General features: G+C 44.2%; 1 protein-coding gene across 1 annotated transcript; it reads left to right on the forward strand.

Moving 5' to 3' along the window:
• Positions 1–28830: 28830 nt before the first annotated feature.
• SLC5A1 (solute carrier family 5 member 1) lies at positions 28831–92213 on the forward strand. The gene is made up of 15 exons (XM_051973178.1): positions 28831–29076; positions 33243–33314; positions 57384–57488; positions 58090–58149; positions 59238–59342; positions 68125–68230; positions 70850–70930; positions 71367–71587; positions 72453–72588; positions 74295–74402; positions 77708–77858; positions 80445–80613; positions 82397–82612; positions 86583–86691; positions 90846–92213. Exons 1-15 carry the CDS (start codon positions 28942–28944, stop codon positions 91061–91063), a joined length of 1992 nt encoding a protein of 663 aa, XP_051829138.1. The 5' UTR covers positions 28831–28941; the 3' UTR covers positions 91064–92213.
• Positions 92214–121615: the final 29402 nt, after the last annotated feature.

The raw sequence follows: 121615 nt of genomic DNA on the forward strand, positions 1-121615 counted from the left end.
ATGCTTATGTGTTCCTTATACCAAGAATGTCCTCCTGTGCCCTGTTGTGGAGCCAGTGTCTACACTTCCCATGGGTACCAGGCTCCCGTCCTCACCTGGAGCCTAATTGGGCTCCTCCAATTCCACTCCCACACCTCCTCCATATTTGTTCTCCACACAGCTGTCTCAACAATCTCACAGATCTGAGCATGTTGCCCAAGAAGCTTCCGAAGCTCCCTATCATTCCTTTTTTCCCTGAGGCAATTGGGGTCAAGTGACTTGCCCAGGGTCACACAGCTAGAACGTATTAAGTGTCTGAGGCTAGATTTGAACTAAGGTTCTCCTGACTTCAGGGCTGGGGCTCAATACACTGAGTCAACCATCTGCCCTTCTCCCTATCATTTCTAAGATAAAATAGAAGTATTGTTTAAGTCTTAATGGGTGGCTATGTGGTACAGTGGATAGAGTTACAGAAATAGAGTGAGGAAGATCTGAGTTCAAATCCAGCCATATATATATAGCTGTATGACCCTCTTTCAGTCTCAGTTTGCCCATCTATAAAATGGGAACAATAATAGCATGTAAGTCCCAGAGTTGTCACGAGATGTATATGAGATAACATGTATAAGTCTCTTTGGAAACCTTAAGTTGCTATAGAAATGTTAATGATTATTAATGAAGCCCAAATCTGCATGCGTTCTCCAGCCCCTCTTTTTTACGGCTGCTCATCAGACTCCTCAGCTTTTGGTCCACTGAAACCCCCAGCTCCTTTTCATTCTAATTGTTTGTGCTCCTGAAGTTTGTCTTTTTGCCCCAAGCCCAATGCTTTTTATTTATCTCTATTGAATTTCGAATCATTGGATTCAGTCGAGGCTCAATTTGCTTCACACGTCTTGTAAATCTGCTTCTCCGTGTGTGTGCTGTATTTTCCCAGGAGAATGAGGGCACAGCTGTTTTCTTTTTGTCTGTGCGCCCCCTGTGCCTAGTACGGTGCCTGATCTATAGCAGGCAGTTACTGCCCATTGGATGAACACGAATCTCCTTCTCTTTCTTTGTAGTATTTATTCCTAGATGTCTTCATTCGATTTCTATCCCAGCTGAATAAATGCTTATTTCCTTCCCTTTTCCCCCTCCCCGATCCTCATCCTTCTTGACTATCTTCTCTGTAGGTTTTCAGGATCTAGGACACTTCTCAGTGTCTCTGGCAGAAGCTTCGCTCAGGTCACGGCCCCTGACGATGGGCATCCGTCCCCACGGTTTTATTTGGGGCCCTCTTCTCTTTTCCCTCTCTGCGACCTCTCTTTTGTGATCTCCTCAACTCTCCTGGGTTCAACAATCATTTCTATGGCAACAATTCTCAGTCCCAACCTCTCCCTTAAGCTTGAGACACGCGTTACCAACAACCTTTTAGACATGTGGAAGAAGACGTCCCACGGACTTTTCAGACTCTCGTGCCCGAAGCTGAATGTGTCATCTTTTCCCTTCAACCTCTCGTTTGGACCAAATTTCCCTCTTGCTAACAGTTATCCTGAGTTACCTTGGTCTTATCACTATCCTTCCTACCCCAATACCCGTCTGCTGTCAAGGTATGTCCCCTCCGCGGCATCTCTCGAACACGTCTCCTCCCGTCCTCTGATATTCCATCCCTCTGGCGTAAGCCCTGCGGCCTGGACTTTCGTAGTAGCTGTTGGTGAGTCTACCCGCCTCAAACTTCCCACTCTAATCCAACCATTCAGTCAACAAAGTGATTTTTTTTAAGACTAAGGGATAACCATGTCACTCCGCTCCTCTACAAACTACAGTGGCTCCCTATCACTTCCAGGACCAAATCCCAATCCTTTATCTAGTATTCAAAGTGCCTCATAATCTGGTCCCTTTCTACCTTATAGCTTATTCTCCAACACATTTTCTGTAACCCAGTCACGCTGATCTATTTGCTGTTCCTTATTAATGACCCACCATTTCTAAAATCCCTGGCACTATTTTGACCCTCTTTCATGACCACACTACTTTCCCTATTCATCTCCCTTCCCCTTCCCCCAATCCCTTCTTCCCCCAACTCCGGCATCTCTGCTCTGAAGCTATCTTCCCATCTCACTTATGTGTCTTTTATGGACGTTAATTTTCTCATTTTGTCTCACCTTGGATTATGAACTCTTGGAAGGCAGGGAACAATTTCTTCGTATCTCCAGTGGCGCTTAATAAGTGCGTGTTTACCAGCTGACTGCTTACATCTCTGGTCCTGCTATTTGGAGATGGTGAGTACAGGTAGCAACCCAGCTGACCTTTCCCAGCCATTCCCCTCCAAATAACTTTAAAATAACACCAAAAAACAAATTTTGGAGCAGCAGGGCTAACAAAGCGGCAGAGCGAGCTATTACGACTAGAGGTCAGCAGGAAAGGTCTTGTGACCAGGGTAGCCCAAGCCCATGTGGAGGCAACATCTGCAGAAGAAGTGGTCATAGAGCGTGATGGGGCAGCAGCAGCTTTGGCAGCTCCCAGGCCTGAGACAATAAGGAGGTCAGGCAATTAGTCAGAAAGAGATTGCAGGGGACCCTTTCCTGGCACGGGGTGCAGCTGGCACTGAGAGCCAAGTCTGCTCCTCATAAGCAGTTCTGAGTTGCGTTTCCTGGGCAGAAAAGAACTCTAGCATTCAGTCACAAGGGAGCAAGGGCTCTGGTCACAGTTCTAGGTCCGAAAGGAGCCCTAGTGTTTGTAACTTCAGGGGAGCAGGAGTCCTTTGTGGGTACAGACCAGAGTGCAGACAAGGAGTGCAGTGACTACATGTCTCCCAGGATTACTCCATCTTGGAAGCACTTAAAACTTGAAGATCTCTGGAACTAGCAGCATGAAAAAGCTTGGGGCAGCTCAATGGCACATGGATAGAGCATCATTCCTGGAGTCAGGAGGACCTGAGTTCAAATCTAGTCTCAGACACTTAACACAGTCTAGCTTTGTTACCCTGAGCAAGTCACTTAACCCCAAATTCCTGGCAAAAAAGCCTAAAGCTTGAAGACAACTTTAACATAAAATTCAAAGTCAAGAAATAGACCACAAAATGATCAAACAATACCAACAAGAACAAAAACACAATAACTTGGAGAGAAGATCAAAACACAAATTCAAAAGAATGTGAAAACAGTTACAAGCAAAGCCTTAAAGAAAAACGCAAGTTGAACCTAGACCCAACAAATATTCTTGGAAAAATCAAAGAAAGAATTTAGACTGGTAGAGGAAAAATTGAAAAAAGAAATCAGAGTCATGCAAGAAAATTATGAAAAGAGAATTAACAGCTTGGTAAAAGAGGCACCAAAAATACCAAAGGAAAATACTCTTTTGAAAGCAGAATTGGCCAAATGGAAAAAAGAGACACAAAAAACACTGAAGAAAAGAATTCCTTAAAAATTGGAATGGGGGGGTGGGAATGCAGTGGTGTAATGGATAGAGCATCAGCCTTAAAATCAAGAGGACCTGAGTTCAAATCTCGTCTCAGACACTTAACACTTTCTAGCTGTGTGACCCTGGGCAAGCCACTTAACCTCTGCCTCAGCAAATAATAATAATAATAATAATAATAAATTGGAATTGGGCAAGTGGAAATTAATGATTCTATGAGACATTAAGAAACAATAAAAGAGTCAAAAGAGTAAAAACAAAAAGCAAATGTGAAATTCTCATTAAAAAAACCAATTGATCTGGAAAATAGATTGAAGGGAGATAATTTAAGAATTATTATTGGACTATCCAAAAGCCTTAATCAAAACAAGAATCCTAGTCATCGTATTTCAAGTGCTTATAAAGGAAAACTGCCTTAAATATCATCTTAAATCCAGATGACAAAATAGAAATTAAAAGAATTCCTTGATATCTCAAGATGGAAATTTCCAGGAACATTATGGCCAAATTCCCAAGCTCCCAGGTGAAGAGGAAAATAATGCAAGCAGTCAGAAAGAAGCAGATCAAATATCTTGGAACCACAGCCAAGATCACACAAGATTTAGCAGTTTTTACAGTAAAGGAGTAGAGAGCTTGGAAAAAGATCTTCTGCAAGACAAAGGAACTAAGATTCAATTAAGAATAACTGAACATAATCCTTCGGGAGAAAATGGATATTTAATGAAACCGAGGACTTTCAAGCTTTCCTGTTGAAAATATTAAAGCTGAAGAGAAAATCTGAAATTCAAACTGTAGGATCCAGGGAAATTCAGAAAAGTAAAGGTGAGAGAAAGGACTCATTAACGTTAAACTGCTCACAGTCCTCTATGGAGAGTTGCTAGATGTAACTCCTAAGAATGTTATTGTTACTAGGGCACTTGTAAGGAGTCTGCAAATTCAGAGACTTAATTGAGTGTGAGTCACCTGTGAGTCAAGAATGTTGGAATGGTCTCTTGAAAAATGAAGGGACGCCCTGGGAGAAGGGGGAAGGCAAAGGTGGAATGGAGAACATTTTCTCACATAAAAAAGACTTGCAAGGAAGACCTTTTATAGTGAAAGGGGAAATGGGGTGGGCGGGCAACGCTTGATCCTCATTCTCACCAGAATTGGTTCAAAGTAGGAAGAATATACATACATACATATATATGTATATATATATACACACATAATGAGAAATATACATACACATATAATGAGAAATAATTGGTTCAAAGAGGGAAGAATACATATACATACATAGAAACACATATATGTGTATATATACATGTAATGAGAAATATATATGCATATAACAAGAAATAATTGGTTCAGAGGGAAGAATATACATACATACATACATACAAACATATATATATATATTTATATACACATAATGAGAAATACTCTATTATCAATCAGTATTAATCAATTTGATAGAATCATAAAAGAGTTCTGTATATAAGGCCTCAGAACTGTGAGCTACAGAGTCTAAGTTCACTTAACTGTAGGACGTTAACTAATGGCCTTTCACCCTTGAAGGGCTCAATAAAGTTAAATTGTTTATATTTCTACATGGAAAGATAATAGATATAATTGCTAAGAATATTATCATTATTAGGGCACTCGTAAGGAGTCTGCAAAGGCAGAGGGTGTGAATGGCAGCCAATAGTGAGTCAGTTATGTTGGAATGATCTTTTAAAAAAAATGAAGGGTTGAGAAAGAGGGACACCCTGGGAGAAGGGGGAAGGGAAGGTGGAATGGAGAACATTTTCTCACATAACAAAGACTCGCAAGGAAGACCTTTTATAATGAAGGGGAAAATGGGGTGCGTGGGCAATGCTTGATCCTCATTCTCATCAGAATTATACATCCATACATACACAAACCCACAAGTTATTGGTATGACTTGTTCCATTCATGGGATTTGTCCCTCATCTGATCTCTTAGCACTTTGTACTCTTATTCCCTTATCACTATATCTATATATAATGTAAAATGAGAAGTAATTCATTTGGACCTCTACTCTAATCAATATTAATCAATTTGATAGAATCATAAAAGAGTTCCATACGTAAGACCTCAGAACTGTGAGCTACAGATTTTAAGTTCACTTATTTAACTATAGAAAGTTAACAATGGCCTTTTAAATCCTTGTTTTTCCTTGTCATAATGACTGAGCCCAGTGGGGCAGAGATGACAACTACATGGAGAATCCCCCAAAATATTTTTGTACCTCCAATAGGAGAAGATGATCATCTTTTGAGCACTTAGGTCACTGACTGTGATAGCTTGTACCATTTCTTCCTGCCTATCTTGTGTGGAGATATTCCTTACTTCACTCAACTTGTGACCCTGCTGATATATTATTTTGCTTATTTTAGCTTATGAATCACATGTCAATCCATGGAATTGTTCTGGAGTGAGTGGACACCTAGTGCTATAAAAATAGGGCCCTGGAAGGAGAAGGCATCTCGTTTTATAAGGAAGATGTATAAGGAAGGCTTCATTAGAGGGAACCATGGACCGAATTTAATAAAGTGCCATTGGCTCAGAGCTCTCTCTCAGTCTTTTATTATAGGTCAGATATCTTTAATCCCTACAATGTAAACTCATATGAGCTGTTTTTATGACTATTATATATATATATGAAGAGAGAACGACGGGAAATATAATTAGTTATCACAACTGTAAATGTGAATGGGAAGAACTCACCCATAAAATGGAAGCAGATTGCAGAATGGATTAGAAACTAGAATCCAACTATATATATGTGTGTGTGTGTGTGTGTGTGTGTGTGTGTGTGTGTGTGTATCTATATACGATACATATTTAACAAGGACACACTTGAGACAAAAAGATACACACAGTGTTAAAATAAAGGACTGGAAGAGAATCTATTATGCTTCAGCTGAGGTGAAAAAGGCAGAGGTAACAACCATGGTTGCAGACAAAGCACAAACGAAAATTAGACCTGATTAAAAGAGATAATCAGGAAAACTACATTTTGCAAAAAGGCAACAGTCAATGAAGTCGTATCAAAATTATTTACAGACAATTTCTCTGATAAAGGCCTCATTTCTCAAACATATAGAGAATTTTTTTGTTGAGTTGCATCCAACTCTCCATGAGCCCATTTGGGATTTTTTTTGGCAAAGACACTGAAGCGGTTTGCCATTTTCTTCTCTAGCTCCTGAGACGGCTGGATGGCACAGTGGATAGAGGCTGATCCTGGAGTCAGGAACACACTGTCTCATTCCTTATCAGTAAAATGAGCTAGAAAAAGAAATGGCACTCCTTTTTCTTTGTCAAGAAAACCCAGTTGGAATCATGAAGACTTGGACATGACTGAAATGATTGAACAACAATGGTGAAAAAATGCTATCTACCTCCAGAGAGAGAATTGATGAACTCTGTATAAGCTGAAATATAATTTTCTCACTTTTTTTTGTTTTTTGTTTTTATCTTTGTGATATGGCTCCTATGGAAAGAACTGTTGCATGAATTTACAAAGTAATTAATTGATATCTCATTAGCCTCAGTAGGTAGGGGAGAGATGGAAGGGAGAATTTTGAGCTCAGAATTTAGAGAGAAAAAATGTTAAAAGTTAATAAACACATTAAAAAAAAGAATTAAAAAAGAAGTCATCTATAAAAAATAAATCTATGGGCGTGGGTTCTCTCTGGTGTCTCCAGCTGGATGGGATTTGTCCCTCATCTGATCTCTTAGCACTTTGTACTCTTATTCCCTTATCACAATCTAATTTGTACTAAAGTTATTTTCAGACAACTCATATCATTTTTATAAGGTTGTAAACTCATTAAAAGCCGAAAGAGGATTGGGCCTGCTTTGGATATCTTCCTATCGCTCAGGAAGAACTTAATCAATTCCTCTGATGAAGAAGGAAAGGCATTTCAATGAATGAATGAATAAACAAAATGAATTAAATTGGCGAGGGGAGAGGGGCTGGGGTAGGGCTACATACGGAATCGCTCCTAAATTGCCAACTGACAATTTTATACCTCTGCAGGGATCTGGATTAATGATCCACTGTGACACCTACCCAGACTGCTATCAGAGGAAGTAGAGGAGAGAGGGAAAAAAGAGAAAGGAGTTGGGAGGGGAAGGTGGAGAGACACAGATTGTTACCTAGATACCATTTTGTTTCTGGAGTGAATGGGTTCTTGGTATGACTTGTTCCATGGATAAGATTGAGGTCTGGGAGGGTGTTTATCGATCTCTGGGAGCACCCATGTCAATAGCTAGGTCAGAGGTCAAGGTCAGACCTCCTCTGGCTTGTTCCAAAACCCCAGACTAGCTTTTCCACTGGGTACTGGACCGGTGGGCCTAAGCAGGGCTGTGGATGATGGAGTGACAGGGGCCTAGCCTCCCTCCCTCTGGGGGTTCTGCTACTCTAAGATTTGAGAGCTGTGACTCCACCTCTCCCCCAACGGCTTGCTCCCACACTGTTTGGTCCCGAAAAGGGGAGAAAATACATCCCTTCTCTCCTAGGTGTGAAACTGGCTAAATAAGGTGTCCCCAAAATCTGAAATTCAAACTGTAGGATCCAGGGAAATTCAGAAAAGTAAAGGTGAGAGAAAGGACTCATTAACGTTAAACTGCTCACAGTCCTCTATGGAGAGTTGCTAGATGTAACTCCTAAGAATGTTATTGTTACTAGGGCACTTGTAAGGAGTCTGCAAATTCAGAGATTTAATTGAGTGTGAGTCACCTGTGAGTCAAGAATGTTGGAATGATCTCTTGAAAAATGAAGGGACGCCCTGGGAGAAGGGGGAAGGCAAAGGTGGAATGGAGAACATTTTCTCACATAAAAAAGACTTGCAAGGAAGACCTTTTATAGTGAAAGGGGAAATGGGGTGGGCGGGCAACGCTTGATCCTCATTCTCACCAGAATTGGTTCAAAGTAGGAAGAATATACATACATACATATATATATATATATATATATACACATAATGAAAATATACATACACATATAATGAGAAATAATTGGTTCAAAGAGGGAAGAATACATATACATACATAGAAACACATATATGTGTATATATACATGTAATGAGAAATATATATGCATATAACAAGAAATAATTGGTTCAGAGGGAAGAATATACATACATACATACATACATACATATATATATATATATATATACACATAATGAGAAATACTCTATTATCAATCAGTATTAATCAATTTGATAGAATCATAAAAGAGTTCTGTATATAAGGCCTCAGAACTGTGAGCTACAGAGTCTAAGTTCACTTAACTGTAGGACGTTAACTAATGGCCTTTCACCCTTGAAGGGCTCAATAAAGTTAAATTGTTTATATTTCTACGTGGAAAGATAATAGATATAATTGCTAAGAATATTATCATTATTAGGGCACTCGTAAGGAGTCTGCAAAGGCAGAGGGTGTGAATGGCAGCCAATAGTGAGTCAGTTATGTTGGAATGATCTTTTAAAAAAATGAAGGGTTGAGAAAGAGGGACACCCTGGGAGAAGGGGGAAGGGAAGGTGGAATGGAGAACATTTTCTCACATAAAAAAGACTCGCAAGGAAGACCTTTTATAATGAAGGGGAAAATGGGGTGCGTGGGCAATGCTTGATCCTCATTCTCATCAGAATTATACATCCATACATACACAAACCCACAAGTTATTGGTATGACTTGTTCCATTCATGGATTTGTCCCTCATCTGATCTCTTAGCACTTTGTACTCTTATTCCCTTATCATATACATATACATACATATATATATATATATATATATATATATATATATATATATATATATATATATATATATATATGAAGTAATTCATTTGGACCTCTACTTGTAATGGGCTGAGGCTTCTACTTTAATCAATATTAATCAATTTGATAGAATCATAAAAGAGTTCCATACGTAAGATCTCAGAACTGTGAGCTACAGATTTTAAGTTCACTTATTTAACTATAGAAAGTTAACAATGGCCTTTTAAATCCTTGTTTTTCCTTGTCATAATGACTGAGCCCAGTGGGGCAGAGATGACAACTACATGGAAAATCCCCCAAAATATTTTTGTACCTCCAATAGGAGAAGATGATCATCTTTTGAGCACTTAGGTCACTGACTGTGATAGCTTGTACCATTTCTTCCTGCCCATCTTGTGTGGAGATATTCCTTACTTCACTCAACTTGTGACCCTGCTGATATATTATTTTGCTTATTTTAGCTTTTGAATCACATGTCAATCCATGGAATTGTTCTGGAGTGAGTGGACACCTAGTGCTATAAAAATAGGGCCCTGGAAGGAGAAGGCATCTCATTTTATAAGGAAGATTTATAAGGAAGGCTTCATTAGAGGGAACCATGGACCAAATTTAATAAAGTGCCATCAGCTCAGAGCTCTCTCTCAGTCTTTTATTATAGGTCAGATATCTTTAATCCCTACAATGTAAACTCATATGAGCTGTTTTTATGACTATTATATATATATGAAGAGAGAACGACGGGAAATATAATTAGTTATCACAACTGTAAATGTGAATGGGAAGAACTCACCCATAAAATGGAAGCAGATTGCAGAATGGATTAGAAACTAGAATCCAACTATATATATATGTGTGTGTGTGTGTGTGTGTGTGTGTGTGTGTGTGTATCTATATACGATACATATTTAACAAGGACACACTTGAGACAAAAAGATACACACAGTGTTAAAATAAAGGACTGGAAGAGAATCTATTATGCTTCAGCTGAGGTGAAAAAGGCAGAGGTAACAACCATGGTTGCAGACAAAGCACAAACGAAAATTAGACCTGATTAAAAGAGATAATCAGGAAAACTACATTTTGCAAAAAGGCACAGTCATCAATGAAGTCGTATCAAAATTATTTACAGACAATTTCTCTGATAAAGGCCTCATTTCTCAAACATATAGAGAATTTTTTTGTTGAGTTGCATCCAACTCTCCATGAGCCCATTTGGGATTTTTTTTGGCAAAGACACTGAAGCGGTTTGCCATTTTCTTCTCTAGCTCCTGAGACGGCTGGATGGCACAGTGGATAGAGGCTGATCCTGGAGTCAGGAACACACTGTCTCATTCCTTATCAGTAAAATGAGCTAGAAAAAGAAATGGCACTCCTTTTTCTTTGTCAAGAAAACCCAGTTGGAATCATGAAGACTTGGACATGACTGAAATGATTGAACAACAATGGTGAAAAAATGCTATCTACCTCCAGAGAGAGAATTGATGAACTCTGTATAAGCTGAAATATAATTTTCTCACTTTTTTTTGTTTTTTGTTTTTATCTTTGTGATATGGCTCCTATGGAAAGAACTGTTGCATGAATTTACAAAGTAATTAATTGATATCTCATTAGCCTCAGTAGGTAGGGGAGAGATGGAAGGGAGAATTTTGAGCTCAGAATTTAGAGAGAAAAAATGTTAAAAGTTAATAAACACATTAAAAAAAAGAATTAAAAAAGAAGTCATCTATAAAAAATAAATCTATGGGCGTGGGTTCTCTCTGGTGTCTCCAGCTGGATGGGATTTGTCCCTCATCTGATCTCTTAGCACTTTGTACTCTTATTCCCTTATCACAATCTAATTTGTACTAAAGTTATTTTCAGACAACTCATATCATTTTTATAAGGTTGTAAACTCATTAAAAGCCGAAAGAGGATTGGGCCTGCTTTGGATATCTTCCTATCGCTCAGGAAGAACTTAATCAATTCCTCTGATGAAGAAGGAAAGGCATTTCAATGAATGAATGAATAAACAAAATGAATTAAATTGGCGAGGGGAGAGGGGCTGGGGTAGGGCTACATACGGAATCGCTCCTAAATTGCCAACTGACAATTTTATACCTCTGCAGGGATCTGGATTAATGATCCACTGTGACACCTACCCAGACTGCTATCAGAGGAAGTAGAGGAGAGAGGGAAAAAAGAGAAAGGAGTTGGGAGGGGAAGGTGGAGAGACACAGATTGTTACCCAGATACCATTTTGTTTCTGGAGTGAATGGGTTCTTGGTATGACTTGTTCCATGGATAAGATTGAGGTCTGGGAGGGTGTTTATCGATCTCTGGGAGCACCCATGTCAATAGCTAGGTCAGAGGTCAAGGTCAGACCTCCTCTGGCTTGTTCCAAAACCCCAGACTAGCTTTTCCACTGGGTACTGGACCGGTGGGCCTAAGCAGGGCTGTGGATGATGGAGTGACAGGGGCCTAGCCTCCCTCCCTCTGGGGGTTCTGCTACTCTAAGATTTGAGAGCTGTGACCCACCTCTCCCCCAACGGCTTGCTCCTACACTGTTTGGTCCCGAAAAGGGGAGAAAATGCACCCTCATCCCTTCTCTTCTAGGTGTGAAACTGGCTAAATAAGGTGTCCCCAAAATCTCAGTGCAATTTTGAACTGACTTTTTATTTTTGTTTTCAAAGTTTCTTTCCTTTAAATTTATTTAATATTCCCTCCCAGTTACAGTTTGTTTTTAAGATTTTTGAGTTCTAGATTCACTCCCTTATCCCCACCCACAATTAAGAAACTGCAAGCGAAATTATGCAAAACATTTTATGAAGGTCAAGTTGTGAAAGAAAATCTAGCTCTCCCGCCTTAGCGAAAACAGAACCCTCAAGAAAAATTAAGTTAAAAATAAAGGGAGAGATGGACAGAGAAGGGGAGAACGCTTCCGTCTGGGTTCCGACTCGATCGATTCCTTCTCCGGCCGTGGAGGCCTTTTCTTCACCGGTCCTTCAGAGTAGTAGTGGATGGTTGTACTCCTGAGAATAACGACGTCGTGTACAGCTGCTCATCCCAGAACGTCGCTCTTACTTTGTTTACATTATATTTCACTTTGTTCGTGGACGACTTGCCAGGTGTTTTTTGCTTGTTATTTTCCAGAGAACAATAATATTCCATCTCAAACACATAGTAGGCTTTATCGAGCCATTCCCCAATTGATGGGCATCCCCTCAGTTTCCAGTTTTTTCCCTGAGAAGAGAGCCGCTATGAATGTCTTTTGCACATATAGGTCATTTTGCCCCCTCCCTCTTTCCCCCCGTTTTTTTTTCTGAACCACTTCTGGAATTCGTGCCTAGTAGCGTGTTGTTAGATCAAAGGATGTGCATGGATTTGCAGCCCTTTGGGCACAGAGCATGGCTTTTCATCATTTATCAATTGGGGTGTGACTTTTTTTTTTGTAAATTTGACTCACTGAACTAAGACTTTTGAAACACCTACTATTGTCAGCTTTGGTTACTTCTGCTCACTGAACTGTGTTCTCTGTCTCTATTTCTGCCTCTGCTCTCTGTCTCTGTCTCTGTCTCTCTGTCTCTCTGTCTCTCTCTCTGTCTCTGTCTCTGTCTCTCTCTGTCTCTGTCTCTGTCTCTCTGTCTCTCTCTGTCTCTCTCTGTCTCTGTCTCTCTGTCTCTCTCTGTCTCTGTCTCTCTCTGTCTCTCTCTGTCTCTGTCTCTGTCTCTCTCTCTCTCTCTCTGTCTCTGTCTCTCTCTCTCTCTGTCTCTGTCTCTGTCTCTCTCTGTCTCTGTCTCTCTCTCTCTGTCTCTCTGTCTCTGTCTCTCTCTCTGTCTCTCTCTCTCTCTCTCTCTCTCTCTCTCTCTCTCTCTCTCTCTCTCTCTCTGTCTCTCTGTCTCTCTCCCCCAGGCCTTTCCCCTGGCTCTGCCCTCATTTCCAGGATTCTCTCCCTGCTGGTCTCCACGTCCTGACTTCTTTCCAGACTCGGCTCCTTTCCCCACGTCTGACACCTTCCCCCCGATTAACTGCCCTGTCAGTAGGAAAGGACCAGAGCTGGAATTTGAACCCAGTCCCTGAGGTCCAAATCCGGCGTCTTCCCACCGCCCGGCAGCCTCTCGGCGCCATGTTGATAAGCCAGTGCTTACTCCGGAGTGGAAGGGAATGGCTCCTTAGGCTATCAGATGTTTGGGGTTTATTAGGTCCCGAGTCCCCTCCTTTAGGTGACGACCTTTGGGCCCCCGACATGTGCTGCAGGCACGAGTGACAGGCTATAACAATAGCCCGGGAGGACAGGCAAGGCCCGAGAGGCGGAGGATCCTGCCGGTCCCCGGGCGGCCTCATGGCCTTTGCCACGGCGACGGGCGCTTCGCAACAAAAGCTAACTTCATGGGCTCCCCTCGTCGGTAGCAGGCCCTGAACCCCAGAGGGAAACGGGCCGAGAAGCCCCTCTGAGTGAAGCGCCCTGTTCGATGGCTTTGTGTTTGTTGGTTATAGACGTGTAAGAAGCACGTGGTCAGTGGACACCTGTCGGGGGTAAGCCTACTGGAGTCCTGGGAGTTGCTGGGGGCTCCGGGAGGTTCTGGGGGCTCTGGGAGGCGCTGGGGGCTCTGGGAGGCGCTGGGGGCTCCGGGAGGCGCTGGGGGCTCCGGGAGGTGCTGGGGGCTCCGGGAGGTTCTGGGGGCTCCGGGAGGTTCTGGGGGCTCTGGGAGGTGCTGGGGGCTCCGGGAGGTTCTGGGGGCTCCGGGAGGTTCTGGGGGCTCTGGGAGGTGCTGGGGGCTCCGGGAGGTTCTGGGGGCTCTGGGAGGTGCTGTGGGCTCCGGGAGGCAATGGGGGCTCTGGGAGACGCTGGGGGCTCCGGGAGACGCTGGGGGCTCTGGGAGACGCTGGGGGCTCCGGGAGACGCTGGGGGCTCCGGGAGGCGCTGGGGGCTCCGGGAGACGCTGGGGGCTCTGGGAGGCGCTGGGGGCTCTGGGAGACGCTGGGGGCTCTGGGAGACGCTGGGGGCTCCGGGAGGCGCTGGGGGCTCTGGGAGACGCTGGGGGCTCTGGGAGACGCTGGGGGCTCCGGGAGGTTCTGGGGGCTCCGGGAGGCGCTGGGGGCTCCGGGAGGCAATGGGGGCTCCGGGAGGTTCTGGGGGCTCTGGGAGGCGCTGGGGGCTCTGGGAGGTGCTGGGGGCTCCGGGAGGCGCTGGGGGCTCCGGGAGGCGCTGGGGGCTCTGGGAGGCGCTGGGGGCTCTGGGAGGCTCTGGGGGCTCTGGGAGGCGCTGGGGGCTCCGGGAGGCGCTGGGGGCTCCGGGAGGCAATGGGGGCTCCGGGAGGTTCTGGGGGCTCTGGGAGGTGCTGGGGGCTCCGGGAGGCAATGGGGGCTCCGGGAGGTTCTGGGGGCTCTGGGAGGCGCTGGGGGCTCTGGGAGGCGCTGGGGGCTCTGGGAGGCGCTGGGGGCTCCGGGAGGTTCTGGGGGCTCTGGGAGGCGCTGGGGGCTCTGGGAGGTGCTGGGGGCTCTGGGAGGCGCTGGGGGCTCCGGGAGGTTCTGGGGGCTCCGGGAGGCGCTGGGGGCTCCGGGAGGCAATGGGGGCTCCGGGAGGTTCTGGGGGCTCTGGGAGGTGCTGGGGGCTCCGGGAGGCGCTGGGGGCTCCGGGAGGTTCTGGGGGCTCTGGGAGGCACTGGGGGCTCCAGCCAGCCAGAGGCCTCAGTTTGCAGAGGGAGAGCCTGGGCAGCGCAGGTTGGACGAGAGGCCTCCAGCCCAGCACATCTGGCTCTCTGATTCGCTCAGACTTAGCGGGAGCCGTCCTGTTCCCAGGGCCCTCTATGACCCTTGGGCCTGGCTGTAATGGGCTACAGGGAGGCTTGTCACTCTTGTGGGTTCAGAACGCCTCTGTTACTTACTGGCTGTGTGGCCCCGGGCAGGTCACTTAGTCTCCCTGTGCCTCAGTTTCCTCATCTGTAAGATGGTGATAGTAACCCCTGCACCAGGTACTCTCTAAAGAGAGTCTGAGGATCAAGGGAGAAAATGGAAGTTTGTAAACTAACCATCGGTCGACATCTGTCGGAGGCTGCTAGAGCGCTGGGCCTGGGGTCAGAAAGCCCTGAGTTCTGATCCTGCCTTAGACACTCACTAGCTGTGGGTCTCTGGGCAAATTTCTTTGTGCCTTAGTTTCCTCATCTGTAAAATGGGGGAAGGAGTGGTTGGACTTACCGACCTGGGAAGTCCCTGCCAGCTCCAAGCTCTGATCCTACTGTGTGCCTGCCAGCCTGCTGGGAATGCAAACTCAACAAGCACTTATTAATCATCTATTACATATTGCCTCCTATGCTAGAAAGGAAGAAAACATGCATTTATTGAGCACCTACTATGCAGATTTGCAGGCTTCGAAGGGCTTACCCAGAGAGGCAGATTTTGGCTTCTTCTCAGAGAGCCCAAGACGTCCCAGCAGGGAGTGGGCCCAGGGGAGGCAGTGAGACCACCGTGATGGACGGCCCCAAGGTCGCCTCTTTCCGGGGCTCGGTCGGGTCGGGAGCTTCTATTTTATGAAGGCAAGTACGATTGTCCCCTTTTCCAGAGTAGAAAACCGAGGCTCTGAGTGAGGGGCGCTTGTGCCGGCTCCCCAGCTGGAGAGCGACAGAGCAGGGAGCGGCTGCCAGGGCCCCGGATGTTCGGGCTCCTTCTAGCACCTCGGCCAGCTTCTCTTCTTCCCTGCCTGAGGCGCTGCACCCCCATCCCCTTCTGTCACACTGCCGGTCCCAGAGATTGGGGCCCGTCCAAGCTGCGGCCGGCACCTGTGCCCGGGAGCGGCTTCGGGGGTGCCTCGGGTGAGGCGCCGTGGGCATCCTCCCAGGCCCTGTGGGCATCCTCCCAGGCCCGTGGGCATCCTCCCAGGCCCTGTGGGCATTTTCCCAGGCCCGTGGGCATTCTCCCAGACCCCGTGGGCATTCTCCCAGGCCTCCGTGCTCCAGCAAAAGGAAGAGAGCTCTAAGGGTGAATTTTCAGGCACCGGCAGGTAGAAAAAAGTAGTTTTGATGGGAAAGACTGGTTGGGCAGGGGGGCGGTGGGTAGGAAATTTGTCTTTCCAATGACTCTGAAATGATAGGAAGTAGGAGGGTCACCGGGGCTAGTTCTTTCCCTTACAGGGGAGAAAACGGAAGCCCCAGAGGTTAAGGGGACTCTGTCCTAGGTAATCATTAACAAAACTGGGATTCGCACTCAGGGCCAGGGTCTTCCAGGCCCCCACAGCCTCGGCTGCCTCCTGTGCTTCTCCTGGGTAAGGACCCTGGTGTCCGATGGATGGAAAACAGCCCTGTGAGCACACCCTGAGGCTGGGGCCGTCGGGAGCGGGAACGTCGGCCTCGGTGCCCCGCCCCCTGCCAGCTTCTGCCAGCCCTGCCACCCTCCGGGACCAGTTCTGCTGGTTTCTCCCTGGCAGGAAGATGACTCCGGTGTCCCTGAGAACCAGGAAGAAAGGCCGGGGCTGGGGTAGTGGGGCTCGGCGGGCCCTTCGCTCCGCTCTGACAATGGCCCATTGACGCCCATTGATTCTTGCTCCCCGGTGCCCGGGAAGGGCCCGGCCTGGGTGGCGGCGGCTCCCGGCCCATCCCACTGAGCTCTCCCATCTTTCCCTGCTAAGCTCGGCTTTAAAAGCCCCTTCTCTCCCTCAGCCTCCCTTCCCTTTCCTTCTCTTTCCCCTTTCCCTCCCCTTCAGCCTGTCCTCCTCTCACCCTACGGCGCTCTCCTTCCAGCTCCTGCTCCGCTCTCCCCAAGTTCCAGTCCTGGTTCTTCTGTGTTCCGTCCGCTCAATTCATTTCTTCTGAAATAAGGAGAGTTCTGTCCACTCTCCCCGCTTCTGCACTCACTGGGAAGAAAGTGTTTATTCCTCTGGGCTTTGTACTCCTGCCCGGGGCTTAGCCTGGAGGCCAAGCACAGACTCATGGTGGCCTGGGCTTTTTCTCCTTCATCCATCCTTCCATCCATCCTTTCATTCATCTTTCCTTCCATCAACCCATCCATCTATCCATCCATGTATACATTCTTCCATCCATCCATCCATCCTTCTATCCATCCATTTAACCTTCCATCCATCCATCCATCCATCCATCTATCCATCCATCCATCCATCCATCCACTCATTCATTCATTCATACACCCAGTCTTCCATCCTTCCTTCCTTCTTCCTTCCTTCCTTCCTTCCTTCCTTCCTTCCTCCCTCCCTTCCTTCCTTCCTTCCTTCCTTCCTTCCTTCCTTCCTTCCTTCCTTCTTCCTTCCTTCCTTCCTTCTTCCTTCCTTCCTTCCTTCCTCCTTCCTTCCTCCTTCCTTCCTTCCTTCCTTCTTCCTTCCTTCCTCCTTCCTTCCTTCCTTCCTTCCTTCCTTCCTTCCTTCCTTCCTTCCTTCCTTCCTTCCTTCCTTCCTCCCTCCCTTCCTTCCTTCCTCCTTCCTTCCTTCCTTCCTTCTTCCTTCCTTCCTCCTTCCTTCCTTCCTTCCTGCCTCTGGGCATGCCAGATCCCATCGGGGTGACTTGAAGTGGAGAGGGGAACAAGCATTTATTAAGCCCCTACAGGTGTCGTGCTAAGAGCTTTACAAATCGGATCTCACAAGATCCCTGGGAGGGAGGTGCTATTATGATCCCCACTTCACAGTTCAGGAAACTGGGCCAGGCAGACATTCAGGGTCTTGCCCAGGTCTCACAACTAGAAAGCGTCCGAGGCCGGATGATAGTTCCCTGAATGGAACACGGTGTTCTGGATGAAGACCGAAGGGTCCGGGGTCTCTCCCCTGCTCCACCACCCAGGATCCCCTTCCTTAGTGCAAAATCTCCACGACTCTCCTCTGGCCCCTCGAGACCCTTGGATTGCTCCCTCTGCCTCGCCGGGTGCCATCTGCAAATCTGATCGGTGTCCTTTACGCCTGTGTGACGAAAGTTGGACGACAGTGCAGGGGTCCCCGCGGTACCCCCGAGGCCTTCCTCCCGGCTGACACGGAGCCGCCGGTCGCCACTTCTTGAGCCTGGCCACGGGGCCGCATCATCTCCAGCATCTGTCCCGAGCTTCTCTGTGAGGAGACCAGGCTGCGTCTCCTCAGAGTCTGCTGAAATCCAAGGTGGCTCCTTCTCTAGGGTTCTCCCAGGACTCTGGCCATTTTCAGCAGAAGGAGATGAGATCGGGCCAGTCCAAAGCCCCGTGGGCTCTTTGCAAAATTCGTTTCCAATCTCTGTGATCGGCTCCGGATCCGCTCAGGACTCCAGGCCGGCTCCCAGCCTCAGCTCGCAGGTGCCGCTCTTTCCTTTTTGTCCCCCATGTTTCCTTGAATTCTTCATGTCAATATAGTAATAATAATAATAATAACTGCAAGCTGGCATTTACAGAACATCTCCAGGTTGTCCAAGTGCTGTACAAACACATCCCTGCTTCGAACCTGGGAGATAGTGCTGTTATTATCCTCATTTTGTAAATGAGGAAACTGACTCAGAAGAGAAAAAGCTAGGAAGTGAACCTGAGTCCTCTGCAATCCAATGCAGCACCGCCCACTATGTCAACCAGCCTCCTCCCCCACCTTAGGCAGGTACCGAAGTGTCGCCTGGATAATTCAGTGTCTTATTTGAGGGAGGCTCAAAGGGATGATCTGTCCCAGATCAGTCACTAAAGCAGGAACCAATCAGCCCTGGGCTAAGTGCTGGAGGCACAAAGGCAAAGGCCACCAACCCTCAAGGGGCTTACATTCTAGTCAGAGAGACAATCTATAGATTCATAGGCACATACGAGACAGACACAAGATATTTTGGGGGGTAGGGAAGAGTAATAGCATGTGGGAGATCAGGAAAAATTTCATGTGAATATATTTCTTTCCTTTTTTGTTTTTTTTTTTTTTGCTGAGGCAGTTGGGGTTAAGTGACTTGCCCAGGGTCCCACAGCTAGGAAATGTTAAGTGTCTTAGGTCACATTTGAACTCAAGTCCTCCTGACTTCAGGGCTGGTGCTCTATCCATTGCGCCACCTAGCTGCCCCCACTAAAATCTTACTATGTCAACCCATCAGCCAACAAACATTTATGAAATACCTTCTATGTTCTGAGCTGGATGCTGGGTCACAAAGACAATGAATGAAATCATCCTTCCTCTAATAGGAAAGACAACAAATAAACAGATAATGAATGAATACAAGGAGAATAAATGAAGATAAACACAAACTAAAATATAAGGCAGTTTGGGGGGGAGGGAACTAGTAATTGGGGGAATCAGTCAAGTCAACAAGTATTTATTAAGCACCTACTAGATACCAGGCACTTCAAACCACTGGGAATACAAAGAAAGACAAGAGACAACCCTTGCCCTCAAAGGTGAGAGTTCATCTAGAAGGTATGCTGCAGGAGACGAAGGGAAGGAAGGATGGCTTCCCGGTGGGTGGAATGGCCGGAACAAGTCCCAGAGACTGGCGATGGGGTTGGTGTTTGAGGGAGAGAGCTGGTTGGCCGGAGGGCAGAGCATCAGAGGGGGAGCAAGCTCATCCTCTCACCCTCCCTCAATTCCTTCATCTCCCCCTTTTTGTTTGTAGCACTCAGACACCCAGGTCTTTGACTTCTCATTCTTTCTTACCCCTCCTCCCCTCCTTCAACCAGTCACCAAATGCTGTCATTTCCTTACCCACTCTAGCTTCTCTCTCCATTCCCTTCTCTTGGCTCCACTGTCACCCCCGCCATTCACTTCAGGAGCTCCTCACTTCTCACCCGTACTAACTCCTCCCTTCCACTCCTTCCTACATGTCTGCACCAGGTTAATCCATCGAATGCAAAACCTTTTCACATCCCTCCCTCCTTCAAGCCTTATTTTGTTTGAGCATTTCAAATAATACCTTATTTGATTCTCACAGCAACTCTTGAGAGATGGTGGGGTATTATTATCAGCCTGATTTACAGATGGGGAAACTGAAGCTAGGAAGTGAACCTGAGTCCTCTGCAATCCAATGCAGCACCGCCCACTATGTCAACCAGCCTCCTCCTCCACCTTAGGCAGGTACCGAAGTGTCGGCTGGATAATTCAGTGTCTTATTTGAGCGGGGCGCAAAGGGATGATCTGTCCCAGATCAGTCACTAAAGCAGGAACCAGTCAGCCCCTGGGCTAAGTGCTGGAGGCACAAAGGCAAAGGGGACCAACCCTCAAGGGGCTTACATTCTAGTCAGAGAGAGTATCTATAGATTCATAGGCACATACGAGACAGACACAAGATATTTTGGGGGGTAGGGAAGAGTAATAGCATGTGGGAGATCAGGAAAAGTTTCATGTGGATATATTTCTTTCCTTTTTTGTTTTTTTTTATTATAGCTTTTTATTTACAAGTTATATGTATGGGTAATTTTACAGCATTGACAATTGCCAAACCTTTTGTTCCCATTTTCCCCCACCTTCCCCTCACCCCTTCCCCCAGATGGCAGGATGACCAATACATGTTGTTGTATTGTTATATGTGTGTTATATGTATACATATCCAAACAGTTATTTTGCTGTATAAAAAGAATCGACATGTGGATATATTTCAACTGTGTCTGGAAGGTGAAGGACTACATTCCAGGTGTAAAGAATGGAAAGAAGAGTGGATTGTCCAAAGGAAAGAATAAAGAGGCCAATTGCCACAGGGTATGTGATGGAGAGTCCGAATAACTATGATGGGCAGAACCAAGATGGCAGATGACGCAGGTGAACTCTCCCATCACAACTTTAAAATAATGCTCTAATCAAATTTTGGAGCAAGAGAGACACAAATAGGTGAGAAGGAGACATTTATTTAGCCTAAGACAATGGTAGAATTTTGCAGAATTTTGCACCAGGGTGGGTGAAAACCTGGAGGCGGAGGCAAGAATACCAGCAGTCTCATCTTACAGGTGGTTAGTACAGGAGCAGCAAGTTCAGGAGCTGTCAGCTCAGAGACAGAGCAGAGGTTAGACAACTGGTCAGAAAGAGATGATAGGGGATCCTTTGCTGGGACTGGGTGCAGCTGGCACTGATGGCAAGTCTATTCCTCATAAACAGTTCTGAGTTGCATTTAAAGGCAGAGAAGAGCACTGGTGTTCGGTCACAAGGGAGCTGGGTCCTGGTCTTAGGTCTAAGGCAGAGAGGAACACTAGTGCTTATAACTTCATGAAAGGAGGGACCCTTCATGAGTAAAGACCAGAGGATAGACCAGAAGAGCACAGCTCATACCTCTGCCAGGACCACACTAACTTGGAAGCAATAAAATCTCATAGATCCCCGCCCAGAATAAGCTCTGAAAACAGATGCCTGGAAAAGTTTAAAGCTTGGGAGAATGCCCTCCCCCATCTCCGGGTGAGCAGAGTGTAATTTAAACATAAAGTTAAGGTCAAGAAATGAGATGGAAAGATGAGCAAACAACAACAAAAATTTGACCATAAAAGCAGGGAAGACGAAGACATACACTTAGAAGACAACAATGTGAAGACAACTACAACCAAAGCCTCAAAGAAAAATGCTTATTGGACTCAAGCCCAACAAAAATTCTTGGAAGAGTTAAAGAAAATTAAAGAGATTAGAATAATAGGAGAAAACTTGGGAAAAGAAATAAGAGTGATGCAAAAAATTATAAAAAGAGAATTAACATCTTGAATAAAACAAAAAAGCATAAAAAGCACTGAAGAAAGTATCACCTTGAAAAACAGAATTGCTCTAATAGTGAAAGAGGTACAAAAATTCACTGAAGAAAATAACTCCTTTAAAAGCAGAATAGATCAAATGGAAGAGGAAGTACCGAAATTCATGGAAGAAAAGAGCTCCTTAAAAAGAAGGCCAAATGGAAATGGAGGTTAAAAAGCTCACTGAAGAATATAATTACTTAAAAATTAGCACTGGGCAAATGGAAGCTAATGATTCTGTGAAACATGAAGAAACAAAAAAAGAGAGTCAAAAGGAAGAAAAAAGGAAGAAAATGTTAACTGACTCAATGGAAAAAGAACTGATCTAGAAAATAGATTGAGGACAGGTAATTTAAGAATTATTGGACTGCCTGAAAGATGTGATCAAAGAAAGAGCTTAGACATTGTATTTTAAGAAATTATAAAGGAAAACTACCATGATATTTAGATACAGATGAGAAAATCAAAATGGAAAATATCCATCTCCTGAAAGAAATCCCCAAAGAAAACTTCCAAGAATCTTATAGCCAAATTTCAGAGCTTCCAGATCAAAGAGAAAACACTTCAAACAGCCAGAAAAAACAATTTAAGTATTGTGGAGCTTTAGTCAGGATCACATGTGATTTCACAGCTCCCACAGTAATGGGCTTAGACTATATCATTCTGCAAGGCAAAGGGACTACAATTACAACCAAGAATAATCTATACAGTAAATTTGAGTATAATCCTTGAAGAGGAAAATAGATATTTAATAAAATAGAGGATTTTCAAGCATGCCTGATGAAAAAAATCCGAGCTAAATGGAAAGTTTGATATTCAAACAGAAGACTCAAGAGAAACATAAAAAGTAAGTATGAACGAATAATCATAAGGGAAACAATACAGTTAAATTGTTTAGTTTTATGGGAATCTGATACATGTAACTTAAGAATCTTTATCATTATTATTTTCTCTCTATCATTATTAGGGTGTTTAGAAGGAACCTGCATAGATATAGGACATGAGTATAAGTTCATTATATTGGGATGATCTTCAGAAAAGGAACGTGGGAGTGAGAAAGAGGGATGCCCTGGGAGAAGGGGGAAGGCAGAGGTAGAATGGGGCAATTTTTCTCACATATAAGAGGTTTGTAAGTAGGAGCATGGGATGGAGGCAAATGCACAGTTAGTAATGATAACTTTGAAGGTGAATAGAATGGACTAACCCATAGAATAGAATCAGTAGAATGGATTGGAAATCAGAATCCATCAATATGTTATGTATAAGAGACACAATTGATGTAGAAAGTTACACACAGAGTTAAAATAAAGGGCTGGAGGAGAATCTACCTGCTTCATTGAAATAAAAACGGTGGGGTAGCAAGTATGATCTCAGATAAAGCAAAAGCAAAAGTAGACTTAATTGAAAGAGATAATCAGGGAAAATGTATCTCTGAAAAAGGTCTCATTTCTCAAATATATGCTGAAAATAGAACTAAATCAAATTTATAAAAAATGAGAGCCATCTTTTTGTGGCCCCAAAAGATTGGAAATTGAGGGGATGCCCATTAACTGGAGAATGATGGAACAATTTGTGGTACATGACTGTAATGGAATAGTATTGTTCTATAAGAAATGGTGAGCTGACAGATTTCAGAAACACCTGGACTCATATGAACTGCTGCAAAGTGAAGCGAGTAGAATCAAAAGAATATATATAATATAGTAACAGCAATGCTGTGCAGTGATCAACCATGACAGATTTAGCTTTTCTCAGCAATGCAATCCAAGACAATTCCAAAAGAGTCATGATGGAAAATGCTGACCACAGCATGTAGTTGTCTTCACATTGTTGTTTTCTGAATTTGTCTGAATTTTAGGATGAAGAAATTAAAACCATTACTAATCATATAAAAAAATGATCTAAACCACTATTGATCAGAGAAAAGCAAATTAAGACAACTCTGAGGTACCACTACACATCTCTCTGATTGGCTAAGATGACAGGAAAAGATAATGACAAATGTTGGAGGAGATGTGGGAAAACTGGGAGACTGATACATTGTTAGTGGAGTTGTGAGATGATCCAATCATCCTGGAGAGCAATTTGGAACTAGGTCCAAAAGGCTATCAAACTGTGCATAAGCTTTGATCCAGCAGTGTTTCTATTGGGCCTATATCCCAAAGAAATCAAAAAGGAGGACAAGGGACCCACATATGCAAAAATGTTTGTGGCAGCCTTTTTTGTAATGGCAAGGAACTGGAAACTGAGTGGATGCCCATCAGCTGGGGAATGGCTGAATAAGTTGTGGCATATAAACGTTATGGAATATTATTGTTCTGCAAGAAATGACAAGCAGGAGGATTTCAGAGAAGCCTGGAGAGACTTACAGGAACTGATGCTGAGGGAAGTGAGTAGAACCAAGAGAACCTTGTACACAGCCACTACAAGATTATGTAACTCTTTTGGACATGGCTCGTTTCAACAGTACTTGCTGTCTTGGGCAGGGGAGGAAGGGAAGGAGAAAAAAATTGGAACATAAGGTTTTGCAAGGGTGAATGTTGAAAATTGTGTTTGCATATATTTTGAAAATAAAAAGCTATTATTTAAAAAAGAACTATTGTGTCTCAATGCAGATTAAAGCATGCTATTTTCATTTTTTTCTTGTTTTTTTTCTTCCTTGTGGGTTTTTCTTTTTGTCGAGTCTTCTTTCACAACCTCACTAATGTGGAAATATATTTAACATGATTGTACATGCATAACCTATATCAGACTGTGCTGTCTTGGGGTGGGGAGAGGGAATGGAAGGAGAGAAAAATTTGGAACTTACAATCTTACAAAGATTGAAAACTATCTTTACATGTAATGGGAAAAAATAAAATGCTATTTTAATAAAAAAGTCATTCCCCAATTGATAAATGGTCAAAGGATATGAACAGGCAGTTTTCAGAAGAAGAAATCAAAGCTATCCATGAAAAATACTCTAAATGATTATTATTTAGAGAACTTCAAATTAAAACAGCTCTGAGGTACCATCTCATACCTCTCAGAAATGACAAATGCTGCAAGGGAGAAGGGAAAATAAGTACACTGATGAATTGTTGGTAATGTGGTGAACTGCTTCAACCATTTTGGAGAACAATACGGAACTATGTCCCAAATGCTATAAAAGTGTATGCCCTTCAACCTGCTACTATATTCTTACAGCAAAGAGATCAAAGAAAAAGGAAAAGGAGCTATATGTTCAAAAATATTTATAGCAACTCTGTGGTGGTGAAGAATTGGAAATTCAAGGGTTGCTCATCAGTTGGGGAATGACTGAACAATATGAGAATATCTTTTATTTTTCAACCCAAGTTGGTTGTAACTGTCACCCTCAGAGGAAGATATGAATTTAATCAATAAACTCAATTCTTGTTTACCTGGATTGATTATTCTCTCTCTTAATTCTCAATAATCCTCAATAAAACTATTCTAATCTACTCTTACTATCCAGGCAAAGACAGTTTGCCAGTGAAAGCACACGACTTAGCTGTGGTATCTGAATGTAATGAAATACTACTGTGCTATAAGAAATGATGAAGAAAAAAAGATGGCAAGACCTGTATGAACTGGTACAAAGTAAAGTAAGAAGAAGTTGGAAAAGCTCATTGTACACAGTGACAGCATTATTGTGACGATGATCAACTATGAAAGACTTATGGGGTCTGATCAAGACAGTTTGAAAGGATTCATGATGAAAAATCCCATCCATCTCCAAAGAGAAAAATGATGAATCCTGAGTGCAATTTGCATATAATCTTCTCAGTTTTTAAAATTTGCCATTTGAGATGCTATAGCTAATATGGAAATATGTTTTGCAGGTATAATTGATGTAGCATTTCCCTTCTCAGCAGGTGGGTGAGGAGCAGGCAGCAGAAAATCTGGAACTCAAAGTTTTATTTATTTATTTATATTTTTTATACCTCTAATTTTTTTTATTATTACTGTAGCTTTTTATTTAAAAGATACATGCATTGATAGTTGCAAATCCTTTTGTTCCAACTTTTCCCCTCCTCCCCACCCTCTCCCCCAGATGGCAGGTTGACCAATACATGTTAAATATGTTAAAGTATATGTTAAATACAATATATGTATACATGTCCAAACAGTTATTTTGCTGTATAAAAAGAATCGGACTCTGAAATAGTGTACACTTAGCCTGTGAAGGAAATAAAAAATGCAGGAGGACAAAAATAGAGGGATTGGGAATTCTATATAGTGGTTCCTAGTCATCTCCCAGAATTCTTTCGCTGGGTGTGGTGGAACTCAAAGTTTTAAAAGAATCGTTAAGAGCTGTGATGATGTGAAGTAGGAAAGGCCTGATCTCAAACCCTCTATGTTTCAGTTGCTTTAACGGTATCTCTCTTGAAGTGTTGCTGCAAGGATCACATGAGACAATAGTTATAAAAAGCACTTAGTGCAATACCTAGCCAATAAAAGGCACTGTATAAATATTTATTCTTCCCTTCTCCCTCAGATTGTTGTGAGGACATAAAGAGATTATATTAAAAATGTTTTTGTTTTAATTTTTTTCTTTTTTAAATAATATTTTATTTTTCCAAATTCAAGTAAAAGATAATTTTCAACATCTACCTTTGTGAAACCTTGTGTTTAAAATTTTTCTCCTTCTCTCTCCTCTCAAGACAGCAAGTAATCTGATATTTTCCTGTCATCTTAGCCAATCTGATAGTTGTGAAGTGTGCCCAGAGTTGTCTTAATTTGCATTTCTCTAATCAATAGTGATTTGCAGCATTTTTTCATATGACTAGAAATGGTCTTTGTCTGAAAAATTGTTTTTTCATCTGCTTTGACCAATTATCACTTGGGGAATGGCTTGTATTCTTATAGATTTGAGTCAATTATCTATATATTTTAGAAATGAGGCCTTTATTGGAAACAATGATTGTAAATCCTCACCCCCACCCCTCCACCCCCACCAGCTTTCTGTTTCCCTTCTAATCTTGGCTGCATTCGTTTTGTTTGCACCAAATTTTTTAAATTTAATGTAATCAAAATCAAATGTGCATTTTATAATATTCTCTGTTCTTCTTTGGCCACAATTTCTCTCTTCTCCACAGATCTGAGAGGTAAACTCTCCCTTATTTTCCTAATTTGCTTATAGTATCATTCACGAACCTATTTCGATGTTATCTTGGTATAGAATGTTAGATGTTGGTCAATGTCTAGTTTCTGTCATACTACTTTCTAGGTTTTTTTTTTTTTTTAAAGCAATTGCTGTCAAATAGTGAGTTCTTACATAACCTCTTGATATTCTTTTAATTGTTTAGATCTAATTTTATGTGTGTGAAAAGTGTCTTTGTAATTGTGTTCATATAGTTTCTGGCTTTGTCTTGGCAGATAGACTCTTAAATATTTTATATTATCTACAGTTATTTTAAGTGGGATTTCTTTTTCTACCTCTTGCTGCTGGGTTTTGTTGGTAACATATAGAATTGTCAATGATTTATGCGAGTTTATTTTATACCTTGCAACTTTATTACAGTTGTTAATTGTTTCTAGTAGTTTTTTAGTTGATTCTTTAGGATTCTTTAGATATACCATGATATCTGCCAAGAGTAATAGTTTTCCCTCCTTCATTACCTACTCTACTTCCTTCATTTTATTCTTCTCTTGCGAATGCTAACATTTCTAGTTCAATATTGAACAACAGTGGTAATATTGGGCAACTTTGTTTCACCCCTGATCTTACTGGGAATGTTTCTAACTTATTCCCATTATATCCAATGCTTGCTGAAGGTTTTAGATAGATGCTACTTATTTGAAGGAAAACCCCATTGATTCCTATATTCTTTAGTGTTTTTTAATAGGAATGAGTGTTGGATTTTGTCAAATGCTTTTTCTGCATCTGTTGAGATAATCACATGAGATTTCTGTTAGTTTGATTACTGATAGTTTTCCTGATTTTGAAGCAGCCCTCCGGGTAAAATCCCACTCCGTCAGAGTGTATTATCCTGGAGCTAAGTTGCTGGACTCTCTTTGCTAATATTTTATTTAAGATTTTTGCATCAATATTCATCAGGGAAATTGGTTTATAATTTATTGGTGTATAATTTTCTTTCAGAGATAATATTTATAAAGTACGCTGGAGATTTGAAAGCATTATATAAACACTAATCTAGAAATGCTTATTATTATTATTATTATTATATAGTTCTTATGGAATGGCAAGGCATTTTTATAAATACGATATTTCTTTGACCCTTACGGTAGCCCTATAAAGTAGATGTTATTTTTCTATCTATTTTACACATGAGGAAACTGAGGCAGACAGAGAGAAAATGACTTATCCCGGATTTGAAGTTCAAGGCTAGCACTCCTCTTTATACTTAACCTGACGGCACTGCCTCAGACGGAATGGATTTCCTCACAAGGGATCAGTGAATGAATGACACAGTAAGAGTTCATATTCGAACCCGCTTTCTCTCCGCCAAAGGCCAGGCTCGCTCTTTTACACGATTCTGCCCATTTGCCACACAGGGAAGGGGACTGGCCCAGAGTCCCGAGGAAGCAAGTCACAGCGTCCAGGGAACGAAGCGGTTTTTCCCTCTGCATTCTGTCCATTTTCACAGCTGTGAAAACTGAGGCCCGTTAGGTCACCAGCCTGCCCACGCTGCTTTCCGAAGGGGGGACCTGAGCCTTCTTGCCCAAGGCCCCCAGGGGCGGCCTGGCCGGGGGTCCCGCGTCAGGAGTGGCCGGCGCTCCTGGGCCCGGGCTCCCCGAGGCCTGGCGGGCGCCCCCCTTCCCTTTCCCCGGGCGCCCCGGCTCCTCCCCGCACCCAGCCTGATACCTGCCCTGCCCCGGCCCTGCCCCGGCCCGGCCTCCGCCTTTCTCGGGATCTCGGGAGCCCGGCACTCGGCTCCACTCAGATCCGCCCTCGAATCCGACGGACTTCTGCCCGGGAAGGCCCCGTTCCTCCTCCCGCCCCCGCCCCGCCCCCCCAGATCCGGAGGGGGCCCCGACTCTCACCTTTGCGGCCACTCCCCAGCTCTGCCCTCCGCCGCCTCCTTGCCCTCCCTCCCCGGGTCGGGGCTGATCATTAACCCGGCCCAGGAGGTAAAAGGAGGCGGCCAGCGGCCCGGGACGCCACGGGACGCTCTGCCTGGCGCACGGGACGGACCTGTCACCATGGACGGCACCTTGAGCCCCAGCGCGCCCGCCGGCACCCCCGCGCCCATACTGCCGTCGGACCGCATCAAGAACGCCGCCGACATCTCCGTCATTGTCATCTACTTCGTGGTGGTCATGGCCGTGGGGCTGTGGGTAAGTGCGGGGCCCCCGCGGGGAGAGCCGGGACAGGGGCTCCACCTGCTGAGCCGGGGGGAGGGGGGATGAAGTAGCCCGGCCAGCCTCGGGACCGGGCTCTGCTTCGGGACGCGACTCTCTCCTTCGGGAGCTCTGACAGCGACGTTCAATGCTCCGTGTTCTAAGCCCTCCCGAGACGCTCTTTTCCGAAGGATCTGACCCTTCCAGCTGGAGTCTGCTCCTGACTTGGGGAGGATTGCCGCACGGGGGGAGGGGGTGCAGGGAGGGAGCAGGGGAGCGCGGAGCAGGGACCGGGCGAACAGAGGGAAGGGAAGCGAGGGCTGCCGGTGCGGTTCCGAAACCTGGGGAAGGAGAGGTCAGGGACAGCTGGAGGGAGGGAGAGTGACTGAGGCGGCGGGAGGGGGGGGAGTAAGAGGCTGTGGGAGGGGGTTCCCGGGGAGGCCCGCTGATGATCCACTCAAGAGCGGGGGAGGACGGGGAAGGGCCACCTATCAGGCTTCATGTGAGGGAGGAGACGGGACGGCTCAGTGAGGGGCGGGGGAGGCGGGACGGCTCGGTGAGGGGGGAGGGGGGACGGGACAGCTCAGGGTGGGGGAGAGGCCCTAAGAGGCTGGGAGACTTAGAGAAGAGGCGGGAAAGGGGCTTGCGCGAGCGCAGGGGCAGCCCCAGCGTTCCCTAAAGGCTCACAGGTGTCTCATATCCAGGGGACAGAGAAGCGGCTCCGGCTGCCAGGCCCTCAGGGTCCTGGGCGTCCCAAGGAAGGGGGGCAGGATTGCCAAGGGCCCGGGGCCCCAGGGGGTCCTAGGTTAGAGGGAGCCCCAGGGGATCTGAGGTTAAATGGGGCCCCAGGGGGTCCAGGAGAGCCAGGGCCCCAGGGGGTCCCAGGAGAGCCAGAGCTCCAGGGGGTCCAGGATAGTCAGGGCCTCAGGGGGTCCCAGGTTAGAGGGGCCCCAGGGGGTCCCAGATGCCTGGCAGCCCTTCAGATACTGGTTCGGAGGGAGGCACTTCTGGGACATGGCACCTAACCAGAGAAACTTGTTCTCAGGGCACACCCAGGGGACAGAGCAGGGGTGGCTCAGGCAGCAGAGCTCTCCAGTGCTCTGTGGTTGGGCGGGTGACGGGGGAGGAGGCAGGAGCCAGTGGGATTCTCTCGCTTCTCTCCCAGAAGACGGGGACTCAAGATTAACTCTTTAGGAGCCCCCAGGACCTCTCAGTGCTGAACTCAGGGTCCCAGTCAGCCAGGGTCCCAGGCTCATTGACTGACTAACTGGTGCGGGGACCTTAGAGGTCACCAAGTGTAACCCCTTCCTTTTACAGCTGGGGAAACCAAGGCGCAGGGAGGTCACGCAATAGTCTGCCTTCTAGCCTGCTCTCCTGGGCATCGTGCTCTCCCCTCATGCTTTCCTCCACTTCTTGAATTCGTTTTAAAATCTCCATTTATTTATTTAATTAAAGAATGAATCATTTTCTCCATTAATGAGCAAACGGACAATGAGGTCGCCTAGGGAGTTAGTGGCCCAGCCAGGAGCGGAGAGGCCGGCTCTGCTCGCCCGGCTCTGCTCGCCCGGCTCCGTGCTCGCCCGGCCTGGGCATCGCAGCTCACGGCCCCCGGGTGGGAAGCTCCGGGCCGGGTTGGAGGCCGGGACCCCATCTTCCAGCCCGTCCCAGGGGACCTCGGTGCCCGGCGGCCCGGCCGATGGCACCCCCCCCCCCGTTCCCCCCGGACGCAGGCTGCTCAGCGGCTCCCCCGCCCCCTCCAGCTCCCGAGGTGTTTCCGCCTTGCCACTGTTCATGCCTCATTAGTGGCCACTTAATCCCCTGATGACCATTGCGGCTTTTATCCCCGCTCATAAACGGCCCGGGCTCGGCCGCCGCCCCGCTTTATGGCCTTCGGGGCCCCCCCTTTTTGCCCGGGGAGCAGAGCAGAGCATCCCGGGAGAGCTGTTATCTCAGCAGCTCTCCCGCGGCGCCCGGCACTGTCCCCGAGCGGCCCGGCCTCTCCCGCCCTCGGCCGCTGACGCTTCCTCCTCTCTGCACATGGGGACGGCCCCTCGGTGCCGGGGACTCTTCCTCAGCCCTGGCTCTCCGGCCGCACGCTGGGTAGATGGTAGATTGCAGCCGGGAGTTACCTTCAAGGCCGCCTCCCCTCCCCCATCTCATTTTACAAGGAAGGAAACTGAGGGCAGAGAAGCTGTGAGGAGAATTGGATAGAGGCCGGGCTTGTTTGAGTTGGGGAAGATACGGGTTCAAATCTCACCTCTGACAATAACCGAGTCAACCTGAACAAGTCACTCTTTGGGGCCACTGGCCTGATGGGCAAAAGGAGCTGGACAGGGGCAGCCGGATGGTGCAGTGGGCAGAGTCAAACCCAGCTTCAGACACAACGCTTCCTAGCTGTGGACCAAAGACTCAGGTCTTCAGCGTTCTAACCACTGAACCACCCAGCTACCTCTCGCTTGGAATCATAATGTTAAGGGCTTAGAGTCTTTGGACGTTAGAATTGTAGACAACAAGAGATGGCTAAGACTTCAGAGAGTGGCCCATTACCTTCAACTAGTATTTTACAGGAGGAGAAACTGAGGCACAGAGAGTTTTTTTTTTTTTTTTTTTTTTTTTTTTTAGTGGCTTGCTTGCTCAAGGTGATTGAGTAGATCCAGGATTCCCAGGCTGGCTTTTCCTAGGCAAGCGCTCTTTCGGCTGCCTTAGGAGGAGGGCAGAGGGAGGAGAACCTGAGGGCCACTGGGGTTGGAAGCTTCACTGGGATGCTGGGCAATGAGGGGAACCAGGCAGGCTGGGGTGGTCCTGGGGAGGAGGCGGCAGCGATGGGAGACGGTGGGAGGGTCTGGCCTGGCAGAGAGATCCGGGAGTCTGCATGAGGGGAGACGAAGGCAGGCCGGAGGAGCCGCTCAGTTAGTCGGTCAGTGAACACGCACTTATTAAGCACTTACTGTGTTCAAGGCCCTGCATTAAGCACTGGAGACAGGCCTTCCTATCAGCAGCTCCCTTGGAAGGAGACAAAGTGAGTAATCGATCTGTAGATCAGTGAGCTCAGAGAAGGGACTAGTTCTGAGAGACTTGGAACGGAGGTCAGAGGTGAGGGCAAACCAGGCAGGGAGCGGTCAGGGCAAAGGCTCAGAGAGGGGAGATAAAGAGAATTCAATTCCACTTAGGTTCACTAATTGCCTTTTCCGTGTGCCAAGCACCTACTGTGTGCCAAGCACAGCCAAGAGCTGGACTTAAAAAGAAAGGCAAGAGCCAAGTCCCTGAGGAGCTCATGGTTGAACGGTGGAGACATTTAAGCAACTATGTACACAGAAGGTGTAGACAGGAGAAACTGGGGACAAGTAGTAGAGACAATTTAGAATTCAGGAGGATTGGAACAGACTGGTAGCCGATGGGATTTCAAGAACAAAGGGCAGGGACAAGGGCAGGGTAGTGCAGTGGTGAGAGACCCTTGGATGAGCCCTCATTGACTGTCTGGTCTTTGCTCAATTCTATTCTCTGCACTTTGATTCATCTGAAAGAGAGTAATCAGTCCTCTTCCCATTACTTTTCCGGAGTTTGATGTGAAGATCAAGTGAGAGATAGATAAAAAGGTGTTTTTTTTTTTTTTTCTGAAGCAATTGTGGTTAAGTGACTTACCCAGGGTCCCACAGCCAGGAAATAAAAAGTTGTTTTGGAAAAGGATCTTGCCGGTGCTTCCAGATTGCAGGCCGGCTCGTCTCGACTCAGCCATTAATCCCAGAGGCTTCTTGGACAAGTGATCCTAAATCTGGGATGTCAGAAGCCTGGCTTTCTTTCTGTCGTTCACCACAGTCCCTGCCAAAACAGCCGGCCCCGGCACAGCCAGAGGCATCTTACCCTTTTCTCTGTCCCACGTTTGCTGGGGCTGGCCACGTCGTTGCCTCCTGGTGACGAGCCCCTGTGCTCGGCCCGGTTAGGCAGCAGACGCAGCTGTCCGGCGTCAGCCCTGGGCCTGAAGCCTTTCTAGCTTGGGGGGCCGTGAGGGCCTGGCTTCCACTAAATGCGCACCGTGAGGGGTCGGAGTAGGATTTTGTGGCCCCAAGATGGGGCGCGACCCGTAATGGGAAGCGGCTGTTCTTTCTGGGGATCTCATCAGATCATCTCCGGTGCCTACTAAGCTTCTGATCTTATCTTTCTAGGCCATGCTGTCCACCAATCGTGGGACCGTGGGAGGCTTCTTCCTGGCAGGCCGGAGTATGGTGTGGTGGCCGGTGAGTGTTACGGAGACGGTCCCTGGTTAAAAAGGACGAGCCCTTCTGGGGGCTGGCCTGTGTTCTGCCCTGTTCTTGTGTTCTGGAGAATCCGTCCGCTTCTTGGCCGGGAAGACATTGTGTCCCTCAAGCCCGACTCCGCTGGGCGCAGCCGAGTCTCAGCCTGGGGGCACGTGTCCTATCCACGGGGGATCACAGGACCCTAGGACTTATTATCAAAAAAGGATTTGTTGATGACTTGGGTTTTTCTATCTCTTTCATTTCTGAATCCGTCCCTTCCTCTCCAGACAAAGAGCTTTCTTTTGTAGCAGAGACACATGCGACAGCCTTCCGTATCCATAACTGCCCCTTTCCCCCCCGCTCCCATCCCCCCTCGCCAATAAAAGGGTGAGCTGCATTTTCTCACATCTTCTCCAAGGTCAATTTTTCTCCCAGGCCGTTGGTGTTTCTTTTTGTTCACATTGTTGCAGTTGGTTCTGTTTACATTTAGCCCGCATCAGTTCATGTAATTCTTCTCCCGGTTCTCTATAATCCTCCATGAGCTACTTCTTCAACAGGGTAATGCTTTGTGCGATTCATCTACCATAACTTGCTTAGCCGTTCCCTAATCAAGGGCATCCAATTTGTTCCCAGCTCTTTGATAACACAGAAAGTACTGTTGTGGTCGTTTTGGTGTATGGGAGGCCTTTCTTTTCTAAAAAAAAAAAAAAAGAAAGAAAGAAAGAAAGAAAGAAAGAAAGGAAGGAAGGAAGAAAGAAAGAAAGAAAGAAAGAAAGAAAGAAAGAAATTGAACAAAATGCCTCCAAAAATATTTCAGTGTATAAAGTCGATCAGAAAGAGGATTAAATATGAAATCATACAGCACTATTATGTACATCTCACTTTTACTATATAATAAATTCAACATATCACTTTCAAATCTGTCCTGCTTATCGGTGTTTCCTTCCGAACTTCTTTCTGTTCCCTTCTGTGCATTTTGGAGAAATGTTCCAACGGCCACTTTTCTTCTCTGTGGATGACTCTGTGCTCAACAGCACAATCATTGAAATCAAAAAGCAGAATCAAGCAAAAAAAAAAAAGTTCTCATATAGGTCATATTGAAAATGTGTTTCTCATTCTGCATCTTAGATCCAACCTTTTCTCTGTCAGGAGGTGGGCAGTTTATGTGACTTTCTTTCTCTTTCCTTCCTCCTTCCTTTCTTCCCTCCCTCCTTTATTTTCGATTTCCCTCCTTCCTTTGTTCCTTCTTTTTCTTCCCTCTTTCCTTCCCTTCTTCTTTCCCTTTATTCCCTTCTTCTTTCCTTTCTTCCTCCCTCCCTCTCTTCCTCCTTCCCTCCCTTCTTCCCTCCCTCCTTCCATTCTTCTCTCTCTCCTTCCCTTCCTTCCCTTCCTTCCTTCCTTCTTTCCTTCCTTCCTTCCTTCCTTCCCTCCCTGTGAAAGAGGTTGAGTCTTGCTATGGTTCTCTTTGATTCCAAGTCCAGTACATCTAGCTAATTGAAACCTAAAGAGATTCAGAAATTTCCTGGGATCAACCAGGTAGTGAGACCACGGTCATGGACTCATAAGTCTGTAAATTTAATATATGGGGAAATCAAGTCCTGGGAAGACCGTGGGTCTATGGATCATGAAGTGGAAGGGATCTCAGAATTCATCAAGTCCAATCCCTCTTGTTTTACAAAGAAACTGAGGTTTATATAGGGGAAGTGAATTATAAAGGGTCACACAGATAGTGATAGAACCAGGGTTCTGTGACCTTAAATCCAGCACTTTTTCTATGATCTCACACTGCAGTATGATTGAATTGGTGATTAGTGTGACATGGGGGAACGCTATTATCCTTTTTTGAGTTGAATTTATGCCCTTTGTTTTTTTTTTTTTTTCTTTTCATACATTGGAGATGTTTCCCAACATTCCCTTCCTGAATCCCAAAGCGCTCCTTGTTTGTTACCCAGAAAACCATCCAAGCAAAACCAGTGGACACGGTGACCGCATAACCCAATAACATATGCAACACTTAGCACCTGTAGCCCCTGCCCTCTTCCTGAAAGGGGGGGGGCATGTTTCATCACCTGTCCACTGCCTTTCATCTGGATTCGGCGGCTAGCTTTGACCCTGACTTTTCCTTTGTACTTGTCCCACTTTCCACCACACCATAGTTACTAATGGCCCTGTCCTCCCCTGTCCCCACCTATTAGATTTAAGAGCCCTAGAAAGTCAAATCTGGAGCATATCTCACTTTAGCTAGGCCCGGGATCTTTCATGCAATAGGGATAAAATAAACATTTACACTCCTCAGTCTTTTTTAAAAATTGCTTTCCTCCAGGGTGTTAATCGTAGTTTTCTCCTCATTTCATCTGCAAAAAGTGTCTTGGATTAGTTTATTGGGGCTGGACCTTGACTGCTCAGCTCTGTTCGTTCCGGAACGAACTCAAAGGTCATCTCAAAGGCTGGGTCTTGACAATGGCAGATTACCCGGAGCGTTCAGCCAGTTCTGGGAAGAAGCCAGTCTGGCCAGAGCCTTGGAGTCAGGAGAACCCAGATGGGGCATCCTTGTGGACGACCCCCGTTACGTGATTGGGCTTTTTTTGTCCCGGGCTGTTGGGAAAGGTTAGCGGGTGCCAGTCCCCCTCCCTCAGTAAGTGACCCTGGGCCCTGGTTTGAACGGAGGGGACTGGAGGAGAGACCCCTTCTGATGCTTAATGTCTGAGTGAGCTCGGGCAAGTCCCTTGAGATTGGTCTCACCTCCCTCATCTGAAAAGAGAGGAAGCGTCCGAAGTCCGAAGTGGGGGAGGAAATGTCATCTCTTCCTTAGCTCCCCACATAGAGGACTCTCTGAGGTCCCTTCCGGTGAACTCACGGGCATGTCGATGTGAAGTGCTGACGGTGTCGCTATTAGGGTCAGGAAAGATGGAGATGTCAGGAGCATCTCCTTGGGCCACATTCACAGCATCTGAGGCAGGATGGGAGTCAGAGGTCCATGGACTCCAACCTCCTCACTTTACAGGTGGGGAAACTTAGGCCTCTGGAGCGTGACTTCTTTGGCTAAGGTACATTGTGAGTCAGTCGCACAGCTGGGTTTCGAACTCAGGTTTTCTGCCTCCTTTCACTCCCCTCACTTCTCCTCTCTAGTCCTGATTTATTAGGCACATTTTTTTTTTAGCACAGACATCTCTAGGCTTCTGTTGCGCCATCCAGTCCTTTTCCCCAATCCTCCGTTTTCTTATCTGCAAAACGAGAGGGCCGGACCACATGAGCTTCAAGGCTCTCTTTGGCCCCATGATTCTGCAAGAGAGAATTTAATAACAGTGTGTCCATTCATCCCTTTTGAATCTTCCTAAGGCTGATTCAGCCCCAATCAGATGATGAGGCGATGGCCGGACATTCATACCCAGAAGCCTTGGCTAAACCAGTTATCTCTCCCCTGCCTTTCTTCCTCCTCCCCCTCTCCTCCCTTCCCCCACCCCAGCGCCCTTCTCATTTAACTTTTAGGAGAAAGAGGAAAATTCCAGGAGAGCAAGTTCAGATCAGGAACTTGGGGGGCAAAGACCCGATACTTCCTTAGGGAGTGGATTAATAGCTTGTTCTATTTCTTTTTCTCCAAAGGGACTAGTTAAGTCATTTAGTTCCTCTTCTGTTAATCTGGGCAATCTATATTTTTGTAGCTATTCCTCCATTTTACTTAGGTTGTCAGATTTATTGGCATAAAATACACGATATTTCCAAAGTAACTTTCACGGGATGTTCCGAGCACCCATTTTTCTCTGGCGCCAAAGAACGTCGGAGCCGGAAGGACTTTAGAATAGAGACAAGATAACGGACCTTTGGCTAAACTAGTTCTATCCCTTCATTCTGCAAACACACAAACTAGAGACTCAGGAACAAGTTTTGTATCCACGAGGATCACATAACATTATATACCACATAACAAGTCTCTCCCAGAGGAACTCACTATTGTAGCTAAGTCAGAGCCGTTGGCTTCCTGTTCTTTCTTCTCATCACATAATCTGGAAGCACTCGGCCCTCAAGGCTGGAACACTCAGCCCTCAAGGCTGGAGGACTCAGCTCTCAAGGCTGAAACACTCAATCCTCAAAGCTGGAGGACTCAGCCCTCAAGTTTGGAACACTCAGCCCTCAAGGCTGAAACACTCAATCCTCAAGGCTGGAGGACTCAGCCCTTAAGGCTGGAACACTCAGTCCTCAAGGCTGAAGGACTCAGCCCTCAAGTTTGGAACACTCAGCCCTCAAGGCTGAAACACTCAATCCTCAAGGCTGGAGGACTCAGCCCTCAAGGCTGAAACACTCAATCCTCAAGGCTGGAGCACTCAGTCCTCAAGGCCAAATTAGTTTTTAGGATTTTTTCTATCACTCACATCTTACTGCAAAATCTGACATCTTTTTTGCTCATCAATAGATATTTATTAAGCACCTACTGTGTGCCGGGTACGGTGCTGTGACCCATGAACATCCATTTAATGTTTATTATGTGCTAGACGCTATGGGAATGAAGCAGAACCTGCCTTTAAGGAGCTCACATACTACCATGATCAAAAAACTCAGTCAAGTAAATAAACACCAAGGAAAATAAGGCGATTTCAAAAGGGTAAAAGTTTTAATAATTGGGAGGATCAGAAAAGAAGGCCATTGAGGAAGTTATCACAATAGTCCCGGTGAGAGACAAAGGTTTGAAAGAGGGCAGAGGCTGCGTGAATGAAGAGCAGGGACAAACGTGGGAGGACAATTGTGGCTGAAATGATTGAAGCAGGTGCACCATAAACTAGTTTCTGTCTGTCTGTCTGTCTGTCTGTCTCTGTCTCTGTCTCTCTGTCTTTCTCTCTGTCTCTCTTTCTCTTTCTGTCTCTGTCTCTGTCTCTCTTTCTCTCTCTGTCTCTCTGTCTCTCTGTGTGTCTCTGAATTTGGCTTGCAGCCTGGCATCCTAGAGTTGGAAGGGACCTTGTCGGCTGTAAGATGCACTGCCTACATTTCCCAGATGAGGACACGGGCCCAGGGAGGTCCCAGAATCTAGCATGGGTCTAGCACTAGTTGACTCTCTTTAAATCTCCCATTTCCCAACTGAGATTCGTGGAAATCAAGCAACCCCCTTTCCCTCCCCCTAGAAACCCATTCCCAAGCCATTGGCTTTTCCCACTGAACCGTATCTCCCTTGGAGACGCTTAACCTTAAGAACAGGAGAATCCCAAAGCGGATCCTTCTGTAAGATGCCTGCCGTCTGCCTTTCTCCCTCCCCGACTAATAATTTTCGGGCCTGACTTTTTATCGGTCCCATTTTCTTATTCCTCGTTAACACATGACCTGTAGTTAAACAGTGAAGGACTTCCCAAGGTAAACCTTGTCCCGGCACCCGATTGGCACCTATGGGAGGCAGAGAGAAGTGGGCTGGGCTGCCCGGCCATGTTTCAGGGGGGTCCCTGGGCTTCACGCTCCCATTTCCTCCCAGAGATTTTCCTTTCCTGTTAACCTTCGTTTCTTACAAGCAAATGATTTGCAGGGGGGAGCAAACAAAGTCAGCCGGGGCCGTGTCAGAGCTTGTGTGTAGGAAGGTGTGACCGAGGGCACCTTCTTCCCTGAGCCCCTGAGGGTGGCTCTGGCCCGGGGGGATCAAAGAGAGGGAAACCATCAAAAACTTTATGAGAGAGTGGAGGAGCATGGGAGCAGAGAGCAGAGAGCAGAGAGGGAGGGTACTTTAGAGATAGATCATCGAATCCAACCGCTTCATTTTACAGGTGAGGGAATAGTGCTGACTTGCTCAAACTCACTCGGTGGGCCTTTAAGTTTCAGAGGAGGGATTTGAACCCAGGGCCGCCAGTTACAAACCCCAGGACATCTACTGTAATATCATGTCTCTCAAATTGGAATATAAATGAGAGGCAACATGCTGAGGTAAAAGAGCTGTGTGTATGTTGTGTCTCCCAATAAACTGGAAGCTCCTCGAGGGGAGGGATAATTTCCCTTTTGCCCTTGTGTTGCGAGTGTTTGGCCCATATTAAGTGCTTAATAAATATGATTGAAAATTAGCAGGGAATAGTTTACCGCTCATATCTTCAGAGAAGGGAGGATTTTATGACCAAACAAGAAATAGAGAACATTATGATATACAGAATAGAGAATTTTGATTACATTAAATGAAAAGTTTTCATAACAGAACTAAGGCAGTCAAGATTAGAAGGGAGGCAGAAAGCTGGGAAACAATTTTTCCAGTGAGTGTTTTGGGCAAAGGTCTCATTTCTAAATATATATAGAGAATGGGATCAAATGTACAAGAATACAAGTCATTTTCCCCATTGATACATGATCAAAGGATATAAAAAGACAATTTTCAGGTGAAGAAATTACAGCCATCTAAAGTCTTATAAAAATGCTCTAAATCACTATTGATTAGAGAAATGCAAATTAAAACAACTCTGAATACCACTTCAAAACTATCGGATTGGCTAAGATACAGGAAAAGATAATGATGAATGTTGGAGGGGATGTGGGAAAACTGGGACGCTGATGCATTGTTAGTAGAGTTGTGAACTGATCCAGCCATTTTGGAGAGAAATTTGGAACTATGCCCAAAGGGCTATCAAATTGGGGATACCTTTTGATTCGACAGTGCTACTACTGGGTCTTTATCCTAAAGAGATCATGTTGGTTGTTGTCCTTTGTTCTCAAAGAAAACCAAAACGATATCACTGTGGCAGAATCAAGTGGCTGATTAGAACAACAGGATATCGGAATGCTCTCACAGGCCGGACATAAATAGTCCCTATGAACAATTTGGGTGAATTCCACATCTCGTGTTTCTTCTGAGCTAATTTAATTCTTCTTTGCTCATAGAGCACAGTCCCTTCTGTGACGAGAGCACGCCATGCCGGGTGGTCTTAGGCCAGTGTCTCCCATGTCATACAATCAATTCTAAAATTCTTAAGAGACCTTCAGAGTCCTTGTATCATTTTTCCTGGCTGCCAAATGAGCTCTTGCCCTGTGGGAATTTCCACAAAATAGTCATTGTTGGCAAGCATGCATTTGCCCATCAGTTGAGGAATGGCTAAATAAGTTATGGCATATGGATGTAATGGAATATTATTGTTCTAGAAGAAATGATCAGCAGCTGATTTCAGAAAAAGCCTGGAAAGACATGAACGGATGCTGGGTGAAGTGAGCAGAATGAGGAAAACACTGTATACAGTAATAGAAAAATTGCGTGATAATCAACTAGGATAGACTTAGCTCTTCTCTACAATAGAGTGATCCAAGACAATTCCAATAGACGTGGGATGGAAAATTGTGTCCACGTCCAGAGAGAGAACTGTGGAGACTGAAGGAGATCAAAACGTACTATTTTCATCTTTTGTTTTATTTTGTTTTGTTTTCTTTCTCGTGATTTTTCCTTTTTCTTCTGATTTTTCTTCTCCAACACGAATTATATGGAAATGTTAAAAACGATTGTACGTATTTAACTTGCCATCTTGAGGAGGTAAGGGAGGGAGGAAGAAAAAAAAAGCTTTGGGACTGAAAATCTTACAAAGATGAATGTTGAAAACTATCTTTATATGTAATTGAAAAAGTAATATTCAATAGCATATATATATATTATACTATATAATAGTATATATTAAAATAAAATTTAAAAAAACATTGGCTGATGGGAAAAAAAAAGTTAGGCAGGCTAAGAGTTTGAGTCTTAACTGTGGGACTTTGGCGAAGACCCTTTCTCCACTGGCGAGACTTACATGAACTGATGCTAAGTGAGATGAGCAGAACCAGGAGATCATCATACACTTCGACAACGATATTGTATGAGGATGTATTCTGATGGAAGTGGATTTCTATGACAAAGAGACCTAACTGAGTTTCAAGGGATCAGGAAGATGAGTGTAATTATTTTTGTACTGACAACTTCGTTGAGGGTGCTGTAAAAAAAGCACTTTGTAAATGTAACTGGGCTACATATGTAGCCCATACAATTGTGGGCTACAAAATTTCCTACGAGGGGAATTGTGGGGATGGTGAGAGCAGGAGTTTGAGAGGTAGAATAAATATAAAGAATGATGCAAATAAATTTAAATAGTTAAAGACAAAGAAGCTGGGGAAGAGAAAACTAGCAGTTAAAGGAAAAGGATGAGAGCTCTCTGGGAGGGCACTTTGGACACGAGATGTTAAAATAATGGTACTTTGGACTTGGGAGACTGGAAAGATGGTAATATCTTTATCAGAAGTGGGGAAGGTTGGAAGAAGAAGGGATTTGGGGAGGGATGAAGGTGATGAGTTCTTTTTTTGGACACGTTGAGTTTGGGCAACTGGTGATGTGCAATTGAAGCTCAGGAGAGATGGCTATATAAATAAGAGAATTATTAGCATAGAAATGATGATTAAACTCAAGACTTTAAAGCATCATTTCTGACTCTCATCAAAGAGTTGGACCATAGAGGCTGAGACAGATTGTCAACATATCAGTTTGATTCTTTGAACAAATGAATGAATGAAAAAGAAAAACCATTTATCTCTTACTCTGTGCTGAGAACTGAGACTATCAATATAAAAACTAGGCTGTCCCTGGGGGCTCAGAATGCTTATGTTTAACTTTTTTTTTTTTTTTTTGGTTGTGTTCAACTCTTGGGGTTTCCTTGTTGGAGAAACCAGTGATTTGCCATTTCTTTCTTCAGCTCGTTTTACAGATGAGGAAACTGAGTCAAGTAGGGTTAAGTGACTTATCCAGAGTCACACAGTTAGGAAGTATCTGAGACTAGATTTAAACTCAGGAAGATGAGACCTGATTCTTTGTGCCATGGTACCATCTAATTCTCCTCAAAGAGCTTGTGGATTGAATGGAAAGAAAGCCATGTATATTAATAGGGGAGATAGGAAAAGACTTTCCCTATTATCAGCTTTATAGGTTTCATTTTCAGAGGACTGTTGCACAGAAAGATAAAATAGAACTGTTTGAAATTGAATATAAATATTGGGATTTAAACATTGGTGGACAGTCCCAGTAGTAGAGCAGCCAACAGGGTTGACAGGCGCCTCGTCCTGTTCCCAATGGCCATGATTTCTTTCAGGTCTCTATAATTTGAGAGCTTTTCATTCCAGGTAGCCTGGTGGTTGGCGTAGTGACATCTCTTAAAAACTGGGTCCTAAAGTTTTTGTGGGGACAATTTATATATAGTTCAGGCCTCCCTTCCTTGGTGGAATTCTTTCGGATTGTAGGAAAGTATGGGGGAATTTGTCATGTATTTGTTCCTGAAAATGGAGAGCCCCTGCTGTGTCATTCTCACCAGGTCACATCTGGCTGGTTGGGCGGCAGTTTCTCCCTTTTCTTGCAGTCTGGACTGGTCTCTAAATATGGACTTCTTAAGGAGAGCCCTTTTGAAATTGCTGGTGGCAATGAGCTGGTCTTGAATCTTAATAGTCATTGTCATCATCTAACTCCTCCTCCTTCCCTCTCCCCTCCTCCTCTTCTTCCTCTTCCTCTTCCTCTTTCTTTCCCTTCCTCCTCCTCCCCTCTTTCCTTCTCCTCTTCTTCCTCTTCCTCTTTCTTTCCTCTCTTCCTCCTTTTGTCTTTCTTTCTCCTCTTTTTCCTCCTTCTTCTTTCTCTTCCTTCCTCTTTCTTTCTTTCCCCTCCTCCTCCTTCCCTCTCTCCTTCTCCTCTTCTTTCTCTTCCTCTTCCTCCCTTTCTCTCCTCTTCCTTCCTCTTTCTTTCCCTTCCTCCTCCTTCCCTCTCCCCTCCTCCTCTTCTTCCTCTTCCTCTTCCCCTCCTTCTCTTCCTCCTTCTTTCTTCCTTATTTTTTCTCCTCTTTCTTCCTCTTTCTTTCCCTTCCTCCTCCTCCCCTCTTTCCTTCTTCTCTTCTTCCTCCTCCTTCTCTTTCCCTCCTTTTCTCTCCTCTTTCCTCTCTTTACCCTCTTTCCCCTTCCCTCTTTCCTTCTCTTCTTTCTCCTCTTTTTCCTTCCTTTTCTTCCCTTCCTCCTTTTCTCTTCCTCTTTTTCTTTCCTCTTCCATCCTCTTTCTTTCCCCTCTTTCTCTTTCCCTCTTTCCTTCTCCTCCTCTCCCTCCCTTTCCTCCTCCTAAACTTTTTCTTAAGCTGTTCTTTGTTCACCCACAGCTTGGGGTTTCTCTGCTTTCAGGCAAGCCCTCTGTTTCCTTTTCCCAAGAAATGACAGGGGGCCGAGGGGTGCCAGTAGATTTAAGACTCTGGGTTCTTCTCTGGCTCGGGGGACATATCAAGTTTCCCCTGTGGAAGGGAAGTTAAGAGGCAGCCAGGATATGAAGTTCTTCTCTTCTCGTGGCTAATCCATCTGGGAAAGCAAGACAGAAGTGGGGATGGTGGGGGTCAGCCGGAAGGACATGGGAAGTGGGGTCTTTAAGGGGCCCCCGACATGATATCACACAGATCCTTCAGTCCAAGGTTTTTACCCAACAATAGTTTAATCCCTGCAGGTTTCTCCCTGGGCCTGAAGCCTAGGGGATTAGGGCGAGGATGGTGACAGCAGAAGACTGTAGCTGCCAGGGTGGGGAGGCTGGTTCCCCAGGGTTTTGTAAGAGGATTCTCCAGGCGGGAATTGTTCTGGCCGACAAAGAAGCTGCATCAGCCTTTCGGGTTCCGCTCACCACTTGGTGGATTAAGGTAGAAATGCTCTCCCGGGCAGTCATGGGCTTTGAAGTTTCACCGAGGTTCCTGTGAGTCCCTAGCTATCCAAAGGTTACCTGTTCACTTAGTTTTCATGTCTGGCTCTTCATGACCCTATTGGGAGATTTCCTGGCAGAGGAACTGCAGTGCCATTTCCTTATAGCACGGAGAGCTGAAAGAATCTTTTATAGATCATTTGATCCAAGAGAGCCAAATTTCTACTTGATCCTAAAATAAATTCAGAGCGGGATAGTCCGAGAACTGAGGTTTACAGAAGCTAACTGAGTTAGTTAGTTAGTTAGATCTAGAACTTAATCCTTCTTCTTCTAGGATGGGGCTTTCCCCCCTCCCATTTAACAGAGAAAAAAATGGAGGCCCAGAGAGTATAGATTTCTCCAGTGCCCAGAGCTGAAACTAGGGTGGTACGGTTAGGACTTTGTCCCAAGGCACCAAAATGTGTTGTTGTTTTCAGTCGCGTCCAACTCTTCATGATCCCATTTGGGCAGAGATACTGGAGTGTTTTGCCATTTCCTTCTCCAGCCCATTTTACATATGAGGAAACTGAGGCATACAGGGTGAAGTGACCCAGCTCGAAAGTGTCTGAGACCACATTTGAACTCAGTTTTTTCTGATTTCGGGACTGGTGCTCTCTCCACTCTGCCACTTTTTTTTTTCCTAATCACGAAATATTTTCCCAAGAATTTACCCTATCGAACGCCAGCCCAGGCAAACAAACTGGCTTGGGTTCTGTTTACCTTTCAGTGAAGTAATTTTTATACATCAAGCAGAATAATAGGATTTCTGTCCCTCCCTCTGCGATGTCATCAGGTTTCTTTCCTCGTCCCCAGAGCCGGTCTCCGTGCTGGATGGTCCCCACGACCTCCAACCTTTGGCTCTGCCTTTTGGTCTCAGGGCAGCTTTCTTTGCGTTCGTCCCCCCTTGTTGGACGGCACTCCGACGCTCCATTCCGGCCAAGGTCTGCAGTGGGCCCACACTCTTCAAAGGTCTTGGAGCCCTCTAGCTTCTCTCTCCCTCTCATGAGGGAATGCCAGGAGAAGATTTTACTTAATGCTGAGGGAGGTGAGTTTATAGCTGGACAGCCCAAGAACTGAGGCTCCCAGAGGCAAGGTCACACAGGATTCGGACTGGAACTCAGGCCTCCTGTTCCCCGGACCGGGCTCTTTCCTGCTCTCATGGGCCTGTGGTTCCTGAGCCCAGACACAGCAGTGGCTCCAGGCACTGAGGTCTCGATGGGGCTCATAGAGCTGGCAGGAAGATCTGCCAGGGCCTCCGGGGAGTCCCTCAGGGGTCACAAATGCAGGGGGGTCTCTCGCCCTCAGAGAGCTGTTGCCACTCGCTATCTCACCCGTTCCTTGGGTTTCTTGGCCATGTGGCTCCACTCCCATTCTCTAGGACCCAGCTTTTTCTAGGGCTCCTTCCTGGGTGAAGGCTGGGCTGTCAGCCCCACCAAGGAAGTGATCAATCCCTTGCGATTCCCCCAACCCCGGCAGGCCTAGAGACACCTTCCCCGAAGCATCCAGAAAATCAACTCTGAGATTCTGTCTCCCAGCACGGCTTGGCCAGACCCACCGACAGAAAGAAGCAAAGCTTTATTCAACCATAAGGAAGGGAATGAGGCTGGAGCTTGGAGGCTGTTTCATTTATCTATCTATCTGTCTGTCTATTTATCTGTTTGTCTGTCTATCTGTCTGTCTGTCTGTCCATTCATTCGTTCATTCATTACTTATCTGTCTGTCCATTCATTTACTTATCTATTTATACGTCTGTCTGTATGTTTATTTATTCATTCATTTGCTTATCTATCTCTCTATCTCTCTGTCTGTCTGTCTGTCTGTTTTTGGAGGTTGTTTCTTTCCACTCCTGATGCTGTGCCCCCAGGGGCCCCCCGTGGGGACGATATGGCTCCAGAAGCCTCAGTTTCCTCTGTATATTGTGCGTACTTGACAATGCCATGTTCACAAATGGTCCCCGGGCTTGGGGTTAGATAAGTCAAGATGGGATGAATTCACCTGGGTGACCTTAAGCAAGTCCTTTCCTGTCTAGTTAGGAATGGCATCTAATGACCTTTGACACCTAAGTTGCTATGACCTAGTCTCTTTTGGGGCCTCATTTCAGCACAGAGGTGACCCAGGATCTGCATAGGACAAGACTTGACAGGTACTGCTGGGCTGGAAGGACTTAGTGTGAGCCTGGTGATAACTGTTTAATCAGTCAGTCAATCAACTGGTCAACATTTATTAAGCACCTACTATATGCCAGGCACCATGCTAAGTAATGTTGCCTAATGCCCAGCCTCACTAAGTCTAAAGGAGGCTTATTAAGAGCCTGACCATAAGGTGATGAGTTTGGGGAGCACAGAATGGTTCAAAAGGCCCATTTTCTTCAAAAAAAATTTTGGGGGCAGCTAGGTGACACAGTGCAGAGAGCACCAGCCCTCAGGAGGCCCTGAGTTCAAATCTGACCTCAGACACCTAATATTTCTTAGCTGTGTGATCCTAGGCAAGTCACTTAACCCAATTGCCTCAGCAAAAAAAAAAAAAAAAAAAAACCATTTTCATTGATATCTTTTGTTTTGCCTTTCCCCATCGTTCTGCTTCCTCTTCCAAGAAAGCTGCCCTCTATAACAAAGGATTTTTTTTTTAAAGAAAGAGAAAAAAATTCAGTAAAACTGCCCAGCACCTCAAATCAAAAGGGCATTTTCTGCACTAATCCCCACAAATGGAGCCCCCACCTCTGAAAAGGAGCAGGGGGGGTGTATCAAAGACCATTTTCGAAGCGCCTACACTGGCCACAAAAATGACAAAGCCAGGACCCAGTGGGTGTGAGTGACCGAGCCAATGAAACACTCGCGTGTCTTTTCATTTACACTATTTAAAGTCCTGATTATATAAAAGTAGTATTTGGTTCCAGCCCAAAGGAAATAATCAGGATGAATTCGAGTTAAGTTTGACCTCTTCATGGAATCTGGTTTTCACATAATCAGGCCTTAGTTGCAGCTTCTTGGAAGTCTGAATCCCAGAACCACCGTTTGGTGGCGACTTCAGTTCGAACCTTGAACTTCATCCGAAGACCTCCAATGACAGTGACCTCACTACTTCTCAAGGCAACCAGTCCCTCTTTCACAGGGTTCTGATGACCAGGAAGTTTTTCCCGACATCACGGCTAAATTTGCCCCTTTGAAGTCTCTCTTTATGACCCTCGGCGTCATTACCCTGCATGCCTTCTGTCCCCAAGCTGATGGCAGACCTCCAGTTTCCTGAGTCGCGAGCCCTTGGGCTTGCTGGGGGGAGGAGTTCACGAAGGGTGGAATCTGCCAGAATAGAATCCAGTCATTGTCTCCGGGGGAAATTATTTGTCCCTGAATTAGCTTCGGCTTCGGAAGCTGGTGTCTAAATATTTATTCAAGGCTCAGAAAGGAGATGTCCTGAATGGACGGGCTTCACGTTGTCGTCTGCCCAATCCACCAGCACTCGGTCAGTCGATGAAGAAGCATTTCTTATATACCTACTCTGTGTCCAGCCATGTTTTAAGTATCCAGTAAGTGCTCAATAAGTGCATGCGGTCGATGGACTGATGCTAGGTGGCCCTCAATGGATTTTGGACCGAGGTCAAAAGATGGGCCGCCCCAAATATTAACCTCCCAAAGGAGATGCGCAGATGATAGACAGCCTGAACGTGGGTCCCAGAAGTTGTCCGGGCTGCCCCTCCTCCTTTTATAGGTGAGGAAACTACTTATTCCTGGATACGTAACCTGGCCCATTGGTCTGAAGCTGGAAGGGATCTCAGAGATCTTTTGGGCTAAGCCATAAGAAAAAAAAAAGGCACAGATTGGGGAAGGGACTAATTCAAGGATGTAGAATCATTGTTTTTGGGATAGAGGAGTCCTGAAAACCAAGATAGTCTAATACCCTCATTTTACAGATGGGGAAATTGTGGCCCAAGAAATGACTTGTCCAAGAACATGTAAGTAAGTAAAAGGCAGGATTTTAACTCTGGCTCTGTCTGCCGAGCCAGGGCTTCCTCAGATAGCAAGTCTGGGCGTAATGTGGGACAAACAACATGGCTGCCACCTGACCGCATGGAGAATGCAGATGAAACATCTTCTAGCCTCCAGGGAAATCCAGAAAGGGGCAGTCAGGGACGACTGCACTTGGCATCTAGTTTGGCACATAGTAAGAGATGAATCAATGTTAATTGACCGACTGATTCTATAGATCTATGGGACTTAAATGTAGAATCCCAGGTAAGGAAGGACATCTGTGTGGAGGCGCCGGAAAAAAGCTCGGGATCTAGTCTTACGTCTCCCACTGGCTCTGTCCTCTGTTCTTACGACATGTTAATCTGTGACATTTCCACCTGTGTGGCCCCGTTTCATGTGCACAGTTTTTCCCCTTCCACTAGAACTTATGATGTCCCTTATTTTTAGCAATAATAATAATAATGTATATAGAGATCTATCATCTATGTTTCCCTTCATCCATTCATCCATCTTATCGATTACCTCTTTTTCAGCTATTTGCCTATCTGTCTATCTCTCTGTCAGTCTGTCTATCCATCTATCTATCATCTATCTATCTTTTCATTGATCGATCGGTCTGTCTGTCTGTCTATCTATCTAATATGAAAAGCAGTGCATCATAGTGGGCAAGGGGATGTCCTCGGAAACAGGAAAACCTGGATCCCAATCCTGCCCCATCACATACTCACTGGGCAGTCATCGAACCTCACAGGGCCTCAGGCGGCTCCCTCAGACTAAGGTCCAGAGAAAGTCGCGATTCGTAGACTGAGTTTCCATCCTAAAAGTTTCCGTACACCAATGAAATTATAGGTTTGATCATCCCCTAAAACAACCAATCACCCCCCTCTAGGGCTTTTGGATTTGCCAGGTGCTTTCCTGGCAGTTGTAATTTCTGTGCTCTATAACGCAGGGGCCAGAGACCATGCCTTGTGAGGTTTTGTGGTCCTTACAGCCTCCTGTCCAGAGCTGAGGCTTGGCTGGGATTTGTTGGAAGCAGTTAGACCTCAGGACCTCTCTGGCAGGATAAGGAGAGTCTTTCTAGGTTAAATCTGGGGACTCGTTTGGTTTGGACCTTTGGGGGGTACCCAGGGCTTACTGAAGGACTAAGGCACTTCTTGGACTTGGGGAAGTTCCAGACCGGGGTGGTGGGGAGAGTTCTAGCCCGGTGCGAACTACTGGAGAGGAGAACTGATTGATAGTCACAGAGGCCTTTTTCTTCCCCGAGGACTGGGACCTAGCTCGCTGGCAAGGGGGAATAGCTAGAGGTCAGGGCTTGGGTGGCAAGAAGCGTTAGAGGGGTCGGCCTCATTCTGGAGGTCAGGGTTATATTTAGGTTTGGCCTGAAGAAAGGGGAGGAAAAACTTGAGGAAGGGGGCATGGTATGCATAAAGCCTCCTAAACTTGTCACCAGGGGACCCGAGTTCAAATTCACACTTACTGTTTAATCCCTGGCCAGTTATTTGACCTTTGGAAACCCACGTGTAAAATAAACATGATAGTACTGAGAAAAAAGCACTGAATTTGGAGTCTGAACAGTTGGTTTCTAACATGAGGGAAGAAATAAGCATTTATATAGCACCTACTATGTGCCAGGAACCATACTAAGCACTTTTACAAATCTCCCATTTGATCCTCTTAATGTATGTGCTATACTACCCCCATTTTACAGCCGATGAAGCAGGCAGACAGAGGTCATTACTACCAGGAACCATGGAAAGCATCCTGGATGCCTGAATCCTGAATGGTGCTTTTTATTTTGCTGAGGCAATTGGAGTTGAGTGACTTGCCCAGGGTCACACAGTTAGGAAGTGTTAAGTGATTTGAACTCAGGCCCTCCTGACTTCAGGGCTGGTGCGCTATCCACTGCACCACCTAGCCACCTCCCGGATGGTGGTTTTTGGCCTTCAAAGGCTGACTATCTAACCAGAGGCAGCAGCCTCTTGGCTTGGGATCAGAGTGAGAAAGAACTTTGAAAAGTCTACTTTCCTGGCTTCCCCCTTTGGCCATTTGCTACCTCTATGATCTTGGAGCTTCAGCGTCCTCCTCTAGAAAATCAGGAGATTGAAGCAGACGATCTCCGAGGACCCTTCTAGCTTTAAATCCAGGATTCCGAAAAAGTCAAATACTCCAATAAAGTTCCCCAAAGTCCAGCAGCGAAGGGCTCATGTCCAAGCTCCAAGGAAGTGTCGCTGGCCAGGGTCCTGAAGGAGTCCTACAGCTGATACAGGGATTAGTGGTCCTCCAACAATGATGCTTCCGAATGGACTTGTTTGAATTGTGGTCACTCCAGCCCATGAGCCAAGGAAAGAGAGTCCCCTGGATCCTCCTGCCGTCTCCCGTACGAGCAGATAGCTTTAAACGTCTGGGTGTACGGGAAAGTTCTAGTTAAGTAGCCTAGAGCAGTACAGGAATTCTAGCAACATCCCTTTCCTTCGCTGCTGCCTTGACTCAGAGGATGGGAGGGATGGGATGATTTTTAGAGATACTGTGGTCTAGCAATGGTTCTCTAGCTCATATGGTTCAAATTCCTCTCTTCTATTTATTTCTCTCCCAGACTCCTGAAGGGGGTTGGAAGGTCCCTTCTAGCTCTAAATCTACAAACTCACTTTTTTTTTTTTTTTTTTTTTTTGTTGCTGAGGCGATTGGGGTTAAGTGACTTGCCCAGGATCACACAGCTAGGAAGGGTTAAGTGTCTGAGGCCAGATTTGAACTCGGGTCCTCCTGACTTCAGAGTTGGTGCTCTATCCATTGCACCACCTTGCTGCCCCCCACACTCACATTTTACAGAAGAGGAAACTGTGGATTACCCATAGACACACGACTAGTTGGTGGAGACAGCAAATCTTAGAATCCCGGTATCCTGGCTTCTAATTCAGCATCGATTTTCATTAGTCTGAGAACCCGGACTTTATTTAAGAAGCCATAGGGAGATATTAAGATACTGCTAAGTAGTGCAATGGATAGAATGCTGGCTGAGCATCAGAAAGTTCAAATCTGACTTCAGACACTTTTTCGTTGTGCAGTCCCAGACAAATGACTTCATCCTATTTGTCTCAGTTTCTTCCTCTGTAAAACGAGCTGGAGAAGAACACGGCAAACTGCTCTGCTATCTCTGCCGAGAAAACCCAATTTTTGGGAGGAACTTGAAGAATCAGGTATAACTGAAAAACGACTTAAAAAGGAAGCTGGTAAATGAGTTGGGGTAAGGAAAGAATAAGCAGAACTGAATATAGAAAGCTGCATCCAGAAGTTTTTCAAGTTGAAAGTGGGCTGGATTGAACAAGTTGAAGTCCAGTTAATATCCTGTCTCTGTTCTGTCTGACAAGTTATTGGCCTTCATTCTCTCCTCCCCGTTAGATTGGAAATCCCTTGAGGTCAGGGACTATCCTTTGTCTTTCTGTGTGTTCTGAGCACTCAGTGCGGTGCCCGGCACACAACTGGCCCTTAATAATGACTTGCCGACTCGACTAATAGGGATGGATGGAGGGACTTGCCTTGGGTGCAAAAATCTACTTTACAAGGACAAGATGGGCGCGGTACGGCAGCGGCTCACGTGGGGAAGAGTCCGAGACTTTAGTAGACGCTAAACCCAGTGTGATTCAGCGGGACATGCGGCTGCCAAGAAAGTGAATTGATGAGTAAGTTAAGGGCAAGTCTCATTGTCCTCTGCCCTCGATCAGCCATGTTGGGAGGATCGTGTTTCATTCTGGGCGTTGCGGCTCAGGGAGAGCATCGATAAGCTGGCGAGAGGCCAGAGGAAGGCAACCAGGATTGATAAAGGGCCTCCGGATCATAGCACAGGAGGTTCCGTGAAAAGAACTGGGAATGTCGAGCCCAGAGAAAAGGCTTGGGCCATATTTGAAAGGCTGATGTGAGACCCCTGCCACAATCCAGAAAGCTGGATTAGAAGTAATCGGTGAAAGTTGCAGAGGCAGATTTAGGCTTCAAATCAGATGAAATGTTCTAGTTACCAGAGCTGTCCCACAGTGGAGTGGACTGGCTGGGAGGTAGTGAGCTCCCCATCTTTGGAAGTCTTCCAGTTGAGGTTGAATGACCACTTGTCAGAGGTATTGTAAAAGAAACTCCTTTCAGGAATGGGTGAGGTTAGATACCTCAAAGGTCCCTTTCGACTCTGAAATTCAGTCAATTCATGATGGATTGGAGGGGAAGAGACGTGGAGGCAAGGAGGTTCATTTCAGTGGCTACTGCAACAAGTGAGGCTAGTAGGAATGGCTATCTGACTTGGGGATGGGCAGGAGAGACTGGGGATGAACTGGGATGACTATAAAGGTCATAATGAAGGAAAGATCTTCAGGGCTTGGGGGGAGGAAAGGAAGAAGGAGAAATCACAGATAACTTCAAGTTCTGGGCCTGAAAAAAAATCATCATAATGCTAGCTAGCCAAACCTCTCCTCCCTAGAGTGCACGAAGGTTTCCATTTTGTTTTTAATTAATTTTTAAAGATACCTTTTGACTTTAATCACCTTTCTTTCAAATATAAGATGTACCAAAAGTCTTAGTGCAATTCTAACTTATTAAAGATTTAAGGGAAATGGCAAGGAAATAAATCTTTATATAGTCCCCTATTATATGCTAAGCGCTTTTTATAAATATTATCTCATTTGGTCCTCACAACAACTTTGGAAAGTAGGTGCTATTATTATTGTATTTTTATTTACAGTTAAGGAAACCGAGGCAAACAGAAGTTAAATGACTTGTTCAGGGTCACACAGTAAATAGACCCAGCTTTAAGCTTTATTATGTTTTAAATCTATCTCTCCTGCCTTCCCTACCCAGAGAATTATCTCTTATAGCAAAGAATGAAGGGAAAAAAGAAACAAAGACGTTCATTGAAACTAATCAATGTGCCAGCTTGGTCTGACTCAGCATTCTGTTCCCATTTAGGGGGAAAAAATCCCTTCTTTGGGCCAGATTCTAAGGCTTTTAAAGCCTTTCCCCCCCAACAATCGGTAACGTAGGGAGTGCCAGCGTAATGATCCCTACTCTAGAGATGAAGTCACTGAGACTCCAACAGGAAACGAGAGCAGCTTCCGGTCACACAGGAAATACACGAGGCAGGATTTGAACTCAGGTTTTCGGGATCTCCCCATTACTTCTCCTTAGAAGGAAACTGACAGAAAGGATCACAGAATCGCAAGCCATGGAAGTGAAAGGAGCTCCTTAGAGGGAGCTGAGGAAGGGGGGTGGGGCAGGACACTGAGGCCTGGGGGTGGGGAGGGGAGGGGAGGGGTAGGAAAGGGGGGGGGGTAATTTACTAAGAGCACACAGTTCCCAAATCAGGCCATCGAGGTATTTATGGTCCCAGAAGCCAGGCGCTGTCCTTGGTGCTGAGGGGGCCACAACAAAGAAGAAATTGTAACTCCAGGAAATTAATTAAGGATGGGGATTGGGGGGAGGGGCAGGGGGCGGGAGAAAGAGAGGGAGTACATGCAAATATTAAGATATAAAGCCCACGGGAGCAGATACAATCAGCACAGGCCTGAGCTAGAATTCGAACTCAGGTCTTCTTCCTCCAACTCTGAGCTCTTTCTATGACATTACAAGAGAAGCAGGAGGGATCCAGCAGGCCATGCCCCTGACCCGAAGCCACCGGCCAGAGCCAGAGGGGTCATGTGCAAGGCTGGGGGGAGGGAGACCCAGGGGCCTTTCCCCATCAGACCCAGAGCCAAAGCTGAGCGGGAAGGAATCATGGGAATTAGGGATTAACCAGGGCCGGTTAATCATTGCTGCTAATTGCCCCCTTAATAATCTAGCATTAGGATTAATAATTCATCGGGAGCTAAAGGTGATAGTGGGAAGATAGTGGGGACAGTGCTGACATGGAAGCTCTCTGAACTCTGGCCTCTGCGGGTCGGGCCTGACTTAGGAAAATGAGTATCAGGCAATCAGCGGGCGCTTACTGAACACCTGCTCTAGCCACGACGTGCTGAAGCTACAGAGATAAGCGTGAAAAAGCCCGGCTCACGAGGATGTCACAATCTAGTCCGGAAACAAGCAGGGGGGAGGGAGGCGGTTTATTATAGTTATAAAGTGGGGCAGCTGGAGGGCGCAGTGGTTAGAGCACCAGCCCTGAAGTCAGGAGGACCCGAGTTCAAATCTGACCTCAGACACTTAACACTTTCTAGCTGTGTGACCCTGGGTGAGTCACTTAGCCCCAACTCCCTCAGCTAAAAAAAAAAATAGAATAGCTATAAAGAGTGTAATTACAAATACACACAAAGTAGTTAGTGACAAGGTAGCTGAGAGAAGGCACCAGCAGCTGTAAAGATCAGGAAAAGTGTCACCAAGAAGGTAGTGTTTGAGCAGAGTCTTGAAGGAAGCGAGTGGTTCTAGGAGGTAGAGATGAGGGAAGGGGGGGGAGCCTAGCCACTGCAAAGGCACGGAGGACATGGAGTATAAGAAACAGAGAGAAGGGCATTCTGGTTTTTTGTTTTGTTTTGTATTGTTTTTGTTTGTTGTTGTTTTTGCTGAGGTTAAGTGACCTGCCCAGGGTCACACAATCAGGAAGCGTTAAGTTTCTGAGGCCAGATTTGAACTCGGGTCCTCCTGACTTCAGGGCTGGTGCTCTAACCACTGCGCCCCCAGCCTCCCTGAGAAGACCATTCTGGCACAAGTCAGGGAATAGTGTCCAATGAGGCTGGAAATGCAAACAGAGGAATCGTATTTGATTTGAGCGATAATGGAAAGAATTAATTGAGTTGGAGAGGAAGAGATCTGAGTGAGGAAGGAGACGGGAAGGATGGAGCCCGGAGGGACTTGAGATCGGGGGACCCTGTAGGGCTAATAACCCGTCCCAGTTACTTTGGTGACGGCCTGAGCTGAGCCGGGATCTGTGGGAGCAGAGAGAGGAGGCTGGGCCGGAGGGAGAACGCTGGCGCTGAGCACTTTGCCATGTCCTTTTCTGGCGCATTTGGCCGATGAGGAAGTTCAGGCAGTCAGGGTTAAGTGACTCCCGCAGGGTCGCACGGCAGACAGGCGCCTGAGACTGGCTCCCGAGCCGCTCTCTGTGCTCTGCCCGCCCTTGGGAGGGGTTACCCACAGGCGGGATTTGTCAGTGACTGGGTCTGGAGGAGGGGAGAGAGCCCGGAGTCACAAGCCCGGGACGCTGGAGAAGGGCGATGCCGCGGGCCTCTGTGGGGGTGGGGGCCGGACAGGGAGCCTGGTTTGTGGTGACGGAGCCACCGAGTCACCTCCCCCGCGTCCTTTCCAAAAGCACTGGTCGTGCCCGCGGTAACTGGTTCCAGCCCGATGGAAACACACGGGGCGATTTAAGTAATGAGACCATTACGCGAATTCCACGGCCCCGCTCTCCAGAGTTCCCGGTGACCTCGCGGGCGCCGGATTCGGGGCCTCCTCGCAGACTCTTTCTCCTTGACCTCCCCAGCCTGCAGCACAGTGACGCCCCTTTCCCGAAACTCTGAGCTTTGGGTTCTCGGGGCAGGCCCTTCTCCCGGGTCTCTCCCGCTCTCTTTTTCTCCTTTGCTGGATCCTCAGCCAGCTCGCTCCCACTCACTGCGGCTGTGCCAGAAGCTTCTGTCCCCGCCCTCTTTCCTCTCCCTCTCTCCCGTTTCACTCGGTGATCTCATCCCTAATTTAATTATCGGCTCTCTCCTGGCGATTCCCAAATCGACCTTTCCTGCCCGATCCCTCCGCTGACCTCCAACCTCCCGTTTCCCAATGCCCTTCCGACGGTCAGGAGGAAGGCAAACTCATCATGGCCTCCGCTTCCTCCTCCCTTCTCTGTGAGTGTCAGGGCAACGTCCTCCTTCCGATGCTTCCGCCTGGAAACCCAGGGGCCGCCCGGGTTCTGCGCTCTCTCAAGCTCGCCCCCATCAGATCCCTTAAGGCCCGTTGATGTCATCTCCTCCTCTCGGATAGACCCTCGCTCTGGGCCGGGGCCTCGTCACCTCATGCCAGAAATGTGCGGGCCCTGCTGGGAGGGAGGGTCCTGCTGTCCCCCCTCCCCCCAGGTCCCAACACCAAAGAAATTCTCCCAAAGTGCAGCTTTCTTCCTGTTATCTTGTCACCCCAATACGCTCCAGTGGCTCCCTATTACCTCTCGAATCAAATAAAAAGTCCTTTACTTGGCATTCAAAGGCCTTCATTACCCGGCCCTCTCCTACCTTTGAAGTCTTCTTATTCCTCACTCCCCAATTCATACTCTTTGACCTCGTAACCCTGGACTCCTGGCTCCTCTACAGACCAGAGCCTGCATTTCTGGCTCCGACTGCACCCCCTATTGGAACACTCCCCCTTCTCACCTCCAAAGACCGGCTTCCTTCAAGTCCCAGCTAAAACCCCATCTTTTACCCCTTCCCAACGCCTCTTAATTCTGGCAGCCTCCCTAGGCTCCTTATTTCCTATTTATCTAGTACAAATTTGCTTCCCCCGTGAGATGTGAGCTCCTGGAGGCTAGGGATTGCCATTTGGCCTCTTTTTGAATTCTCAGTGCTTACCCAAGTGGCACGTGCATAATAGTGCTTAACCAATTTTTATATTTATATAAACTATATAAATTATATTTTTATACATGATATATAAATTATATTTATATATTATACATATATATTTAGAGAAATATGAAAATATATTATATATAAATTTATAAAAATTATATTTCTATTTGTAATATACATAAATGTATAAAATTATATTTATAATATGTATTACGCATAAATTTATAGAAATTATATTTATATGAATATGTATGGATTTATTGAGTGATTAAGCCCCGGTGCTTCTCAGAACAGGAGGTGGGACCGTGGGTGAGTGTGTGGTGCTGAGACACCTGCCTGCTAACAGAACAAGAGTGAATCACGTGGTCTGGGGAGCCAGGGAGCTCCCAGGAAGGGGCCGCAGTGCTCCTCAGGGACCATCTCGGCCGACTCCCTAACCTTTCAGAAGGGGAACCCCAAGTCTCACAATACTTTTGTGGCAGTGGGAAAACATGGAACTTGTTCTTGCGTTCTCCACAAACTGTGCAATTTATCACGTAATTAAAAGCAGCTTTGTTCGGTCCCTGGCTCTTCCTAACTACACCGGGGCTCCCCGTGGGCTTCTGGGGCAGCCTCCACAGCCTCCCCGAGCCCAGGTGGACATGGTTGGGGGTGCCGAGGAATGACAGATTTCCTGAGGATCGTCTTCTGTCCGGCTCCTGCCCTCTCCCCGTCTCCCAGCCCCGTCCACAGCTCTCATCAGCCTTGTCTGAAGGTTCTCCCCGTCTGGCCTGGGCCCAGGGGCCAGGCCGAGCCCTGTCTCGGCCAGGATCTTGCCATCTTTCTTTTCTCCCGAGGGGGCCAGAGCCCCAGCCAGGGAACCCTTCACGAGATGATCTCCCAGGGTTCAGCATCAGGTCCCTGACCTTGGCTCATCTTTTGCTTCCAGATCGGCGCCTCTCTCTTCGCCAGCAACATTGGCAGCGGCCACTTTGTGGGGCTGGCTGGGACTGGAGCGGCAGCGGGCATTGCCACGGGAGGCTTTGAATGGAATGTGAGTCAAACAAGGACACGGAGTGTTGGAGTTAGGAGGAACAGCTCAGAGAGAGAACAGGGGATGGGAGGGCTGGGGGGGCTTAGAACATGGGATGGCAGGGCTGGGGGGGGGCCTTAGAACAGGGGATGGCAGGGCTGGGAGGGGCCTTAGAACAGGGGATGGCAGGGCTGGGAGGGGCTTTAGAACAGGGGATGTCAGGGCTGGGAGGGACCTAGAACAGGGGATGGCAGGGCTGGGAGGGGCTTTAGAACAGGGGATGGCAGGGCTGGGAGGGGCCTTAGAACAGGGGATGGCAGGGCTGGGAGGGGGCTTAGAACAGGGGGTGTCAGGGCTGGGAGGGGAATTTCGGCATTGCCTGCCAGGTCCGGTCCCTGTTGGGGCCGTTGGCCAGGGAGCCTTCCAGTCTATGTGTGCTATCTGAGAAACTCTGTCCCTGAGCTTTTCTGTGGCCAAAGCGTGGGGAAGGCTGAGTTATACTGTACTCATGGGACGACCCATCTTAGTTGAAATCCTTTGGGGTCACTGGATTTGCAGGTGATAGCTAGGTCAGGGTGGGAGACAAATTGTGTGGTTTTCTAAGGCTTCTTCTCGGTTCCAGGCCCTGGTGCTGGTGGTGATCCTCGGCTGGGTGTTTGTACCAATCTACATCAAGGCCGGGGTGAGTATTGCTCTGTTACTTGGTTACCTACCTCCAAGTATTGCTGATAGAATCAGCTGATGGGGGGCTGAAAGAATCCTGGGAAACACAACCGACTTACTGCACTGAGGGGCCGGAGAAAGCTTAGCTTCTGGTATCCCCAAGAGACTGACTGGCCCAGAATCACTGAGGGAGACGGCCTAGAAGGCTTACGGTCCAACCTCTACCTGGACAAGAATTCCTTTGCCATCCCAGTGGGCAGCTGGTCTCTGTTCCCAGAGCTGAGGAAGCGACAGATTCATGGGAGTGCAGGAGAGGAAGGATTAATGCCCACAGATGTGCTTGGGATCACACGTCTGTGTGTATCTGTGGAAGTGTGAGCAGAGTGCCTACAAGTGTGGATGTGTGTCAGTCGGCGTATAAGTGGGTACCTGGTGCCGGATTTGGGATTTGTGTCTGAGCGTGAGATTCAGGGCATGTGCTTGAAAGCGTGAGATGGCTGATCCACTTTCCAACACTTTGACAATTGTTCTTTCTCTTCTCTTACTCACGCTTAATTGCTCCACTCATTTGTCTTTCTTGCCCGTTGTATTTGTCTCACTGACTACTCTCTCCTTCCCTTGAGTCCTACTCATCGGGACCCCTTTTCCTGAATTATTTCTCTCCTTCAGACTCATCCCTCCATCACCTTTCAAACAGTTTCTCCTCCTCCGCCTAATTTCCAGTTCTCTCAAATTTCAATATCCCCAATTCGACCTCTGGCCTTCTTCCCATCCAAACCTCGTTAGAGCATAATTTCCTTTTTCTGCTCATCCAGCTTACGTCTTTCTCTCTTTCTGGTCTTTCCACAGAAGCGGTAATTGTATGATTGTGGGAATATGTATACTTTTTTCTTCTACACCTAAATGTGTTTCTTATGTTATTTATATAACATATATCATCTTTATGATCTATAGGTAAATAGGCCACCAAGAATCTTCAGTCAGAACTGACTGACCCAGTCATGTCTAAACTAGGTCTTGGGAACTATCCACAAGGGGAGTTTCCTGTTTTTTAGACTCCTGTGTGACCCTTTCCAGGACTGATCTTCTATTTCGCCTACATCACAGGTGGTGACAATGCCAGAATATCTCCGGAAGCGATTTGGTGGGCAGCGCATCCAAGTCTATCTCTCGGTCCTTTCTTTGTTCCTTTACATCTTTACCAAGATCTCGGTAAGCGCCTTTTTCCCGACTTTGCCATTTCAGTGAATGTCTTTGCTTTAAGCGAATTGTATTCCTCTGACTGACGAGAATTAAGGTAAACACGCTGGTGGGGGCTCGTGAGCTCTACCATTTGGGAGTACAGACTCACAGAGTTCTTTTAACTTGGGAATAGCCCTTTGATACCAAAATCTTGTGATGTTTCCTCTTCCACTCCCCTTCTTATTCTCCTCCTCCTCCTTTCCATTTCTCTTTCTTAATAATTGAATAATTTCCATTTCTATAACATAGCAAGGTTTATGACGTGCTTTTCCCATGACAATCCCACAATGCGAGAATTATCGTGTTTGCATTTCTGTTGAAAAAACTGAGATCCAGGTGTCCTGACTTCCTCATGGTCACAGAACTAAATCCATTCCTTCGTGAACATCAACTCCTCAGGGAGAAGCATGGGATCTGGGCCTCCAGTCCCGGTGTCCTGATTTCCTCATGGTCACATAGAGAAATCCATTCCTCCAAGTGGATCATGAGCATCGTCTCCTCAGGGAGAAGCATAGGATCTGGGCCTCCAACCCCGGTGTCCTGATTTCCTCATGGTCACATAGAGAAATCCATTCCTCCAAGTGGATCATGAGCATCGTCTCCTCAGGGAGAAGCATGGGATCTGGGCCTCCAGTCCCAGTGTCCTGTTTTCCTCATGGTCACATAGACAAATCCATTCCTCCAAGTGGATCATGAGCATCGTCTCCTCAGGGAGAAGCATGGGATCTTGGCCTCCAACCCTGATGTCCTGATTTCCTCATGGTCATATAGAGAAATCCATTCCTCCAAGTGGATCATGAGCATCGTCTCCTCAGGGAGAAGCATGGGATCTGGGCCTCCAGTCCCGGTGTCCTGATTTCCTCATGGTCACATAGAGAAATCCATTCCTCCAAGTGGATCATGAGCATCGTCTCCTCAGGGAGAAGCATGGGATCTGGGCCTCCAGTCCCGGTGTCCTGTTTTCCACCACACCCTGTTATTACCTCTCCCACAGGGAAGGGAAAAGAAGGAATTTTAATGAAATTGGACTCAGCAAGGGAAAATCCTGCCTTCTGTGGAGCAGAATAAAGAGAGAAAACTTATCATTCATTCATTATCTCTGTGGAATGGTACAGGCTGAAAACATAAATGGAGATTGAAAGGATTTCCCCAATTGCATGGATGGAGGATGTGTTCTTCTTCAGAATTGAAACGGAGCTGGGATTTTATTGATGGGAGGATTTTCTCCTGTGGAGCAGAAACCGGCCCCTCCCAGTCTCAGAGTTCAGAGGGCATTTGGGAGTTGTTTATTCCAAGCCTCTTATTTTTTCAGATAAAAAAATGGAAGCCCAGAGCAATTGAGTTGGATTTGAATCCAGGGGCTTGGAGTTCCCTGTCCGTTGTCCTGATCGAGGATGACCAAACAGGGAGCAAGGCAGCATCAGCATGGGGCTGTGAAAATAGTTGAGAGAGATGTTTTTCTCTTGGGGATAGAGACTGAAATGTTCACATGACATTCTCTTCCTCATCGGCTCCTTCTACTTCTGATCTGGGTTCCGTGCAAGTTCAATTCAATTTGATTCAATCTTATTCTGCTGAATTCAATAAGTCAGTATTTACTAATTGCTTAGCATCCGTTCAGTCAACAGTCAGCAAACATTAATTGCGTGTCAGGCACCGTGCTAAAAATCGGGGATAAAAAAGGGCAAAAACCAGTCCCCGATCTCCGGGAGTCACGGCCTAACGGGAGAGACAATCTGCATGTATGGAAGTTTGGAAATAAATAGAGAAGGAGAAGAGAGAACCCAGATCGAGGTTTCCGGCTTCCGTGTGGAAGGCCAAGTGACTCCCCCTCTCTGGGGTTCAGTTTCCCCACTTGTGAAAGTCGATGTTGGACTCAGTGGGCTTTGTGCGCCCTTCCAGTGGGACCTTCCCCAGGGCAGTACCAGAAGGGCTCTGGTTCGATCGGCTCGCCGCCACGTGTGCAACGAGCGCCCAGAAGGAGGGGAGCGGGGCTCAGCCCTTCTCCGAAGCCACCCAGTCCACAGTTCAGCTGGCGGTGAGGGGCTGTGAGTCACAGTTGCCATGGCAGACCACTCTTTGCCCTCTGAGCCCATGCTTGGGACAATAATATAAATTAACCTAAAAGTGCTGGCCTTTCTCACTCCCCTCCCCCAAGCCCTTTCCTCTGGTTACTGATTAAGCCGGCTAGGAAGCCCTTCCTGTTGCTGTTGTTCAATGGTTTTTCAGTCTCATATGCATCTCGGCAAAGATACTGAAGTGTGTGCTATTTCCTCCTTCAGCTCACTTACAGATAAGGAAACTGAGGCAAGTAAGGCACGATCCCTAGAGTCCCACAGTTAGGAGGCTAGATTTGAACTCAGGAAGATCACTTCCTGACTCTAGACTCGGCATTCTAGGCTCTATGGAGCTCCCAGCGTTCTAAGCCACCCTGGACATCTAGCCTGTAATGGTCTTTTTGTATCTTGCCTTCTTCGCTCTTGGGTTGGCCCTCTGGCACCAAGTGTCTCTTTCACAAGGCCTGGCTTCAAGTGCAGAAGAAGTAAAGAAAAGGAAGAAGAGGAGGAGGAATCTTAACAAGAAGAAGATGGAGAGGAAGAAAAAGAAGACGACTAGGAGAAGAGGAGAGAAAGGAAGAGAGAAAAATAGAGACACAGAGAGACAGAGATAGAAAGGGAGGAGAGAGAACAAAAGATGAGGAAGGAGAGAAAGGAAAAGAGAAAAAATAGAGATACAGAAAGAGAAAGAGAATGATAGAGAGGGAGGAGAGAAAACAAGACAAGGGAGAAGAGGAGAGAAAGGAAAAGAGAGAGAAAAATAGACACACAAAGAGAGAGAGACAGAGAGGGAGGAGAGAAAACAAGAGGAGAGGGGAGAGAGAGAGTTTGGCTAGAGACAGACCTACAAAGGGAGCATGGGAGGGGCCTTGGCTGCCCAAAGTGAGGGGGTCAGGGGCCATAGAAAGAGTAGGCTGATGTCCCCAAAGGGGGATTTTAATGAGTTTCTGGCATTTCAGAGGATGCCTCTGAGGGTTAGGAAGAGCAGAAGAGCAACATGAACAAATCAAGAGAGTAAGGGATTCCCTTCCCGCTGGGCCAAGGCCGAGTGCTTTTTAGGAGCAGGGCAATCAAGGCAGTGCGTGCTACTGAAGCGGAGAATGAGCGAGGCAGCAGGTTTTCTCGTATCGTTTTCTTCTTCTTTCTTTTCTCCTTCATGGACGGGACAGACTGGACAGTCACTGAGCTCTCTTGGAGCTCTCCAATTCCGTCCCTTGGGGAAGACTTATTGGAAGAGGTGACGTTTCAGGCAGCGTCTACGCAGTGAGAGAGCTGGGGACTTGGCTGGTTGGTCTCACAGCCAGAAAACCCAGATCATAATAATAAAACCCACTTGATGCAGCTTTCCAAAATTTGCAAAATACTATACTGATGTAAAATCTCACGTCAGGTGTTTGCCATGTCCAATCATCATGATCCCATTTGGAGTTTCCTTGGCAGACACGGGAGTGTTTTGCCATTTCCTTCTCCAGGCAATTTTACAGATGAGAAAACTGAGGCAGACTGAGTTAAGCGACTTGCCCAGGGTCACACAACTAGTAAATATTGGAGGCTGGATTTGAACTCAGGAAGATGAATCTTTCTGACTCCAGCACTCTATTGCACCAAAACTATGCTATCATTATAACGGGGATTATGACGATCTCCTTTTTATGGATGAAAAGCCCAAGGTTCAGAGATGAGGAGGGATTTGTTTGGAGTTACATAGCTAGTGAGTGTCTGAGGAAGAACTGGGATTCGGGTCTTCCTGATTCCGGGTCTGGCGCTCCGTCGATGGCACACTGCCTCCCGGACGTGACTGTCTGCTCTGTCCGCTGTGGACCTTTTGTACCTTAAGACAAACTCTTCATCCTTTGAAGTCTTGATGCGACGTCTGTGACGTTCTTAAAAATATTGCTTTGTTCACCCCCGAGAAGTAAGCTATGAACAATAAATGCTTAACAACTGACTGACTGACGGATCGAAGCCCTGAATCGTCACGGCTTTTCCAGTGGCGTCTTTCCTGAAGCTGGGGGCACAGGTCAATCATGATTAAGCTTATAATTTTATCAATTGCATGTGATGTCCAAATGGGACTCTTATCAGTAATCACAACTACTATAAAATTTTACAGTGACTCTACTGACCACTTTGAGATCTCATGTGAGCTTTGACTCTTTCTTAAACTGCACATTCATCCCCTGTCTGGACTAAAGGGATGATGAGGAACAACAGTTTTGAATCCCACAATTCAACTTAACAAGTATAAAAATGGGGCAGCTGTGGCCCTCCTATATTTGACCTCAAAGGGCAGACCTGCGAGCAATGGGTCAACTTTCGAAGAGACAAATTTAGGCTTGATATTAGAAAAAACTTGCGAACATTTTGAGGTATCCCAAAATATAATGAACTACCTTGTAGGGGTAGTGAGCTTCCTGTCACTGGAGGTCTTCAATCAGAGATTGGATGGCCATTGTTGGGGATGGTGGAGAGGGGATTTCTCTTCAAGGCAGGTATTGGGATAGATGGCTCCTTGGCTTTCTTTCTGTGATTGAAGGATCCCATTTTTTTTTCAGATGTGGAAATCAGGGCCCAGCAACTCGATACGACTTGCTTCTTTGTGGCTCTGTAAGGGAGAAAATTAATCCTGTGTCATTTTAGAGGGGAAGAAGGAAGAGTAGGACCAGAGGCAAGGGGGAAGAAGATGACATCTTCTAGAGGGAAGAACTGTGAAAATTGGAGCTGTCCAGCACAAGCTTCCTTTGGGAGCGCTTTCTTGGTGGCTGGAGGTGTTCAGCAGGAGGATGAATAGATAGATAGATGGATGGATAGATCTGGGCCAGACCTCAAACTAGAAGCTCCTTGACCTCTTTTCCTTGACCTGAAATCCCATGTTTCTATTGTAACATGGGAATAATTTCTAGTGATTGCTTACAGAACTAGGAATAATGTGTCGGCAAAGAGAAGAGAAGATGGGGGGTGGGTGGGAATACAACAGTTGTGTCAAATCGTTTGAAGGGGTGCCGTAGGGACTGGACTTGGTCTGTTTAGTCCCAAAGAGCAGAACCCGGAGCAACTGGGGGGCCTTGTTGACCTGGGTCAGGAAAAGCTTTCTAACAGTTGTCCAAAAGAGAAGCGGACGGCCCCAGCGTGGAGGGCTGGGGGAGCGGTGGTGAGCCTCCCCATAGCAAGAGCTTTCCGTAAAGGCAGGTTAATGTCGGGAACGTTGTAGGTGAAATTTTTGTTTGGATTGGATGGGTTGGGCGTTGGTCGGGGGAGCCGGATGGTCTCCAGATCGCCTTTTAATTCGGAGATTCTGTGATTCTATGAAATGGGCGTCCCTCCAGTCAACACGTTGCAAATTTATCATTGAATGAAGGGCTAACTTAGTGGAAAAACAGGTGGGAGACCATCAGAGGCTAAAAGACTTGTGGGAAACCCTGCTCTCTGGAATGATCGGCTCCCTCAGGGCATCATGACATATCTTGGTTAGAATTCTTAAGGGGAATAATCTCAGTCTGCAAGCGAGGCAGTGGTGTGGGATAGAAGCTAGGAGGCCGGACCCTTTAATTCTCTTCCCACTCTGACTGTAACACTTTCCCAACTCACTTGCTGCCTCTCGGGGAGGTCTAACCCTGGGAAGTCCAAGGTCAGATGCTGTCCTTGGAGCACAGTGTGAGTCACGGAAGGAAGAAGAATTTGTCCCCAGGTTTCCCGCATCGCCAGAGGGAGAGGTGCTTCTTAGAACCGACTATCAGCAGAAGATAGAGCTTCCTGAAAACAGCTTGTCCCCGAGGCTCCCACTTCCTGCACGACTCTGTACGAGGTGGGAGGCTCCTGCTGGCGATTAGAGACCCCGGCAAGAAAGGAACGGGGGAGCTCAAGCCGGAGATATGGAGTCCTCATAAAACATTAACAATTAACAACTTGGCAAGAAGCCACTCAGCACTCTTGGGCAGCAGCTTGTTCTTTTCAACTGGTGTTTCCCTCGTTGGCTAATCTAGGAAATCGACAGCACGGGCAATTAATGACATTCCATTGCCCAATACTCCCCCGTGATTATTCCTGAATTTGGACAGATTTATTAGGAATTGTAGGAGAGAGAGAGAGAGAGAGAGAGAGAGACAGAGAGAGAGACAGAGAAAGAGAGAGAGGGAGGAGGAGGAGAAAGAGGAGGAGGGAGACAGAGAGACACAAAGAGAGAGAGAGACAGAGAGAGACAGAGACAGAGACAGAGACAGAGAGACAGAGAGACAGAAACAGAGAGAGAGAGACAGAGAGAGACAGAGAGAGAGACAGAGAAAGAGAGAGAGGGAGGAGGAGAGAAAGAGGAGGAGGGAGACAGAGAGACACAAAGAGAGAGAGAGACAGAGAGACAGAGACAGAGACAGAGACAGAGACAGAGAGACAGAAACAGAGAGAGAGACAGAGAGGCAGAGAGAGACAGAGACAGAGACAGAGACAGAGACAGAGACACAGAGACACAGAGTCTCCTGGAGATCAGGGATTATTTCATTCTGGACACTCACTGATCATACCCGATCTTCATGCTCATTTTTTGGCATAGAGAAGAATCTTGATAAACATGTCAATTGATCCATAGGTCACATGGCAGTACCAACAGGATTCCAGACATAGAGGAATGGAAGATAAGGTCTGGAGGACTTGGGAGACAGCAGCAGGGCAGATGGCCAGTCAGTCAATCAATAAGCATTTATTAAGCACCTATTGTATGCTAGATACTGTATCAAGTGTGAAGGATCAAAAAAAGCTAAAAAAAAAAACCCCTTCCCCCCAAAAAAAACCCCCAATTCCTGTTCTCAAGGATCTTAGGAGACAATATGTAAATAAATATCCAGCAACACACAAGGCATATATACAGAATACCTGAAGGCACGGGCTGTGGGTCTCCATCTCCTTGGAAGGAATAGAATCAGTGACTCGCATCTTATCCCAGTCTTGTGAGCGGACAAGGATGAGGAGGGAGGACTCTCATCAAGCACACATCAGTGAAGGCCCTGCCAGGTTCTGGTGGCGGCAGGGCCACCTTTAGCCTCTGGCCCCCCCACTCCCTGGCCACAACGCTGGAGGTGGGGAGGCCCTCAGCGGTCATCTCTTTCTCTCCCCTCAGTGGACGATGTGGATCCGAGGCTGAGAGAGTGCCCCGTGCTTTCTAGCAGGATCAGAGCCCACTAACTGTGTGACCTTCCACATGGAAGAGGCAGCTGGGGGAGACAAAATCTGGCCTTCGACATTTACTAGCAGTGCATCCTGGGAATATCTGCTATCAATGGGCATCATCTTAGCATCCACCTCCCAGCTTGTTGGGAAGATCAAGCATTTATAAATAACTTGTGTTATTAAATTGATATTATTAGAGAGGAGTTTTTGTAAAAAAAATGTTTAATGCAGTGCTGGTGCTCTAACCACCGCACCACCAGCTGCCTGGATTTTCATTTCCTTATCCAGAGAACAAGGGGTTTGATCTGAACTGGAATACCTTGTTTTTACAGCTGGACAATGCAGGGAGGAGGAGGAGGATGAGGATGAGGATGGGAAGGGCTTGAAGAAGACATCTAGTTTGGAGAAGAGAGAACTCAGGGGGACAGGAGAGCTACTTTTTGGAAGGGTTGACGCCTGGAGTTCAGGGCCAGGGGGCAGATCCAGGGACATTGCAAAGAAGGGGTCGTCACTTTGTTATCAGGGAGCACTTCTCCGCGATGAAAACTGTCCCACAGCAGAATGAGCTGACTTAGAAGGGAATGAGTTCCCGGGCCTGGGAGGTCTTCCTGCACGTGAATTGATCATATTCAAGTACATGCTTCCCATGGGATGGATTGGGCCCAAGTCTGGCCAGAAGGCCCAAGGCTGCCTCCTGCTCCAGCAGGTGATGATTTTGGGAAGGCGTATCCCAGCGAGACAGCTTAGCCAAGGAGTGAGTGGGGAAAGTGATTTTTCTGAGGCGGGTAGAGAAGAAGTGACTGAAACCTCAGGGAGCTTTATAACCAATCACCCCAGGCCCAGAGAGGTTCTGGAACAATCCCTGGTAACAGCGAGGTTCCAGAAATGAGAGCCCCCTTCTCAACAACAGGAAGGACCTACTATGTGCCAAGCACTAAGGACAAGAAGACAAAATGAAACAGTTCCAGCCTCAGGACGCTTGCCTCTCCTGGGATGTGCCACTTGTGTTTTCTAATTTGTTTTTAAGTACAAAGACAAGAATATGGCTTGGATCAATGATTTTATTGATCCAGAGGACTCTTGGAGGAGGAAGATTTTTACCAATACAAGTCAGTGTCTCCTCGGCAACTCATAGTAGGAACGGCTAGAACTCTGGACAGATAGTCAGGCTGTCCGTGGCCAGGTCTTCCTGATCGCCGTACAACACTGTCTCTCATGTACAAAATAGAGAGTAAACTACTTGGGGTGTCAGGGGAGACTCTGTGGGCCACCAGAAAAGGTCTTCCGCTAGGAGGTCAGACCCAAGCTTCCTCAACTCAGCACAGAAGGGTGAGGACGGGAGATGGGGAGCCAACAGAACATGACGACGACTGGGGAAGCACAGAAGGAAGCTCCCAAGGGATCTTGGTGATGAGCTTGGCTGCCTGGGGAAACGGCGGCTCTGTCACCAAAATGGGGGAAGTTTACTTTTAGGAAGGTGCTTGAGTAGCACGACGCTGCACCCTTTGATTGTGACGGCCCTTTCTCTTTTTCAGGCCGATATCTTCTCCGGAGCCATATTCATTAAGCTGGCCTTGGGACTCGACTTGTACCTGGCCATCTTTCTCCTTCTGGCCATCACAGGCCTTTATACCATCACAGGTGAGACACGGGGAAGAGGAGGAGGAGCCTCAGTGTCCACTGGGAATGGGATGGGCCTTCTGGAGAGTCCCAGAGGATTGGGAGCTATCAAGGAGCAAGGGCTAGTGGGAATGACAAAGTTTGCATCCATAAAATCATTAGGCACTGATACAAGACAAGGCTCCAGTTGAATGTCCTCAAGGTATCCAGGGGCCATGTGAACCACAGACACATGGGGAGGAGATAACTGGATTGGGGCAGTGTTAATAATTATAGTAGTAATCACATTAATGACTGAGATACGGAGCCGGTTTAATGTTTGCAATATGACTGGCACATTGAGCCTTACAGGAACTTCATGTGGGAGGTACTACAGATGGGGAAACAGAGGCTTAGAGAAATTAAGTGGTTTGCTCAAGCTCACACGGCTAGGATCCAATGTGAGCGTTGGTCCTCTCTGCATAGTACTACTCCTGGCTTTGCCATTTTATTTGTAACCTGGGCACCTCTAAATTGGAAATTTAGATTACTGAGCAAGTGAGTCAGTAAACAAGCAGAACTGGCAGCCAGGGATCTGAAGAATCCATATTGGGAGTCCTCCACACCAATTAAATCACAGATTTAGATCCCACACCCCAATATATTCTTGTTTTTGGAAGCAATGTGAATGGAGACAAATCCAAGATGGTGGAAGAGTTGAAAGTTGGAAATAGAGCCAAGTTCTCTATAAAAATCCAAACAGATCTTTTAAAAAAAAGTGTATCAGACCCAACACTGACAGGAAAATCTGGAAGCAATCTGGCCCCAGGAACTCACAGTTCCTGATAAAATAAAGTTCAAGATACAAATAAAGGAGGGCATACGGGATTTACCCAGTGGAAATGGGAGGTACTCTCAGAATGGAAGGCCGGGGAAAGCCTCCTGCAGGAGGTGGGATGGGAGCTGAGTCTTGAAGGAGGTGGAGGGGAGAAGAGAGGGCATTTCAGGCAGGGGACACAGCCAGCGTCTCATCTGTCAAATGAGAAGATCCAATGGAAAGAAAGTTGGGATTGGAGTCGGAGGAAACGGCTTCCATTCCTGACGTTATGTGATCCTGGGCAAGTCATTTAAGCTTTCTGGGACTCAGTTTCCTCATTGGTGAGATGTGGGGTTTGGGCCAGGTGGCCGTTAAGGTCCCTTTTGCCATAAGATCCACAAGAACCACCGTGGTCCATGATCAGCAGACCAATTGCGTCGCTATGCTGACCCACGAGTGCCCTCTGGTGGCCAAGTGGTTCACGCAGGCTTTCCTGCAAAGTGTGTTTGGGCCGGGTGTCTGTAGACAAGCATGGGGTGAATGGGGGGAGCTCTAAGGGATTCTGGGAGGAAGAGCTGAGGAAGGGTCCTGTGGAACAGAACCAGTTTCCTTGTCCTCTCCTCCCAGGGGTCTTGGGGTCTTTTCTGGGGGAAGACTGGGGATCTTCCCCTTGGCAAGCAGAAGCTGAGGGATCCAGTTAAAATCGATCCGAAACTTCGAGGTCCAACCCCCAAATTTTGCAGAGGAGGAAACTGAGGCAGAAGGGAAGGCGCTCACCCAAGGTCATCCAGATAATGACATGAGGAGATGAGGAAATGATAAGTGAAATATCCAAGGTCACTGAGTAGCATAATTAGAATTTGGAGCCAGATCTTCTGCCTCCATTTTGCTGCATTTTTTTCAGGTCTCCCCATCAGTATTTGGTGTGTTTTTTTTATCTGTTTGGAGTTTTATAGAGAGCTTGACTCGACTGCTTCCAACTCTTCCACCACCTTGGCTTTGCCTCCATTCACTTTGCTTCCAATAACAAGATTATATTTTGAGGGGAAGGGGCCGGATCTGTGATTTAATTGGTGTGGGGGACTCCCAGTGTGGATAATTTCTTCGCCAGAGTAGATGCAGGTCAGACTGTTTGTATTTGAACTTTGAAAGAGTTGTTTTGGGTGCTGAGATGGTGAGGGATTTACCTCTAGTCACACCTAAGTGCTCTTAAGTGCTTCCTAATTAGTATTTCCTTTGATCCTCTCTACAATCCTTCCCAGCAGGGAAGGGCTCTTATTATCCTCATTTTACAGTTGAGGAAATCGAGGCAAATTAGAGTTATGTGACTTGCCAGGATCACACAGCTGGATTTAAATTCAGGTCTTGAGTCCATAATGAGTGTTCTATCCACTGCATCACCTGACTGCCCAGCGCTTGTGAGACTTGCATTCTCTGCAGTGGTTTCCCTGTTATGTCCCCATGATTAGAACTCTAATTTATAGGCCCTGGGAGGCTCGCCATCTCATCTGTCAAATGGCTAAAGCCGCGGCACTCACCTCCCGGACTCTGGGAGACCAAATTTGTGAAGCGCCCAGTGCAGTGAGCTGTCAGCGTTATTATTCCTATTATTGCCTGATTCAGCCATTTCCATCGCCTCCCAATGCATCCCAAACACCCGGGGGACCCAGATTGGTCCCCACAACCCTGTGGAGGCCGCCAATATTCAGTAGCCACCGATATTCTTCCCGTTTCACGAATGAAGAGACTGAGGTCAGAAAGGTGACACGAGCTGCTCGGATTGACTCAGATTGATCCGACAGATCCTCTGCCGGAGCCTAATTTTGTTTCCTTTTGCTTCCCAGGGGGCCTGGCGGCCGTGATCTATACAGACACTCTGCAGACGGTGATTATGCTGGTGGGTTCCTTCATCCTCACGGGATTTGGTGAGTGAGACTGGAGAGCCAGGGGAGAGGGAAGCTCCCTCTGAATTGGGATTTGGAGATTTGGGTGGAGGGAAAACGAGCTCACCTTTTATATAAAAAATGGAGGGAACAATTAGTGGAGGAGGAATAGAGGAGCCCTTTTCTCAGGATTAAAGTTTGGGTCAGCAGGGCTTGAGGTCGGGGGGTTGGTCCGGTCTAGAGAGAGCAGCCTAGAGTTTCCTGCTGTCAAAATCTCAGCTCAAAAGGCCTTTCAAAGCATCTAACTCAGCTGGGTCCTGACTAAGGTTCCCCCTCCATGGAATAAAGGCCCCTCCAGGCTTTCCTGGAAGATTCCAACAAGGGGGAAACTCGCCACCTCCCAAGATGGTCCATCCCGCTCTTGGACATGGGGCTGACTACTTACCAGCAGGGGTAATGGGTTCATTGTCTTTTTTAGCCTTTAAGGAAGTCGGAGGCTACAGTGCCTTCATGGAAAAGTACATGAAAGCCATTCCAAGCAAGGTGTCTGATGGGAACATCACCATCAATGCTGAATGCTACACCCCGAGGGCAGACTCCTTCCACATTTTCCGCGATCCCCTAACTGGGGACCTCCCCTGGCCGGGGCTCATCTTTGGCTTGTCCATCCTTGCCCTGTGGTACTGGTGCACAGACCAGGTAAGAGGCTCCGGTGAGTGTGTGTGAGTGTGAGTGTGTGTGAGTGTGTGTGTGTGTGAGTGTGTGTGTGTGTGTGTATGAGTGATGTGAGTGTGTGTGTGTGAGTGTGAATGTGTGTGTGTGATTGTGTGTGTGTGTGTATGAGTGATGTGAGTGTGTGTGAGTGAGTGTGCACGTGTGGGTGGGTCTCCATGCTGGCCCCCCAGTGAGTTGCTTGGGGATCTCGCAGCATGTTCTGCCCCGGGGCCCCTCCCAGGACCTTGCAAGGGCCCTTACACGTATGTGGGAAAGCTGCGCCCGGCTTCCTCTCGTAGCGGACAATAGTAGGAGCGGAGGATTTAGTTCTGGAAGGAGTTGTTGAGGTCACTGAGTCCAACTCCCTCATTTTACAAATGGGGAAACTGAGGCTGAGAAGGGGCCCACGGGACGTATCTGAGGCAGGATTTGAAGTCGGTTCTTCCTGACTCGGAGGCTGACTCTCCAATGTATTACGTTGCCTCTCACTATTGCTCTGGTTCTATAAAAATGTATGTTCCATTAGTCTTTCTTTAACCAAAAAGAGAGTAGCTTGAATTTGACAGTTTGCTGGCCCCGTGCTAGGAGCTGGCGCCACTGAAGTGCGTCCTGCCCCCGGGAAGCTCACGTCCGTGATGGGCCAGCCGGCTTCTGGGCCGAGGGGCTCGGATCGTGGGGGCGATGGGCGGCCGGGAGAGCGGAACCAGCGCCCGGGGCCTGACACGAAGTGACGTCCTTTGTGCGGGCACGAGCGGCTTTCTGCGCCCGAGCCGCTGCCGGCGCCTCCCTCTCGACGGCTGCGGCTGGGGGGGGCTCGGGGCCGGCTCCCACTCTCTGGGTTCCCCCGCAGGTCATCGTGCAGAGGTGCCTCTCGGCCAAGAACATGTCCCACGTGAAGGCGGGCTGCATCATGTGTGGTTACCTGAAGCTGCTGCCCATGTTCCTGATGGTCATGCCCGGGATGATCAGCCGGATACTCTACACAGGTACCGGGCTCCGCCAGCCCCCCTCCCCGGGGCCGTCCCGTCCCTCCGCTTCCTCCTTTCCTCTCTTGGCTCCCAGGGGAGACTGCTCCGGGCTCCAGCACTGTGGGCTCGGCGAGAGCCTGGACCGTCTCCTCTCTCCAGCCCTTCCTCCTTCCTCCTCCCCAGACTTATAGGGGGATGCGACCCAGGCCCCAGACAAGTCAGCGGCAGGGGGAGATCTGCTGGGGATCCAGGGAGAGGAAGCAAATCAGAGCCCTCTGAGAAGTTCTAGGAGGGCGTGGGAGGGAAGGGGTCTGGGGCGGGCCTGGAAGCCAGTGCAGTCCGGCAAACACGTGCTTTTTGGAAATAGTTATCGTTCTCTTTCATTTTAGCAAATTAAATTATCCCTAAATTTAATGTTCAATCATATTTTTCTCCACCTCTAAGAAGGCAAGTTTATTCATGTGAATATAAGTTCTTGAGGTACAAAGGGACAAAGGCAAGATGAACCAGTCCCCGTCCTCAAGGGCGGACTGGACTAGAACAATACACCAATCGACCAGCATTTATTAATCTCCTGCTGTGTGCCGGGTGCCAGGGACACAAGGACACGGATGAATCAGCCCTGACTCCCAAACCACTTAGGTTCTACTGAGGGCCCCAGAGCCCACCCACACGTGTGTAGACAACACTCTGCACAAGATCCATACGAAACAGTCTCACTAAGAGTGCTCACGTCTGGGCAGAGGAGGAAGTGGCACAGGTATAGAAGGCAAGGATTTTGGGAAGTGGAGGTGACGGCATCCTGAGGGGGGGACCGTGATGTGCAGAGTCACAGAGGTGGGAGAGGAGAGGAAAGAGCTGGACAATTTGACAGAAAGAGTAAGCGAAGGGATCCCAATGGACTTCGGACAGAAAACGCCTTCTGCCTCCTGAAAAAGAACTAAGGGGACAACTTAGGCTATGCTCACTTCCTTTTTTTTTTTTTTTGTTTAATGTCATGGTTTTTTCCCTTGCTCTGATTTTTCTCTCCCAATATGACTCATAAAGCGATGTGCATTCAAAAGAAATACATCGACTAGAACAAGTTCTTTCTCTTCATCCAGCTCCTGACTTGATCCAGACTCATCATCTTTCCTCTCGCAAAATGTTTTTTCATTTAATTGAAAGAAATAAAAAAGGACTATTTAAGTGGGGAAAAGAGTAAATGAAGGGGAATAAGAGGAGCTCGGATTAGGAAGACGGGGGAGCAATAGATTGTGGAGGAGTTTGAAGGAAGAGAGATGGAAATGGCAGGGGTGGGATGGAGACTTTAGGGGATTAGGGGAGGGGGATCCCCCTTAGACCATAATCTCCTTGAGGTCAGGGTGATTGCCGTTTTTCATCTTTGCCTCTCTAGTCCCTTGCACGTAGCGGTGCTTGTTGAGTTGAGTTTCTGAATCGCAACTCTTGGGAGAAATGACAATTGTCCCCACAGCCACCGGGTGTGGGCCAGCTCCTCCAACTCCACCTTCAGTCCTTCCCCTCCCTCTGCTGCTGCTCAGGAGCTGTGGGGTTTGGAACGGGGCTGGATCCTTGAGAAAGGTCCGGGGAAATTACCGGGGATGCCAAGTGGAGGAGGCTAAGCAAAGGGATATCTCGGGGTAGGAAAGGGATGACGGTAGGTCCTGAAAGAAATCCCAGTGGGGCAGGAGTCCGCTCATCTCTGCCCTGCTCTTTCCCCCCAGACAAGGTGGCCTGTGCCCTTCCCTCAGAGTGCGAAGCCCAGTGTGGAACCAAAGTGGGCTGTACCAACATCGCCTATCCGACCCTGGTGGTGGAACTCATGCCAAATGGTAAGAACCCGGCTCGGCTGCTAGAACCCGGCTCGGCTGCTAGAACCCGGCTTGGTTGCCAGAGCCCGGGCTGGGAGAGAGGTGGCTCTGGTTGGGGAGGAAGGAGTGGTTAGAGGGACTGGGTCCGCAGCGATTGTCCATGGAGGCCTCCAGGGCCAAGAAGCTGTCGAATGTGGACATCAGAGGGACCATCTTGTTCTAAGTAAGCCGCTCATTTGGAGCTGGGGGTCCACCATCGTTAGCTTGTCCCATTACCTCATTTTATAGCTGGGGGGACGCGCCCCAGAGTTTAACTGGCTTGCCCAAAATCACATAGAAAGTAAGAATAGACCTCGAGGGGTCAATGCCATAGACCTTGGAAGGGGGCTCAGTGGCCGTCTAATTCAGTGCCTACTCTCATTCAGGGAATGACAAAAGGTCGTTCCCCTTCTGCTTTCATACCCCCAAGGACGATGAGCTCACCACCTCTGCTGCAAGTCCCTGCCCCCTTGAGGGTTTTTCTTGACATCCTGGTTCTGCCCTCTGGGGCCAAACACATCCACGTGATCTTTCCTCCAAATGAGGCCCTTCAGCTTCTTGTAGACACTTTTCATATTTCCCTCAGACCTTTTCTTCTCCAGGCTCAACGCTCCCTATATGGCCGGCTATAATGTGGCCTTCTGGCCCTTCCCCAGCTCAGCTAATTCCCTTCCTTTAACTTACCCAGAGCAGAACAGGAGACTTGGGACGACCACGGCGGCGCTTACTTTTTTCTCTTCTGGTCTCTACGTCACTCCACGTCGCTGGTCCACATTGAGCTTTCAGTCCCCTAAGATCCCGAGATCTTCTTCAGACATACGGCTCTTTCACCCTGCCCCTCTCATCTTGTGCTTGTTTGTGCTCACTCGGGTTAGGGAAAACACCCGTTCAAGGTCATACAGGAGGTAGAGACTCCCTGCGCCGCCCGGCGCAGTCCGCCCTGGCTTGGGGGGTGGCTGGAAGAATGTGGAATTTTTCCACATTGGCGTAACTCGTAACCTTGGGCACAACATTGTAGTCCTCCGACAGCCAGAGGTAATTGTTAACCACCTCGGAGGCCCAGCTGCCTCTTGATTAAGCTCCATAATTAACAAAAGGTTGAGGAGGCTGTTTGGGTCCCGCGAGGGCTTTGGTGACCTCCACGTAGGACGGTGGCTGCCCCTGCCGAGAGCGTGGGGAAGGCCTCGGACTCGGTACCGCGGCGTTTTGGCAGGAGCCCGTGGGGCCCGATCGAGTCCTCGGCCGAGACCCTCTTGGGTCTCAGTTTCCTGATCTGTCAAACGTAGGGCTTGGGCTGTGGAGTCCCTTCTACTGTCCCTATTCTACTGGATACTGTCAAAGGGAGGGAATATGGCGGACGGTGGCAAGTACCCGGGGAAAAGTGTCTGGCAGAGAGATAAGCTCTCCTGCAAGTGAGAGAACATCAGAGCAGAGATTTGAACCCAGATCCCCGCCACCTTCTCTGGGCTGCCCCAAACTGATGGAAGCTGTTAAAGCCTCCTTTTCCTGCCTTCCCTCCCCTGAATCAGACCGGAAGAACAGTAACTGATCCTCCTTCCTGCTGACATCACAAGGACTTCTCACATGCCCCAGGGCTCCCCCTTTGCCGCAATCATCCAAGGTGGCAAATTCACACTTGGGGATGACTTGGATCTATGGTCTGATTTTAACCTGTCTCAGTCTCCTAAGGTGGGTGGGGCAAGTTTTACCATCTCCATTTCACAGATGAGGAAACTGAGGCCCTAAGAGGCAAAGCGACCATTTGGGCGGAACCAATGTGAAAGGAGCTGGCTTGGGAGGCCGTGCTAGGAAGGCCTTCAAGGGAAGATGATCTCTGGTGGCACGGGCTGCGGGACAGGGAGAAAACTGCAGAGCTGGGAGGAAGGTGGGCTGGCTGTGCTGTGGAGTGGTTAGAGCTCTACCCCACGACTTTAGACAAACCCTTGCCCCCTCCGGGTCATTGACATAAGGACAGAGCCCTCGCTTTCCTCCAGATCGCCTGCCCCCTTCCCCAGTCCAGGTGTATCCAGGTGTATGTCTGCCAAACCTGGCGCCTCTTGTTTGGGCCATGATACAAAGCACTGTCCTCGGGGGCCCTGCAAACGTGGCTGCTCATGGGAAAGCCTGCTGGGCAGCTGCTGCTTGGGGGATTCTGTCAGAGGGGCAGGCACCTGCCCGTGGGGAGCCACAGGCGAGTTCTGCTCATCAGACTCACCGAGGGAGGTGCTGTGCCGTATATTCTGTTCTGTACCGAGCACAAAGTCGTAGAATTCCAGAAAATAGACTGCCAGAGCTGGGAGGGAGCTTAGAACAGGGGATGGCAGGGCTGGGAGGGAGCTTAGGACAGGGGATGTCAGAGCTGGGAGGGGGCTTAGAACAGAGGATGTCAGGGATTGGAGGGAGCTTAGAACAGGGGATGTCAGAGCTGGGAGGGAGCTTAGAACAGGGGATGTCAGAGCTGGGAGGGGGCTTAGAACAGGAGATGTCAGAGCTGGGAGGGGGCTTAGAACAGGGGATGTCAGAGCTGGACGGGGCTTAGAACAGAGGATGTCAGGGATGGGAGGGAGCTTAGAACAGGGAATGTCAGGGATGGGAGGGAGCTTAGAACAGAGGGTGTCAGAGCTGGGAGGGGGCTTAGAACAGGAGATGTCAGAGCTGGGAGGGGGCTTAGAACAGGGGATGTCAGGGATGGGAGGGAGCTTAGAACAAGGAATGTCAGAGCTGGGAGGGAGCTTAGAAGAGGGGATGTCAGATCTGGGAGGGGCCTGAGAGCAGAAAACCTCAGCAGTGGGAAGGGCCTTAGAACTGGGAGAGATTGAAAATGGATTGTTAAATGTGGGAAGGAACTATGAACATAGAAAGTTGGAGCTGAGGGGGAAATTGCTCATAGAATGTTGATACCAGGAGAAACATCAGACTTTAGAATGTTGAATGTATTTAGAATGGACTTCAAAGATCAGATGGTCTGATTCTGCAAATAGAGAAACTGAGGCTCAGAGAAAGGAAGTGTTTTGCTCAAAATCAGTCAATCAATAATGATTTATTGATTATTCAGTGAAGTAGTTGCTGAGGCAAGACCAGAAGCCAGATACCTGGGGTCCTTAGGGTGGTGACTTGGTTGGAGAACAATGCAGAAAATTGGCTTCTGACACCTCAGGGCCCCTCCAGCTCTCAAGGCAATGTCCCTGGACGGCCACAGGGAGAGCAATCAGCACGGCGCCGTGGCGGGGAGCCTCTGAGAACAACTTTTCCCAGAAGCCACTTCAGGAGCCTCCCTTGTGTTCTAGGTCTCCGCGGCCTGATGCTGTCCGTCATGCTGGCCTCCCTCATGAGCTCCCTCACCTCCATCTTCAATAGCGCCAGCACTCTGTTCACCATGGACATCTACACCAAAATCCGCAAGAAGGCGTCTGAGAAGGAGCTTATGATAGCTGGCAGGTAAGGCTGTGCTCCTCCTGTCGGAGCCTGAATCTGCTGGGCCGGAGCTGGGGGGGCCTTAGAATCCAAGTAGTGTGAGAGGGGAAGGACCTTAGAAGGACCTGGGAGGTACCTCAGAACTCAGTTTCTTAAACTGTAACTTGTGACCCCACGGGGGGTCTCATAACTGAACGTAGGAGCCACGAAATCCTGATTTATTATTAGAAAATGTTTGATTAGAATACCTAGTCTAGACCCTACTTACCTGAGGTTGTATAAAAGTTTCTTGCGTGAAAAGGGGCTGGGAATGGAAAAAGTTCAGGAAGCCCTGCCTTAGAACGTGGAATGTCAGAACTGCAAGAAGCCTAGAATTCTTACACCTTCTCCTCCAATGAGTAACTGGAATAAAGACATGATCTTGAATTATGGATGTAGTTAGATCTAAGAATGAAAGGGACTTGGGACAGAGGATACAAAGCTGGGAACAACCTGAAGACATAGAACATCAGCATTTTAAAAACTGAGAGTGAACTCAGAACATAGAGTGCTAGAGTGGGAGAGGGCTTAGAACATGGATTGTCAGAGCTGGGAATTACTTAGAACAGCACTAAGTCAGGACTTGGATGGACTTTAGAATCTTGGAACTTAGTCCATTGAAGGTGGGAGCTGGAAGGGTCCTGAGACTACAATACATTCAAACATGGAGGAACTTGCACACCTAAAAGCTAGAGGGAGCTGAAGAAACCATATTCCAAAGCTGAAGCTATTATCTTTTCCCTCTCCCTCAGTCCTCCATATTTTCCAAACTTTCCTGTTATTGTTACGAGAGCCATTATCCTCTCTGTTGACCTAGGAGTCACCCTGGATTTCTCATTTTCTCTCTTCCTTCTCCCCCATCCCCATGTTACTGCCAAAGCCTGTATAACATCCCCAGAAAGTAATCATCCAGCCTTGGCCGGAAGACCTCCATTGTTGGGGGAAACCCTTCATCTTGAGCTGGTCCATTCCTTTTATTACTTGAAAAAAGTTGTATTTGTTTCACTTCCATTTATGCCCCTCATTTCTTCCTTCCCCAAATAATTATCCCTAAAAAGGAAAATAGAAGGGGGGAAAAAAGGATTTCAGCCAAGCTGAAGCCAAACATTAACCAGGACTGATGGTGAACACAATGTTCCACATTCATAATGTCCTAGCTGCAAAGAAGGGAGGGAAATCCAGTTTCTCATTTCTTTCATTTACTTATTTATGTGTTTTTTCACTTATTTATTCACTTATTCACTCATTTATTTATTTGCTTATTTATTTATCCATTTATTTATTTATTCATCCATCATCTATCTATCTATCTATCCATCCATCCATCCATCCATCCATCTATCTATCTATCTATCTATCTGTTTGTTCATTTATTTATTTATTTTTTATTATAGCTTTTTATCTAATGTATGGGTAATTTTTCAACATTGACCCTTGCGAAATCTTCTGTTCCGATTTTTCCCCTCCTTCCCTCCACCCCTTCCCCTAAATGGCGGGCAGTCCCATACATCTTGTTTCTTTTACAAGACCAGATTCAGTTGTTATAAATCACAGGTTTCGGTTTTAGATTCTTCCCCCCACCGTTGAGTTCATCACTCCACTTACTCCAGTCCACATCAGTTCATCTAAGTCTCCTTATTCTTCTCTGTGTTTTTCATAGCCAGAATTTCTTATTGGAATAGTGATGTTCTATTGCTTCATGGACTGAAATTTGTTTACTCTGAATCAAATCAAATTTCCCCATAGAAATTAGTCAGGATTCAAAATGATTTGACGGTTAAAACTATGGGTTACGCCTAATAATTACCAGGTGAGATTTTGTAGATTCAATCTCTCAATTTCCCCAATACGATTTAGGGGAAATATAATTAGATATTTGTCTGAAAAAATATCTGGGGGTTTCATGTACCCCAGGATCAATACAAGTCAATATGTGATTTGGCAACTCCTGGATAAATGTACTATTTAATAACTTAAAAGAGACCTAGTGTTCAGGAATAAGGAATAAAACTTTGTTTCAGTTCTTCATTGTACCAGAAAGGGACCTTATGAATATATTGGTGTACGTGGGACCTATTTTTCTGTCTTTGCTTTCCTTAAAGTAAATGCTTCATTGTAGAACTTCTGCCACTTTGCACGTTTTGGACCTCGGTTTCTCCATCTGTAAAATTAGGGAATCATACCAGATGATATCAATAGAGGTAGAAAAACATGAGGCAAGGAAGGAACTCTCTTTGTGAAAGTTAATAGTTAATTAGCTTAAGATTCTGTGCCTTCACTGTATAGCTTGAGCCCGAGTTCCTGCCATAAAACGTAGTTAGGGGAGAAAGTCAAACACATTTTCATTTACTACTGGCAAAGATGATTTCCACAGAGGTAGAACATTCCATTCAGAACAAGTGATTAGCCTTGGGACTAATCAGGAAAACGGCCTGCAGATGAATGGACTTGCTCATTATGCTTCACCGCCATTTTTAAGTACCTTTGTGTCGTTGTATCCTCGCATGTGTTTTGATTGCTCCATTAAGTGGATTGGGTCTCCTGATGCTTGTTGGCTGGTTCCATCTGCAGGGTGTTCATCCTGGCACTAATCGGCGTCAGCATCGCTTGGGTCCCCATTGTGCAGTCGGCGCAGAGTGGGCAGCTCTTTGACTATATCCAATCCATCACCAGTTACCTGGGGCCACCCATCGCTGCTGTTTTCCTGCTGGCCATTTTCTGCAAAAGAGTCAACGAGCCGGTGGGTACAAGCCTTGGAGAAATGTCGTTATACTCAGAAAATGTAGACCCTTCCCCTGAAGCGGAATCATCCCCTGGGCTTCCCGGTGGGCTCTGTTTGCCAAAGCTGTGACCATCCCCGGAACTCTTAGCCATAGGCAGCAAGAGGGATTAAGAAGCAGGACTCCTAGAGACTGTAAGCGAACCAACGAAAACCAGGGATTGGGCATCGTGTGAGGAAAGATCCCCAGACCCGAACTCTTATTTCGGCTCTGTTATTTAATAGCTCTATGATCTTGACCAGAGCCATTTCCCTCTTGGCTTCTTTCCCCATAGAAATTAGGATTCAAAATGATTTTGACAGCTGGAACTATGGGTTACACCTAATAATTAACAGGTAAGATTTTGTAGGGTTAAAGTCAAAGCATCCAATAGATTCAATGCATCAATTTCCCCAATATAATTTAGGGGAAATGTACTTAGACATTTGTCTGATAAAATAACTGGGGGTTTAATGTACCCCAGGATCAATATAAGCCAATATGTGATCTGGCAGCTCCTGAGTAAATGTGCTATTTTATGATATTAAAAGAGACCTAGTGTTCAGGAACAAGGAAGTTATAGTTCCACTGAATCTAGTCAGGTTATATCTGCTAAGCCCTGGGGACCATATTTTAGGAAAACATGGATAAGGTAAAGAGTCCAGACAGCAATGAAGATGTTGACGGTCTCCTAGATCACTCCTTAAGAAGGAACTGGGGATGCAGAGCGGAAGAGGAGAAGACTCAGAGGAGATATTTGGAGCTGAATCATTTTTCAATTATGTCAGATCCTTCATTTGGACCTCATTGGGAGTTTTTGTGGCAAAGATACTGTAGGTGTGCCATTTCCTTCTCCAGTTACTTTTACAGATGGGGAAACGGAGGCAGACTGAGTGAAGTGACTAGCCCAGAGTCACACAGCTAGTAAGTGTGTAAGGCTACATTTGAACTCTCAATGAGAGTTTTCCTGATTCCAGCTCATCTCTCACTCCACTGCCTTCTCCAGGAGAGATGTCGTTCTCTTCAAAGACTTGAAAGGATGTTAAATACATAAGGATTAGAGTCATTCTGAAGAATGAGGAACAATGGATGGGTGTTGCACAGATCAGTTTAAGTTTGAAATAAGAAATGAAATAATGATATAAGAAATGAAAATGTTCGAAGAATCATTTCCATCAAAAAGTCAGATCGGCCCCTTTGAGGAACGAGAAATCTCCCCAGAGAGTTTCAAGGAAAGACCGGACCATCCCTCCCTGGGATGTGTTGGGAGAGATTCTTGCTCAACTAGTTTCTCTGTCTCTGAGATTTTGTGATCATAAATCGTATATAAATGAGGTAATGGGAAAATTAGAGAGGTTGGATGACTTATCCAGGGGCACTTAGTTTCAGAGTTAGCATTTGATACTGGGTCTTCTTCAACTAAGACTGCCATCACGCCTACAAGTTCATTTGTCCCTCACAGAAGAAGTGTAAGACAGGCTTTGTTTCTTGTCTCTCAAGGAATTTTCCAATTCATTAAGGAGACAAGACTAAGTAATATCACAAAAAGTAAAGTAAATAGTTAGAATGTCACTAGTTTCACTTTACAGATGAGGAAATCGAGGTCCCGAGTGGTTCCATGACTTGACTGAAGTTAGCATTCAAATCTTGATCTTCTGACTTCATCTAGCACTTGACATCAAGTCACCTCCTGGACCCTAGAAACCTGGCTGCCCAGGAAGAGTCTGCCTTCCCGCTTAACATGCCTTCTCTGTCCTTTTGCAGGGCGCCTTCTGGGGGCTGATTTTAGGACTCCTGATTGGACTGTCTCGAATGATCGCAGAGTTTGCCTACGGGACGGGCAGCTGTATGGAGCCCAGCAACTGTCCCACGATCATTTGTGGTGTTCATTACCTCTACTTCGCCATCATCTTGTTTTTCGTGTCCATCATCACCATTTTAATCGTCTCTCTCTTGACTAAGCCCATCCCTGATGTGCACGTAAGTGTTATCGCTCTGCAGGAGTCTTTCATTGATCGTTGCCCTCTTGTCTTTTGTTTTGCTTTTAATCCACAAGGATCTATGGGGTCCATAGGAAACCCACAATCTGACTATCAGATTCCCAAAGAATTCCTAATCTTACTGTCAGATCCCTAAAGTTATTGATGAATTACGGTAGCATCAGCTTTCTGATTATGAAATTGGAGCTCAAGGTGTCAGTGGGTGACCTGATCAGAACAAACCTTGGACCAGCCCACTTCTGCTTGATTTTTTTTAAGTTTCTTTTTTTTTTAAACCTTATTATAGCTTTTTATTGACAGAACAGTTTTTCAACATTGACCCTTGTAAAACCTTCTGTTCCATCTTTTCCCCTCCTTCCCCTCCACAGAAGACAGGCAGTCCATACATGTTAAACATGTTAAAGTATATGTTAAATACTATACTTTGTGTGTGTATATATATACACACACATATATAAATACTATATATGTATACATATTTATTTTTATTTTTAAAAATAACTTTTTATTGACAGAACCCATGTGTATACATATTTATACAGTTATCTTGTTGCACAAGAAAAATCAGATTTAGGAAGAAGTAAAAATAACTGGGAAGAAAAACAAAAATTTCTGCTTGATTTTTAAAAATACATTTTATTTACATCATCTCTCCTCCTCTCTTAGAGAATAATTCAATATATTCAATAGGTTGTTTTTTTTTTAATAAAGATGAAGGAGAGAAAAAATCAGTTCAATTAATCAATTCTTTGGAAAATCTGACAACACATGTAGTGTTGTATTTCCTTTTAGCCTACACTTCTGCAAAGGAGTAGGGAAGTTCTTCTCATCTCCTTTCTTGTGCTTTGTAATTTGGTAGCATTTATCTTTTATCTATTCAGCCTTTAAAGAAATGGGAAAGTGTGGATGACTTAGGACCTTCATTATTGGAGGGAGAACGTACACGATGAGCTCTCGGAGCTTTTGGAGAGTTGGAGCAGGCCCCTAAACACAGTTAGCCTGATTCTTCACCCTGGATTATTTCAATCCAATTGCATTCTCCAAATATTTAGAATATACACCTTCCACACAAGCACTGGCCTTAGGTATTGGGGGATGTAGAGACAAAAACTAACCAGTACTTTTCCTCACAAGGTTCCCATTCTGCAGGGGATATACCACACGTACACAGCTCAGAAAATCCAAGGTGATTTCAGGAGAGCGAAGGCATTAACACTTCCACTTTTCAGAACGCTGCGAGGTTAATGGGACAGAATCAAGCAATGCAGTCAGGATTGCCCCTGAACGATTTCATCACAGATTTAGCTCTTCACCCAAAATTGGTTCCAACACCAGGCTTGGGACCAAGCACTGGAGCCGGTCAATTAAAAGTCAGACATTTCCTAGTATGGGCTAATCCTGAGCAAATCATTTAACCTCATTTCTTCATCTGTAAAATGGAGATGATAATGGTACCTACCTCTCATGGTTGTAGAGAAGATCAGATGAGATAATATGAGAAAACATTGCAAACCTTGTAGTACTATTTGAACGATGCTATGAATAGTTTCTCCAGGAAAAGGACGTGCAGGTACATTCTCTGGCTGCTTCCCTGTCAGTTAGCATTTCAGATGAGCATCATGGGTGCTTAGGGGAGATTTCTCTCTGAGGAAACTCAGCCAATGTGGTGGCGTCCTTCTTAAACCAGTAAGGCTCACCCTTTGCTGTGAAAACGGCACAAATTGCTTAAAGCAACATGAATTGACTGGCCTAGCTAGGTTACCACTCACCTTTGCAGTCTCTTCTTCGATCCCCCTCTTCCCCCCAAGATGCCCTGGTTCCACAGCCCCAGTGCGGCTGCCTTGTCCCCTAGCCATGGTGCTGACCCCTCCTGTAACAAGAGGGCCGATACACTGTAACTAGAGCAGAGCTGAGAGAGTTGGCAGGGTCAGTGGCCTATGTTATTTCATATTCCTGACTAATCACCTCCGCCATGTGCTTTAAAACTGCCCCACAAAACAAGAACTGCTTGCCTGTGAGAGCTGTCCAAAAGGGGACACGGTGGTCATACTCATAGCGAGGGACCGGTCACTCTGTGAGATAAATGGCCCAGGTGAGCAAACCAAGCCTCAGAGAGACGAGCTGATCTAGCTTTAGTTACACAACTCCTTGCTTAATTAGCACTGGCGGTGGTACTTCAACTCAGGTGTTCTGTGACTCCGGGTTCAGGAGTTTTTCTTTGATATCACTTGGTCTCTCAGTGAGTGAACAACAGACACACACATGACAGGAATGGGAAGTTCTCCCTCTTCTTTTAATTGGTAATTTTAAAAAACCAAATAGACAAGCAGGCAGATATAATCAAATTACTATATATATATATGTATATATATATATATATATAGAGAGAGAGAGAGTATACATAATTATAATACACATAATATATACACATTATTATAACACATATATGTATAATACACAAATATATACATTATTATAACACACATGTTCATATAATACACAAATATATACATTATTATAACACATATATACATATAATAATAAATATATACATTATTATAACATATATACATATTATAATACATATAATATATATACACATTATTATAATACATATATACATATTATAATACATATAATATATAATACATGTAAAACATTGTGTATGTATATATATATTACGTATATATATGTATAAAACACACTATATGTGTATATTTATTCCTGAAAACAAAACAGACTTGAAAAGTGATTGAGGCTGATGCTTCATTTAACTTTATTCTTTTGTGCTTTATTCTTTTTAAAGGAAGCTCATCTTTACATAACATTTTATAGTTTTCAGAACACCATACACACATAGATAATATAATTTGAATCTCCCAACCACCTTGTGAGATAGATGATCATATTGTTTACATTTTACAATGACATTTTCCTCTAGTTAAAGGAAACTAGAGGATTTTTTGCTGTTTAATATTGCCTTTTTTCATAGTTATGGTCAATTTATGTGCCATATAGAGTATATCTGCTTTTTTCACTTTGCCTCACTTCCTATAATACTCCTAATATTTCCCTCAGTTCTTCATTTATGTTGATCATTGCTATGAATATTTTTGCATTGTTGTTGCTCAGTTGTTTTCAGTGGTATCCAAATTTAGGCGACTCTATTTGAAGTTTTATTGATAAAAATACTGAATAGTTTGCAACTTTCTTCTCCAACTCATTTTATAGGTGAGGGAACTGAGGTGAACAGGATGAAGTGACTTGCTCAGGGCCTCATAGCTAGTGAGTGGCTGAGGCCAAATGTGAACTCAGGAAGATGTCTGCCTGATTTGAGGCCCAGCATTCTATCCAATACCACTAAGCTGCCCTGAATATTTTTGTATAGATAAATAGTTCCTTCCTAAATTTCCTTGGGAGCATAAATCTAGCAGCGAGTCTACTGCATCAAAGTATAGGAACAATTTTTGGATATAATTTTATTCCTTCCCCCCCCCCTTTTAATTGTACCTATGATTTCATTGGCATGGGGAAGTTCAGCAAGGAGATTTTACCCATCAATGCAGAGTAATACCTGCTAAGCAAATTATAGTCTTGAAGAGTTGTCTAAAGCTCCCAAGAAATTAAACAGTTTTCCAGGATCACACTTAGTGTTGTCAGAGACAGGACTTGAAAGTGAGTCTTCCTCAGGTCATGTCGCTATCCTTTCCACATTGCTTTCTAAAAATATCTGGATCAATTCCCAGTCGATGTGAATCAGTGTGCCCGGTTTCCCAGTCAAGCTAGCACTAAATTACATTCCCTACCCCAAAACATCTTTCCTTCCATAGGATCCAAGATATCCTTTTGGGAAATTGTAGATATTCCAAAGGCTATAGCCTAAACTCTGTGATCATCAGTGTTGTTTGTTTTCCTTTGATAATCTGCTTCTGTTTTTACCATCCACTCAGCTTTACCGCCTGTGTTGGACTTTGAGGAACAGCAAGGAAGAGCGTATTGATTTAGATGCAGAGGATGAGAAGGAAGTCCCAGATGATTCCGAAGACAAGTTGGAAATAGGTGAGTTAGGACTCCACTTCTTTTTACGGAACTCAAATTATTCATCCCTATAATGATAGTAAGACCAGTCGAATAAAAGCTCTAATTCTTGCTGTATGGTCAGCTTGGATTGGAGGGGGTGGCTAGAATCAGAGCAGAGGTAGAATCAAAAACACGTTGCTATAGCTATGCAGTCATCGCCATTCCCAAAGGCCTGGATTCTAGCCCCAGCACTTCCACTGACTCACTGTATATTCCTATTAAAGTTGTTTTAGAATATATCAGAAACTTGGACTTAAGAATTGTAGTACTGGACTTGAACTTCTTAATTTTGTGATTTCATCTCTCTGGGCCTCAACTTCCTTATCTGTAAAATTAGTGGGGAATAGGGGACACTAGATTATCCCTAAACTTATGAGCCTATAGGCGTTTGTTCCTTGTAAAATTCAGACAAAAATAGCTATGAAAGCCGGAACACGAGTATACCGATGAACTATCCACGGTTCTGAAATAAGACATCTGGTTCTCTGGAGGAGGCAAGTGTATGTAAAAGTAGAAGCCTTCAGTAATTCTCTCTGTGTGATAAAAGAGCCCATCAGCTGCTCTGCTTGCTCACAGAGCTCCTGAGAAATACCATCCTCAGAACAGAGGGGAAGAATGAAAGCTACTTGTGCAATTAGACCCAGATACATTAAAATATGAACTATATAAAATATGAATCTTAGACCTTCTGAGAGATATAGCTACCCATTCCTGTACCAGAAGTAAAATAAATTAATAAATAATAAAATTGTTACCATTCATAATTAATGCATTCAACACATTTTTGGAATGATTTAATAACATTTTATCCTCTCCCTCAATTACATGTAAAATGTTGAGTTCCAAATTTTCTCCCTCCCTTTCTCCTCTCCTTTCTCACTGAGAAAGTAAGCAGTTTGATGCAGGTTATACATGTGCAGTCATTCAAAGCAAATTTCCATTTTTGTCATATTGTGAAGGAAAACACAGACCAACCCCCCCCAAGATAAATAAAGTTTAAAAAGTATCCTTCCATCTGCATTCTCCAAATGTAGATGGCATTTTTCATTATAAGTCCCCCCAAATTGTCCTGGATTATTATATTGCTGAGAATAGATAAGTCATTCATAGTTGATTATCAAAACATGTTGCTGTTAGTGTATATGATGTTTTTCTGGTTCCACTCACTTTAATTTGTTTCAGTTCATGCAAATCTTTCCAAGTTCTTCTGAAACCATTCTGCTTGTCATTTCTTATAGCACAATAGTATTCCATCACAATCCTATATAACAACTTCTTCAGTCATTTCCCATTTAATGGGCATCCCTTTAGTTCCTAATTCTTTGCCACACCTAAAAGATCTGCTATAAATATTTTTGTACATATTGGCCATTTTCTTTTTTGTTTTTATCTCTTTGGGATAATTACAAATTAAAAAGGTTTTTGATTCCAGAAGTGACCTTGAAGATCCTTTAGTTTAATCCCTCCAAATCTCAAAAAAGTCATAGATTTGAGAGTTGGGAAAGAGCTTGGGAAGAGGACTTGACTAGGATCATACAAAAAGGAAGTAGCAGAGTCAGGATATGAAATCAGGTCTTCTGAATCTAAAACCAATACTGTTTCTAATATACCACCCGTGCCTCAAGTGGAAGGAGGAACATATCTGTCATAATGATATGGTAGTATTAGACATTTCTGATATTAAGATCTTACATTCATCAAGTATTTTATAACTTAAAAACCATTTCCATATCCTTTCATTCATGTGATCTTTACAATGGCCCTGCGAGGGAGGCAGGAAAATGGATATACCACTTATTTTTCCAAATGAGATAAAGGAGGTCCAGAAAAGGGGAGGCTTGCCTATTTTATTAGTGAGTGATTAGAGACTAAAATCCTAGTCTCCTGATTTCTAGTGTAGGACTGACTCAGTTCTGTGGGCAAAACTCTCCCAAGATTCTTTCTGGAGAAGCAGAGGGTGGACAAGGAGGTTCAAAGGAGAGAATCTGACTCCTGAGGTGGCAAGACCAAGTCTGTTGGTTTGGAACAAGTTCAGACTCAGGAACACCTTATTCTCTCATTGAGATATCATTGTAAGATCAGACACAAAGTTGAATAGCTATTGCTGTGTCTTTAGATTAACCCTTTGTATCCTAGTGCATTTATTAGAAAGACCTTTCTAAAATATGATTGGGTGACTTTGAGAACATGTAAGTCTGGGGATTTGCAGAGAATCCATATGCCTCCATCCCTTTAGCAGGAATTTATTAAGCATCTATCTTGTGTCAGGCCCCAGAAATTTTACAAAAGGCAAAAAGAAAAGAGATCCCTTCCTCAAGGAGCTTATATTCTCTGTCTGTGTCTCTCTGTCTCTCGTCTCACATCTCTTCTCTCTCTCTCTCTGTCTGTGTCTCTCTTTCTCTCTGTCTCTGTCTCTCTGTCTCTCTCTCTCTCTCTCTCTCTCTCTCTCTCTGTCTATCTCTGTCTCTCTCTGTGTGTGTGTGTGTGAGAGAGAAACAAAATAGCTAGCATTTATACCTGCTAGCTTTAACACATTACCTATGCCATTGATCCTCACAACAATGTGAGATAGGTGCTGTTCCCATCCTTATTTTTTATACAAGGAAATGAGAGGGTAAGTGAGTTACACCAGGCTAATGAAATAAAAACTAATTTAAGTCTATATTTACTAATTTAAGTCTACTGTATCTATAGAAGTCTATATAATATGAGTCTAATGTAAGGAGGCAAAGAAGAGTAATTAGAATCACAAGGTAGCAATACATATATTTTAGAAAAGATTTTAACCCCATCCACCTACCCAATTTTCCCTTGTTATAAATTCATCACTGAGGCCCCTTTATAATCTAGCCTGCTCTGGAAGACCAGTGGTCTGGTTTCAGAACCATGGACAGCTTCTGGAACAGCAAGCATTCTCCAAGATTTATGTCAATTTTGCTAATATTTCACAAAGTAATTGAAGAAATCCTAGGTTCACAGGTTTTAGTGTTGAAGGGGGCCATTGGGACTCTCTAATTTTGAGGAATCTTTCTAAATCTGGACACCTTCATCCTCTCCAGGTTGGGAGGAGCTTTCAGAGCTTAAACTCCATTATATATTATATATTAAACTCCATAGCTTTGGAGAGCCCAGGGTCACCTCCAGGGGCCACTGTGCTACAGGAGTAAGATAGTGGTGAAGGAATAAGGAAGTCATCATCGCTAACTTCTGTAGGAGAATCCATAGTAGCATAGGGCATAAGGGGCCAGCCTTGGCATCAGGACAACTTGGGTTCAAATAAGGAAGTCATCATTGCTAACTTCTGTAGGAGGATTCATAGTAGCATAGGGCATAAAGGGCCAGCCTTGGCATCAGGACAACTTAGGTTCAAACCTTATCCGTGTCTCCTGCTGGTGATGTGATTCTTGGCAAATCACTTAATCTGTCCCAGTGCCATGGGCAACTTTTTGAGACTCTAAGTTGCAGCACAGGTTGTCTATGTTCATTGCTGAGAGCATTTTCTTACTGTGGGTTCACTACATGAAATAATGCAACAGGGAATAAATAGAAAAAGTTCTAAAAATTTAGAGTTCTTTATGGCTACAAAATATTTTACTGCATGAGTACTTAAATTAGAGTCAAGAGACCTTATTCAAATCCTGCCTCTCACTTTTATCAGCTGTGGCACAAATTGAGCCTGAAAAATGGGAATAATAGTTCTACTTCTCAGGGTCACTATTAGCATAGAGAAAAAATAATTAAGTCACTAGGAAAGCCTCAAATCTCATAAGAAATAGTGACTCATTATTATTATCTCATATTCTCATTACAATAAGTATAAGTATCATTATTCATACTGGAACCTTGGGATCCTGGCTTTTTCCACTCCTCTTTGCTGACTTACTGCTGACAAGTTGGACTATTCTTGAAAAATATTTTTCATCATTTCCACTTCTGTAAATCAGTGTAGAGAAAGTCATCCTTGGGATAGCTGGTAATCAGAAAGGAAGTTGCCCTTAATACAAGACAGGCTAATCCTTGAGTCCCATAATTCTCTTGTGCTTCTTTGATGCAGAAACCCCTCAATATCTCATTGCTATTTCAGGTTCCCCATCCCCTGAGTCCCATAATTCTCTTGTGTTTCTTTGACACAGAAACCCCTCAAGAGGATAAGAGCTGCTTCCGGAAGACCTATGACATGTTCTGTGGACTGGACCAGCAGAAGGGGCCCAAGCTGACTAAGGAGGAGGAGGCTGCCCTCAAGATGAAACTGACAGACACGTCAGAGAAGCCCCTTTGGAGGAATATTGTCAACATCAATGGCATCATCCTCCTGGCCGTGGCTGTCTTCTGTCACGCTTTCTTTGCATAGATTCAGCTGTCCCTACGCTGGAAACCAGGCTCCTGGAGGCCAGCCTCTCATCCCTTCTCCGTCCACTGGATTCCAGGCTGTGAGAGGAGAGAGAGGAATTCAGTTGTAAATTATAACTAAGAATATCAGTGTACATATGTGTAATTAGAGCCTATACAAATGAAAATAATTTTCTCATTGTTAAATTATCTTTGAAGCAAAGTGAAGAAAGGTGTTGTATATATTATAGCCCTCTAAAGCAAGGAGGAAAGGCCACATTAGTTTTTCTGGGGATTCAGTCCAATTCAATTTAATGGGACCCATATTTAGCGAGCACCTGTCATTGTGTTAAGTGAGGAGAAGATGAAGATCAAGCTCAAATAGTCCCTGAGGATGAGTAGACCTAGAGAGCGTGAGATCAGCTGCATTTTGGCCTCGTGTAGTTTCATCATGGAAACCCTGATTTGGATGAATGAAATCACTGGCATTGGGGTGCTCATTGTGACTGTGATTCTTTTCCTCCAGAGATCTACTCATGGCATCCTATCCTTTCCCCTAGGCTCCAGGAAATAGAGAAAGCGTGAATAATCATTGTCAGGGTAGTTACTGCTCCTGAGACTCAGAATCCAGAGGCCTAAGTTGGAGTCCTGGTTCTACCACCACCTTTATGAGTTATCCTAAACGAATTCCTTTCTCTCTCTGGCCTCAGTTGATCCATCTGTAAAACGAGGGCATTGGACTGATGTTTTTTCCAAGGATAGCTCTAACAATTAGGGCTGTCCCAAATGGGAATGGGCTACTTTGGGAATGTGTAGCTCCTCCTTGGAGATATTCAAGTGAGGGGAGACAACAACTTGTTAATCATATTATGATGGAGATCCTTTTTCCCCATGTGGGTTGAACTAGGAGGCCACTCGGGCCTCTTTCATCTCTCAAATTCTCTTATTCTTCGACTTAATGGTCTCTGAAAGTTCCTTCCATTTCTAACACAAGAGACAGCCCGGTAATGAAGAAAAGAACCGAATGGAAATCTCGACTCTGCCTGGCCATGTGACCCTCATTTCTTGTTTCCTCCTATTTGCCATGAACCCACCTTTTGTACTTGCCCCATATTCAGAAGCTGGAAGGATTGTATATCTGGCATTCATCCAATAAAATGTTTTTAACCATTTTTGAGTCTGGGTTATTAAATGTATCAGCGAAATATGTAAGGGACCTTGATGAATTCAAGCATCTCTTGCCAGAGAAGAGCGTATGAAGTCCTGAAATGAGAATCAGGAATCCACGTGTTTGCATTCTGCCAGAGAGTAGCAGTGTGATCATAAGCAAATCACTTAACCGAAATGAATGTCAGTTTTCTCCTCTTTTAAATGGGGATAATCTCCCTTATGCCCTTCTGAAAGATGGAGAGCAGGTTAAAAAAATATTATGTATTAGTATTCAACTGCAGGAGCTCTCTGAATGTGTAGACCAGATATATATTCTTAATATTTATTAACCCGAAGCAGAAATTATCTTTGAGATCTCTCTTCTACAAAATGAGAAAGCAAAAGCTTTTTGGCTCCCCTAAGTGTTCATCCCGAGTCACAGCTGATTCCGGGCTTTAGGATTTAGGAGAGCAAGAGAAAAACAGAATTCCAGGGATCCTTAGATATCTCCCTGGAGATAATTTCTCAATAGACTATCAGGTTCTTAAATGAGGAATATTTGGTGATGGCTTCCAATTGAGCTCTTCTTATATATCCAGGCTGGTTCAGCTTGAATAATGATGAACTGGGGAGTTTGCATAATGGGATAGTGGTGGTCACATTGATAGAAATGAGAAAGGAACACATTCATCACAGTGATGGGCATACCGTAAGTGCTTAATAAATGTTTGTTGATTGATTCTTGCAATCCAGTAGGCAGAAGGTAGATTTTATTTATAAACATTGATGAACATTCTAATTATTTTGGTGTTTCATTGAAAAATTTTAAATTTGAATTTCCATACAATGAGATATCTCGGTGTTTGGCAAATGGGATCAGGAAAAGACTTATTGGATCACATCATAATTCTCACAGAATAGTGTATCAGTATTTTACACCAATTCTTTAGGTTATTCTGTGTATTTTCTTCTACTGGCATTTGGTTATTACCTGCATATCTATATATCTATAAACTCAGAGACTGAGTTGCTTCAGTTCAGTTTTTACATGTCCAAAGGAGAAAGGATATTCTTAGTCCTGAGTTGCCCTTTAAGTCTTGCGCACACACACACACACACACACACACACACACACACACGACTTTTTTGAGTCCTGCAGAACCTTAGTATCTCAGCCCAGATTTTATAGAGGCTAGTCTAAGGGTGTGAAGATCTCCAGCAGTCATTCATAATTTATTGTAATGGCTCAGCCCCCATCCTATTTTATAGCTTTATTTCTTTGCCAATTTCTGTTGAACTAGAAAACTTTCTAAAAAGTATATAATATATTCCATGCTCTGAAGTATTTGTTTTAATTTTTACTCACTCTGTTGAGTTGAGTCCTCAGAGCATGGCTTCTATGTCTCCTCAGAGTTCTATGGATAAACCTAGAAGGTTAGGGAAGGTTTCGTTCTAGTACTATGGTTCACAATCTCCTACTGGTATACTTCTCTCCAAAGTTATTACTTGCAAATGAATTTAATTTTCTATTAATTCTCGTGACATCTTGACTTGTTCTTCAAATTCAGTCTTGATTAATTATATCACATGCATGCTAGTTTTAAGTAGCTTTCAGAAAGGGGTATTTATTGTTTCATATGTATATATACATATACAATTTTTTTTGGCGAGGCAATTGGGGTTAAATAACTTGCCCAGGGTCACACGGTAGAAAGTGTAAAGTGCCTGAGACCAGATTTGAACCCAGGTCCTCCTGACTTCAGGGCTACTGCTCTATCCACTGCATCACCTAGCTGTCCTTTAGCTTGGTATTTTTTAATAGACCTCCAAAGTGTGACATGGTTCTGTGAAATTCTAGGTAATTCTGGCTCCTAGTACTTTCCAAATTTAATCTAACGTGTGACCGTTTCATTGAGATTTATTCTCATCTGTTAAGGTATTGGGGCATTTATTCAATTACTTTAAGTGGACTAGGTTAGCTTGATTGATTTAGAAAATATATCCTATCCTTACAACATATTGAAGTAAGTTTGACTTACTGTTAAAAAAGGTGTAAGATAAAAACATAAACCAGAAATCCTAAGTACTTGGCAATCCGTCACTCCCAGTATGGTGTAAAATTTCAACTTTCAACACAACTCATTGATTCTGGTGGAAATAGAATTAACAGGTCCTTTAAGTCCTTTTGAGTACTGATATCTGACCACTCCTTGTAAGGTTTCATCTCCCAATTCCCCAGCCTTTCTCTGACTTTAATGTTTTTCTTGACATGTAGAGAAAGGATAACGTTTGAAGCATTTTCATATCAAAAATAGAAAGCACATGGGCCAAAAGTTGAGCCAGTAATAAATAGTACACTATTTCAGAGTCTGATTCTTTTTGTACAGTGAAATAACTGTTAGAACATGTATACTTATATTGTATTTAATTTATACTTTAACATATTTAACATGTATTGGTCATCCTGCCATTGGGGGGAGGGGATGGGAGGAAGGAGGGAAAAAATTGGAAGAAAAGGTTTGGCAATTGTCAATGCTGTAAAATTACCCATGCATAGAACTTCTGAATAAAAAGCTATGATAAAAAAAGAAAAAAAAGATGAGCCAATTCTGAGGGATAGAGCCTTGGTGTTCTTTGATGGAAGGAAAGAATGATGACTAAGGAGTGTTTGACAGAGCAGTCAAACAGGGAGGAAAAGGAGAAGGAAAAATAAGTATTCTAGAAACCAAGGGAGGAATGTAGAGGTTACAAACATTGCAAAGAGTTCAAAAGGGCTGAAGAAAAAGCATTGGACTTCACAATTAAAAAGTTATTGGCAATCTTTGCAGCAGCAGTTCCATGTGGTTGGGGAGTCAGAATTTGAGAATCAAGATGCTGAAAAATGAGAGACGAGGAAATTGAGGCACAGAGGGCAGAGCGCTGTTTCTTGCAGTTTAGTTATCTAGGGGAGGAGTGAGACTTGGACGGTAACTTGAAGAGATGGGAGAGTCAAGAAAAGGTCTTTTTTATTTTTAAAGGATGAGTGAGACCTGTACATGTCTGTAGGCAGCTGAGAGGCAACCAGTTGCCAAGAGGAGATTGAAGACAAATCATTGAAACCTTCAAGAAATGCAAATATGCTGTGGAGAAAATCAAGGAAAGGCAGGGACTGAGGATATGGGATTTAAAAAAAATCACTATTGCTTGTGCTGTGTCCTATGGAACACTAAATTGTGATCTAAAAGGGGAGGAAAAAGCAGAGAATGGTGAAAATTTCCTAATGAAATTAACAAAAAAATAGCATATTTCTCAAACATCTGTTTATCTTTTTTCCTCTGAGGCAGTTGGGGTTAAGTGACTTGCCCAGGGACACACAGTTGGAAGTGTTAAGTATCTGAGGTTAGATGTGAACTGCTTCAGGGCTGGTGCTCCATCCACTGCACCACCCAGCTACCCCATCTGTTTATCTTTTTATAGTTCTATCCCTTACAGATCAACAAGGACGTTTACCTGAAATTAAACTCTGAAAAATCAGAAATCAATGCTCTAGTTTTATTATAGATTCATGCATAAAGTACTGTGCTGACTACCTGTTATTTATGAAGTAATAAATCATATTAAAGTTATGTACTATAAGCACTAAAAGACAAAGCAAATTCAGCATCCAGCAGATGGCAGCAGAGATTTTTCCTACCATCAATATGACTTTGTACAGGGCAGAGTGCTTCCTCAGTAGAGCCAGAGTCTTGTGTGGGAAGGGGTTTCAGAGACCATGTAGTCCTACCTGCACTTGGCCCAGCACCCCTTTTGTAACACGCCTCCAGTTAGTTATCCCGCTTTCCTTGAAGATGAGAGGTCAAAGGAATGATCATTTATTAAGTGCCTACTGTGTACTGGGTACTTTGCTAAGTAGCGCATTCCATTCTGAGACATTGTCGATCGCTAGGAAACTTTTCCTTGTGAGGATCTTAAGTCTTTCTCTCTGTAATTCCTCCAACCCCTCTGAGTGGAGCCCAGTTCTTATGAAGGAATTTCACTTTGCTTATTCTTCTTGTGGAGGGTTGGATGGGAGGAAAAGAGGAAGAGGTTTCTATTTTCATGTGTAGTTGGGATTTTTTGATTTGTTGCTTTTCTCAGTTTTTAAGTTTGCAGAATCACATATTTTGAGAATGGGAAGGGCTATCTAGTCCACAGAACCACCACTATACCATATTTGAGAAGTAACCATTTTCTTATTAAAATAAACCATTATTTGTTGTTCTCTGATTTGCTCTTTGATCAATACATTATTTAAGATTATATTATTTAGTTTCTATGTAAGTTGAAATTATTTGTTCAAACTCCCCTTATCTGATTATAATTTTTGTTGGTTTGTACTTAATAATAGTTATACATTTTGTGTTTTAACAATATTTACGATTTTTATGCTTTAGCATGTGGTGGGTTTTATTTTTTACAGGTGTCATGTAAATCTCAAAAATTGCATAATCATTTTTATTCCCATGTACTCATTATCAAAGTTCTATCATATTTAACATATTTGCAATTCTACCCAGGTTTTACTTTGGGCTATATATTTTTGTTAGATTTGTTTAGATCTGAAAGGGCAATATTGAGGTACATAATTATACTTCCTTGATACATTTCTTCTTGTGGTTTGATTAGCTTTTGCTTTAAATACTTAGTCCTGATCATGGCTCTGTAATAGTGAATATAAGCTCTGGAAGGCATGGCTATACTGGGAAAATCTTAGAATATGTCCTGGAAAAGGATTGGGTTTGTTTTCCAAGGATCAATCTGGATATTTGTAGAAAGGAACAATAATAGTGAGCTACTATTTGATGATTACTTTTTTTAAAATAACTTTTTATTGATAGAACACATGCCAGGGTAATTTTTTACAGCATTATCCCTTGCACTCACTTCTGTTCCAATTTTTTCCCTCCCTCCCTCCATCCCCTCCCCCAGATGGCAAGCAGTCCTTTACATGTTGAATAGGTTACAGTATATCCTAGATACAATATATGTGTACAGAACCGAACAGTTCTCTCATTGCACAGGGAGGATTGAATTCAGAAGATAGAAATAACCCGGGAAGAAAAACAGAAATGCAAGCAGTTTATATTCATTTCCTAATGTTATTTCTTTGGGTGTAGCTGCTTCTGTCCATCTTTGATCAATTAAAGCTCTCTTTAACAAAGAGTTCCACTTCCATCAGAATACATCCTCAAACAGTATCGTTATTGAGGTATATAATGATCTCCTGGTTCTGCTCATTTCACTTAGCATCAGTTCATCTAAGTCTCGCCAGTCTTCTCTGTATTCATCCTGCTGGTCATTCCTTACAGAACAATAATATTCCATAACATCCATATACCACAATTTACCCAGCCATTCTCCAATGGATGGGCATCCATTTATTTTCCAGCTTCTAGCCACTACAAACAGGGCTGCCACAAACATTTTGGCACATAGAGGTCCCTTTCCCTTCTTTAGTATCTCTTTGGGGTATAAGCCCAGTAGTAACACTGCTGGATCAAAGGGTATGCACATTTTGATAACTTTTTGAGCATAGTTTCAAATTGCTCTCCAGAATGGCTGGATGTGTTCACAGTTCCTGGTGATTACTTTTTTAAAGACAGCAATCCAAGAAACTTAGATGCCATGCTATTTAGCAAATAAATGAGTGAATTTTTTTCATATACAGTACATTTTAACATAATGTAGTTTTTCTTCTAATACCTTTTAATCATATTTATTTTTATTGTTGTCTTATCTGAGATGAATGCTTCTTGTAAAAAATTGTTGGATTTTTCTTTCTAATCATTTATACTGTTCTCCATTTTGTGGGGGAGTTTATATCATTCACAAGTTGTGATTTTTAGTTGCATTTTCATTTCTTTTCATTCCCTTTAATTTCTTTATATCCTTTTATAATTTTCCTCTCTTTGCCCTTTGCATAGTCTTTACAAAAGAAAAGAACATAATGAAAGACAGGAAATTAAATCAATACTAGTAATGCATCATTTCAATTGTCTGGTCTTATACCTCTTGTCCTCTTCTTTCTTCATCTAGCCCAGGCCTAGATTATTAATTCTGACCTGGTTTCAAATCTCTTTTTAATATTATTCCCTTGTTCTCTCATGGCCATAGATAAGAGTTTGGTTTGCTTATTCCCTTCCTAATTCTATGCTTCCTTTTAAATTTCTTTTCTCTGTCCCCATTCCTGATTGTTTTCCTGTTGGATTTAATGCATTTCTACTCAACGCTCTTTGAGTGAGTGTGTATGTATGTATAAATACTCAACTCTCGCTAGACTGATTAACATAAGAGCAAAGTTCATGTTCATATACATCTGGTGCATTCCAATTGTGAGAAATAGCAGGTTCGTCTCTCTTCTGTCTTTTTTATTCCTTTTTTTACCCCTCCATTTTCTTTCTTATCTAAATCAATAAAATAGAACAAAACCACATTTAGGCCCAGTGTTTGTCTTTTTTAACTCAGCCATTAGAGATAGTGAGGTCCTGAAAGGACACTTGTATCTTCTTCCCCATAGAAGGTAATCATTCTGTGGTCACTTACTTGCTTAAAAGTATTTAGCTTTCTAGGTTTCTCTGGACTCCTGTGTTTGAATTTTAGTTCCTACTTAGTTCTGATCTTTTCATCAGAGATGTTTGAAATTTCAAGAATTTTTTTTTCATTTTGAAATTCATTTATTCAAAAGATAAGTAGTTGTAAATGGGTTTATGTACACAGATAATTAAAGGTCCAAGTCCTTTGCTTTCCATTTCCTTTCAGTAAGTGGACTAAAATATAAGGAATTACAATATGTCCAAGCTAAAAGACTCTGTAAAATCATTAAGATAATTAACTTCATGTAGTTTAAAAAACAAAACTCTAAGACACTTTAAGCCTGTTCTAGAAATAAACGTCAGGTATGACTATCTCAGCCCATATCAACCACTATCCTGCTCCACCACCTAAAAACCTTTACTTTATTAAAGGCTCATATTTACTTCTACAGCTTAGTCTTAGTTTTTCAAGTCACTTTATTATTGGTTATATTGAGTCTCTTGGATTTTTGATGATTTCCATGATTTGGAATGACTAACTTTCATATGTTTTCTATTGAAATGTAAGTTCCTTGAGGTCAGAAGCTGTTCTCTTTTTGCTTCTGTTTGTATCCTCAGTACATAGAACACAACCTGGAACAGAATAAATAAGATACGTGCTTAATAAATACTTGCTGTCTGGCTACAAAATTCCATCTTCTGGAATATCATATCCGATATTTTCTCTCATTTAGAATATTTGTGACATAGTTCTTGTGTTATCCTAATTGTGGTTCCCTGTTACTTGAATTCTTCCTTCTGGGTTACTTGCAGTATTTTTTTTTCCCACTCAGAAATCCTGGGTTTTGGTTATCACACTTTGAGACATTTTTAATTTGGGACTTCCTTTAAGATGGATAAATCTTTTCTATTTTTACTATGTCCTCTAATTCTAACAGTTCTGTGGAGTTTTCTTTTGTGCTTTCTTGAAATACATTATTTAGAATTTTTCACTTAATTATGATTTTTAGGATATTTGATAAATCTTAAATTGTCTCTCATAGTAGGTGATGTAGTTTTTTGACTTTGTTCTAATATTTCTTCTTTGACTTCTTGAATCACTGAATTCTATTTACTCCATTCTGATTTTCAGGGATTTAAATATTTGGGCAATATTTTCTACTCTTAGTTCTAGGCCATTTATTATCTTTCCATTTTTGCCTTTATAAATATATGTCCTTTTTATTTCTTGCTACATTTCTTTATCCATCACTTTTGAAATCCTTGTAACCAAACCTTTCTTTTATTTTTTGACATTCTTCTCATTCTTTTTCTACTGAATTAATTCTTGGGTTTCTCTAGACTGATAGTATTTCTTCATTGTAGTAGGAATTTTATTCCCTATTTACATAAGTCTTCTGTCTCAGTTCCTACACTTGAACTTTATGCCAGATCCAGTTCTATTCCATCACACAACTTTGGATGCAGTGGGTAAACTATAGTCATGTTCTCATTGAAGTTCTCACTGCCACAATTCTGAATGGGATGACTGGTTCCCAGTCCCTTCTCTGTGCTCTTTAACAGCCATAGAGAACACGGAGTGTGAAATTGGAACAACTGTCTGCTCACTTTCTGTTTTAATTCTTGGCTTTTGCCTCCATCTCCTGGTGGTCCCACATGGGCGCTGGTCTCAGCTCCATCAACATCTTCCTTTCTTTGCATAGACACCATTTAGAGTTTAATTTTTCCCCCCAATAGACCTCAAATGGATTGTGCAAATTTCCCTGGCTTCAGATATGGTTCTTGGAGACACGGCTGGACTGGACTCCTTGGAAAGAGGTGGTGTGGGGAGTGTGAAGAAGCAAAGGAAGGAGGGGAAGAGAGAGAGGGAGGCAAACAGAGACAGAGCAGAAACACTTAAGATGGAGTAATAATGAAATGGAGAGGCCGTGGAGTGACTCTGAACCATTACATCTGACTCTGCTTCACTTTGCCTCTTCAACCCAAGACTGTGGGCACCTAAAAGGTCTCATGGGTATAAGATCTAACACAGACTTTGGGCCTACAGCAGGGTGCCTGTTGGGGGTCAGGTTACAAAGCAGTTGAGGAGAGAAGGGCAGAGCTGCTTATTCAATTTAAAGATAGTGCAAAGCTAGGGGAGAGAGTTAGCTGGAGAACTAGTTTAAGATCTGGTGCTTAATAAATGCTTGTTGATGTTAGAAACAGAATCCAGAAAGATCAGGCTCAGATAATGGACCAAACTGATTAGGATGAAATTTCATAAGTCATAGAGTCAGTCACTTGACAAACACTTATTAAGAACCTACTGTGTGCCAGGCACTATGCTATGCACTCCACAACAGGCCTGAGAGGAAATGCATTTTTCCCGTCCATTTTATAGAGGAAGAAACTGAGGCTCAGAGAAGTTAAATGACTTGATGTCAGGTCTTCTTGCCTTCAGAGCTGGTGCTTTAATAACGGCACCATCAGCCCCCTCCCACCGTGGCCCTTTGTTGGCTTTGCTGGGAAGTGTCCTAGGGAAGATGGGTTCGACTGAAGCCTTTTAGTCCTATACCGACGTCCCCCATGTCTCACAGTCAGTTCCAAAGTTCTTCAGAGACTCTGAGAGTGACCTTGCGTCCCTTCTGAGCACCGCCTCCCACGAGTTCTCCATAAGTCTTTTTGTCAAGTGGACATTTGGCAATCGAACAACATGGCCCATCAGAGCTGCGCTCTCTGGAGCAGAGTTGGAACGCTCGGCAGTTTAGCTCCAGAAAGGACCTCAATGTCTGGCACCTCATCCTGCCAGGGGATTTTCAGAATCTCCCCAATGGCAGCCATTCCATTTCCAGGCCTGGTGCTGGCAGACTGTCCAGTTTCACAGCAGTGAGGGTGGTACAATGGCCCCACAGGCCTCTGATTCAAGGCCCCTCAGAGCCTCCCAAACACTAGCTTTGGCCATGTGAGCAGCAACCTCATCATCTCTGTGTACATCCCTGCAGAGTGCAAAGGGAAGAGCACTTACCACAGTATCTATGACTTCTGGAACCAGTGGTTCCCCAGGTGGATGGCGTGGTCCTAGCTGGTGAAGGACCTGCCTTTTCTGGGTGTTAATTGTTTGGCCAGAATGAGCAGAGAATTGATCCCGACTTTGTCGCATCTCAACTCCAGAGGTGGGGTGGAGCGACGTCATCTGCAAACAAATCAATTCCCTCTCCACTTTAGTCTTGGTTTGTCGCCTTTTCAAGTTAAATAACTAGCCATTAGTGCTGTAGATCACCTCGATGCTATTTTTGTCTTTATCGAAGGCAACGTTGTCCAACAATGCTACTGAAAACATCATGCCAAAAAGCATGGGAGCGAGCACCTGGCCCCCATCGTTACCTGGTGACTGGAAACGAGTGAGAGTGCTAGCCGTCATCTAGAACCCAAGCAAGCAGGTTACCATAGAACTGACCTAATGAGCTTTTCCAGGTAAACAAATTTTGAGGGTGATGATAATGGCAGTGGCTGCAGTAGCAGCAGCAGTTATAATAGTAGTAGCAGCAGCTAACATTTACATACCACTATGAAATTTGTAAATCACTTTATTAATATTATTCTATTCTCACAACAACTTTGGTATGAAGGTTCCTTTATTATCCCCTCTTAAAGAAGAGGAAGCTGAGGCTGATTAAGGTTATTTAATTTGCTTAGGGTCACATGAAAACAGGAATAGTTTGGTAAATGCTTAACAACTGGCTTTCTGGATCATGACACATTTTAAAATTTAATCTCTATTCTTAACATTGTCTACATCATTTTCTCAAACTAGATAATCTACAGAACAATAAATCTAACCCTGACTTGTAGCATTTTCCAATTTCTGAGATATGAACACTCACATTGGACATTTAACAACCTGACCCATACTTAGTGAGTGTGAGACTGAATTTTAAACATTAAGTTTTGAATTCCAAATTCTACCCCTCTCTTCTTCCCTCCTCTCCCCTACTCCCTGAAATGGTGAGCAATCAGAGATAGGTCAGACATGGGAAATTATATAAAATATTTCCTTATTAGCCATTTTGTAGAAGAAGACTTAAATAAAAGAGAAAAATGGAAGAAAGAGAGTGATAAATGTCTGTATTCAATCAATATCTGTTCTTTCTCTGTTGTATACTTCCTCATTAGTCTTTGGAATTGTGTGAATCTTTGTATTGCTGATAATGGCTAATCCATTCACAGTTCTTCACTGAACAATCTTGCTGTTACTGTGTACAATGTTCTATCGATTCTTGAACTTTGGTTTTTCTTGATCTAGATCTATCACTCTGCACAGCTAGAAGCTATTCATGAAGGCTTGCCGATAGATGGACCCAGATTTAGAAAGTGAATTAGATATTATATCTGGCCTTCTGGACTTTAGAGTGCAATAAAAGATACTTTGACAAGTAAACAAATAATTACAAAACATATTAGACTATCAAAGGAGTTCAAAGCTCGAGCCCAGCAATCTGCCTTATCTCCCCAAGGGAATCACTTTCAGCTGAATCTAGGAGAGTTTCATGGAGGAGGTGATGGTAGAACTGAGCCGTGAAGAATGGAGAGCATCTGTGTAGAATTCACGCTACCTGAGAAAGGAGCAGGGCATCTGATAGGCGAGGAAATGTTCGAAACCAGATTTAATATCAGGATTTTTTGATTTCAAGGCCAGCCATTTCTAGCTGGCGCCCAAAGTGAGGTGTGTTCCAGGTCTACCTGCAAAGAGAATGTTGTCAGGGGTTCTTCAGTCTGGGGATTACTCATATTCTCTGTCCCAGAGTATTCTCTGCCCTTTCTTAATGACACAGAATGTAAGAACCAGCAGGATTCTAAGAACAGAAAATTTCAGGATCCTTAGGCCAAAGAATATGAATCCTGGGAGGGACCTTAGAACATGGAAGGTCAGAATTGGGAGGGCCTGAAAACAAGAAATGTCAGGCTCAAGGAGCCCGAGAAAAGAATAACAGAGCTGGGAATGACCTTAGAATAGTGAACATCAGGCTGAGTGGGCCCTGAGAACAAGAAATGTCAGATCTGGAAGGGGCCTTAAAAAAGGGAATTTCAGAATTTGGATCTTTCTTATGATAGCAATGCCAATGCTGGGAGGGACATTAGAAGAGAATGTCAGCTGAGAGGGGCAGTAGAGATGATCCATTCTAGCCTCATTTCACCATAAACCAAAGTGAAAACTATCTTCAGAATGTATATGTGGGGATTTTCCCCAGGTCATACAAGAGATTCCTAGAAGGAGACCAGAATTTATGACTCCTGGAGCCCTGGCCCAGTATTTTTCCCACAGCATTGGCCACTGTGTTTCTGGGCTTGCAAAATTTGGACAGCCCCCTTTCCCACCTCCAAGCAATGTTATCATGCAATCCCAGCCAGACTTTCCTTTGTTTGACTACATGATGGTGAGGAAGGAAGTTACATTCTTACTTGATTGATTCAGACTTTCAGAGAAGTTGACTAGATTCTGTAATAAGCTGAGATCAGAAAGCTGGGGTGCTAGAGAGAATTTGGGTAAGAGCACTCCTCCCTGTGGGAGAAGCCCCTTAAGATATCTGACTAATGTGAATGTTCATCACCTTGATCTCCAAAGTCACAGGCTTAAAGCATTTCAGAGTTGGAAAGGGTCTCCAGAGTGGATGAGACCACCCCTTTCCTCAATAAAAAATCTCCTCTATAGCACCAAGGAGAAATGTTCAGCTCCATTTGGCTTGGGAAGCCTCCATTAAGTGGGAACTTCCCCACTAGAGCCCTGGGGACAGCTGTAATTATTCAGAAGTTCCCCTGACATTCAGCCTAAATCTGATTTGCTTTAGTCCACTCACTGTTCTGGTTTCTGCCCTTGAGGCTAAGGAGAATAATACTTTCTCAATAATTAAGTACAATAAAAAATTGTATTTAAGCTTTGGGAATGAAAGTGATGAAAAAAATCAAAGATATCAATAAAATTTAAATCATTAAAAGGAAGTCACATGGAATGGTGTCTTTTGTTTTTACTTCATCTTCATTCCCAAATCTATCCCTTCCCCTTCCCTATGTAGTCAGTTCCCTTGTAACAAGGAGTACAAAAAGAATGAGAATAAGAAAAGGCAGTTCAGTAGAATCAATCAATACCTCCTCCCTCCCAAATCTGTTGGAAAAGTAATAACTAGCATTTCTGTAGTGTTGTGAACCTTGCAAAGCACTTTACAAATATCACATTTCATCCTCACAAGAACCCTAAGAAATAGGTTCCACTATTATCCCCATTTTACAGATGGGGGAAATGAGGTTAAGAAAAGTCATGTGACTTGACCAGGCTCACACAGCTAGTGTCTGAGGCAAAATTTGAATTCAAATCTCATTGGCTACAGGTCTAGTGTCCTTTCCACAATGCCTCTTAACTTTATAGTCACTTATCTTTGCAAAGAAGGAAGGTGGCAAGTTTTATCTTTGGGACAAAGGTTTGTTATTATAATTGTATATATCCACTTTCTTTTCTTCCTGAAATAATCGAAACTTCTGTTTGTCTTGGTTTCCTTATTTTTAAAATGGGGATAATAATAACACCAGCCTCTTAGGCAATGGCATCTGTGAGGATCAAATAAGATAATAAGTATAAAGGCTTAGTATAGCACATGGAAAGTACTATATTGATGTTAATTACTATTATTATTTCTATTGTTTTTCTGGCTCTGTGCATCAGTTTATATACCCCTAGATTCTTTACATTCATAGTTTCTTAGGGGGCAGCAATATTCCATTTCATTGGGATGTTGAAATTGTCTGATTAATTCCCTAATCAATAAGTATCAACTGTGTTTAGGATTCTTTGCTGCTATAAAAAACACAAGCAGAACAATGTAAATCATTCTCCCTCAGTACTTTTTTCCGGATTAAACAACCTCTGTTCCTTTAGCTGTTCTTCATGGGACATTGATTTGAGGATCTTCATCATCCTCATTGACCCTCACTGAGGCTCCCCAGTTTCCCATGACCTTGCTAAAATGTGCCCCTTAGAGCTACTCATGATCCCCACAACTGGTCATGATCCTCCAGATAACGATGACCAGATGATGATGTGAGCAACACATCAGAACCACGGACTCTCAGAACCTCTGAATCAGGTGGCAGAAGCCATCCCACCAACCCCACTCTCGAACCAACATTTTTTCCCCAACTTGGTTGCCATCCGATCTCTACTGGGCTTTATCCTGAGGTCGGAGTGGAAGATGAAGGAAGTGCCTAGGTGTTCCTAAGAGGGCCTTCCAGCTCAGAAATGTGATTTTCTGATTCTTGGCACATAACTTGTCCATCTGTTTCATCAGTAAATTTCTTAGGTCAGACCGGAGCTTCATAATTTAGAAGAAAAAGACTCTTCAGGCTCTTGCTTTCCTGCTGTGTCAAGCTGGTTAGAAACCAGTTTCTACCATTTTGTGTGAGTCTTCTTACACTCAGTAGAATGTGTAGCTGTTGACAACTGTGGGGCCAGAGACAAGTCTACCCTTCTCTGAGTCAGTTTCCCTTTCTGTAAAATTACATGGAGGAGATTGATTAAATAATATCTAAGATTGCTTCCACTTTTAAATCTTATCATATAAGAGAATTTCCTAACCTAAGGAAGCTTTCAGCTTCATCGGGAAGCCAGGATTTAATTTCCTGAAGCATTTAATCTAAATCAATTGGCAAATATTTATCAAACATTCACAGATTTTTGGGAACTGTTCTAGGTGCTGGTGTTCCAAAGAAAAGAAAGAAGACGGTTCTCTTCCTTAATGACCTTTCATTCCAGGAGGATGGAGAGGGGAGAAATACAGGACAGGATATCAAAGATATTAAACACAGGATAAGATAATAAAAGGCCAAAGTAAATAGGATCCTCTCCCCGAGATCAATTCATTCACTAACTAACATATCAAATTAGTTGACCTTCCTGAGTGTCAGTTTCCCCAACCTTTAAATAAAAGGGTTGGATGAGATAGCCTTTAATGTTCTTTCCAATTCTGCATCCATGATCCTATGTGCCTGGTCTTGCTGCTCTTGGGTGGCAGAACCTATGGTCCAGGCAGTGAGTACCACGGAGAATCAGGACAGGGAGAGAGTGACATTGGCTGGAATCATTGGGGAAACCTTTTCAAGGATCTGGGACTTGAAATAAGTTTTCAAGATTGGGTAGGACTTGGATAGGCAGAGAGGGAAAGACAGGAAATTGCAAGAAAGGAGAATCTGGGCAAATCCTTTCTTTTCTTTAGGACTCAGTTTCCTCATCTGTAAGACTAAATGTGGACTTGGATGAATGAAGGTCTTCTTTTGAACCCCATCTTAAGTGCCAGCTAGGTGGTAGTTTAAAAAGTTCAAGAGACAGTTTCTGGGTAGCTTAACAATTTTATTAATAAAGCCAGAATGCTTATTAATAAAAGCACAATCATTTGGCCATCTCTCTTAGACAAAAGATAATCATGGCAATGGGTTCACAGTTTATATACCTTTCCAATAGTAGGTGTTTTCCAGGATGGAAAACAACCCTGATTAGTTAACTGAAAAAATGAATATTACAGTGAAGGACTGAGAGTGACATCCTGTCACCCTTGGATAGAGATCATCTTTATCTCAAACCACCCCCAGCCTCGGGCAATTTAGACAAAAGTTTTTGTCTCCACCCAAGCTAATTGAATAGAATTTATCTTAGATTAAAGATTTCTCTTAAGGTTGTGTGGAGTCACCTAGAGAAGAAAGTTAATTCAACCTTACTTGAATCTCATTAGTTATTAATAGTAATTTTTCTCAACTATCTTTATGAACATGGGAAATCCACAGTCCCTTGGGGGAACACACGTTACTCCTCCCCAAAATGTTGTGAATAATCTTTTCATAAAAAAATAATTAATTTAATAATAATTTTTTTTATTTTTCAAAATACATACAAAGATAGTTTGCAACAGTGAATAATCTTTCTACAACTTTCCTCTCTGGTTTGTTAATTATAAAAGTTGTTCTTTCGGAAAAATTTGGAATGAATTACATGAACTGATACAAAGCAAAATCAGCAAAATAATATACAAAACCAGCAATATTATGCTATGATCAATAGTAAATGACTTAGCTATTCTCAGAAATACAGTCACCTAAGACAGTTCCAAAGGACTTCTGATGAAAAATGCTTTCCATTTTCAGAGAAAGAACTGATGGAATCTGGATGCAAATCAAAGAAAACTTATAAAAACATCTTTTTTCCTTTTTTCTTTGGTGTGTTTTCTTTTATGATGTGACTAATGTGGAAATATGTTTTGCATGACTGCACATGTATAATCTGTATCAAATTGCTTGCCTTTTCAATAAGAGAGATAGTGGGGGGAGGAAGAAAATTTGGAAATCAAAAATTTTAAAAAACTAAATTGTTTTTACATGTAATTGGGGGAAAATAAAATATTAATTAAAATGCTTAAAATGACTAATAATTGGCATCTTTACATTACTCTAAGGTTTGCAAAATACATTACTTTGTTGTTCAGCCATGTTGACTCTTTGTGACACCATTTGGGGTTTTTGGGGAGAAGATATTGGAATGGTTTGCCACTTCCTTCTCCAGCTTATTTTACAGATCAGAAAACTGAGGTGAACAGTTAAGGGATTTGCATAGGAATGTAACTGGTGTCTAAGACTGCATTTGAACTCAAGCAGATGAATCTTCCTGATTCTAAGCCCAGTGTTCTAGTCATTGTATCACCTAGGTTTACTTATACAATTTCAATTGATAATTTCAATGATGATAATGATTACACGCAAGGAAGGAAACTAAGGGCTACAGAGAGGAAGTGACTTGCCCAGTATCATGGAGGGAATTGGCAAATAGGTTGGGCCTAAAATGAGGTGTTTGGGATAGGCAGCTTCCATGCTCTTCTTTAACTATATCCAGGCAGACTGGGGCCAGGTTGTGAAAGGCTTTGCTTTCCCAAACTGGGGTGCCACCTGCCCATGCATAAGTCCACTCGACTTCTAACAGGTTAGAAATGGCTGTAATGTCGACTAATTTCAAAAACTGATCTTTTTTTCTTCTGTGATGACAGTTTTTTTTATAATAGTTTTTTATTTTTCCAAATACACGCAAAGATAGTTTTTGATATTCACCCTTGCAAAACCTTGTGTTCCAATTTTTTCTCTCTCCCTCTCCTGTAGACAAGTAATCTAATTTACACTGAACATGTGTGATTTTTCTAAACATATTTCCATATTATCATGCTGTTCAAGGAAAATCAGATCAAAAGGGGGAAAAAATAAGAAATTAAAAAAAAACAAGTATGCAAAGAAACAACAACAACAAAAGATAAAAATACTATACTTTGATCCAAATTCAGTCCCCATAGTCCTTTTGTTGGATGCAGATAGCTCTTTCCATCATGAGTTTATTGAAATTGCCTTAAATCCCCTGAAAAGAGCCAAGTCTATCACAATTGATCATATGATGACAGATGCTTCATTAACCAAACTGCTAATTTGAAGAGGGGAGGAGAATTCTATTTTTTAAATTATAGATTTTTTATTTTCAAAATGTATACATGGAAAATTTTAAACATTTTCCCCTCCAAAACTCTGTGTTCTAACTTTTTACCCTCCCTTCCTCTCACTCCCTCCCTTAGTTGACAAATGATCCAATATATGTTTAACATGTGCAGTTCCTCTATACATATTTCCACAATTCTTGTGCTGCACAAGAAAAATCAAATCAAAAAGGAAAAAAATGAGAAAGAAAACAAGATGCAAGCAAATAACAACAAAAGGAGTGAAAATTCTGTGGTGTGATCCACATTAAGTCCCCACGGTCTTCTCTCTGGAATTGATCGTTATATAATCTTATTGTTGGCATGTACAATGATCTCCTGGTTCTGCTCATTTCATTCAACATCAGTTCCTGTAAGTCCCTCCAGGCTCTCTGAAATCACCCTACTGGTCATTTATTACAGAACAATAATATTCCATAGCATTCTTATACCACAATTTATTCAGCCATTCTCCAATTGATGGGCACCCACTCAGTTCTCAATTCCTTGCCACTACAAAAAGGGCTGCTACAAACATGTTTGGACATGTGGGTCCCTTTCAGGGAAGAGAATTCTTAAAGTATCTTTTCAGAGTTGGGAGGGAGGAGCTGGAGACACTATCTAGTTCAAAGCCTCCTTTCTATAGAGAAAGCTTTCAAGTCAATTAGGAGCAGAGAAGTGATAAGAATTATCTAGGGGAAGATCAGAGATTAGAACCCAAGTGCCCTTATTCCCAGGCTGATGTTCTGTCCCTCAACACTACAGTGATCTACTGGCTTCCTCCATTTGTTTCTTATATTAAATGAGTCATAAAAGATGAGCTTGTTCCCATAGTGTGAAGTGCTGCTTTGGGAAGCAGTGAGGTCTGCATGGATGGCCATTTGGGTATATTTAAGACCAGACTCTTGTAGAACTCAGCTTGGAGAGTTGATCTCTGAGGTCCTCCTTGAATGAACACTCAATAGGACCCCACTGGAGCCACAGAACCTTGATTCAGAAGGGGCAACCAGAAGTTGTTTAGTACTACTCTTGCTTGACCAAAGGGTCTGGGGATTGGTCATCCAGTTTTTGCTTCAAAATCTTCAGAGAGGGGAAGCCCATTACTTTCCAGAAGAACCCAATTCTATTTGGGATAGCTTCCACTGTAAGGAAGGTTTCACTTCATTCTGATATTTACCCCTTTGCCATTTCCCCTCTCCCCATTGCTATTGGTTCTCTTCTCTAGGGCCAAACAGAATAAATCTCCTCTTCCACAGAGCACTGTTGAAATAATTAAACACAGCTCTCCTCTCAGTCTTCAGTTCTCCAGTCTAAACATACCAAATTCCTTCCAACAATCCTCGTTAAACTCGTTGGATTCATTAGGATTCACCAATCCTGATGAAGTATGGAATAGCTCGTGAACATTCACACAATGATTTAAGCTTTAAAAATACTATTTTATCTGATCCTCAAAACAATCTTGAGAGGCAGGTACTATTATATTTTACAGATGAGGAAACTGAGGCTGAGACTTCATTTGACTTGTCTGAATCATACAGCTATAAAATGTTTGAGGGAGAATTTGATCTCAGGTTTTTCTTTTCAAAGCTAAGGATGTATGCACTTTGTTGTTTAGCTTCCTTTAGGAATGATGGGCCAGATCTAATGCTGTCAAACTGATATGAGTTGATTAATTCATTTGTTCATCTTAGTTGTCTTATCGTACACACTTTCCAACTTTTCAGTGTCTTTCTTAAAACGGGCTTCTTTGTTACTATAATCCATTGGCACATCATTGTCCCTGCTGTCCTGCTAAGCCCCTTTGCTCCTAACCTATGCTTGGTTAGCTGATTTTTTGAACCTAAGTGAAAGACTTTACATTTATCCCAATTAACTTTTACATTAGTTGAGCTGGTTCATCAGTACCTGTCAAGGTCCTGCAGAATTCTTACTCTTAGCTTTTCCTTCTATGTGCTTTCTGAGGCCTAGTTTTCTAATCTGTTAAGATGGGGTTAAAATGCTTAAAATGACTAATAACTGGCATCTTTACATTACTCTAAGGTTTGCAAAATACATTACTTTGTTGTTCACTTGAATGAACACTCATTCAATTAAAAATTCAAAGCTGGGAATCCCCTGAGGACTCACTGCCCCCCTGCCCCCATCTCACAAAAGAAGATGTGAAGTGCAGAGAGAACAAATGCCTTGCCAAATTCATGCAGTCGGTAACTGGTCTTGGGAAAGTCACTTCTAGGGTTACATGGTGTCCCAATATAGTCAGGTCTGGTGTTGTGGTCCTGGGCACCACATTTTGTTTTTGGGGTATATAATGTTTTTGTTCCAGGTCTAGCTGCAACTACACAGAACAATATTTTTTTTTCTAGAGGAGTTTCATTCAGGTTGGCTTTGGTTATACAGGAAAGAATTCCACAAGCAATTTATTTTTTATTTTATTTTATCTTTTGGTCTGAGCCTATTTTTTCTTTTTATTTTTTAAAAAAATTGTAAATTTTTATTGACAGAACATATGCCTGGGTAATTTTTTAAAACAACATTATCCCTTGCACTCGCTTCTGTTCTGACTTTTACCTTCCCTCCCTCCACCCCCTTCCTCAGATGGCAGGAAGTCTTATACATGTTAAATATGTTAGAGTATATCCTAGATACAATATATGTGTGCAGAACCGAACAGTTCTCTTGTTGCACAGGAAGAATTGGATTCAGAAGATAAAAATAGCCTGGGAAGACAAACAAAAATGCAAACAGTTTACACTCATTTCCCCATGTTCTTTCTTTGGGTGTAGCTGCTTCTGTCCATCCTTGATCAACTGGAACTGAATTAGATTTTCTCTCTGTCGAAGAAATCCACTTCTATCAGAATACATCCTCATACAGTATTGTTGTTGAAGTGTATAATGATCTCCTGGTTCTGCTCATTTCATTTAGCATCAGTTCATGTAAGTCTCTCCAAGCCTCTCTGTATTCATCCTGCTGGTCATTTCTTACAGAACAATATTCCATAACATTCATATACCACAATTTACCTAACCATTTCCCAACTGATGGGCATCCACTCACTTTCCAGATTCTTGTCACTACAGTCAGGGCTGCCACAAACATTTTGGCACATACCCTATCCTTTCTTTAGTATTTCTTTAGGATATAAGCCCAGTAGCAGCACTGCCGGGTCAAGGGGTATGCACAGTTTGATAACTTTTTGGGCATAATTCCAGTTGCTCTCCAGAATGGTTGGATTCGTTCACAACTCCACCAACAATGCATCAATGTCTGGTACCACATTTATAAACTGAAGGGTGTTGAGAGGAGGGCAACCACAGTAGTTGATGGCCTCAAGTCAATGTCATATGTGGATCCATTGAAGAAATTGTGAGGTAGTTTCCTCTGGGGAAGAGAAGACTTGTGGTTCTTAAATGCTAGTTAAGCTGCAAGGCTATTATGGGAAAGAGGAATTCGATTTGTTCTGCTTGGCCCCAGAAGGCAGAAGTAGGAAAATTGGGGCCTAGCTAGAATGAGGTAAATTTGATACAAAACTTCCTGATGATGAGAGCTGTCCCATGGTGGGTGGTGCTGAGCTGCCTTCCCTCTTGCTAGAGGTCTTTGAGCACAGGCTAGGTGACCCCACTCATCAGATAGGGGGCGGAGGGATTTTGAGTGAACAGGAGGGTTGACTATTTCTGAGATTACTTCCAGCTCTGAGATGCTGTGCTTTAGCTGAAACAAAGATCATAAACTGTTCACGTGTTTGTCAGGGCAAAGGACCATCAATATCTGGTCAAACACTGAGTGAGTGCATTGCCCAAGGGTTGACTCCTTTATATTGCTCAATGGTAAGCATCTTTCACTTCCCTCATTAGACTTCAGCACCATATCCAAAGGGTGCTTGAAAACCCATAATTAGCTTTGGCAAAGGAAGACTAAACACAAGCAGGATTTGCTCATTTTTCTCAGCTCAATGAATAACATTTCATGAAGATAAAAGTCTCCAAGAATCACACAGGGGATCAGTTAAATAAACAAACCATTATGCTGAGGAGAAACAGGGCAACAAAAACATTGCAAAATAAATGGGTAGTCATTTGTGTGTATTTAGCCAGAGAATGGCTCTTAGCTGTCAAGAATGATAGATATGAGGACATTTTATCTATGGGTACAACTAACTGTATTTCAGTACCCATTTCAGGGCCTGCGCTAGAAGGACAATTCTTTTTTTTTTAATATTTTATTTTATTTTATAATAACTTTATATTGACAGAATCCATGCCAGGGTAATTGTTTTTTTTTTTACAACATTATCCCTTGCACTCGCTTCTGTTCTGATTTTTCCCCTCCCTCCACCCCCTCCCCTAGATGGCAAGCAGTCCTATATATGTTAGATATGTTTCAATATATCCTAGATACAATATATGTTTGCAGAACCGAGCAGTTCTCTTGTTGCACAGGGAGATTTGGATTCAGAAGGTAAAAACAACTCGGAAAGAAAAACAAAAATGCAAATAGTTCACATTCATTTCCCAGTGTTCTTTCTTTGGGTGTAGCTGCTTCTGTCCATCATTTATCCATTGAACCTGAGTCTTTGTCAGAGAAATCCACTTCCATCAGAATACATCCTCATACAATATCGTTGTCGAAGTGTAAAGTGATCTCCTGGTTCTGCTCATTTCACTCAGCATCAGTTCATGTAAGTCTCTCCAAGCCTCTCTGTATTCATCCTGCTGGTCATTCCTTATAGAACAATAATATTCCATCACATTCATATACCACAATTTACCCAGCCATTCTCCAATGGATGGACATCCATTCAATTTCCAATTTCTAGCCACTACAAACAGGGCTGCCACAAACATTTTGGCACATACAGGTTAGAAGGACAATTCTAATACGATTGTAAACATCTGGCAGGGGCCTTAGAACAGGGAATATCAGAGATAGAAGAGGCTTGAGAACAAAGAACGTCAAAGCTGGGACATACTCTAAAATATCAAAAGTCAGGGTTAGAAGGAGTCTTAGAGTAGGGAGAGACAAACAACAACATGAAATAATATTTACAATGTGATTTGAAAACCTTAAGCTGCTACATAAACATGAGCTGCTCTCCCCATCACTGTTCATCCTTTTCTTCCTTTTCCTCATCACTATCTTTAATACCATCTATTCACTAATCTGTTGTCATCATTTTTCATCTATTTTCATCACATGATCTGGTCATCTGTCTATCCTCACCATATATGAATGAACAAAAAGCATCATTAAGTTTTTCATTGTGTTGCAAATATTATGCCAAGCTCTGAAGACACAAATTCAGAGCAGACAAAAAGACCAGAATTATAAGGCATGTATTAGTGAGTCCGATAGGAAAGTTCAGATATCCTTGGGTTATATAAATGGGTTAGATGACTACTTGTTCTAAGTGACTACTTGGTGTAGTCATTTATTCATCCATCCATCCATCCATCTATCCTCTTCTCCCTCATCCATTCATTCTCATTATCTTCTAATCTACTTATCATCTTCCCTCTCTTCCTTCTATTCACCTGCTATTCTGCTAAGCCCTTTTGCTACTAACCTATTACCATCTATTCATCCATCCATCTTTCTTGATATATAGACAGCTTTTTCATCCCTACTTTCCTTTATCCCTATATTTAGCTATCTACCCATTTATTTATTCATCCATTTTCATCATCATATGCTTCTATCATATTCTCATATTCATCTATCCATCTACGCTTCCTCCACATCCATCTATACATCCATTTCCTCTTTCTCATCAATTCATTCCTCCACCTTCTTCCTCCTCTATCCATTCACTGACAAATGCATCCATATATCCAGCTATTGATTATTTTGTCCTTATTCTTCTCCTATTCATCGTAAGTATCTGTTCCCCAACTTATCTGTGTTCTTCACAAAACCTGGTCCACAAAACTGAGCACAATACTACAGGATCTGATCAGGATTGTATACAAGAGAATGATGCCATTTTTATCATATTCAACATCATTGTTATTATCATCATTAAATGGGGCAGTCAATTAAGCAAGAAGAATGTGCCTGATGAATGTAAGAGCTGATCTGCAATTCAGAGACCAGGAAACAAGTTGGTACTATCTTCATCTTGGAAGTGAGGAAATTGAGATAGACAGATAATGATTTACCAAAGGGTCATACAGCTAGAAAGCATTTGAGGCTGGGTTTGAACTTAGGTCTTCCAGACTCCAGGTTCAGCACTCCAGTCCCTGATTTTTCCTGATTCTTTTCCATTTGGAGCATGAAGGCCCCAAAGTTAGCAAATGCCGTGATATTGCTAAAGGGTTCATGTTTCTTAGAGTCAGTTTCCTTCTTGTTTGAATGAGAGTGATCATAAAAGCAGGAAGATTTAGCACTAGGTGTTGTTCACTGAGAATTCAGCAGAATGGGCAGAGCTGGACTGGACTGGAAAACAATTCCTTGGTCCTTCCCCCTCTTACCTTAAAGCCAGACTGTCCCTAATGGCATTCTCCTCTACTTCTCATAAGTTTTTCCTATGATTATTTGTTTTGATTTATAAAATGCTTTGTAAAACTTTAAAGTGCTATATAATTGCTAGTGATGATGATGATGATGATGATGATATCATCATATTTGGATATTGGAGGACTTAGGCTTGTCATACAAATCCTTCAATTTCTCAGGCCTCAAACAAGTCAGCATTTATTGCTGGGTGTTAAGCATTTATTGTGTGTCAGGGATGTAGAGAATGTTTGGAGTTCAACGTCTGGTGTGAGGGTACTGAGTCCTTTTAAGGATGCTATCCACCCAACTACTACCTGTGGCTCCAAGAAGCTGTAGTATGCGCAATGGCCACACTCTGGTAAACAATTTTGGCAGGTGGTTGAGAATAACTGAGGGGTCTCAAACCCTTCAGTGAGTTAGAGGGGATGTCTAACCCAAGCATGTGAAGACTTCCCTTGGTGGAGTGGGAAGATGAGAACAATTTGTTCCAATGGCCATGAAGACAGATAACGGGGTGCTATGGAGAATTTAGAGCTTGGTTAAACAGTGAAGATGCCAAGGTGATCCGTTGCATCTCAAGCCATCACTAGTCATCTTGACTACCTTCATTGCTATCAGACAGTAATGATTCTGGAAAAGAGACTGATGACTGTGTAATTCTGCCTTACTTAAGACAAATTTACACATGACTAAAAAGACATCACTTATATTATTTTTACCTCTTGTGACAGGCAAGTGATGAAGTAGCAGGTGTAGATACCTGTATACAGGAGGCCTAGGCCATAGGTTCATCTTCTCACTGGAAATAGCAGTGAGATTTGGCAATCTTCTGAGTGTCCGAGTAGCCTTTTAAGGATCACATCGTTCACTTCTTGGTGTGGGGAAGGGGCTAGAAAAGGTGTCCTAAAAATTTTCTGCTTATCCAACCCTAGCCTGATTACCATGGCAGGTGGAGATCCAAACAAAACAAAATAAAAAAAAAACACAAAAATGTCTGCAAAGATGATTCCATTCACCATCAGTAGTACATGAGATTTACACACACTTATAGACAACACAAAATCCAGTAGACCCAAATGGCAATTAAGCCTTGGTACAAGAAAATTCAGTGGGTATAACATCCAAATAGCAGCCCTGAGTGAAACAAGGCTGGTAAATGAAGGCCATATTATTGCATTTGGAACTGGATACATATTTTTCCAAAGTAGCCACAGTGAAGGGGAGCACTGTGAAGCTGGTGTAGATTTTGCAATCAAAAACAACAACAAATGTGTATGCCTTCTAAAAGAAGACTCATGACAATGTGATTGCCACTTACAGGAAAATGCCATGCCTCTATTATCAGTCCCTATGCTCCTACCACAATGGACCCTGATGAAGTTAAAGACTCAGAGACTCTCATCATCAGGGTGCCACAAGAAGACAAGTTTATAACTCTGGTGACTTTAATGCTAGAGTAGGCTTACATTACCAGACAAAGCAGGGAATCACAGGGAGCAATGGAATCAGAAACAGCAATAACAATGGTCACTTACTACTAAAGACTTGTGTATCTCATGACCTTCTCATCACCAACACTGTATTACATTTAGTTAAATGCAATAAAACTTTATGGATGCATCCTCACAGCAAACATTGGCATTTAATAAACTATGTGATTGTAAGAAAGAAGATACAGACAGGATGTGAGAGTGATGAAGGCAATGTATGGCATAGGGTGCTGGACTGATCATAGACTTATCCTCTCCAGGCTGAATATTCACATTCAACAAAATTGGTGAGTCCCAATGCAAAAAAGACTAACAGAAGAGTTAAAGTCAACAGATTAGAGAGATTTTCTGGAGGAAACAATTTGGAGAGAACTTGAAGAGAAAGTTGAACCAACACAGTTAGCAACAGTGAAGGAAAAAAGGACTGGGCAGCTTTCAAAGATTTATTGTACATTATTTGTTCATCGGGTCAGAACATTCACAAACATCAAGACTGGTTTGATGAAAATGATAGGGACATTCAGAACCTGCTAAAAGAAAAAAAAAAAAACAAGAATTCCATAGGATATACCAGCAGGACAATTCATTCGTTTATAAGAAGGCAGTGTTTAATTCCATCAAAAGTAAAGTATAAACAAAGCTTATAAAGATGCAAGATTCTTGGTTCATTAAGAAGGCAGGTAAAATTAAGTGTTATGTTGATAGTAACAATCCAAAGCACTTTTATGATACCTTGAAGGGAATTTAGAGGCCAAAGATCTAAGGTACATCTCAATTACTCAATGCTAATGGAGCCATATTGATTAGTAATAAGGACATGATCCTAAAGAGATAGGCTGGACACTTCCATCATGTTCTCAACTGACCATCAATCAATGCTTAAATCATTGTCTGTTTACCTCAGGTTGAATGAAGTCAATAGGTCCCCAGCTGATGTTCTAAAGTGAAGAAGAGGTTTTGAATGTCATTAGGCTCCTTCCCTGTGGTAAAGCATTAGGTGCTGATTCTATTCAGCTGAGATTTATAAGATGGGGGGGTAGGAGGGGGCGACTGCTCATATAAAAGCTGAATGAAATTTTCTAGGTTGTATGGCAAGAGGAGTTCAGGATATTGAACCCTGCCTTGAACTCTCAAGTGTTCAAAGATGTCTCTAAATCTGTCTCTAAATAGATAAAGAGAGTAGATAGTCCTGTGACAGTCACTGCTAGAGTGTGCTCTGTTGTCATAGCAACACCATCTCTTGCTTCATACAGGAAAGATCAGCTCTTACTATGCACTGGAGAGAATTTAGGGGAAGTCTCACTAATCCCTGGGTATATCAGCGGGACAGTTCACCCATTTTTAAGAAGGCAATATTTAATTCCATCAAAAGTAAAGTACAAGCAAAGCTTAGAGAGATGCAACGTGTCTCTCTCTCTTAGTCATTACTGGCAAAATTCTTGCCAGAGTCCCCCTTGATAAGATGATCCTTCACTTGGGAAATGATCATCTACCTGAGAGCCAGTATAGCTTCAGAAAGAGCCAAGGAACTGTAGATATGGTGTTTGCTGCCCAACAACTCCAGGAGAAATGAAAGGTGCAGAACAGAGGTCTGTACACATATCTGACCAGTGCCTTTGAAACTGTCAGTTGTGAGGGCTAATGGAAAACTAAGACAAAATATGGTTGCCTGGAAAAGCACAGTATGTTGATTTTATGACAGCATGCTTGCCCAGGTTCTGGATAATGAATGCTGCTCTCTTTCACTGGAGTGAAACAAAGCTGTGTGTTTGCTTCCATGCTGTTTACCATGATATTTTTAGCCATGTTGTCAAATGTCTTCTGTGAGAATGAACACGGCATCAAGGTCAGCTACCACAGATGCTAAATTCTGTGACCTACAAAGGCTACAAGCCAAGACTAAAGTAGAGGGAGTGTTGGTGTATGACTTTTTGTCTGCAAATGATCATGTACAGGGATTCAGCCTCTCAAGCTGGGATTCAACAAAATATGTATTAATTCTCTGCTGCTTGTGCTTGTGCTTATTTTGGCCTAACAATTAACAACAAGAAAATACAGGTATTCCCTCAGCCAGCATCATACCATCCATAAGTGGGCCCATTGGTTACAGAATTGTGTGCTCTGGATAGTTTCATGATAATGAGGGTGACACATTCATTGTCAGAGTTAGCTCAGTGTTTGGAAGACCCCAAAGGAAAGTGTGGGAGATGAGAAGTGTTAGACTGATTATCACACTGAAGGTCTACAAAGCTGTTGTCCCGACCTTATGGTTGTGTGCCTGTGGACAGTCTACCAACACCATGCCAGGAAATTGAATGGCTTCCATTTAAATTGTCTTAGGAAGATTTTGAAGATCATCTGGCAGGATAAGGTGCCAGATACTGAGAAATCCTTTCCTTGAACTGAATTGTCAAGCATTCAAACTCTACTGAGAGAGCATAACTTCATTGGGCTGGCCATATTGTTTGAATGCTAAATGTATGCTTGTCAGAATGACTATTCTATGGAGAACTCACTCACAAGATGGTCAGAAAAAGATAGTTTCAAGGTTTCTCTTAACAACTTTGGAATTGTGTGACATGAAAGACACGGGCATGGGATGGCCCCTCCTGGCGTGCCCTCATCAGAGAAGGAGCTGTGTTCTGTGAGCAAAGCAGAATTGAATTAGCTCAGAAAAAAATACGAGATGTGCAGTTAGAGAAGTCACCCCAAATTTTCATAGGGATGATTTGTGTCTGATCTCTAGCAGAGCATCCCAAGCTTGTATCGGTCTGATCAGTCACAGCTGGACAAACTGTAACTCAACTCTAACATAGACTCCAAATCTAATATATCATTTCTGTCCTCTTAGAGAACAAAGGCAACAAGCAACCATATACCAAGCACTATGCTAAGTACTAGGGATAGAAAGAAAGGCAAAGAGTTTGCTACTGAGCTAGATGCTCACTGAGTTCCCAAGTGAGGTAGCAGAGGCTGGAGCAGGATTGGGAACCTGGGAGAAGAAAAACAGAAAGAAGAAGTCAAGAGATAAGTATGAGTAGAGTTAGAGGAGCAGAAGATCAGGGGCTGTGGGTCAGTGAGGGGAGCTCTGGAGAGCTGGATATCTGCAAGCTGAACCTGACTCAAGAGATGATGAAGTTTAAGATGAAAAAATGTGGAAATCCTGGGGATTCAAGGAGCAGAGGAGGGTGCAGTAGAATGGAACTCTGACCATTATACCAACCTGCCGAGTGATGGATGCACAAGAAGGATGTAAATGGGAGTGATACAAACTGAGTGTCTCTGGGCAAGTCATTTGTAAAAAGAAGACTTTGGTGTAAATGGATTCTGAGGACCCTTTCAGCTCTAAATTAGCAAAGTTATATTCATAGGTGCTCTCAGAGGGAACAGTATGTAGATTTGAACTCATGAAGATGAGTCTTCCTGACTCTGCATTTCCAGTCCTCCGTGCACTATGGTGCTCCCTAGTTGTTCTTTGTTTCTCATTAACCCCCTACAGTTTTATATAATTTATAGACATCAAATAGTTAATATAACATTTTGTTTCAACTTAAGAAAGTTATTAGGAGAAATGATAAGAGTTTAAAACTAGACCACAAAGGGTTTGAAGTGTCTCCTTGAAAAAATACCATAGTTTATGTAAACTGTTCTTGACATTATTGTGTTGGCAGTATGTTTTAAATAGGAAATAATTTCCCATGTAGACATAAGATGTTTGGGTCCACTTTATATGTTTAAAATACATGAATAAGCCATGAGGGCATAACTGAATAAAAAGCTTTAGAATCATCAACAAATGCAATTATGTATGTTATTGTGCTTTGGGTGAGTTTGTGCAGTGATTACTGGATAGATAATAAGCTGTATATATATATATATTATATACCCTGTAATATTTTAATGTACATAATTTTCTCTTATACCTATAATATACATTATACATTGTAATGTATAACATTATATATCTTATACATATATACATAATAAACAATATGCAATATTACAACCTGTAATTAAACTTTATTTGTAGAGGTCATTGATCTTCTCATCCTTGGTAACAACTTGGTAAAAACAAATAATGTCTTTTGTTAAGATGGGTATTGATGTTCTCCCTGTACAACAAGAGAACTGCTCGGTTCTGCACACATATATTGTATCTAGGATATACTGCAACATATTTAACATATATAGGACTGCTTGCCATCTAGGGGAGGGAGTGGAGGGAGGGAGGGAAAAATCGGAACAGAAGCGAGTGCAAGGGATAATGTTGTAAAAAAAAATTACCCTGGCATGGATTCTGTCAATATAAAGTTATTCTAAAATAAAATAAAATATTTAAAAAAAAGATGGGTATTGATGGAGG

Source organism: Antechinus flavipes, chromosome 1 (genome assembly GCF_016432865.1).
Source record: "Antechinus flavipes isolate AdamAnt ecotype Samford, QLD, Australia chromosome 1, AdamAnt_v2, whole genome shotgun sequence".
Classification (NCBI taxonomy): Eukaryota; Metazoa; Chordata; class Mammalia; order Dasyuromorphia; family Dasyuridae; genus Antechinus; species Antechinus flavipes.

What these genes read in the sequence shown, in the direction of transcription:
- SLC5A1 (XM_051973178.1), top strand. Translation starts at nt 28,942, where the DNA reads ATGGACGGCACCTTGAGCCCCAGCGCGCCCGCCGGCACCCCCGCGCCC. An exon ending in ACATCTTTACCAAGATCTCG is followed by an intron (nt 59,343 to 68,124) that starts GTAAGCGCCTTT and finishes TCTCTTTTTCAG; the next exon opens with GCCGATATCTTCTCCGGAGC. An exon ending in GGTACTGGTGCACAGACCAG is followed by an intron (nt 71,588 to 72,452) that starts GTAAGAGGCTCC and finishes GTTCCCCCGCAG; the next exon opens with GTCATCGTGCAGAGGTGCCT.